The following is a 143059-nucleotide window of genomic DNA, read 5'->3' on the forward strand; positions in this document are numbered from 1 at the left end:
ATTTTGAAAAGGGGTTGGGATCTTCCAATGAAGAATTATTTGATCCTTTACTTGGGTTTGCTGCTAAGTTGAGGAATGTTAAGAAGGAATTGAAAGGGTGGAATAAGGAACATTTTAGTGATGTGTTTAAGGCAGTAAAAGAGGTTGAAGCTGTTATTTCTAATATTCAAGATAAATTTCTTCCAATCATGGTGATGATAATCTAGTTTGTCAAGAAAAGGAGGCTAAAAAGAAATTATAGGAGGCTTTGAAGAGGGAGGAGAGCTTTCTCAAAGAGAAGTCAAGAGTGAAGTGGTTTCAGCTAGGAGATGGAAATAACAATTTTTTTTTCATAAGGCAATGAGGGGAAGGCAGCATAGAAATAACATTCTAGAAATTGAGGGAAGCAATGGGCTGTTGGATGAGCCTAATCTTATTAAGAATGTGACTGTTGAATTTTATAAGAACCTGTTTGGGGCTGAACAGGAGGATGTGGGATTCTATCCTAGTGATATCCCTTTGTGTGGTACCCTTTCCATTGACCAGCAAGAGATGTTAGAAAAAAACTGTTTCTAATGATGAAATCATGAAGGTTGTGTTTGCTATGAAGAGCACAAAGGCTCTTGGACCTGATGGATTTGGTGCTAGTTTCTTCAAAAACTCTTGGAAAATTGTCGGAGAGGACCTTACAATTGCTATCAAGTGGTTCTTTAGAAATGCTGTTATGCCATCCTCTATTAATGCTACTTTTCTTTGCCTAATCCCTAAATTAAAACAGAGGGCATCATTTGCTGGGTTTAGGCCGATTGCATTGTGCAGTATCTTTTACAAGGTTATTGCAAAAATTATCACTAATAGGTTACGAGTCATTGGGGACCTGGTTAGTGAAAATCAGTCAGCATTCATTAAAGAGATATCTATTCCTGATAATATTCTAATTTGTTATAATATTGTAAGAGATATTGAATAGAGAAGGGCTCACCCTACTGCAATGCTGAAGATAAACTTACATAAAGCATATGACTCATTGAGTAAAAAATTCCTTTTGGAGATTATGGGAAGAATGGGATTTCCTCCTCTACCTATGAATTGGATCAAGGCTTATTTCACTACTCCTACATTCTCAGTTCTTGTTAATGGAAGTCCAGTAGGATACTTCATGGGGGGAAGGGGGATTAGGCAAGGGGATCCTCTATCACCTTACCTTTTCACTATGACAATGGAAGGGTTCACTAGAGTTAGAAGGAAGTTAGTAGTGGATGGGAAGATCATTCTTCTTCCTAGGTGCAAAGCAGTGTAACTGTCCCATCTTATTTTTGCAGATGATCTTATGATGTTTGTAAAGGCTGTTAGTGAATCTGTCACAGCTAGTTTGGGGGCTCTAGAAGAGTTTGCATCCTTCTCTGGGTTGCATCCCAATAGGGCTAAGTTGTCCAAGCCCGTTCACATAGCACCGGATCGATGACCAGGCTAACCACCTGTTAACCCAAAACCTGTCAGGATCATATGACATAATAACCACTACACAACATACACACAACTAAGAAAGCAAATTCTATATTTCAACAAAAGTCTTACTTGTATATGCCTGTAAAAACCCCAATACTCTTGATACCCAAATTATATTACATAATACATTTACATATGAGTCCGTGGCGTGATATATACATAAAGAATTACAATTTAAACATATAGAGTATAAAATAGGTAACATCACAAAATATTCAAACAGAATCCTGAGTTGGTATTCAATGCTGCTGTCCAACAACACAACTCATGCACGGGCACTCGGCCTTATGCCAAAGATCTTCAGGGACCCACCAATCCTCCATTGGAAACTCCACAGTGAGTCTTGGCTCAAGCTCTTCAACTAGATATGTGATAGCCTACTTTCTAAACTTGGTCTAATTGTCCGGTTGGTTTGGTTTGGTCTTGTCTTGTAGGACCTGAACTCGAGTGAGCCATGGCAGGTATTTTATAAAGCATGGTGACAAGGGTGACTCTGAACTCAGGTTGGCCCAATGAGTTGGAGTCAGTGCCTAGTGAAGTCCGCATAACCAAGCCATGCACTTACACATATCACTAGGCCATGTATGCATAATAAAGGTATGTAGTCCAATTTTAGGTCAAGTATGTGTATTAATCTATCACTGGGGGTGAAATACGTGTCGAGGCCGAGTCCCATCAAAAATCCCAATGTTTGGGCTAAGTTTTGGCCAACTAGTGGGTGGTCATAGGTGGGTTGGACCCACCATTGTGACCTCCCACTCTAATCATTAGATATTTTACCTTACTATAAATAGCATTTATTACCTCTCTTTCACCTCATTTATTGTTTTACGCAATAGTTAAGAAAAGTAAAGAAGAGAAAGAAAAGGTAGAAAGAGGGCAGGGGAAGGAAGAAGAAAACTGGGAAGGAGATGATCGTTGTGCATCACTGGGGTCAGATCTCTTGTATCCAACACTAGATTAATGATCCTCATCTTGAGATCTATGATTTGAGGTGAGTAAAGTCCATATTCCCTAAACCCTTATGAAACCCTAAGTGAAACCCTTCGATTTGGGTAGAAATCCTTTGGATCTTGCTATGATCTATTAAGAATGTGAATCTAATATTTAATAAAGGTTCTATATGCTGTTTATGAAGGATTTAGATAAGACTTGCAAAATCTGTGAAGCATTTGTTGATCTCTTGAGCTAAAAAGAAGATTTAGGGTTTTGAGATGTTTTTTGAGCAAAGAGGTAAGATCTACACTTGAGACTTTGGATCCACCTTAGATTTATGTTAGAATCATGATTTGGAGCTTTAAATTTGTTCAAAACATGGTCGAATTGACCCATATTGGTTTCCCCAAGGTGGGATGAAGAGTGAGAGAGAGTAACAAAATCTCAGTTGTGAGTGGTGGGTTCCTAGAAATGGATGGGACCCACCAATCCAGCGTCTGCCTGTCCTGAGTGTGTTGCAGGCTCAACCGACTAGGAAGACTGGTGGGTGACCAAGCCCGTCGCTCTTAGCCTATCTGTCCAAATAGAGCTATTGGTTCGATAGGCGAGCAAGGATTGGTGGGTACCTTGCCCACCGGTCAACCTACCGATTTGACTTCTCAGATTTCGATTGGGCCCAAATTTGTTGGGCAACCTTCTATAGTGATTCTAAACATGTTAAGATCATCATACCTCATTGGTTATAACCCTAAAGTGGTGATATACTAAATCCAACTCTTTTCATGATAGGTTGTATTAGAAACTCACATCATCACACGTCGGATCTTCCTCGTATCGGAGGTGATCCTTGTGCATGATTTTGTAAGTGGGAAGTGGACATTGCATTATGTCATTCTGGTTGTAGACTAGCATGTCATCATATTATTATTGTGTAGATTAGTCATCCACGAGTGCCATTGCATGCATTGACGTGTGCATGATGAAATTCATTTATATTTTGACATGCTGATATCTTTTATTATTAACTACCTAATATGGATGACTTTAGACTATTGAATATGATGCTTTGCTAGACTAGATGCAGTAGTCGGCTTGGACACGAATGCATTGGTAGCCTGTGATATGGGACGTAGTGGTACTATGCAGTTGTACTATCTCACATAGGAGCATATGGTTAGGAATGACATATCCCTGTGCTACGACCTTTCCTAGTAGGGGTTTAGGTGTTTGATATATCACTGGGGGGAAGCCCGAGGTTGTATACCAATGGTGGTAGTTAAAAGTACGCCCGACTGATCATTAGGACTGTCGATAACTTTGGCGATATAATAAGAGGGCCAGTCGTACTGCTTTTAAATTAATGCAAGGCAAGGCCCATTTTACTTTAATGTAAGGCAAGGCCCATTTTACTTTTCGGTACCCACGGCTAGCCTTCTCCAACAACCCTATGGGCTTATCACGGGATGGGGTTCGCAGCTCATACCGGGAGCATACACGCACTGTGGTTGTGAGTAGCATATGACCTATGACCTATAATTGTTTTCTATGTGGACTAAGATAATAAAATGAACTGCACGCATATAGGTTCATTTGTAATGCGCATACTTGTGTGGTCTTTCCTTTCATTTACTGGGCCAGTGAGCTCATCTCACGTGCACACCATTTGTAGTTGATCTTACAGTTTATCTAGCCGAAGAGCTAGAGAGGACCCACCATGGAGTTTCTAGTCGAGGACTGGTGGGTTCCGGAAGATCTCGGGCATGGGGCGGAGTGCCAGTGTGATAGTGGTGTTATAGGACAGCAACACTGATACCAACACCAGATTATTTTTGGTTATTCTTGAAATGTTACCCCTTTATGTTTTGGATATTTAAATTGTAATTCTTGTGGGTATATTATGCCTATGGACCCACATGTATATGTATCATATATTAAAATTTGGGTATCAAGATTATTGGGGTATTTACAAGCATATATATGTAAGACTTCTGCTGAATTACAAGATTTGTTTGACTTAGTGTGTGTGTATGTTGTGCTATGGTTACTATATCAGATGATCCTGGTAGGTTTTAGGTTAAAATGTGCTAAATCGGTCATCGGTCTGGTTCTGCATGGGACGGGGTTTGACAATCGGTGGCATGAGAGCGTGATGCTCTACCCGCATACAACATACAAGTAGATCCCACAATGTTGTATAATAGGACCCTGGGGTTGGATAAACAGAAAAGCTTTAAGGGACTAAAGTCTGTAATAAGGTTAAAGGTTTAGATATTTGCATTTCATCTCATGTGCTGCCAAAATTTTTGATAAATTTAAATTAATTGGGTGATTGCACAAGCCAACAAAATTCATAAAGTAATGAAAATTTTGACGGCATAACAATGCTATTTTGAATTTCCAAAAATTTTTACAAAGATAGTCACTTGATAAACAACATACTTGAAGATAAATACAAAAGGGGGGTGACACAGACTGTCACCAGAAAACCACAACAGAATAAATGAAACTAGTAAAACCTTGCCAAAAGTTATATACTTCCACATGAATACCCCCAAGTTCCAAACTATAAAAGTGTATCAAGAATATACAACCAAAAGATATCAAAATCACCATAAAGGAAGATAGAAAAGGAGGGTGGAGGAGGATCTACTACTTCATTGATCATCCCTGGGTGCGAAGGATGAACTCCCTTACTTAGGCCACAACTTGCAATGGAAATTGTAATCAAAGAAGTCCAACCGGTCATTTATCAGGATCATTTCCCTTTGCACTCTACGGAAGTCAGTAGTGACGCCCTTGGAAACCTCATCCAAGTCCCTTGTAAGGGTCTGGAAATCAGTTTCCATTCTCTCCAACCTATGATATATTGCCAATCTCATGCGATACTCTCCTCTATCTTCTCGAAAATCTGATGTTACCCCTCTTTCAGGGCACCAATACTATCCATCAATTTCTGAAAATCAAAAGCCCCACTTAAAGGTGGTGGTGGAACTGTAAAATGTGGATCAGCAACCCTAGTCTCTAGACCTCCTCTAGAATATCCTCCTCGTCGATCTCCTCATATGGATGAGGGAAATAATCCTCATCCACCTCACTCACGTACTCAGCCTGCATGTCCTCTAGCCCTTTTGCTCTTTTGCCTCCCATCCTCTTCAGATTTTCCTTTGTAAATTTATCCCCGGGGTACTTCCCATCCTCACCAGTCAAATCCACTTGGAAGTACTTAAAGACTTTGGTGAGTGACCTCACATAAGGAAAATCAGAGTCATTAGAATGAGCAGTGTGAAACTCCATGGTCTTCATCATGACATATGGGAGGCAAAGGCAGGAAGCACCCCCTTCCAGGGCCACAGAGATGTAGTATGCAAGGTAAGCTGTCATAAAGTTTACCTGGTTCCTGTGACCTGCTCTAGGAAGTAGGTTGAACTGAGCCAAGCATGCAAAAACTTGGGCAGCTGCATTACAAGTAGCCTCAGACAATGGATGATCCTTCTGTCCACATATGGTCTCAAAGATGACCTCCTGCATCCTAATGCTCAAATCTAGACCCACGGCCTTAATCCTTAGAGGGTTGTAAAAATGAGCGCCCTCTGTTAAGACACCCAAAATGGCTACTAGTAAATCAACAGTCAAAACAATGTCTACTCCCTTCACCAGACTGATAAGAGAGTACTGCCCATCCCTGTAGGAAGCCTCTAAGTTACAGTAGAAGTACCGGATAGAGTTCACGTAGCATGGACTGTCAGGGTAGAGCATGGGTTCCCAACCCAAGGCCGTGAATCTCTCCAGCATCTGATAGTCTACAAATTCCTCAATCACCACTGTCTTTTCCATCATGATCGGCGGCTCAAAAAATATAGACCAGGCAACAGCTACCTCCATACTATGGAATAAGCTTTCATCATAGTTCGTTGGACCAATAAAAGGGTTCCGTATGGACCAGGCCCATGATGAAGAAGAACCTGGGGTAGAATTCCTCCCCCGGGAGGTAATAGTCTTCCTCCTTTTGAAGAAGGCAATCTCCTTACCTTTCCTAGACGACATCTTGACAACACAAAAGAGAGGTATTGTTACAATCCCATATCAGCTTATGGGGGCTAATCACACATCAGTTTCCTATAGGAATTGATGTGGGCTAATATGGTCTTGGGTCCCCTCACCTTTTGAGCTAATTTATGGGGTTGAGTTCTTCTAGGATCGTAACTGTGATATCAGAGTAGCCGATCCTTGGCCCAACCCACATGCAGAAGGGGTGACCTGGTGCCAAAGTGAGAGCCGCTAGAAAAGGGCTACCTACTGCTAGATAGAAAACCTTAGAACACAGTGAGAGCCACCTAGAAAAGGCTACCTGATCTGGAGTAGGCCATCGTGGATGTCGGGTTTGGAAGGTGGCATGTTATGATCCCATATCAACTTATCTCACATCAGTTTCCTATGGGAATTGATGTGGGCTGATATGGTCTTGGGTGCCCTCACGTTGTAAGCCGGTTTATGGGGTTGAGCTTTTCTAGGACCGTAACAAGTGTGTAAGTGAAGGAATAGAGAATATGAAAAGAATGTGATAAGCAGTATTTTTAAAAATGTGGGGCATGAGATGATCCCTATGTGCAAAGACATTGATAATAAAAACCCCAAAATGCAATGAACAATGCTAAAATGCAATGATGCTAAGTGATGAAATTGAGAGCAGTAAAGAAATGTATGCAAGGATAAGTGAGTCTAGGGTGTCTATTAAAAACATAGAAATGAAGCATATGGATGCAAGAACCTACTTATTATCCAAATGCAATTAAAGGGGGAGTGATAAATACAATGATGGAAATGATTACAGTTAGATTAAGGAAAAGGGATGGAAATCCCTAAACATTTTGATTGAAGGCAATGCATATTAGGCACGAGTAAAAAAATTGGAGACAATCCTAAGGAAAATGCATGTATTCCCACAATGAAATCACTCAAACTATTTTACAAGTCATTGATAGAGAATGGACATTATGATAATTGCATTCATAGTGAAAAGTAAAGAAATGAAGAAAACACCCCAAATTTCTAAGCATTTGACCATAACGGGGTAAGTGTATGTCAAAAGAGAGGAAACTTATGCACACACAAATGGAAATGATTACCCTACTATAGTGTGTGTGCATTGAGAGTGGGGAATAGCGTTTGAACCATCAATTTGAAGTAAAGAAGGAAAAATAAGAATAAAACCCTAAAACAGAGAATTTAGGGCAAGAATTTGAGATTTTTCTATCTATAATCGGTCAATCAAGACCAAAAAATCATGGAAAGCATAAATGGAACACCACATTTCCAAAAAATATAAATATTTCATGGAGAAGATGTAATATATAGATAGGGTTAAAGTTCTATGGAAAAAAACACTGAGAAACATGATCCTCAAAGAGAAAATGGAGAAAAGGAGAACTTGTAGATTGAGGAAATGAAGCGGAGTTGGAATGCCGATTTATGAGTGAGATTATGAGTCAAAGTAGAGGATGAGACTCTCAAATCACCCTAGTCAAAATTGGAAAGAAGAAAAGAAGAAGAGGAAATAAGGGTTTAAAAAAAAAACCCCCTTTAAATCGGTCTCGGACGAGATTGATGGACCTAAGACCGACGGGCCCTTGCCTAACCTTGCTCATCGATCTTGCCAATTGGTCTGAGTACCAAGGCCCCAAATTAGCCTGTGTTGGAGATTTTTATTGTTTTGTGCCTTTTAGGCCCCAATTAGATGGCAATGGGGGTGTTTCGCTGCATTGTTAACCATAGTTGCGAGACCAAACTATGCATGGATAATTAATGTGGGCATGTTTGGATATGTGGTGTGGTGTGGTGCATCAATATAACCTATGATATGAAATGCATTGATTGTGGATATATTTACAAATGTTGTGGCACTCAATCAATGCTTGTGTTTTGAAATAATCTAGGTACAGAACACCATGGTACACACCAGATCCGGTGGTCGTGCCAATGGTACCTCTCGTGGTCAGCCACCCATTTCCCGTGGTCTTCGACCTGTGGGATAAACCTCACATCCACCATCACAAGTGGATCATGATGTGGAATATGTTCAGGGCAACTAAACCGTTAACGAAATCCCAAGTCCCCCACATGTCATCACTCCTGGTGATGTGGCAACACTTATACAACAGTCGCAAGGGGCTTTTCAGTAGTAATTGCTTTAGTAGCAACAAACCTTTATGGCTGCTATGCAATATTATGTGAACCCTACTCTATAGGGTCAACCTCCTAGAGGGGTTACTCCTCAGGACCCTCCAGTGGGGTCAGGAGTTGGAGTACAACTTGGAGGAACACCACCTGAGGTCACACCTCAAGATCAATCAGGAGATACCCCTTCAGTTCCAACATATGGCACTCTGCCATTTATGATGCCTCCACCTTATCCATACTATCCACCATATCATCCACCAGCCACGACTACAGTGAAGGTAGTGGAATCTTTTAAGAGGTACATGCCACCCATTTTCACCGAGGAGGGTAATGACCTATTGGAACTGGACCAGTGGATCCAAGAGTTAGAGAAAGTATTTGGCATAGTAGAGTGGGGAATAGAAGCCAGTGTCCATCTACAACCTCTTAAAGAAGTCTTATGAACACATCATGTTGCTTCTACTGGGTTGGCTATCATTTTGCAGGTAATTAGCAATCTCTCCCCCAACATACCAACCATACATAAATCATCAATAACCAATCTTAATTAAATTTTCAGTTTTTTTCTCCCTTTCTTTTGATGTACTAAGCAATCACATTAAAGGCATACCCAAGTGAGCTCTCTCTCATTGTTTGGATATATTTGATGGGCATGAATGAGGGCACCTTGGTTACCCATAAAGAGAAGGCCACATCCATAATGTCTTAGAATACTATTTTGAAAACATTTTCTTTGAAGCTAGATTTGTAGCCTATATTGATGGCAACTCACCCTAAACCTACTTGGGAACAATTCTTTAACAATTCAAAGAATTGTTCCTATCAAATTACTTTCCAAAAAGCTTTACAGATCACAAAGAGGCAGAATTTATGGCACTTACTCAAGGAAGCAGGCCTGTGAATATCAACAACAGTTTGAAAGTTTGTTCTATTTTGCTCCTCGCTATATGAGGACAGCTGAGGAAAAAGCCTAGAAATTTTGTAAGGGGTTGAAGACATCTATTGGTATGGTGCTAGAGGTATTGGACTTAATTGAATATGCACAGATTGTGCAAAAATCCAAGACAATGGAAGACAAGCAAAAGGGAGAGCCATCCCTTACACTGGGAGTGTGGAAGAGGACAAACCCATACGCTGATTCGGGTGGCCCAAGTAAGAGCTTTTGTGGATCATACTCCTATAATCCCACCTATAGGCCGTCGGGTTATCCTTCCTGATTGACTAGTGGATTAGGCACTACATCTTTCCTCCCTAACACTAATATGATACCTATGGCTCCGAGACCCCCTCATCCTCTGGTTGCACCAGGAACAGTACAGAGAGCTCTTGTTTAGGTTCAGGCACCACTGAACTGATGCTATAATTGTCATTCATATGGGCACTTCACCAAGGATTGTTGGTACCAAGCAATGGCACCGCCTAATCAGCACCCTGTGCTAGACCTACATTGACTTAGGGAAACCAACCTCAGGGAAGGATGTATTCCCTAACAGCTGAAGAGGTGAAGCTAGTACTAAAGTAGTAGCAGGTACACTTTAATTAAAAGACTTTGAGATTAAAATTTGAGTAACCTATCATACTTACATGCAATGCAATGCTAGGTGTCTTATCTATATCAGGTATACCTACATATGTCTTATCTGATTCTGGAGCTTCGCAATCATTTGTGTCTAAGAGATTTGCTAAGAAGCTTAATGTGCCATCTAAGACCTTAGAATGCAAGTTAGTGGTTAGCACTCCTATAGGCACGGTAGAATAGCTGGAAGAAGTCTATGGGCCATGTTCAGTTGAGATTAATGGGAAGAAACTGGATGCCCAACTTATCAAATTCAATATGAAGAATTTTGACATCATTCTGGGCATGGATTGGCTGTCGGCTCATCGAGAAAATGTGATGTGTGCCAAGAAACAAGTTAAGATGAAGGATGATGAAAGAGTAGAGCTTGTATATCAAGCTGAAAGATCAAGGCGACCTAGAAAGATTATTATATCTACCTTGCAAGTGGTGAAATTATTAGAAGATGGATGTCAGGGCTACCTTGCATTAGTGTTAGATGTGGATACAAAGGTTACTCTGTTAAAGGAATTAGAAGTAGTCAAAGAATTCCCTGATATTTTTCTAGATGATCGAACTCACCTACCGCTTGACAGAGAGCTAGAATTTGCCATTGATCTAATTCCTGGAGCTGCCCCAGTGTCTAAAGCTCTGTATAGAATGGCACCAGCCGAATTAAAAGAGCTATAGACACAGCTGTAAGATTTACTGAAAAAGGGGTTTATACACCCAAGTGTCTCAACTTAGGGTGCACCAGTCTTATTTGTCAAGAAGAAAGATGGTAGTTTGCATATGTGCATCGGTTACCAGGAATTGAATAAGTTGACGATTAAGAACCAATATCCGTTGTCGAGCTTCGATGATCTCTTTGATCAATTGCAAGTTGCTAGGGTGTTTTCAAAGATTGATCTTAGATCAGGTTACTACCAACTCAAGATAAAGAGCAGTGATATACCAAAGACAAATTTTAGAACCCGATATGGTCATTATGAATTCTAAGTGCTATCTTTTCGGGTTAACCAATGCACTGGCTGGTTTTATGGATTTAATGAATCGGGTATTTTAGGATGTCCTCGATAAGTGGGTCATTGTTTTCATTGATGACATCTTGATTTACTCGAGGTCGAAAGAAGAACATGCAAAACATCTAAGAATGGTGTTACAAAGATTAAAGGAACAACAATTATATGCCAAATTCAGCAAATATGAATTTTGGCTCAAGCAAGTAAGATTCTTAGGATATGTGGTGTCTGAGAATGGGATCAAGGTGTACCCAAAAAAAAAAATAAAAGTTGTAATAGAGTGGGAAGCAGCCAAGAATCTAACAGAGATCAGAAGCTTCTTAGGCTTGGCAGGCTCCTACCGGTGCTTTATCGAACATTTGTTTTGAATTTCGGCATCGATGACTAAGTTGACCAGGAAAGGTGCAAAGTTTGAATGATCAAAGGAGTGTGAAAATAGCTTCCAAGAGCTAAAGAAATGGTTAGTGTTAGCTTTTATATAAACCATTCCAAATGGTACGGGTGGGATGACAGTCTATACTGATGCATCCAAGATAGAGTTATGTTGTGTTCTCATGCAACACGGTAAGGTGGTAGCATATGCATCTAGGCAACTCAAAGAGTACGAGAAGAACTACCCCACTCATGATTTAAAACTAGTAGCAATCATCTTTGCCTTAAAGATTTGGCATCATTACCTGTATGGGGAGAAGTGTGAAATATATAGTGATCACAAAAGCCTTAAATACTTCTTCACCCAGCGGGAATTAAATATGAGGCAGAGAAGATGGCTTGATCTTATGAAGGACTATGATTGTGATCAGTATCACCTGGGTTAGGTAAATATGGTGGTCGATGCTCTAAGTCGGAAGGCTTAGACTGTATCACTTTCGTACTTAGCTGTCAGTCCACAACTAATACAAGAGGCAGTGTTAATGGATGAAATCCTTCTATATGAGGGAGCAACCTTGGAGCTAGAACATCAGTCAGATGATGTTAAGCAGTTGACTATATCCTTGTTAGCCTTACAAGTACATCCATCCATCTGACAAGAGGTGATAATGAAACAATCATTGGATCCTGAGCTAAGAAGGATCATGCTGTAAATTTAAGATTAGACAATGAATGACCCTGACTTCACAATAGACAATGATAGGACATTACTATTTTAGGATAGGCTATGTGTGCCTGATGACATGGAAATATAGGATAAGATTGTGAAGAAAGCAGTTCCGAATACTCACTTCATCCTGGAAATACAAAGATGTATAAGGATCTTAAATAAAGTTATTGGTGGCCAACAATAAAGACAACTATTGCCTTGTATATAGCAAAATGTCTCGTGTGTCAGACAGAAGGTCAAGGCAGAAAGGCATTGACCATATGGTACATTATAGCCACTCCCCGTATTGGAGTAGAAATGGGACAGGATCACTATAGATTTTGTCACAGGATAACCTCGTACACCCAAGGGAATGGATGCAATTTGGGTGGTAGTTGACAGGCTTACCAAGACTGCTCATTTTCTTCCAATCAGGACCAATTACTCCATGATCAAATTAGCCCAACTCTATATGGATAACATAGTTTGTTTACATGGAGTACTAGTAAGCATTGTGTTAGATAGAGACCTGAGATTCACATCTAGATTTGAAAAGAGTCTCCAGCAAGATTTAGGGACACAGGTGCATTTGAGTACTACTTTTCATCCACAGACCGATGGGCAGTCAGAGCGAACTATTCAAATAATGGAAGATATGCTCAGGGCCTGTGCAATGGAGATGTGTGGCAGTTGGGAAGAATATATACCTCTCATGGAGTTTACTTGTAATAATAACCATCAAACTACCATTATGATGGCTCCGTATCAGGCATTATATAGCAGAAAGTGCAGAACACCCCCATATTGGGATGAAGTAGGTAAGCGACCGATTCTTGGACCAGAAATGATACAGATGACGTGTGACAAGGTTGATATCATTTGGGAAAGGATTAAAGTAGCCCAATCATGCTAGAAGAGCTTTGCGGACAATTACAGGAAGGACATTGAATTCCAAGAGGGGGAGAAAGTGTTCCTCAAAATCTCTCCTACGAAAGGGTTGCATAGATTCCACAAAAGGGGCAAGCTAAGTCCGAGATATATTGGCCCATTTGAGATCTTGGCTCGAGTTGGCTCCGTACCTTATATGTTGGCTCTTCCACCTTCTCTCAGTAATGTTCACAATGTATTCCATGTATCTATGCTGAAGAAGTACATCCATGATCCATCACATGTGCTACCCATGAAACCTGAATGTCTAGAAGCTGATATGACCTATGAAGAGTAGCCCGTTGAAATCTTAGATCGAAAGATAAAGACTCTTCGTAATTGCTCTATCGCCTTTGTGAAAGTTCGATGGGCCAATCATTCACTTGAGGAAGCATCTTGGGAGAAAGAGGATGACATCCAAGCTAAGTATCCTCATCTTCATGGACAATAAGGTACTACAAATTCAAAGATGAAATTTTCAAAAAGGGGGGATAAATGTGAAACCCTACCTCCCAAACTCAGTCTAATTTCTCGGTTGGTTCAGTTTGGTCTTGCAGGACCTGAACCCTGGCGAGCCATGATAAGTACTTTATGGGGCATGGTGGCAAGGGTGACTTTGAACTCGGGTTGGCCAAATGAGTTGGAGTCAGTGCTTAGTATAGTTCGCATACCCAAACCGTGCACTTACATTATCATGAAGACATGTACGCATAATAAAGGTACGTAGCTGTATTTTATGTCAAGTATACATATTAATCTATTACCGGGGGAAAAAAACATATCAGGGCCGAGCCCCATCTAAAATTCCAATGCTTGCGCTAAGTTTTGGCCGACTGGTGGGTGGTCATAGGTGGGTCAGACCCACCAGTGTGACCTACCACATTGGCCATTAGATATTTTACACCACTATAAATAGCACTTGTTACCTCTCTTTCACCTCATTTATTATTTTACATGATAGTTGAGAAAAGTAAAGAAGAGAGAGAAAAAAAAGAAAGAGGAGAGAGGAAGGAAGAAGAAAACGGGAAAGGAGATGATCATTGTGACCCGATTAACGATCCTTATCTCGAGATCTACGATTTGAGGTGAGTAAAGTCCATATTCCTTAAACCCTTATGAAACCCTAAGTGAAACCCTTTGATTTGGGTAGAAATCTTTTGGATCTTGCTATGATCTCTTAAAAATGTGAATCTAAGGTTTAATAAAGTTCTATATGTTGTTTATGAAGGATTTAGTGGAAGACTTGCAAGATTTGTGAAGCATTTGTTGATCTCTTGAGCTAAAGAGAAGATTTGGGGTTTTGAGGTGTTGTTGAGCAAAGAGGTATGATCCATGCTCTAGAATTTGGATCCACCTTAGATCTATGTTGGAATCATGATTTGGAGCTTTAGATTTATGGAAAACGTGGTTGAATCAACCCATGTTGGTTTTCCCAAGGCGGGATGAAGAGTGGGAGAGAGTAGCAAAATCTCAGTTGCAAGTGGTGGGTGCCTGAAGATGGATGGGACCCACCAATCCAGTGCCCGCCTATCCTGGTTGGGTTGCTGGGTCGATCGGCGAGTAAAACTAGTGGGTGACCTAGCCCGCCACTTTTGGCCCACTAGTCCAAACAAAGTTGTTGGTCGGACAACTGAGCAAGGATTGGTGGGTGCCTTACCCACTAGCCTTGGCCTGCCGATCTAGGCAGTGTTCTAGGATCGACAGGCGAGCAAGGACTGGTGGGTGCCTTGCCCACTGGTTACGACCTATTAATCCAACTTATCGGATTCTGATTGGGCCTAAATTTGTTAGGCAACCTTCTCTAGTGATTTTAAACATGTTAATATCATCATACTTCATTGGTTATGACCCTAAAGTGGTGATATACTAAATCCAACTCTTTTCATGATAGGTTGTATTAGAGACTTGCGTCATCACACATCGGATCTTCCTCGTACCAGAGGTGATCCTTGTACATGATTTGGTAAGTAGGAAGATGACATTGCATCATTTCATTCAGGTTATAAACTAGCTATGTCATCATTTTATTATTGTGTAGATTAGGCATCCAAGAGTACCATTGCATGCATTGACATGTGGATGATGAAATTCATTTATGACTTGACATGCTGATATCTTTTATTGTTTAATGCCTAATATTGCTTGTGATATGAGATGGATGACTTTAGACTATTGAATATGATGCTTTACTAGACTAGATACTGTAGTCGGCTTGGAAATGAATGCATTGGTGGCCTGTGGTATGGGACACGATGGCACTATATAGTCGTACTATCTCACGTAGGAGCATACGATTAGGAATGGCATATCCCTATGATATGACCATTCCTAGCAAGGGTTTAGGTGTTAGGTATATCATTAGGGGGAATCTTGAGGTTGTGTACTAGTGGTGGTGGTTAGAAGTACGCCCGACTGGTCATTAGGAGTATCGACAACTTTGGTGATATAACAAGAGAGCCAATCATACTGCTTTTAAATTAATACTGGGCAAGGCCCATTTTACTTTAACGCAGGACAAGGCCCATTTTACTTTAATGCAAGGGCAAGGCCCATTTTACCTTTTGGTGCCCATGGCTAGCCTTCTCCAATAACCTATAGGCTATGTAGACTAAAATAATAAAATGAACTACACGCATATAGGTTCATTTGTATTGCGCATACTTGTGTGGTCTTTCTTTTCACTTACTGGGCTAGTGAGCTCATTTCTAGTCGAGGATTGGTGGGTCCCTATAGATCTTAGGTATGGGGCCAAGTGCCCATGTGATAGTGGTGTTACAGGATAGCAACACTAATACCAACACAGGATTATTTTTGGTTATTCTTGAAATGTTACCCCTTTTGTGTTCTGGATATTTAAATTGTAATTCTTTTGTATATATTATGCCTACGGGCCCACATGTATATGTAGTATGTATTACAATTTGGGTATCAATAGTTGGGGTATTTACAACTCTCACCCTCTAGCGGAACCACCTCCATATCCATTGCATTGTCTTTGGATTGACAATTATTCTCATGCACCCTATCCAGCATTGCCACCTCACCACTAATTCTCTCACCTATCTCACCCTCCTCTAACAAACCCTCCACCTCAGCATTTTCATCTTACCGAGTGGACACCTTCAAACCATTTGCTTCTTCCTCCAATTCTGCCAATGCTGAGAATGAATTCAATTGCTTAATAGCCATAGCCGTACCAGCACCTTGATTGGTTCTCCCTCCTCTCTTCACGCTCACAAAATCACCTATAACCTCTTTCCCTTTATTTCCTTCTTTTTTCCCCCAAACTCAAATCCATTTATAAATTAAAATTTGAATTCAATGCCATAGAATTTGAATTCATCACTGGATGCGTGTACACACCTCCTGAAGTCCCTGCTTTCGTGGATACCACACTAGAACCCGAGCTTCCTACTCCCACCACAACTCCTTCACGGAGCACCACCTCATGTGACCGAGCACCACCGGATCCCTTCCCTTTCCGGACCCATTTGGATTGAACAGTCGTACTTCCTTCTTTCTCACACCGAGCTATCTCATGGCTAAAAACCTTACATGTACTACAACAAACAGGCCTCCATTCATACACCACAGCTTGGGTAAACACCACTCCATTCTCAGCATACACAGGGATGAATTTTGGCAACTGAGCTCCTGCCTGGATCTCCACACACATCTTTGCAAAAGATAAACAATCAATTGTCTGGGTGCACTTATCTATAGTGATAGGCTTACCAATAACACTCCCAATACTACTCAAAGCTTCTACAGAGTCCAGTAATGAAAAGGTAAGCTAGGCAATAAAACCCAAACAGGAATTTAATTCAGCACAACTTTATCCAACACTATGCTCGGACTCCATGGCCTTAATAACAATGTTCTCCAATTAACAAACCATGGTCCTCCTTCCAAAACCATCACACAATCTTCTTCCACGTTAAAACGAAAGTTAAATACTCCACTTTTTAACATAAACATGTCAACATGGCCAGTCAGCTTCCACTGATTAAGCAAAATCTCTTTAGTTATGGAAAAAGGGGGTCTCCTCCCCAAGAAATGCCCAACCAAAGCTTTCTCCCATCTCTTAATCCCTTCTCCCGTCATAGACAAAGAATAGTGAGTAGCAGCATTCCCATCCACAAGTAATGGCTTTACATACTCTAATCGTAACCCATCAACACTTTTCAGAGATTTCTTAGAGAACAAACGAGACCTAGATTTTCCCTCACCTGTACCACCATTACCACCTTTGAAAGCAACAGCTTCACAGCTGACCTGTCTCCTTCAATAGCCTTTCCCGAACCTCCCTTAGGAAGAAGGTTAGTCTTCTCCACAATGGACTCAGGACCTATAACCGTGGCCATTGGCCTAGGAGCCATGGCCGACCTTCAAGAGCACTACCAAAGACCTAAGCCTCCCTATTTCTCTTGGAATTTGGCCTACTAGCATTTAGGGTTTACGATTTAGGGTTTTGGGATTGAGGTTTAGTGTTTTGGGTTTAGGGTTTTGGGTTTTAGGGTTTTCTATTTTGGGTTAGGGTTTAGGGTTAAGAGTTTGGGGTTTTAGCATTTAAGGTTTGGAGTATAAGGTTTAGGGTTTAGGGATTAGGGTTTAGGGTATAGGGCTTTAGGGCTTTGGGTTTAAGGTTAGGGGTTTTGGATTTGGGGTCTAGGGTCTAGGGTCTCGGGTTTAGGGGTTTGGGGTTTAGGGTTTATGGTTTAGAGTTTTAGGGTTTGGGGTTTGGGTATAAAGTTTAGTGTTTATGGTTTAGGGTTTATAGGGTTTAGTTTTTAAGGTATAGGTATAGAGTTTTAGGGTTTAGGGTTTAGGGTTTTTAGGGTTTAGGGATTAGGGTTTAGGGTTTAAGGTTTTAGTATTTAGGGTTTAGGGTTTAGGATTTAGGGTTTAGCATTTAGGGCTTAGGGTATAGGCTTTAGGCTTTAAGGATTAGGATTTAGGGAATTGGGTTTAGGGTTTAGGGTTTAGGGTTTAAGGTTAAAGGCTTATGGTTTAGGGTTTGCAGTTTAGGGTTAATGGTTTAGGGTTCAACTTTTAGGGTTTAGGGTTTTGGATTTTGGGTTTAGGGTATAGGGTTTAGGGTTTAGAGTTTAGGGTTTAGGGTGTAGTGAGTAGGGTTTAGGGTTTTGGGTTTGTGGTTTTAGATTTAGGATTTAGGGAATAGGGTTTAGGGCTTAGGTTTTAGGGTTTAGGGTTTAGGGTTTAGTGTTATTGGTTTCGTGTTCAATTTTTAGGGTTTAGGGGTTAGTGTTTATGGTTTTAGGTTTAGGCTTTTGGATTTATTGTGTAGTGTTTTGGGTTTCGGGTTTAGGTTTTCGGGTTAAGGGTTTGGGGTTTAAGGTTTAGGGTTTAGCGTATTGGGTTTTAGGTTTTTCTGGTTTAGAATTTAGGGTTAAGGTTTTGGGGTTTATGTTTAGGTTTAAGGCATAGGGATTTAGGATTTACAGTTTAGGGTATAAGGTTTAGGACATAGGGTTTAGGGTTTAGGGTCTAGGGTATATGGTTTAGGATTTATGGCTTAGGGTATATGCTTTAGGATTTAGGGTTTAGGGTTTTGGGATTTGAGTGTAGGACTTTAAGGTTTAGGTTTAAGGGCTACCAGTTTAGGTTTTAGCGATTAGGGTTTCAGGTTTATAGTTTGGGGTGTGGGGTTTAGGGTGTAGGGTTTATCGTTTTGGGTTTAAGTTTAGGGTTTAGTGTTTTAGAGTTTGGGATTTAGGGTTTATGGTTTAGGGTTTAGGGTTTAGGGTTTGGGGTTTATGGTTTATGGTTTATGGTTTATGGTTTAGGGTTTAGGGTTTAGGGTTTTGGATTTAGGCTGTAGTGTTTTGGGTTTCCGGTTTAGGTTTTTTTTATGTTTGGGGTTTAGGGTTTAGGGTTTAGGGTTTTGGCTTTTCTGTTTTTATGGTTCAGAATTTAGGGTTTAGGTTTTGGGGATTTGGGGTTAGGTTTTAAGGTATAGGGATTTAGGGTTTACAATTTAGGGTATAAGGTTTAGGATTTATCGTTTAGGGTTTAGGGTATATGGTTTAGGATTTAGGGTTTAGGTTTTTTGGTATAGGTCTTTAGGGTTTATAGGGTTTAGGGTTTGGGGTATAGGGATAAGGGTTTAGTGTTTAGGAGGCTTTAGGGTTTTGGTTTTAAGATTTAGGTATTAGAGTTTAGGGTTTAGGTTTTTGGGTTCAGCTATGACTAATCACTAACTTGCGTGATAAATTAAAATACATTTGATTTCAGAGAAAAATTCATAAGACTAATGACAGGTGTCAAAGCCAAAGCAATAAGTTTGAGTTACTTAGCAAACACTGAAGATTATTGGAATTACACTATCAATGTATCGTCGTGAAGCTATAACTAATCAACTAACTTGCTAAATAAATTAAAGTACATTTGGTATCAGAGAAAAAATCGTAAAAATAATATTTTGTATCAAAGCAAAAGCCTTAAAGTTTGAGTTACTTAGCAAACACTGGACACCATTCGACTTAAGTTGTCATTGTCTCATAGTGACTCTAACTAATCAACTGACTTGGTAACAAATTAAAGTACATTTGGTGTCCGAGAAAAATTTATAAGACTAACAATCGGTATCTTTTTTTTTTATTAGTAGGGAGGGAAGTAACAGCCAGGAGGTTCGAACTCAAGACCTTGTGGTGAGCATAGGACTTTTGACAATTGGTATCCGAGCGAAAGCCATAAGTTTGAGTTACTTAACAAACACTAAAGATTATTGGAATTAGACTATCATTGTCTTGTTGTGACTCTACGACTAATCAACTTACTTAACAAATTAGAGTACATTTAATATCAGAGAAAAAATTGTAAGAATAACATTTGGTATCAGAGCAAAAGCTTTAAGTTTGAGTTACTTAGCAAACATTGGAGACCATTGGACTTAAACTATCATTGTCTCTTCATGACTCTAACTAATCAACTGACTTGTTAACAAATTAAAGTACATTTTATGTCAGAGATAAATTCATAAGACTAACAATAGGTTATCTTTTTTTTTTCTGATAAGTAGGGAGGGAAGTAGGTAATAGCCAGGAGGTTCAAACTTGAGACCTCCTGGTGAGTATAGGGTTCTAACAATTGGTTTCCAAGCGAAAGCCATAAGTTTGAGTTATTTAGAAAACACTGAAGATTATTAGAATTAAACTGTCATTTTCTCATCGTGACTCTATGACTAATCAACTGACTTGCTTAATAAATTAAGTACATTTGGTATCTGAGAGAACATCGTAAGACTAACAATTGGTATCAGAGCCAAAGCCATAAATTTGAGTCACTTTGCAAACAATAAAGATTATTAGACTTATATTATCATTGTCTCATTGTGACTCTATGAATAATCAAATGACTTGCTTAACAAATTAAAGTATATTTCATATCTAAGCAAATGCTGACTAACAATTAGTATCAGTGCCAAAGCAATAAGTTTGAGTTACTTAGCAAACACAGGAAATTATTGAAATTATACTGTCATTTTTTCTTCGTGACTTTATGATTCATCAACTGACTTCCTTAACAAATTAAGGTACATTTGATATTAGAGAAAAATTCGTAAGGCTAACAATTTGTATTAGAGCCAAAGCCATAAGTTTAAGTTGCTTTGTAAACACTAGAGATTATTGGACTGAAACTATCATTGTCTCATCGTGACTTGATGACTAATTAATTGACTTTTTAACAACTTAAAGTATATTTCGTATCTTAGCAAATGCCGACTAACAAATAGTATCAGAGCCAAAGCTATAAGTTTGAGTTACTTAGCAAACATTGAAGATTATTGGACTTAGACTGTCATTATTTCGTCATGACTCTCTAACTAATCAAGTGACTTGTTTAACAATTTGAAGTATATTTTGTATCAAAGAAAAAAACGTAGGACTACCAAATGGTATCAGAGCAGTTTGAGTTACTTAGAAAACAATGGAGATAATTGAACTTAAACAATCATTGTGTCATCGTGACTCTATGACTAATAAACTAAATCGCTTAACAAATTAAAGTAAATTTGGTATCAGAGATAAAATCTTAAGACTAACAATTTATATCAGAGCCAAAGATATAAGTTTGAGTTACTTAGAAAACAATGGAGATAATTAGACTGAGACTGTCATTTTTTGGCTTAGGTTTCAAGATTTAGCATTTAGGGTTTAGGGTTTAGTGTTTAAGGTTTACGATATAGGGTTAAGGGTTTAGGGTAGAAGTTTTAGATAGTGTTTAGGATTTTTTTTTTTTTGGGTTTAGGGTTTTAGGTTTAGGGTTTACGGATTAGGGTTTAGGGTTTAGTGTTTAGGGTTTATGTTTTACGGTTTAGGGTTTAGTGTTTAGGGTTTAGGGTTTAGGGTTTAGTGTTTAGGGTTTTATATTTAGGGTTTAGGGTTTAGCGTATAGGGCTTTAGGGTTTAGGCTTAGGGGTTTAGGGGTTGGGGATTATAATTTAGGGTTAAGGGTTTGTGGTGTAGGGTTTTGGGTATAGGGTTTAGGGTTTGTGGTTTAGGGTTTAGCCTTTAGGGTATAGGCTTTAGGGTTTAGGTTTTGGGTTTATGATTTAAGGATTAGGCTTTGGGGTTTAAGGTTTAAAGTTTAGGGTTTAGGGTTTAGGGGTTTAGAATTTAGGTTTAGGGTTTAGGGTGTAGGGTTTATGGTTTAGGGTTTTGTATTTGGGGTTTAGGGTTTAGGGATTAGGGTTTTAGGGTTTGGGATTTGGGGTTTAGGGTTTTGTATTTTCCGTTTGGGGTTTAGGAATTAGGGTTTTAGGGTTTGGGGTTTAGGGATTAGGGTGTAGGGTTTAGGGTTTAATTTTAAGGGCTTAGGGTTTGGGCTTAAGGTATAGGCTTTTGGCTGTGAGGTTTAGGGTTTAGCGTTATTTTGTTTAGGGTTTTAGGGTTTAGGTTTTCGGGTTTAGGGTTTTGTGTTTAGGGTATAGGGATTAAGGTTTAATGGTTTACGGTTTAGGGTTTAGCATCTAGGGTTTAGGAATTAGTTTTTAGGGATTAGTGTTTAGCGTTTAGCGTTAACGATTTCATCTTAAGAGCTTGGGGCTTAGGCTATAAGGTTTTAGGTTTAGGATTTATGGTTTACAGTTTAGGGTTTTGGGATTATGGTTTAGTGCTTTGGGATTGAGGTTTCGGTTCAGGGTTTAGGTTTTAGGGATTTGGGTTTGTTTATGGTTAAGTGTTTGGGGTTTAGGTTTTAGGGTTTTAGGGTTAGGTTTTAGGGTTTAGGATTTGGGGTTTGCAGTTTAAGGTTTAGGGTTTAGGGTCAGGGTTTGTGGTATAGGGCTTTAGGGCTTCCGGTTTAAGGTTAGGGGTTTTGGACTTGGGGTCTAGGGTTTAGGGTTTATGGATTAGAGTTTTAGTTTTTAGTTTTAGTGTTTAGGGATTAGAGTATTAGGTTTCGGGTTAGGGGTTTTTTGTTTTTGGTTTAGGGTTTAGAGTTTAGGGTTTCGGGTTTAGTGCATGGGGTTTAGGTCTCAAGGTATAGGGTATAGGATATAGGGCTTTAGGGTTTTGCCCATCCTCAAAACACTTTTCCTACTAAACCCCCTGTCTAAAGCTCGAGAGGCTCAAATACCTGATAATTTAAGGGAAACTTATCAGAAGAAAATCTCTAAACTTCTCGCTAAAGGTCTTATTAGACCAAGTAAGTCTCCCTGGAGTTGCACTACATTTTATGTCAATAATAATGCCGAAATTGAAAGAGGTGCACCCTGACTTGTCATAAACTACAAACCTTTAAATAAGGTTCTTAAATGGATTCAGTATCCTATCCTTAATAAGAGGGATCTTTTCAATAGATTATCCAACGTATTTTCGAAGTTTGATATGAAGTCTGGATACTGGCAAATTCAGATAGCAGAGAATGATAGGTACAAGACAGCTTTCGTTGTCCCATTCGGCCAATACGAATGGAATGTTATGCCTTTCAGACTTAAAAATGCTCCATCTGAATTTCAAAACATTATGAATCAAATTTTTAATCAATATTAACAGTTTATAATTGTGTATATTGATGATGTTCTTATATATTCTCAGGACATTTCTCAACACTAGAAACACTTAAATCTTTTCTTTTCTGTTATTCATCAAGCAGGACTGTGTTTCTGCCAAGAAAATAAGTTTATTTCAAACTAAAGTTCGATTCTTGGGACATTACATCTCTTTTGGATCAATTATTCCCATAGAACGACTATTCAGTTTGCAAATAAATTTCTTGATGAAATAACAGACAAGACTCAACTCCAATGTTTCTTGGTAGCCTAAATTATATTGCTGAGTTCTACAAAGACTTAGCAAAGGAGATTATTCCACTTGTTTTGTGTATAACCAAATTTGAGAGTGATCTTCTTAATCAACATTTTTTGGTACGAGTCGATGGTAAAGCAGCTAAAGATGTCCTTGAGAAAGATGTTAAAAATCGTACCTCGAAACAAATCTTTCCTTAATGGAATTCACTCCTCTCTATTTTTTATTTTAGTATTGAATTCATTAAAGGCAATGCTAACAGTTTACCTGACTTTTTAACTCGAGAATTTTTATAGGGCTCCTAAATAGAAGGCTATCATCCCTGTCTCTCCAAATAAAGATGTTACCTCAACATTTTCCAGGCAACTTCAAGAACATCCTTCTCCTATCTCTTCCCAGTCTCCATCACTTGCCTCAACCTTAAAGGCTGTTAATAACTCTCCTTTCATAGCAACAAACTTTATCCCACTAATTCCCATCGAATCCATCCATCTTTGCCACACTCCTTCCAAAATTGCCACTATTTACCTCTGTGATCACCTTCATCCATCCACTGGCGATAAAACTCATTTTTTCTATGAAAGAATCCTTGAAGAAACTCAAAGTGCTCAAATTCAGAAAAATTATAGATCCACACATTTTCGGGCTTATTCCAAGCTCATTATAACCAACATCATTCGTGATCGTGAATGGGGATCTTCAACTTCATTCAAACATGAATTTCATGATGTCACTGGCCTTAAACTCAAGTCTTATGATTATACTGATTATATTAAAGCATGGGACATGATCTTCTTATATCAGAATGATCATGAGACTCATTCCTGGTTCGTGAAGTTTCAACTTCAACATACCTTATTAGGCGTGCCGAACTGGATTCTCCAATGGTTCTTCACCTGGGGACCACCTCCAGTTGAGTTCCTTCCTACAACTCTTCAGCAGTCCATTACCAAGTTTAAAGACTTCAATCAACCTCTGGATTCTCGGGCTCTTTTTGTTCAATTTTTTATCTTATACGAAGTACCCTGGATCCTTCAGTGGAAATATCAAATGAATACTGATGAATTTGAAGAATGGAACTATGTTCCTCATTTGGAGCGACATCGATCTGTCAAATGGTGGGATAAATTTGACATTTCACCATTAACTGGCTGTCGTTTTGTGCCTAAATGAGGCATTGGTGCCGATCTGCCCCTTGCACCTTCTTCAACGGAAGCCCAGACGCTTTTTTATAACATGTTTCAACCTGCTTGGTATTGTCTTCTGTATTTATCTGATGAGCAGATCCAGGAGCGCATTCTTACTGCTATCGGGTTTAACTTTCAATCCGACGACCCTACCCCATCCTCATCCTCCTTCTCGACTCTTCCTCCTTCGAATGATGGCAGTCAATGTGGTCAACCGCCTAAATTCTAGGTCTTGTACAACAAAAAAAGTGGGGGAAAGAGGTCTCACTGCACCATGACCCAGTGCCGTACTAATCAGACACATAAGTCTGATTCTTGCCAAGTATCAAGCATCCACACCTCGTGCCACTCTAGTTAGACTGACGTCTTAGCATATGTCACACAGCACTATAAGCGAATTATAGTGAGTGTCATGGGTAGACACTTTAATAATTCACCTCACTAAGATTCTTCTGAAAAATAATGGGTCCCCCCACATGGAATGCCAGAGAATCTTTTCATGGCTTAATTTTAGTCACACACCTGGATTACGGACAAAATAACTTTTAGTCAAAGCTTATCAGCTTCTGACATGAACCCCACTCCTTATTAGGTGTACCCTCTTTCAGAAAAGAACACCTTATCTTGAGGTTATTCAGTTGTCCTACTTGGTTGGTTGGATGCCCATTCGATGCCATCTCTATTAAGCCCCATCAGCATCTCTCAACCACAATTTGTTGCAATTTGGTGTCCGCCATCTATAAAAGGAGATCTCTTCATTCTTTGAGGACACCACGAAATATATAGTGTTTAGTAAAGTCTGTAAAAAGTGTTCAGTTTTGTGAGTTTTCTGAGTGTTCTGTAAACACTTTAAGTGTTTGTGCTATCTACAAATGTTCATGTTCAAACCTGTAAACTGAAGTTTCTCATGTAAGTTTGTCGTCCCAAATTTTGAGAGTGTGTATTATGTTTTCTATTAGAAAATTAAAATAAGAGCTTGTTTTATTAGATAATTTGATTAATATTTTTTTTTATTGTATTGATTTTTATCTCTCATTACTGTATATCCTAGCAACTACGCTAAGGAACTTCATAAACGAGAAATCACTGAATTGGCTAATTTGCAGTCTAAGAAAAGACATCTCCTTAGCCTGATAGCTTCCCTTGCTGCCTATATTCGACCTTCCCTGACCTCCTTCTGATCCTGGTTGTAAATGGTATAAAAGCCAAATTTGAACAGGTGCCAAGGTCGTAAGGACCATTAAGTTGATAGTGTTTCACCCATTGTCATATAGTCCTACACCCAAATCGTGTCGACCTACACCCATGTCGTACTCAACCGTGTTGCCATAAATAGGCGTTTGAAGGGGAAATAGTATTAACAGTAGGCGGGATTGACAGTAGGATATATTGACGGAAACCCTTATTGACTCGAACCTCTAAGACCATGGCTTCATACTTTCACTCCAGCTCAAGGAGATCCTCATCTTCTGAAGTTAGCACCTCCGGAAGGACTAATGAGACAGTCCACAATTCCGAAGAAGTGGTTTTTCATAATCTTAAAGTTGCTATTAATAAGTATACCACTGCCAAAATACCTGAATCCGAGGTATATCATAAAGAAACTTTCGCATTTCATAGTGACTATGTTATTAAGACATGCGAAAGCACTCATACTCTTGCTTTTGATCAAGAGCAAATTCAACTTTTGACCAGCTCCCAGATTCAGAGGCATAGAGAGCGTGGATTTAAGTTTATCCACATCGTCCAAGATCAGGTCGCCTTGAAACCCTTAACTCTTCCAGGGTTGAATAGTACAGTTTTTGCTGCCATTAGAGATGCGAGAATGAATAATTTTAATGAATCTCTAATGGGTTTTGTTGAGACCAGTCTCTGTGAAGGATCCGTCTATTTTCAAAGTAGATCAAATTTACCCATGTCCCTCACAGATCCAAATATATTAAATGATGTTGTTATTCCCTTAAGGACTTTTGGATACGATATTCTCCCAGAAACACAGAATATTATAGTAATTTATCATATCTATTACAAGGCAATGACCACCTGTGCACTAAATGCTAAGGTTATAGATCCAAAAGGTCAAACCGTCTGTTTTCAGGCCAATTCTAAAAGAGCTCAAGTTTTTGTGCCCTGATGTATCAGATGGTCAGAAGTTAATCTTTCTGACTCTTGGACCTTAATCTCTGTGGCTCAACCTCAGCCACCCATGAGAACCTCTCCATCATACATTATTCAGCTTCCTTCTGGTGATGTTGAAATTATTTTTGATCGTAGATCTATTGATTCAAGAAGATCTACCTCTTCTGTAATTTCTTCTTCTTTTTCTGAATATCCTTTGAAATTATCTTATACGAAGTACCCTAGATCCTTTAATGGAAGTATCAAATGACTACTGATGAATTTGAAGAATGGAACTATGCTCCTCATTTGGAGCGACATCTATCTGTCAAATGGTGGGATAAATTTGATATTTCACTATTAACTGGCTCTCATTTTCTGCCTAAACGAGGCATTGTTTCCGATCTGCCCCTTGCACCTTCTTCTTCAATGGCAGCCCAGACGCCTTTTATAACATGTTTCAAGCTACTCGGCATTGTCTTCCGTATTTATCTGATAAGCAAATCTAGGAGTGCATTCTTACTGCTATCGAGTTTAACCTTCAATCTGACGACCCTGCCCAATCCTCATCCTCCACCTCGACTCTTCCTCCTTCAGATGATGGCAGTCAATTAGCTCAATGGCCTGAATTCTAGGTCTTGTACAACAAAAAAAAAAGGGGAGGGGGGAAGAGGTCTCACTGCACCATGACCCAGTGCCACACTAATCAGACACGTCAGTTTGATTCTTACCAGGTGTCAACCATCCACACCTAGTGCCACTCTAGTCAGACTGACGTCTTGGCATGCATCACGCAGCACTATAAGCGAATTATAGTGAGTGTCATTGGTGGACACTTTAATAATTTACCTCACTATGACTCTTCTGGAAAATAGTGGGTCCCCCCATGTGGAATGCTAGAGAATCTTTTTGTGGCTTAATTTTAGTCACACACCTGGACTACGGACAAAATAACTTTCGGCCCAAGCTTATCAGCTTCTGACATAAACCCCACACCTTATTAGGTGTACCGTCTTTCAGAAAAGAACACCTTATCTTGAGGCTGTTCAGTTGTCCTACTCGGTTGGTTAGATGCCCATTCGACGCCATCTCTATCAAGGCCCATCAGCATCCCTCAATCACAATTTGTTACAATTTGGTATCCGCCATCTATAAAAGGAGATCTCTTCATTCTTTAAGGACACCATGAAATATATAGAGTGTTTAGTAAAGTCGTTAAAAAGTGTTATGTTTTGTGAGTTTTCTGAGTGTTCTGTAAATACTTTAAGTGTTGTGCTATCTACAAGTGTTCGTGTTCAAACCTGTAAACTAAAGTTTCTCATGTAAGTTTGTCTTCCCTACTTTTGAGAGTGTGTATTATGTTTGCTACTAGAAAATTAAAAGAAGAGCTTGTTTTATTAGATAATTTAATTAGTATTTCTTTTGATTATAATCATTTTTATCTCTCATTACTGTATATCCTAGCAACTATGCTAAGGAAATTCATAAACGAGAAATCACTGAATTGGCTAATTTGTAATCTAAGAAAAGACAGCTCCTCATCCTGATAGCTTCCCTTACGGCCTAAATTCGACCTTCCCTGCCCTCCTTCTGATCCTAGTTGTCAATGGTATCAAAGCCAAGTTTGAACAGGTGCCAAAGTCATAAGGACCATTAAGTTGGTAGTGTTTCACCCATTGTCATATAGTCTTGCACCCAAATCGTGTCGACCTACACCCAAGTCGTACTCAACCGTGTTGCCACAAATAGGCGTTTGAAGGCGAAATAGTATTAACAGTAGGCGGGATTGACAGTAGGATATATTGACCGAAACCCTTATTGACTCAAACCTCTAAGACCGTGGCTTTATACTTTCACTCTAGCTCAAGGAGATCCTCATCTTCTGAAGTTAGCACCTCCGGAAGGACTAATGACACAGTCCACAATTCCAAAGAAGTGGTTTTTCATAATCTTGAAGTTGCTATTAATAAGTATACCATTGCCAAAATACCTGAATCTGAGGTATATCATAAAGAAACTTTTGCATTTCATAGTGACTTTTACAGAAGCACTCATACTCTTGCTTCTGATCAAGAGTAAATTCAAATTTTGACCAACTGTCAAATTTAGAGGCATAGAGAGCATGGATTTAAGTTCATCGACATCGGCCTAGTTTAGGTTGCCTTATAACCCTTAACTCTTCCAAGGTTGAATAGTGTGGTTTTTGCTACCATTAGAGATGCGAGAATGAATAATTTTAATGAATCTGTAATGGGTCTTGTTGAGATCAGCCTCTGTGAAGGACCCATCTATTTTCAAAGTAGACCAAATTTACCCATGTCCCTCACAGATCCAAATATATTAAATGGTGTTGTTATTACCTTAAGGACTTTTGGATACGATATCCTCCTAGAAACTCAGAATATTGTAGTAATTTATCGTATCTATTACAAGGCAATGATCACCTGTGCACCAAATGCTAAGGTTAAAGATTCAAAAGGTCAAACCGTCTGTTTTCAGGCCAATTCTGAAAGATCTCAAGTTTTTGTGCCCCGATGTATTAGATGGTCAGAAGTTAATCTTCCTGACTCTTGGACCTTAACCTCTGTGGCTTAACCCCAGCTACCCATGAGAACCTCTCCATCATGCATTACTCAGCTTCCTTCTGGTGATGTTGAAATTACTTTCGATCGTAGATCTAATGCAAGAAGATATACCTCTTCTGTAATTTCTTCTTTTTCTTCTGAATATTCTTTGTTTCAAGCACCTCCCCGTGCTTCTACCTCTAGAGTTCAGAATAAGAATTATGATGGAATTATAAATCTTTAGGGTACCAACTGTACACCTTTCCAGGTTAATTAACCTTTTTATGGTCCTCTGCAATGAGAACAATCTCAGACTCAATATCAGCCTCCTCTTGCTCCAAATAATAGGGAAACTGGGTCTTCTTCTTCGACCCCTTCTGATATGCAAGCCCTTTCAAGAATTATGATGTTGCATATCACGGAAGAACTCAAATTCCAAATTAATAAGAAATTCCTAATTCAGGAGCGGCAAGCGCTTCATGAAAAATGGGTTTCTCACATGGAAACTCATCAAATAAATATTCTCTTCTTTTAGTGGTTAAAAATTTATCTTCTTAATAAATCCTCTAACCCTCATCAGGTTAGTGAGATTAAGAAGGTGACAACCACTTATGTTTCTGAAGAAGGAACAGAACTTGAATCTATTCACCCTCCATTTCAAGCCTTAAAAATAGGTAGTAATAAGATGGTTGTTCCTCTTAAAACTTCAATCCATACCGCTTCTCCTCTGACTGAATCTCATCTTAGTCAAGTTGTTGAACAAAATAACTATACTAATTTATGTCTTCAGTCTATTGGAAACCAAAATGATCGTATTGAGACGATAGTGGACTCATTAAAAGTTTCTACTCCGTCTACTTCTCATGCTAAAATTGAGCATATCTAGCCAACTTTTACTTCTCAGCCTAGAATCAAGCCAAAAACTGCTTCTCAATCAAGAAGCAACCAGTCTGTCTTATTCAAAGCTCCTCTAACTTTAGATATCCCAAAAAAGAAAACTGACTCCAACATTCTTGATGAGATTGTTACCCGACTCCAAAAACTCCTGGTATCTAAAAGTAAATTTCAAGAAAGACAAGCCCTGACTCTTTCTCTTGTCGAACCTTCTGATTCTGAAATTGAACTAGCAGAAAAAGAATTCCAGTATATGCTACCTCAACAAGCAGTAGTTCCTGACTCTCTTCCTTAACTTAACCAAGTAATGAGGAAAGCTCGAAAAGTTATACCTACCGCTCCAACAAACTATTATTACCCTCGACCTTCTCCTGTCGACCTTCAATTTGAAGTAGAAGAAGAACCTGCCAATTTCCCGATCGATGGTAATATTATTTTTGAGTGGAATATTGATGGTTTATCTAAATATCCAATCATCAATCTTTTGAAATAGATGCTTATGTATGCTACAACAGCAAAACTTAACCATTCATCTGACTCTGAGGTTGCTAAAATGATAGCAACAGGATTTTTTGGCCAATTGCGTGGTTGGTGGGATTTTTATTTGTCTGAAGAAGTTAGACAACAAATTATAAATACTATGACCCGTATTCCGTAACAACTTATTGAACAACTAGCTGATGGTAATTTTTCCCAGTGAACTATTTATGTCGACCAAGAAGATGCGGTTAATACTTTGGTCTACACTATAAGTCTTCATTTTGTTTGACCAGTTGAAATTCTAGCTAATCGAACAAGAGAACAACTTATGAATCTTCGTTGTCCTACACTATCTCATTATAGATGGTATAGAGACGTCTTTTTTGCTAAAGTCTTTTCCAAAGAGGACTGCAACAATTCCATATGGAAAGAAAAGTTCATCTCTGGTCTACCTCCTTAATTTGCTCAAAAGGTAAGGTACTATTCCCTTTGAGCAATATATCTATGGGGAATCATCTGTCTGTCTAAAGAGAGATAAGTTGGATTCAGAGAACTTAGAGATTTCTGTGAACAATTTGGGTTTGAAAAGGTTCGTCTTCCAGGTTCCAAGAAAACCCATAGGAAACTCTCTAAGTTTTTCAAGCCTAAATATCAGGCCAAACACTTTAAAACTAAACCTAAGCGCTTCTTCAAGAAACGCTTTTCAAAATCCCATCCTTAAAACCTTTTCCTACTAAACCCTTATCTGTTATAAATGTGAAAAAGTAGGACATTATAAGAATAATTGTCGAACTAAGCTAGAATCAATGCTTTAGAATTGATGACTCTTAGAAGTAAAATCTCGAAAAGGTCTTGCTATATAGCTCTTTTGACCCTGAGCCAGACTCTGAGTCCAACTCAAATCAAGATATTTCTCAACTTGAGTTCGATAGTGATTCTTCTTTTGAGTCTAAGTCTCAGACTCCTCATTATAGTTGTGATCCTTACCAGGCTATGCTAAAAGAAAATGGTTTAATGGTTCTCTCATTTGAAGAATCATTTCTTTTAAAAACCATTGACCAAGTCACTGATCCTACCACTAAGGCTCAATTCTTACATGAGTATATCACCTTAGTGAAGGATAATTCTAGGTCTAGCCCAGTTCCTCAAAACCCTACGGTTCAAGATTACAGTTTTAAAACTATAATCAATCGGGTTAAAGCTACTTCTCACACTCGAGAAACTACTATTCAAGAACTTCATAAGGACCTCAATGAAGTTAAAATTGAAATTCGAGATCTTAAACAAAGAATTCATATTCTTGAACTCTATCAAGAAAATAGATTAATTGAGAAAGACTCTGACGAAGAAGCTTCCTTCAAGGATCTACTAGCAACTCAAAATATAGTAGCTAGTACCTCTGTGACTCCTGCTGCAGTTTCTTCTGAGGACGCTCAGATCTTAACAATCCAACAATTTCAAACTCATCGATGGGATGTGATGATTGATATCATTGTTAATCATGAGTTTAGCCTAAAGACTATCGCCTTAATCGATTCAGGCGCAGATATAAATTGTATTAATGAAGGGCTTGTACCTTCTAAATATTTTGAGAAGACCACTCAAAAATTGATTATTGTTAATGGATATAGAATGCAGGTTGAGTATAAACTCCCTTCTGCTTCTATATGTAATAATGGACACTGCCTGAAGACTCTGTTTATAATGGTAAAGGGACTCTCCCAATTTGTACTTCTTGGTACTCCATTTCTAACCCATACTTGTTATAAACTACAAATCTTTAAATAAGGTTCTTAAATGGATTCGGTATCCTATCCCTAATAAGAGGGATCTTCTCAACAGATTATATGCCTCCAGCGTATTTTCTAAGTTTGATATGAAGTCTGGATACTGGCAAATTCAGATAGCAGAGAACGATAGGTATAAGATAGCTTTCATTGTCCCATTCGACCAATACGAATAGAATGTTATGCCTTTCAGACTTAAAAATGCTCCATCTGAATTTCAAAACATTATGAATCAAATTTTTAATCAATATTCACAGTTTATAATTGTGTATATTGATGATGTCCATATATATTCTCAAGACATTTCTCAACACTGGAAACACTTAAATCTTTTCTTTTCTATTATTCGTCAAGCAAGACTTGTTGTTTCTGCCAAGAAAATAAGTTTATTTTGAACTAAAGTTCAATTCTTGGGACATTACACCTCTTTTGGATCAATCATTTCCATAGAACGAGCTATTCAGTTTGTAGATAAATTTCTTGATGAAATAACAGACAAGACTCAACTCCAAAGGTTTCTTGGTAGCCTAAATTATATTGCTGAGTTCTATAAAGACTTAGCAAAAGACACCAAACCTTTGTTTAATAGGCTTAAACATCAACCTGAACCATGGACAGATGTACATACTAACTTTATTCGCAAAGTCAAGCTTAAAGCTAAAACACTCCCGTGCTTAAGCTTAGCATGACCAGATTGTTTGAAAATTGTTGAGACCGATGCATCCGAATTCGGACATGGTGGTATCTTGAAGCAAAAATGTCCTAATCTTCCAAACAAAGTTTTAGTACATTTCACTTCTGGTACTTGGAACCTCGGATGCCAAACCTTTGTTTAATAGGCTTAAACAACAGCCTGAACCATGGACAGATGTACATACTAACTCTGTTCGTAAAATCAAGCTTAAAGCTAAAACACTCCCATGCTTAAGCTTAGCACGACCAGATTGTTTCAAAATTGTTGAGACCGATGCATCCAAATTTGGATATGGTGGTATCTTGAAGCAAAGATGTCCTAATCTTCCAAACGAAGTTTTAGTACGTTTCACTTCTGGTACTTGGAATCTCACTCAACAAAATTATTCAACAATAAAAAAAGGAGATTCTCTTTCACTTGTTTTGTGTATAACCAAATTTGAGAGTGATCTTCTTTATCAATTTGCAACCAGGATCAGAAGGAGTCAGGGAAGGTCAAATTTAGGCAGCAAGGGTAGCTATCAGGCTAAGGAGCTGTCTTTTCTTAGACTGTAAATTAGCCAATTCAGTGATTTCTCGTTTATGAAGTTCCTTAGCTTAGTTGCTAGGATATACAATAATGAGGTAAAGATAAAAATCAATATAATCAAAAGAAATATTAATCGAATTGTCTAATAAAACAAGCTCTTCTTTTAATTTTCTAAAGTAGGGAAGACAAACTTACATAAGAAACTTAAGTTTACAAGTTTGAACATGAACACTTGTAGATAGCACAACACTTAAAGTGTTTACAGAACACTCAGAAAACTCACAAAATAGAACACTTTTTACAGACTTTACTAAACACTCTGTATATTTCGTGGTGTCCTCAAAGAATGAAGAGATCTCCTTTTATAGATGGCAGACACCAAATTGCAACAAATTGTGGTTGAGGAATGCTGATGAGCCTTGATAGAGATGGCGTCGAATGGGCCATTGAGCACATTGACTGCCATCATCCGAAGGAGGAAGAGTCGAGGAGGAGGATGAGTATGGGGCAGGGTCGTCGGATTGAAGGTTAAACCCGATAGCGGTAAGAATGTGCTCCTGGATCTGCTCATCAGATAAATAAAAAGGTGTCTGGGCAGATCTGCACCAATGCCTCGTTTAGGCACAAAACGAGAGTTAGTTAATAGTGAAATGTCAAATTTTTCCCACCATTTGACAGATAGATGTTGCTCCAAATGAGGAACATAGTTCCATTCTTCAAATTCATCAGTAGTCATTGATACTTCCACTGAAGGATCCAGGGTACTTCATATAAGATAAAAAATTGAACGAAGAGAGCCCGAGAATCCAAAGGTTGATTGAAGTCTTTAAACTTGGTAACAGACTGCTGAAGAGTTGTAGGAAGGAACTCAACTGGAGGTGATCCCCAAGTGAAGAACCATTGGAGAAACCAGTTCGGCACCCCTAATAAGGTGTGTTGAAGTCGAAACTTCACGAACCAGGAATGAGTCTCATGGCGTTCTGATATAAAAAGATCATGTCCCACGCTTTAATATAATCAGCATAATCATAAGACCTAAGTTTAAGGCCGGTGACATCATAAAATTCACGTTTGAATGAAGATGAAGATCCCCATTCACTATCACGAATGATGTTAGTTATAATGAGCTTGGAATAAGCCCGAACATGTGTGGATCTATAATTGTGCTGAATTTGAGCACTTTGAGTTTCTTCAAGGATTCTTTCATAGAAAAAATGAGTTTTATCGCTAGTAGATGGATGAAGGTGATCACGGAGGTAAATAGTGGTAATTTCGAAGGGAATGTGGCAAAGATGGATGGATTCGATGGAAATTACTGGGATAAAGTTTGTTTCTATGAAAGGATAGTTATTAACAGTCTTTAAGGCTAAGACAGGTGATGGAGACTGGGAAGAGATAGGAGAAGGATGTTCTTGAAGTTTCCTAGAGGATGTTAAGGCAACATCTTTATTTGGAGAGACAGGGATGACAGCCTTCAGTTTAGGAGCCCTATAAAAATTCTCAAGTTAAAAGTTCAGGTAAACTGTTAGTATTGCCTTTAATGAATTCAATACTAAAATAAAAAACAGAGAGGAGTGACTGCCATCGAGCAAAGATTTGTTTCGAGATAAGATTTTTGACATCTTTCTCAAAGACATCTTTAGCTGCTTTACAGTCGACTCGTACCAAAAAATATTGATTAAGAAGATCACTCTCAAATTTGGTTATACACAAAACAAGTGAAAGAATCTCCTTTTTTATTGTTGAATAATTTTGTTGAGTGGGATTCCAAGTACCAGAAGTGAAATGTACTAAAACTTCGTTTGGAAGATTAGGACATCTTTGCTTCAAGATACCACCATATCCGAATTCAGATGCATCGATCTCAACAATTTTGAAATAATCTAGTTGTGGTAAGCTTAAGCATGGGAGTGTTTTAGCTTTAAGCTTGATTTTGTGAACATAGTTAGTATGTACATCTGTCTATGGTTCAAGCTGCTGTTTAAGCCTATTAAACAAAGATTTGGCATCTTTTGCTAAGTCTTTATAGAACTTAGCAATATAATTTAGGCTACCAAGAAACCTTTGAAGTTGAGTCTTGTCTGTTATTTCATCAAGAAATTTATCTGCAAACTGAATAGCTCATTCTATGGGAATGATTGATCCAAATGAGATGTAATGTCCTAAGAATCGAACTTTAGTTTGGAATAAACTTATTTTCTTGGTAGAAACAACAAGTCCTGCTTGATGAATAACAGAAAAGAAAATATTTAAGTGTTTCCAGTGTTGAGAAATGTCCTGAGAATATATAAGGACATCATCAATATACACAATTATAAACTATGAATATTGATTAAAAATTTGATTCATAATGTTTTAAAATTCAGATGGAGCATTTTTAAGTCCGAAAGGCATAACATTCCATTCGTATTGTCGAATGGGACAACGAAAGCTGTCTCATACCTATCGTTCTCTGCTATCTAAATTTGCCAATATCTAGACTTCATATCAAACTTGAAAAATATGCTAGAGGCGTATAATCTGTTGAGAAGATCCCTCTTATTAAGGATAGGATACCAAATCCATTTAAGAACCTTATTTAAAGATTTGTAATTTATGACAAGTCTGGGTGCACCTCTTTCAATTTCAGCATTATTATTGACATAAAATGCAGTGCAACTCCAGGGAGACTTACTTGGTCTAATAAGACCTTTAGCAAAAAGTTTAGAGATTTCCTTCTGACAAGTTTTCCTTAAATTATCAGGCATTTGAGCTGCCTGAACTTTAGTGGGAAACTATTTTTTGGAAAAGGTGTCTTCATATGGAAGAGTAACAATATGAGTTTTCCTAGACTAGAATGCCAACGGAACGTCTGGACAGACTTCCTTTTTAAGTTGAGCTTGGAAGTTTTTAACTTGAACTTGAAAAATAGGGTCATCAATTTTTTGTTGTATGCTCTTTTCTTGGATTTCAGATGATAAAGAGCATATAAACTTTTCTTTGGACTGAACTTGAGCCCGGATTTTATTCACCGTATGAACCTTGGGAGGGTCGATGAAATGAAAGGTGATAGGGTGATTTTGAATCACCGAGTGAAGACCGACTGTGTCAATTTGTAATGGATACAGTTGAGATCGAAATGGAGTATCAAGAAGTACAAATTGGGAGAGTCCCTTTGCTATTATAAACAGAGTCTTCAGGCAGTGTCCATTATTACAGATAGAAGCAGAAGGGAGTTTATACTCAACCTACATTCTATATCCATCAACAATAACCAATTTTTGAGTGGTCTTCTCAAAATATTTAGAAGGTACAAGTCCTTCATTAATACAATTTATATCTGCGCCTGAATCGATTAAGGTGATAGTCTTTAGGGTAAACTCATGATTAACAACGATGCCAATCATCACATGCCATCGATGAGTTTGAACCTGTTAGATTGTTAAGATTTGAGCATCCTTAGAAGAAACTGTAGCAGGAGTCGCAGAAGTATTAGCTACTATATTTTGAGTTACTAGTAGATCCTTGAAGGAAGCTTTTTCGTCAGAGTCTTGCTTAATTAATCTGTTTTCTTGATAGAGTTCAAGAATCTAAATTCTTTGTTTAAGATCTCGAACTTCAGTTTTAACTTCATTGACGTCTTTACGAAGTTCCTGAATAGTAGGTTCTCGGGTGTGAGAAGTAGCTTTAACCCGATTGATTATAGTTTTAAAACTGTAATCTTGAACCGTAGGGTTTTGAGGAACTGGGCTAGACCTAGTATTATCCTTTACTAAGGTGATATACTCATGTAAGAGTTGAGCCTTAGTGGTAGGATCAATGACTTAGTCAATGGTTTTTAAAAGAAATGATTCTTCAGATGAGAGAATCATTAAGCCATTTTCTTTTAGCATAGCCTGGTAAGGATCACAACTACAATGAGGAATCTGAGATTTAGACCCAGAAGAAGAATCACTATCGAACTCAAGTTGAGCAACATCTTGATCTGAGTTAGATCAGAGTCTGGCTCAGGGTCAGAAGAGCTATATAGCAAGACCTTTTTGAGATTTTGCTTCTGAGAGTCATCAATTTCTAAAGCATTGATTGCAGCTTTAGTTCAACCGTTATTCTTATAATGTCCTACTTTTTCACATTTATAACAGACAGGGGGTTTAGTAGGAAAAGTGTTTTGAGGATGGGATTTTGAAAAGCGTTTCTTGAAGAAGCGCTTAGGTTTAGTTTTAAAGTGTTTCCTATGGGTTTTCTTGGAACCTGGAAGAAGAACCTTTTCAAACCCAAATTGTTCACAGAAATCTCCAAGTTCTCTGAATCCAGCTTGTCTCTCTTTAGACAATTGTTTTTTGAGTCTTAGGTCTGGGCAGAGTTGAAGACCTTCATTGCATATTTCAACAGCTAATTCCCCGTAGGTGTGTTGCTCAAAGAGAATAGTACCATTATGCTTTGCTTTAAGTCTATTCCTTACCTTTTGAGCAAATAAAGGAGGTAGACCAAAGATGAACTTTTCTTTCCATATGGACTTGTTACAGTCCTCTCTAGAAAAGACTTTAGCAAAAATTACGTCTCTATACCATCTATAATGAGATAGTGTAGGATAACGAAGATTCATAAGTTATTCTCTTATTCGATCAGTTAGAATTTCAGCTGGCCCAATAAAATGAAGAGTTATAGTGTGGACCAAAGTATTAACCGCATCTTCTTGGTCGACATAAACAGTATGCTGGGAAAAATTACCATCAGCTAGTTGTTCAGTAATTTGTTACGGAATACGAATCACAGTATTTATAATTAGTTGTCTAACTTCTTCAGACAAATAGAAATCCCACCAACTATGCAGTTGGCCAAAAAATCCTATTGCTGTCATTTTAGCAACCTCAGAGTCAGATGAATGGTTAAGTTTTACTACTGTAGCATACATAAGCATTTGTTTTAAAAGATTGATGATTTGATATTTAGATAAGCCATCAATATTTCACTCAAAAATAGTATTACCATCTATCGAGAAATTGGCAGGTTCTCCTACTTCAAATTAAAGGTCGATAGGAGAAGGTCGAGGGTAATAATAGTTTGTTAGAGTGGTAGGCATAACTTTTTGAGCTTTCCTCATTACTTGGTTAAGTTGAGGAAGAGACTCAGAAACTGCTGCCTGTTGAGGTAGCATAGACAGGAATTCTTTTTCTGCTAGTTCAATTTCAGAATCAGAAGGTTTGGCAAGAGAAAGAGTCAGGGCCTGTCTTTCTTCAAATTTACTTTTAGATACCTAGAGTTTTTGGAGTCGAGTAACAATCATATTAAGAATGTTGGACTCAATTTTCTTTTTTGGGATATCTAAAGTTGGAGGAGCTTTGAATAAGACAGACTGGTTGCTTCTTGATTGAGAAGTCGTTTCTGGCTTGATTCTAGGCTGAGAAGTAAAAGTTGGCTAGATATGCTCAATTTTAGCATGAGAAGTAGACGGAGTAGAAACTTTTAATGAGTTACTATCGTCTTAATATGATCAGTTTGGTTTCCAATAGACTGAAGACATAAATTAGTAAAATTATTTTGTTCAACAACTTGACTAAGATGAGATTCAATCAGAGGAGAAGCGGTATGGCTTGAAGTTTTAAGAGGAATAGCCATCTTATTACTACCTATTTTTAAGGCTTGAAATGGAGGGTGAGCAGATTCAAGTTATGTTCCTTCTTTAGAAACATAAGTGGTTGTCACCTTCTTAATCTCGTTAACCTGATGAGGGTTAGAAGATTTATTAAGAAGATAAGTTTTTAACCACTAAAAGAAGGGAATATTTATTTGATGAGTTTTCATGTGAGAAACCTATTTTTCATGAAGCGCTTGCCGCTCAGAACTGGAAGAATAATGCTCTTCAAATAGTTTTTTTTCCTTCGTTCTTAGCGGATCTGTACTCATGAATTAGGAATTTCTTATTAATTTTGAATTTGGGTTCTTCCGTGATATGCAGCATCATAATTCCTGAAGGGGCTTGCATATCAGAAGGGGTTGGAGAAGAAGATCCAGTTTCCCTATTAATTGGAGCAAGAGGAGGCTGATATTGGGCCTGAGATTGTTCTTGTTGCAGAGGACCATAAACAGGTTGATTAACCTGGAAAGGTGTACGGTTGGTACCCTGAAGATTTATAATTCCATCATAATTCTCATTCTGAACTCTAGAGGTAGAAGCACGGGAAGGTGCTTGAAACAATGGATATTCAGAAGAAGAAGAAGAAATTACAGAAGAGGTAGATCTTCTTGAATCATTAGATCTACGATCGAAAGTAATTTTAACATCACCAGAAAGAAGCTGAGTAATGCATGATGGAGAGGTTCTTATGGGTGGCTGAGGTTGAGCCACAGAGGTTAAGGTCCAAGAGTCAGGAAGATTAACATCTGACCACGTGATACATCGGGGCACAAAAACTTGAGATCTTTCAGAATTGGCCTAAAAATAGACGGTTTGACCTTTTGGATCTATAACCTTAGCATTTGGTGCACATGTGGTCATTGCCTTGTAATAGATACGATAAATTACTGTAATATTCTGAGTTCCTGGGAGAATATCGTGTCCAAAAGTCCTTAAGTTAATAACAACACCATTTAATATATTTGGATCTATGAGGGACATGTGTAATTGGTCTACTTTGAAAATAGATGGGTCCTTCATAGAGGCTGGTCTCAACAAGATCCATTAGAGATTCATTAAAATTATTCATTCTCGCATCTCTAATGGCAGCAAAAACTATACTATTCAACCCTGGAAGAGTTAAGGGTTCAAGGCGACCTGAACTAAGCCGATGAGGATGAACTTAAATCCACGTTCTCCATTCCTCTGAATCTGGGAGCTAGTTAAAAGTTGAATTTTCTCTTGATCAGAAGCAAGAGTATGAGTGCTTTCACATGTCTTAATAATATAGTCACTATTAAATGCGGAAGTGCCTTTATGATATACCTCGGATTCATGTATTTTGGGAATGGTATAATTATTAATAGCAACTTCAAGATTACGAAAAACCACTTCTTCAGAATTGTGGACTGTGTCATTAGTCCTTTCGGAGGTGCTAGCTTTAGAAGATGAGGATCTCCTTGAGCTGGAGCGAAAGTATGAAGCCATGGTCTTAGAGGTTAGAGTCAATAAGGGTTTCGGTTAATATATCCTAATATCAATCCCGCCTACTGTCAATACTATTTTGTCTTCAAACACCTATCTACGGCAACATGGCTGAGTACGACTTGGGTGTAGGTCGACACGACTTGGGTGTAGGTCTATATGACATTGGGTGAAACACTACCAACTTAATGGTCCTTATGACTTTGGCACCTGTTCAAACTTGGCTTTGATACCATTTACAACCAGGATCAGAAGGAGGTCAGGGAAGGTCGAATTTAGGCAGCAAGGGAAGCTATCAGGCTGAGGAGCTATCTTTTCTTAGACTGCAAATTACCCAATTCAATGATTTCTCATTTTTTAAGCTCCTTAGCGTAGTTGCTAGGATATACAGTAATGAGATAAAGATAAAAATCAATATAATCAAAAGAAATATTAATCAAATTATCTAATAAAACAAGCTCTTCTTTTAATTTTCTAATAGCAAACATAATACACACTCTCAAAAGTAGGGAAGACAAACTTACATGAGAAACTTCAGTTTACAGGTTTGAATATGAACACTTGTAGATAGCACAACACTTAAAGTGTTTACAGAACACTCAGAAAATTGACAAAACAGAACACTTTTTACAGACTTTACTAAACACTCTGTATATATATCATTGTTTGCACATAACTTATTTTTAAGTTTACTTAGAATTTCTATCGATATAGTGATCTTAAAGTTGGAATTGAACCATGGAATTTGTTTCCTCTTCGGGTTGAGTGTCGTTTCTTAAATATCTAATGTTGGACAATCCTAGTATGTGTTTCTGAGTTTGAAAGAGGGGGTTTCTTGCAAATTTTGATTTGATGTTTATTACTTTATTAACTACAATTTTTTTTTGGAATCTATTTTGATATTATATTGTGGTATTCTTACTAGAGAAGTATTGGAATTATTGCTGCTTTAAGAATGTGGATGGAATAAAGAAAAACATCAGTAGCTGGTGACTGATGCTGCAAAGATTGAGTTTCCTTTCTCCTTTTCCTTGTTTTTTTCCCCTTTCCATCACCTTCTTCTGCTATTCAATTTTATTTTGTAACTTTATTATTTTTTCAAATTAGATGCTCGTGATGTGGCACTTGTATTCGAGTTGAGGTATTTCTTAACTTTTTTATTTGCTTTATCATTGCTTCAATTGAAATCTTACATTATTGTGTTTGTGCATCTTCCACAAATACTTATTGGATTTTAAAAAGGTGGGTACATAATTGAAAAAATGAGTTCACTCCCCCCCCCCCTCTTTTTTTCTTCTTTGTCCTTAGTTCTAATTCTTTAGAGTTAACAGTAAGACGTACTTTTTGTAGTACTGTTTAAATCTGTGATTGGTTTTATTTTCAAGGTTGGTTGTGAGTTTAAGACATGTTTATGGGTGTAGCTATACAAAATGTGGATACTTTTCCTTGATACCATTCATTTGTCCCATCCTTGAATTTTGTTTGTTTTTACCTATTTAGTTACTTTGTCATTGTAATGCATGCTGTTATTGTTTGGTTAGATTAGCCGTCGAATTATTTGATTTATTGTGCACGGTGTTTGTAGCAAATAGAAAGATAATGTATGCCATAAGATTGAGGAGTACATATTAATGAGTCGAGTTGAGGGAGTCTTCTCGAGAAAATTCATTGAGTTTTCACATTTTTCCCATATGTTTTTGTCTGAATTATGATTTTTGACGTTATTGTGTTTGCTTCTTCTATAGAGATGTGCGTGCTACTGTTCCAAATGGAAGAAAGTGGGTATATACCTGAATAATGATTTTTTTTAAGCTACTTTGTTTTTCTCTTTAGTATTGAGTATAAGCATGGTTTTCTCAAATGGTCTTTAAATCAATATTTAGTTGAATATAGTTTTCAACAGGATTAATTGCGAGTCCAGGACATGGTTATCGGTGAAGCAACATAGAATATCCTTGGTTTGCTCCTTTATTTGTTTTTTTATGCAAGATTTCACTGTTTTGTTTTTAAAGGGTCTAATTATTTGATTTTTGATACGTAATTGGTTGCATAGTGATGCGCAAGACACGGGATTGAGGAATGCACAGTTAATAAGGACTAGCAGAGTCTTGGAGGGGGTATTCTTAAGGACATCAAACTCATCATTGTTTGTACATATTGAATTAATTTTTATGTTTAGTTTGAATTTCTATCGATATAGTGATCTTAAAGTTTGAATTGAACCATGTAATTTGTTTCCTCTTCAGGTTGAGTGTGAAATCTTAAATATCTAAGGTTGGACTGTCTTAGGATGTGTTTCCAAGTTTGAAAGAGTGGGTTTCTTCCTTATTTTGATATTATACTGTGGTATTCTTATTGGTAAAACATTTGAATTATTGTTGGTTTAGGAATGTCGATCGAGTAAATGAAAATATAAGTGGTTACTGACTGATGCTAAAAAGATATGCAATATGGACATTTGCATTTCTTAGACATCGTTGGGTGGTCTAGGGAACTCTAGACTGCAGAACATGGTTCCCAGAGTACCATTCATTTTGGCCCATCTTCTTTGAAGAAGGCTAATACTTTTCCTTAGTGCCATTCATTTTGGCCCATCTTTGAATTTTTTTTTTTTTTTTTGGTGCCCTATTTAGTTACTTTGTCATTGTTATTGTGTGGCTGGATTGGCCACTGAATTATTTGATTTATTGTGCATGATTTGCAACTTATAGTAAGCTATCGTATGTCACAAAATTAAAGGAGTGCATGGTTAATGAGTCTAGCTAAGGGGGTCTACTCGAGAACATTCATTGAGTTTCCACATTTTTCTATTTTATTTTTGTTTGAATTATGATTCTTGACGTTATTATGTTTGCTTCTTCTACAGAGATGTGTGTGCTACTATTCGAAATGGAAGAAAGTGGGTATATACTAGAATAATGCTTGATTTTTATTATCTAGTTTGTTCTGCTCCTTGGTGTTGAGCATAAGCTAGTGGTCTTTAAATCAATGTTTAGTTGAGTATAAACTATACTGGATTATTTGTGAGTCCAGGACATAGTTATGGGTGAGGCCACACAGAATATCCTTGGTTTGTTGGTTTATTTTTTCAATGCAATATTTCGATGTTTTGTTCTTTAAAAGGTCTAATTATTTGATTTTTGATACATAATATTTGCATAGTGATGTGCATAGAATTACAAAGCTAGACACAAGATTAAGGATTGCATGTTTAATATGGACTAGCGGAGACTTGGAGGGAATCTTTCTAAAGACATCAAACTCATCATTGTTTGCACATATATTAATAATTTTGAGCTTTAGTTAGAATTTCTATTGATATAGTGATCTTAAAGTTTGAATTAAAGCATGTAATTTGTTTCCTCTTCAGGTTGAGTGTGGAATCTTGAATATCTAAGGTTGGACTATCCTAGAATGTGTTTTCGAGTTTGAAAGAGGGGGTTTCTTTCTTATTTTGTTTTTATGTGTATTACTTTATTAAGTACAATTATTTTGTCGAATTTATTTTGATATTATACCATGGTATTCTTACTGGTGAGGTATTTGAATTATTGTTGCTTTAGGAATGTCGATCGAATAAATGAAAATATAAGTGGCTGCTGACTGATGCTGTAAAGATTGAGTTTTCCTTTCTCCTTTTGCTTGGTTTTTTCCCCTTTTTGTCCACCTCTTCTACTATCCAATTTTATTTTGTAATTTTATTGTTTTTACAGATTAGATGCTCGTGATGTGGCACAAGTATGCGAGTTGAGGTTTTTTTTACCTTTATTATTTGCTTTGTCATTTATTCAAATTATGTTTTACGTTATTGTGTTTGTACGTCTTCTACAAATATTTCTTGGTGTCTAATTGAAAAAATGAGTTATCCCCCCCCCCTTTTCTCTTCGATATTATTAATTCTAATTCATTAGTATTAATAGTAAGACATACTCTTTTGTATTACTGTTTAAATCTATGATTGGTTATTTTTTTTAAGGTTGGTTGTGAGTCTAGGACATTGTTATATGTGCCACGGTTCAAGATGTGGATACTTTTTCTTAGTACCATTCATCTAGGCCATTCTTTCCTTACTAATGAGGTTTTCTTTTGTCGACTATTGGGGTCGACTCATCCTTTCCACGTGGATGAAATCTTTTTTTGCCTATCAGATCGGGCTGGCCTTTCTTTCCTCACGGATAAGGTGTTCTTTTGTCAACCATTGGGATCGGCTCGGCCTTTCCTTGTGAATGAAATCTTCTTTCACCGACTAGTTATGTTCGGCTTTTCTTTTCTCATGAATGAGTTCCTCTTGTGGACCATTGGGGTCGGCTCGTCATTTCCTTTTGGATGAGATCTTTCACTAACCAATTTGGTTCAACCTTTCTTTCCTCACAAATGAGGTCTTCTTTTGTCAACTATGTCGGATCTGTCCTTCTTTCCTTAGCTTGTCGTTTTCTTGTGAATAAAATCTTGTTTTGCTGACTAGTTAGAGTCGGCCTCTCTTTCCTCAGGAATAAGTTTCTCTTGTCAACAATTTTAGTCTGGTCGACCTTTCCTCGTGGATGAGATCTTTTACTGACCAATTTGGGTTTGCCTTTCTTTTCTAAAAAATGAGGTCTTCTTTTGTCGACCATGTCAGATCGGCCACTCTTTCCTTATAGTTAGCCGACCATTGTGGTCGGCTCGTCCTTTCCTCACTGATGAAATTTTCTTTTTTCGACCAGTTCGGGTCAGCCTTTCTTTCCTCACGAATGAGGTCTTCTCTTGCCGATCTTGTTGGGTTGGCCCTTTGGTCTCAAGGACTTTCTGTGCTTATTATAGTCGAACTTCTAACTTTATTAATACTTTAAACTAGAAATCTTATAAAAATCTCGTCTAAGTCTTGCTTGGCTTAGACTCCATATTCATTTATCTTTCCGTTGAATATGAGTATTCGGTTTGAGGTTGGTCCTTTGTTGATGGTGAACACTGCCGGGCCTATAGGTCAGTTCCATCCTTACTTTCTCCTATAGTGGGATGATTTTCTCATTCTGGACCGTGATTCTCACCTTTGCCATCCATTCTGCTGTCCAAGTGTTCAGGATTAGGTCTGGGTTTACTTTTTGACTACTGTTGTGGCTAGTTCCATGGCTTGTTCATCCTCTCCATGAGATGTCGGGCTTGATCGGGTGATCTCCTTTGCAAGATTTGGTATTCCATACTAGAATTGTAGAGAAGATCAGACAAAGGAGAGTTGGGCTAACCCGACAAGAGACCCTCCAATGCCTAAGTCAGATTTTTTTCACAACAGGTACTCAAAAGGTTTTACTATGAAAATGATCCCTTTTATTTTTTGGGGGTTTACCTTGATATTTATAGGTAGTGGATGAAGAGAGACGGTTGAGGAGATTCCCATTTTGGCAAGTAGTTCACTTTTGTTTGAAAATCTCTTTGAAGACCTCCATTAGGTAAATGTTTCCTTGTTCGGTTAGGATTGGATTCGTATCTAGGTAGATCCCTTAGATAGATTGCTTTCGTGAGCTCCAAGCGATAAGATTTGTTGAGATCTTGTGATAAGATCTATTGTGCTGGCAGTGAGTGATCCTTGGGATCGTCCCTGCTATCATCGAGATTAGATTTGACTACTTGGGGAAGCGATCTGATGTGTCGGCCATACAGATAGGAATTTTGAAAGGTTGGCTTGGCCAAGTGATGACTTGGATTGCCAGCTTGACCAAGGGGTTGGCTCGGCCAAGGGATGACTTGGATGGTTGGCTCAACCAAGGGGTCAGCTCGGCCAAAGGATGACTTGAGGGATTGTTCCTAGGGATGACCTGGATGGTCGGCTTGGCAAAGGGATGGCGCCCGAGGGGACAACATTTTTACCCTCATCATAAGCCCCCTACTTTTTTAGGTCAAGGTTTGTAGATCGGCCTATAGGAGTTTAATAAGCAAGTATTCTATACTCGGATCAGGTCTTGATCTTCAGTTCAATGAGGACATCTTTGTTTACTTTAGATAGATTACATTTGTCTTTTTGTACCAACCTTCGGGGTCGGGCTTTGAGTGCCGACCACCAAAGACTCGTTGGCTCAGTTTTCCCTACCTTAGAATGTAAAGTCTTTGCTGTCGAGCTAAGGTTTGGTCTTGTGCACCTTAGAACGTAAGGTTCTTGATACGTAATGTTTGCATAGTGATGCGCATAGAATTATAAGGCAAGACACGGGATTGAGGAATGAATAGTTAATAAGGATTAGCGGCGGCTTGGAGGGGGTCTTCTTAAAGACATCAAACTCATCATTTTTTGAACATAACTTATTTTTTTTAGGTTTAGTTAGAATTTCTATCGATATAGTGATCTTAATGTTGGAATTGAACCATGGAATTTGTTTCCTCTTCGGGTTGAGTTTGGTTTCTTGAATATCTAATGTTGGAGTGTCCTAGGATGTGTTTCCGAGTTTGAAAGAGGGGTTTCTTCCAAATTTTGAATGAGTTGTTAGTGACTGATGCTGCAAAGATTGAGTTTCCTTTCTCCTTTTCCTTGTTTTTTTCCCTTTTCGTCGCCTTCTTCTGCTATCCAATTTTATTTTATGAATTTATTGTTTTTACATATTAGATTCTCGTGATGTGGCACTTGTTGATGCAGATATGGTTGCACTTACCTGGTTGGACCAACATGACCAGCTTCGGAAGCCAAGAGCTAAGAAGTGGTTATTTATGCAAAATAGATTTGTTTTTTGACAAATACTCCTTGAGTAGGAGAGAGTACTCAGCAACAAGATTTGGAATTTTGGATTTCGACCCCATTCTAATTTATTTTAAAATTGAAATATTTCGTTGAAATTTTGTTTCATTATTAGTCCATTTCGGCATTGCAATTTTGGGTCTTGTTTCAATTTAGGCCGAAACCAAAATATATTGCAAAACAGAAACTTTGAACCATGTCTGCATCTCCTTATTCTCTTGAATAACCCATGTGGCTACCATATTGTAGATGCTTCTTGTCAAACATATTGATTTGAATATTGAAGTCGTTGGCTTGATTGGCTACAAATATCTTAGGAGTTATGACTGGAAGTATTGACCTCTCTACTGATGCCATCATTTTGAAATAGTTCCTTAAGAATTTTGCACAATGTCCCCTATAAACTGTGGGCCCTGAGGCTTTGACCTTATCATTAGAAAATATTTGTTCCTTTATTTCTATTTGTTCAAATTTTCATTCTGACCAATCCTTTCTTCCAAATTTAGTTTGAACTCATCTTAGAGTTTTTCTTTCTTTACTATTAAGTCTCAGCTAGCCAGGCTGAGGATGTGGAGTGTATGGTTCTTTTTTTCCTCTCTGATTGTGAGCTACATACTTTTAAGATGGTAGCTGAACTTGTGCTGGTTTCTTCTTCTGATCAATCCTGGATTTTCTAATTACCTTGATATTTGAAGTTTAACTTCAAATTTAGGGGACTAGTTATCTGGACAGCCCACTCAACCACTCAAGGATGCCTCCCGATACACCCTTGTATCAGCCATGTGGCAGGGTAGGTGGTTTTCTGGACAAGTAGAGTGCAGAGCCCCCATCCATGTATCACGTTTCTGCTCAAATGGAGTATACCAAGTGGTGGAATAAAGTTTTGAATGTGTATTAAATAGTCAAATTGTTAAAAGTATGGATGGATAAATTGCTGATTTTTGCTCTAAGGTTATAGCCTATCCTGACCTAAATCCTATGTGTCCTATGCTCAGACTTGTCAAATCATTTTCACGTGGTATAATCTGGTAGGCCCTATAGGAACCTTCCCTGGGTGGGCTATCTGAAAAACTTATGCCTTCTATTTGTTTTTAAAGAGAAAGGGTTTGCTTAGGAGGGGACCACCTCAATCATTTGTTTCTTACATCATTGCCTGATCAAGATATTTTTTCACACTATTTTGTAGTGCCATTTCCATGTCCCTGCCTCTTGCAGTTTGGTTGTCCTTGTCTATCTACACCTTGGTGCAATTAATTGCATGTTGTATGGACTTTTAAGCTTTGTACTACTTTTTCGTATTCTAACAGGATAGAAATCTTTCCAGAACATAATAATTCCACATTTGGGATGCTATTTACTAAAGATCGAAGTGCTGGCATGTACTTTGATGGAGCTGTTGAATTCATTGTGGATCTCAGTGTAAAGAAGGCAACAAGTCCAGTCCTTGACAGTTACAGTCCATTAAAGATTTCATCAGATGCTGTGGGTATCAGCCATAAGGAGGTTTCCAACCCACTTATTTAAGATTGAATTCCATTCAGACTTATTCAAGATTATGCTTCTGATGACAGTGTAGAGGATTATGAGACTTCTCTTGAAAATGTCAGTCCTGTAAAGGTTTCGAAATGTGCTGCTGACGGTGCTACAAGTTTTTGCATGGATACAGGGACTGGTTTGGATGTAAATGTAGATTCCTGGATGACTAAAAAGGGAGTTAAATCGTTCAATGAGTCCATTGTGATAGATCCTATAAATGTGCAAGATATTTCCCTGAAGTCTCATAAAGTGGGGGAGGTAACTGTCTCAACTTCTGATGCATTAGACGTGAGCACCAAATCTAATGAACTTGGAGCTAATAATGATGGGAATCAAACATGTAATGACCCAACTACTTCACTTTCTTGGTGATCGTCTATAGTCAACTCAGTTGTATCTACTTTGAATCCCTCAACATAGACCTCTTTGGGAGGACTATTTAATTCTTGCTATATCTTTTTCAAAATTTCTTTTGTCATGATAGCATCATTTGAAGGTGGATGGTAGAAGAGACCAAACTTGACGTCAAACTTTTTCTCAAGAGCAGTCATACAGTCTGATAATTTCATCACCTCCTTGTAGAGATTGTCTCTACTAGCCATGGTAGGCTCTGATACCAAATAATGTAGAACTAATTCTTAGTTAGATGACTAGGAATTAGTTCCAGAATAGGATCACAGGTGCTGTCAGTTGGTAGATTGAACAAAAGAGATGCCGCACGTCTTGGACTTGCCTTCTTAGATCTTACAATGGCAGCAGGTGTTGGGGTTTGATTGATAGCAGGGAAAACAAAATAGAGAGAAAGGAATAAACAAAAATAGAAAAGGGGGAAGGGGGATAGGTTGGGTTGAGTATCTCACTCTTTCCTAGGGCAACCATGGGCATCTCACCCAAGCTGTCTCTCACAGCACTGCATCTCATAGTCACGAAGCTTACTTTTTCTTTTCATTCAATCGTGGGCTATGTGGATCAGCCTTCTTCCTTTATTTATAAACTTTAAATTGATTACAAAATTAGGTCCTTCCTTGCATGGAAAAGAAAGAAATCTCCTTACAACTAGATATTATCTTATTTGGAAATTAATTACAAATCAAATCAAATATCTCGCTTTTACAAAGATTGAAACTCGATAAATTAGAATTCCTACTTTCTAAAAGTAAAAAAACTAAAATTAGAAACTAGCTAGATAATATCTTCCTAACTATTAGAAGAAAATATGAAAATGAAAACTATATCAATCAATGATTTCCTAAAATCTTTCAGCCTAACTCATCCATGCAAGCTGGCCATGGGGCCCACGAATCAAGAGGGAATCTTCTTCAAGTCTCTCCCCATTACGAGTTGGCAGTGGGATCCATATTAATTACTGTTCATGTGAACAATAACTCATGACCAATAATTTTTTTTTTTTTTGAAGTTTATTCTCAGCCCTCTTCCTCTCAGGCTTTGATTTGCATCAATATGTGTAGAGATAGCTTCCTCTCCCCCCTCCCCTCCCCCTCCCCCTCCCCAATTGACCCAAAAGCAATTAACTAGTTTGAAGTAACTAGTTTGAAGTATAACAGAAGAAAGAGCCAGCCCAATCAATCCTAGATTTGTTCTAGGCTGGACCAGAAAGTGGATGACAGCTGGAGGCCAAAATTCTCTCTACCGATTCCTATTTTGAGTGTTAATTTTCTCTTATTCCAAGACTTAACAGCAAGAAGGAAGCTTCAGCTATCGATTTGAGGAATTCCAGATTCTTCTTTTTCTGATTTAAGTGACCATTTGTGGAGTAGGGAGCAAGGAATCAATCAGTCCTCTTCCAGAAGTCTTTGTTGAGTCTTAAGTTCCTATTTTTTCATGCTTCTTGTACAAGGAAAGCTTAGTTACCTTTTCTGTCTTGGTTTCTAATTTTTTTCTAAAGTTTCTATATTCGTAACTTTCCGATTTTGAGACAAGACCAAGCCTATTAAAGGCCATTGATTGTAAGCTATTGACACAATTAAATCAATGAAAGTTTATGCTGTTTGCTTGTAGTTACTAATTATAAGTTTCTATTTTGCAGCAACTTACTGTTTTGGTAATCCTTTGATTTCTTCACATCTGATTCCTACTTGCTAATTTTTTTTACTAAATCTGGTCTCTCTTTTCTTGACTTACTATTTTTCAGACTACTCCGTCTCTTCCAATCTAACTATTAGATTAACATAAGATCTCACAGACTATTCTACCTGACAAATAGACCATTCAACCATAATTTTATGCATATCTGAGCTGTTCCTACTCCTGCGATTCTGTCGCAAGTTGATCTCTCGGACTTCATTGGTTTGAGGTTAGCACTGCATTACCTTTCAACATTTGTTGAAAACTGATGTAGAAATGGGAGCACTTTGTCATTGTATGAGAGTGGTTGTTGTAGTTTGCATGGACAATCATCTCTCTGTGTTATGTCTGTATGATCATGTTGCCTATTTCTTGTTTCAATTTCTCTTAATCTAATATCTGAATACAATTCTTTGGATGTTAATCACCTAAGAGCTTATCTAAACTGAGGTGAATTCATTTTAACTCATCTATCTCGTCTTGCCAGGGGGTGTCTGTGAGGGTTCAAAGGCCTACGGACTATAATCCTTCACTGGCAGCTGCTCTTGGACCTAGAGATCCAAGCCCTCATCTCAACCTAGCTGTTGTTGGTCTAACACCAGGGTAGGTTGCACAATTTGTAGTTTCCCATATTCTGATTCATTGGCAGTTTATTTGTGATTTTGTTCTACTAAGTTTATTATTATGTGTATGGATCAAAAGCAAGGTTCAAACTTGAAAGGTGAGTTTATGTGGCAAATGTCAATCACTCCGAAACTTGCTCGAGTATTTCCTTAGGTGTCTTATATTCCCAATGCTCATCATAGTATTCGAGTTTTTGATTCGTAATGGTCTGATCTTGGATTCTGAAAGAGCAATTTAACCCTTTATGTTAATGAGCTTTAAACTTCTAATCAAAATAAGTTATGTACTCATAAATTGATTTATGCATGGGGATTTTATGAGTTCTGTTGGTTCTTTTTCCTATTTATTTTCCCTTTTAAATGGATAGTTTTAGTATCAATAGATATTCATTCATCTACTGGATATTTTGGTCATGGATGAAATACTAAATTCTTTTTTGGTTGATTTGGGAGCGGTTGACAGTGCAATCAGTGGAGCAGAGGACCTGATAATATATTCGTTGGCAGATTACCATACTATTTTACGGAAGTTCAGATAAGAGAACTGCTTGAGTCATTTGGGTACGAGTCCATTGTAGACACCTTTTACTGAATTTCATAGTCATTTCTTCTGGGATTTTGTTTCTCTTTATTGATTGTATCATTAATACAAGTAAAATGTCCTGAGATGTGCCATGAAATTTTTTTTCTTGTATAATTGCTCCGATTTTTGTAGCTTTTAATTCCTAGTGTTATTGCTCTTAAACTGTTGTAGGCCTCTACGTGGATTCAACCTTGTTAAGGATAGAGACACTGGGAACTCAAAAGATTATGGTTTCTGCGTGTATCAGGTTTGTGGAATGAAGTAGTGGAGCTTTTGCAAAGTTGGGAAGCTTTTCTGGATCCTTCACGCAAGAATCTTAGTCAATGTGGAAGTCTCTTAATTCTAAGCCAAGTTCCTCTATTCTTTTGTTTTCTCCCACATCATATATATATATATATATATATATATATGTTCATCAGTCCGCTTAACTATCTCTTGTTATGAATGACCCAATTCAACATATTCTCTGAATAATTAATTTAGTTACTGAAACCCAGGTTGGATGTAATGATTGATATGCTATTCCTATTTCCTCGCTTTGTATCCTTTGCCTCTTTTCGATTGTTGGAAGACCATTCCTTGTGATATTAGTTCAGCTAATTTACATGTATTTCAGGATCCAGCAGTAATAGATGTTGCTTGTGCAGCACTTAATGGTCTGAAAATGGGTGACAAGACTCTTACTGTCTGTCATGCCACTGGCAGGTTGGCATTTCTGAATCATTGAAATTGTAATAACACTAGCTAAAATAAAAGCATATTTGTCCAAACTTGTACCCTCCTTTCCATTCTATATAGTTTCTTACCTTTTTTGATTCATGGTTTGGTAATTCTGAGAAATTTTCCTATGTTTTAGGAGTGAAATAAGTATAAGGGGCATTTACTATCACTCCCCTGTACGTAGTCTATATTTACTGAAACTCCCCTAGGCTCAACTTTTTTTTTTGATACTCCCCTACATTTGGACTTTTACAACTCCTTATTCCCAACTCTTTTAAATGCCCAAATTGACCCTTCTTTCAACCTCTTAACTGATTCACCTTCTCTTTTTCACTTTCTTATTATTTTCTTCTCCTCTTCTCCTCTTCCTTCTTCCTTTGTGAGCAAGACGGAAGGCAACTCCTCAGTCCTCATCACCCCTCTTTCCTCCCTCCCCAACCCCCTCACCCACCCTGCCTCTACCCTATGACCCTGTCCCAACCTCTCCTGACTCTGTAATTGAGGTTGATCCTAAACTTGAAATTGATGTACTCTTTTATTTTTTTTTATTGAGCTTGGAGATGAGGCGGAGGTTGTGTTGGCTTTAGACTTGAGTCAATGATAAGAGTTCTGAAGGTATCTCATGTAAGCGGAGGTTGGAGATTTAGCTATGTCATGAGATTGGAGATTCAGCTATGTTGTCCCAAGCTTGGTCATGTGTTAGTGATAGCACTGGAAACACCGATGATTAACCAATTGGAGTAGGTCTAACAAAGTTGTTAAAAGGAACAGTTACAAAAGGGGTAATCTTCTTATCAAAAAAATACAGAAGGGGAAATCTGGTGTCGCTTGATTGGCATCAACGGCGGTGGAAGGATCTTTTGCAAACGCAGACTTGGAGGTTAGGAAGATTCTGTGGCAGTTGTGGCAATGGCTTTGTTGGTGAACCAGTCAACTGTTGATCATATGCTTCAAAATCGTTCTTTCTTCTATTGTAAACCTGAGGCTGGGGTTGTTGCTTTGTGTTTACCAAAAGAAAAAAAAGTTGGGGTTGTTGCTTTGCTTTTGTGAAATTGGATTGATGCCGATGACCCTTCTTAATGTTCTTCCCCATTTTGTTGCCACCCATATGCTCTCCATGCCTCCTTGATAAATTCAAATTCTCCATCTCAAGAACCACTTAATTCTCCCCTAAACCTAAAAGAATTCCCTAAACCATTCCCAGATGCATTCACATATCTAAATCCAAAATATCAAAAAGAATTATAACATAACTGACTAAACCAACAACCAATCAATCCCATATGAGCAATACGAGAAAAATCGAGTGTACCCTCTATGAATCCAAAGCTCGGATCAACCAAAACCCTCATTACCGTATAACCCAAAACCGAGTGATTTGCTAGTCTTTGAAGGTCTGTTGCTTGAAAAGAGTCTAGCCTCAAGGACAAGAGAGTTTGGGATGGGGCGAGGGTGGGTGAGGGGATTAGGGAGGAAAAGGGGGTGGTAAGGAGTAGCCATCTGTCTTGCTCGTAGAGGAAGAAGGAAGAGGGGAGGAGAGAGAAAATAATAAAAAATATATAAAAAGGGGAATTGGTGCTTGGCGATGAGGTTATCAACATAGTTTGTGCTTACGCGCCCCAAGAAGGACTTGATGACATGGTTAAGGTACAGTTGGGAGCACATGGATAAATTGATGCAGCATCTCGGTCAGCGGTAGAAAATTATTATTAGAGGGGACCTTAATGGCCATGTAGGCAAGGATCGTAGAGGCTATGAATAGGTGGGTGGAGGTTACGGAGTTGGGGAGAGGAATGCAGAGGGGATTTCAGTGTTGGACTTTGTGATAGCATATGACCTCTGCATTGTGAATAATTTTTTCAGAAGAGAAGAGAATTTAGTTACTTATAATACTTATAAGAGTAGATTGCATGGAAGCCAAATTGATTTCTTTCTGACCAAAAGATCCGAAAGACAGAATTATAAAAGATTATAAGGTTATACTAGGAGAGAGTTTAACGGCTCAACATGGATTGGTGGTCTTGGATATGTACCTTAGTATGAGGCTACACAAGAAGGTGAAGCAGTTATGCCCCAAGATAAATTGGAGGTGACTACATGAAGTGCCCCTAAAATCCTTTACTGATAAAGTGGTTGAACAAGGCACGTGGGACTGCATAGGGAATACTAATGAGAAGTGGACTGCAATGATGACTTGCACTAAAAATGTGGCTAAAGAGGTCCTAGGGTTATCTAAGGGTGGGTGTACTCCTAGAGAGACCTGGTGGTGGAACAATAAGGTCCAGGCCACCATTAAGACTAAGAAGGATTGATTTAAGACTTGGCAAAGGACTAACGAGGTTAAGGATATCACACAACCAGGAATAAGGCTAGGAAGATTGTGGGGAAAGCTAGGGCATAGAAATATGACGATCTGTATGAAAATCTTAATACAAGGGAGGGAGAAAAAGAGATTTATAGGATAGCTAAAATAAGAGAAAGGATGAGCAAGGATTTGGACTATGTCAGATGCGTCAAAAGTGAGGATGGTAAAGTGCTTGTACGAAATGAGGACATTATAAGGAGATAGGGAGTTATTTTTGTAACCTACTAAATGGAGATACTGTGACTAATAGGGTGGACCTAGATGTGGAAGGGAGTAGACATGAATCCAACACATCTGATGGACATCTATTGTAGGTTGGTAAAATTGAGATTAAAGAGATCCTATGAAGGATGAATGTAGGTATAACTCCAGGACCAGATGAGATCCCAATTTAAGTATGGAAGAGCTTAGGAGGACAGGGGGTGTCTTGGCTAACCAAGCTGTTTAACAAAAGTTTGAGTACAAAATTTTTACATTCATTATAGATGATCTAACTAGGCACATCCAGGACTTGGTTCCGTGGTATATGTTATTTGCTGATGATATTGTTTTGATAAATGAAACTGTGGATGGGATTAATACTAAACTGAAGCTATGGAGTTCAAGCTAGGTAAGCAAAACGAAGACAAAATATATGATGTGCTCCTTCAGTCAATCTAGAGGAGAGGAGGGAGTGGTGAACTTGGGGAACATGAACTACCATAGGTGACTGTTTTAAATACCTAGGGTTCTTCATTGATAAAGAGGGGGATATAGAGGATGACGTTGCAGTGGGTGGATGAAATGGCGAGGTGCATCGGGAGTGTTATATAACAAAATAATAATGCCTATTATACTCAAGGAAAAATTTTACAAGACAGTTAATACGACCAGCTATGACATATGGAGCGGAGTGTTGGGAAGTCAAGAAGAGTACTTTGAATAAAATAATTATAGCGGAGATGAGAATGTTGAGAGGGCTGTGCGGCAAGACCAGGAGAGATAGGGTGGGGAATGATTATATTATAAATGATTTTGGGGTTGCACCAATCCAGAACAAGCTCCGTGAGAGTCGGTTGAGGTGGTATGACCATGTTCAACAGAGACCTATGGATGTCCCAGTAAGGAAGAGTGACCAGATTCATTTGGAAGGAGCAAAAAAAGGTAAGGGTAGGCCTAAGATGACTATTGACAAAGTAGTTCGAAAAGATATGCATATGGTTGGGCTTGATCCTAGTATGACTTCAGAATGATTTTTGTGGAGGACAAGGACCCGTGTTGGTGACCCCTTATAGGGGATGTTCCCATGATGCGTCTTTCTCTACTGCTTTACCTTTTTCTCTTATCTCCATTTTAACATCTCTTTTGTGCTTCTTTATTTTCTAAGTTCCATATCAGATTCATGTAGCCGACCCCATTTAGTTGGGATAAGGTTATAATTGTTGTTGTATAAAAAGGGGAAAAGAGAAGATGAACTGGTTAAGAGGTTGAAAGGATGGTCGACTTGCGCATTTTAAAAGAACATGGGAGAAGGAGATGTAAAAGTTCAAATGTAGGGGAGTATAAGTAAAAAAGTTGAATGTAGGGGAGTTTCAGTAAATATAGTGTAGGGGAGTGATAGTAAATGCCCCTAAGTTTAAAGGAATAGAGATCATCCATTATTTTGTGAACAATAATCTAATATACATGGAATTTTAGAAATGCTGATATACTGATGATACTTTGCAGCATTTCTTTATGAAAACTATTTTTTTTATTCATTGTTCCCAACAGTTTTGTTGAGGTCTGCTTCTCTCATGGAAAGGCTAGAAATTTGAAAAACTAAATTCCTAGTGGAGTTAATCTACTTTCCTTGGGCCCTTCAAACTATGGAAGGATGGTTTGAGTGTTGATCTTCAAGGAAACTATGGAAGGACGGTGTGAGTGTCGTTCTTCAAGGAAGAATTTTATATCATGTAAATGCTATTGTTCATTTTGTTATAGCAGCTTCCCATGGGATAACTTCCCTAGGGTGCATGTTTCACACATAATTTACATCAAAGTAAATACTCCTTCATTGTTGCTTATGTCATATCTTCATTTTCACTAACTTCAGAAATATATTGACTTGGCCCAAAATAATGTTATATTATATGATTAAGATCATGGGTGGTGCACGATTAAGTTCATGGGTGGTGCATGCTTCCACGAAGCAAACTATATAAATTGTATCAGTGCCCCTGCAAAGAGATAGTTTAGACATGCTTAAATACTTTGTGGGAGTATTTGCAGCTGTTTCTTTATGATAGATGCTTTGGGATTTGATATTGGCACGGTAGAAATAAAAAAATGTAGGAAATGTAGTAACATACAATTGTACATGAAACAATGTCATGTTTAAGGAGGTGGAGATACTTCAGATATTTACCATTGCCTAAGAACTTCCTAATTCATTCTTACAGTAGTGGGCAGGCAAAACCAGTTCAGGAAATTATATTAGCATAAGCGCAGCAGCAGCTTGCTATTCTTGTAAAGTAACCTAGCACCCTCCCCTTTGAGCACTTCTAGTTTTTGTCATCTCTTTTCTCCCAAATACTTGACTAATATATGGTTCTGGATTGTAGAAAATGGCCTTACAGGCTGGAGGTGCAAATCTACCTGAAGTTGTGATGGCACCAAGAGCTCTTGTGGAGACTCCAACAAAAGTAGTTTGCTTGACTAAGGTATTATCTTTTGCTGAACAAGCAATATCCAAAACAGTCTGTCATGTCTTTGTTACAGCCGTGACTTGGAGCAGTCTCAAGCCAGTCTATCAAAATTCATGTGCTTGGGCTGGCAAATGCAGCCTAACCCAAGATTGGGTTGGGCTTGTGTTGAGGCATTAGGCCAAGGGGCATAGTGTGTAAAGATAAGAGCAACCTAGTGCACATGGCTCCCACTACTGCAGGGTCTGGGAGGGGCAATGTACACAGCCTTAACCCTTGCTTTGGAGGATAGGTTGTTTCCTAGTTTCTAACATGTGACCAACATGTTGCAATAGTGTGACATATTGCGTGTGAAGATAGTAATTGGAAAAAAAAAGGACCAGGTGGGGTGGGGAAGGGTTAAAGATAAAAGGAGATGAGACCTGCAGGCAGGAGGCTTGGCGTTGGATTTATAAAGCTCCTTTGTCAAGGCATTGCCTAGGCATCTAGGTAGCTTTGCCTGGACTGGCACCTATCTAGTGTTGCCTTAAAATTCTCCCTCCTCGACTGCCTTGGTTCACCTAGGTGCCATGACAACTATGGTGTGTGTATGTGTGTTTAATGCTTGTTTGAAGTTGCTTATAACTTATTGTACTCTTAAGCTCAACCCAACCTAATCTGAACCAAGATATGTCAAGAAAGTTACCCTACTTGGATAAATTGGGGTATTGGACTCGATTGGACCACCATGGGTTGATTTAGGTTATGGATTTATTCTCTTTAGTTTTGGGACTTGGATTGATTCGCCAAACCAGCCCAAGTTGCAATTAAGGGTGCCAGAGGCTCAGTCATATCCAGAGTTCTAGACCTTATTACATGCATCTGTTTTTGACTTGTTTGGTCTTGGTGTGATATATATGGTTTGGCCCAACTCATAAGAATATATATTTTTTTTCAATATTCAACCATTCAGGGTATAAAATCCCTAAAACTTGAATGTGGTATTCTAAGTTTCTAACGAGCACCAATAAAATGGAAATTTTTAGTTTTTTTTTTCTTATTCAAGTACTCATATTTTTTGGATTCCTAATAAGGAATCTGTTTACGTATGGACTTGAATCCATCGCCCTTAAGAGTTATGTCCTAGACGGTGGACCCAAATCCTACTCCTTAGGTTACATACTTGGTTATATTTGGTTTATTGGCTCCAGTACTACTCTTTGAGAGTTGACAAACAACAACATCTGGATTCTAGAAGATTTGTTTATGGAGTCTTGCATGTTATTTTTTTATCTTTCTATGCTGCAAAGGTTGTATCAACTGATGAGCTGAGGGATGATGAAGAGTATGAAGAAATATTGGAGGACATGAGGGAAGAAGGCGGGAAGTTTGGTATGTACTTTTTCAATGGATTGTTTCAATTTTATTCTAGCTCATAAGAACCATATATTATGTTTAAATCATACCTCTGTGTCTACCCTAACATTGATCTGGAATGACACAGCACAATTTCAAAGGGCCTCCTGTTGTCCTATTCATTTAATTGGTGTTCAAACCAATTGATCCAGGACAATATTTCCTAAAATTTAATAAAACCAGATGAATGAATAGGTTTGAGCTTTGAACTGGCAGCCTGTATAGTTCAAACCAGTCAGACCATCGAGCTAGGCATCTAGTAGGGTTTCTTTATATTGCATAAGTTTTTACCTAGGGCCCAATCTAGTAGCACTAATTCTTATTCTGAATGGATGGATGAATCGGTCAATGGTGAATGTCTGGTCCCTCGACCAAATCCAAGTGGAGTACCAACCCCAAGATTTGGAAAGGTATTGAATTTTTTTTATGCCTTTCTTAATTGTGATTCCAGATCTTTTATGGTACTGATTTGTTTCAATTTACAGTCTTGAAAACTTCCATCTTCTAAATCAAACATCTGTTTGTACTAAAATTTCTTTTTTTTTGGGGGGGGGGGTTGGGTATTAGATGCAGATGCCTATTACTTTGCCGATTCTTACCCAGTGCGAGATGTAAATTCTTGCATGTGCCAATATCATAAAAAATTATTATTTGATGGTTTTTTTCTGAGCGTACCTTACCTAGCAACAACACCTTTACATACAATTATTTCCCCAATGTATGTAAACTTAGATATCTTTAGGGCAAACGAATCAATCTAATTGTGTTGCTTTCTCAATCTTTCAATTTGTATATGACATTGTGACTGTTGAAGTTAGAGAAATATGAGAGTTTGATCATTTATATATGATTCCTCGGCCACTCCACTTTCAAATGCAAGGGGATTGCATAATGTGTGAATAAAAGATGGCAAGACCAATTAATAGATGCAACTAAACATAGGATGTAAGGATTTATTTCTTTTAGTTATTTTTTGAATTTTCTTTATTATTTTATTCCTGTTGATGAATTCATAGGATAGAATTAGACTTTTGAGTTTACTTTTGTTTCCAGTTTCAGGATACAATTAGGAGTCTTTGTTTTTTCCTATATATACATGAACCAAATGAGAAAACATATTTGGAATGAATTGAACAACCTGCTGGTTGCTGGTCGTGAGTATTGGTATCTTCTCTTTCTTCCCTGTTCGATTCAAGTTCGACTTTCTTCTTCTCAGGTTGGTTCTCTTCCGTTAATCTCTTTCCTTGTTTCTTATTTGTTTATTTCCGTTCCTTCCCCCCAACCCCGTTATTTGCTTTCCTTACTGGCCACCCCTGTTTTTGGACAGTACTTGCAGCCCCCAAATGTTGACATCGATTTCTACTGATACTCTTCCGATCAGTTAGAAATTTTAGGGGATAATACTTGTGTTAGAAACGAACCATCTTGTACAGTTTCGAGTCGAGATTTGATCTCTGCCGATAGAACTTCAAATCTGGTTCTTGGGTCTTCAAGCCTGAATTGTAGAATCTTTATTTCTTGACTTCATTAATCTGTTTGGACTGTTGATGTTGTATTTTCAATGGAATGCTAGTAGAGATTCGATACCCAAAATCCCAACCCATTTGAACCTTGTATGGGAGAGTTATTTTGAAATCTTCTGAAGCATATTGCTGCTGGGTTCTGGTTTCACAAAGGAAGAAGAAGACTTCTTCTCGTTACCTTATTCATTGTCCTAACTCTTGTCTATATCCTTATTTCATGTTAATGTTTGGATTACACTTATTACATTGTAGTAGGTATGGTAGTGGATTGCCTTGGTGGTGGACGTAATAACATACATGAGTTGCAATTGGTTTGCTTTTGTGGTGGTGGGCTTTATACTAGTGCATTGAACCGTTACTCACAAATACCTCCAGCTCAAGTTGTGGGTTGCATTTTTAGTATTTAATGTGGAGTTGTGTGTAATTACATAGTTTTCAATGCGGAGTTGTGTGGTCAAGTTGTCACTTTTGTGCTTAGCGTGGCTATCAAGATTTCGTTATCTCATTCATCCTTTTATGAAAGTAGGTTAGGTGATGGATTATCTTGGTGTTGGATGTAATGCATGTAGGACGCTTTGGCTTGACCAATCTATACGGTACGTCAGATAGACAGCCGGTGATGTAGATTCCCATCATGGGTTACATTACCACATGAAGAAGAAATAGTCATCGAACTAGCCTTTGGGCTGAGGTCGAGCCACCCCTATATTGGTCCGTCGGTATAGCATGAATGGCCCTTTATTTTGCCTGTTTTAGTAGTTGTTTACTCCTAGAAAGTTCGTAATGTAGACTAGGATAGGGAGTCTAACTAAGTCTCAACTGCAAGAACTTTTAATCAAAGAACAACCAGCAATTACCAACAGATATGTAGCAATCAACATACCAGAATAAAGAAAGAATTAATTCTCAAAAAATCAGAATTCAATCCCCAAATCTGTCCTCTATTAAGTAAAAGTAGAAATCAGCAACTAGGATTAATTCAGGCACAGAAATAAGTCCCAAACAAAGCCTGATCAGAATAATATTCTTAGGAACAAAAAGGAATAGAATTACCCTATATGTTCTGATCTTCGGCTATAACCCACAACAAGACAAAAAAAAAACAAAGATTTTAAATAGCTTGAGAATGGCTGATCAGAACAGCCCAAGTTACAGCAGCAGATGTTAGAGAAGTGGAAAGAAGAAAAGGAAGGTAGCTTGAAGAAGAAGAACCTCTCGGGCTTTATACCGTAGAGAGTCAATTCGATCAAACACCAATTCCATCAGTCTTGATCAAACACAAGACATATGTTTATGGAAAAGACAATAGCATCATCCATTAATTCTTTTACCAAAATCATTCCGAGCTTTAGGATCATCTGCCTCTTTATTTATAATGTTGATGGGGGAGGGAATTACAAAATAGAAAGTTCCTAAAAAAGGAAACCAAATATTCTCCTAATACAATAGTTACTAAAAACTGAAATTAGAAACTAATTGAAAAAGGAAACTAACTACTAATGACTTGACACCTAAGAAAAAAAAATATAACTCAAATCAAACTTAACTAAAAAGGAAACAAATCAGTGAATCCCATATGCAACCTTATAACCCCTAGTTTAGGCTCATAAAAGTGGTCTATTATACTCAAAACACATGGGATCAAAGGCCCAACATGTATGGAACCCAATCCTAAGCTTGTTCCTAATAAAATAAGCCTATTTTGGTGATTAATTTGTATCAACTCTCCCCATTTTGAAAAAATTCATCTTCGAATTTTGTAGTGATTAGGGAGAAACAACATGTGAGTAGTAGTAGCTTTGACCATTCCGAAACAAAATTCTGGTTGCTTGTAAACTTGTGGAATGCAGTCTTCAAGGCGTGGAGCTTTCTCTTCGAAGAACCATGATGGCATAACAAAATCTGTATGCTGGACCTCTGAATCGATACCAACTGTGAATGTTGTATGCATAGAGTCATCAACATTGGTAACCTTCTCATCAAGGATTGGAGGAACAATCTCTTCCTTTTCATCATAAATCTCAAAGACTTGTTGTGGAGTGATTTCACCCACTACCTCATCTTCCAAGGCCTCAGTCTTGTCGACTATGCTCTCTGCAAAGTAGAATTCTTCAGTGGAATCTTCTATCTCTTGACCTTCTGTCTAAATGTGAACCTTGACTTCAAGTTCTTTTGGTTTGAATAGAGGTATCTTCACTTTCTATAGAGGTGTTATGGGTGCTATTAATGATTCTAGGACACCAAAGCGTCTCTGTATTCTAAATATTTCATTCGTTTGCACCATCTCTTGATGCAGTTGTATCAACAGCTCCATCATAGAAGCCATAGAGTTCAACTCAGCAATAAAGTTGTTCTCTGCCATGCTCTGATACCACTTAATATAGACTAAGATAGGGAGTCTAACCAAGTGACGCAGTATCGACAAGGGTTTACACAAGGAGAATCAAGACCAAGGTCGACCCAAGTGGCTGACTGGGTCGACCCAGATTTGGTCCAAGTCAGCCCACTATTTGGGCTACTGATGGGGATTATTAGTAGCGTAATAGTTTCTTATTTAGTTTTTATTTTGAGGTCCTAAGTTAGTTTCTAATTTCAAGTCATTGTTAGTTTCTTATTTCTATTTAAGACTAGTTTCTATTTCCATTAGATTTCAATTTCCGGTTTTTAGTAACTTCTTGTAATTAGTTTTTAGTAACTCAGATTAGTAACTCTGAGTTGTTATTATTTGTAAACCCTTCCCATCATTATAAATAAAGAAGAAGGCTCTTTTATGAGCCATGATTTTGACAATTAAAAAAAAAAGGCTTATGCTACTGTTGTTGGTTTCTCCATGGCTATACCTTTGTGTTCGATCAAGGGTTAGGGACTGGTGTATGATCCGATCGACACTCTACGGTGAGAAGTCTGGGTGGGTCTTTTATTATCTGGTTTTCTTATTGAATCTCTTCTCCAACAGTTCAGGTAAGTTATCTAAATTCTCTGCAGATTTCTAAGTTAAACTTCTCTATTTTCCTCCCTATCGGTCTAGATGTTTTTGGAGAACTAGCCATCCGATGGCCTCCATATTCTAATCGAAGGATAACCCTATCCAGAGGGAGGATTGATCCAATTTTGGTCAGACCATTGGGTTTGCTGAAGAGAGTTGTTAAGCAGTTTTGTCTAATTATCAAATCTGCCCAGATTTAGATTCGATTTTCTGTTCTGTGTTACTATGACATCTTGGCCTATTAGCATATGTGATCTGAACCTACTAGAGGTATTATTATTATTATTAAAATTTCTGGTTTAATCCTAAGACTACTGCTGATTTATTTCATTTCTGGTTACTGTTCATTGAGGTCATTTATCAATTTTGGTTTGTGGTCGAAGTCTGATTTTTTGCTATAAGTTTGCTACTAGTTTTGGTTGTTCTATGGTCTAAAAGTTCCTGCAGATTTGGGTCTATTTGGGTGTCTAATCTAGTCCTACATTAAGTGATATCAGAGCATGGCTGAGAACAACACCTCCACCCTAACTTCTCCTATGGATATGCTACAGACTATGAGAACTGAGACGAAGGCTGAACAGCAAGCCTTACGGACCGAATTGAAGGCTGAATTGGATGCCAGGTTGTTGAATGAAGAGACCCCACCATAACAGCCTACTGGCGATTCACGTACAACACCCGAGGTGAAAATCCCATTGAATGTAGTTACTCAGTTGACTAACAGGAGAGCAAACCCTAATCTGAGGGCACCACAGAGGGTTCCGATAACAACCTACTTTTAAAGAGCATGTAAGAGGATATTTTGAGACTGAGCATCCCGTGCAATAGAGGTACTCTAAAGATTCACAGATGGTCAAGCTCGATCTGAAGGAGTTTGATGGGAGACATGACCCTTAATTGTTTTATGATTGGGTAGTGGCATTGGATGACTATTGTGACTATTATGAGTTACCTAAGGAACGGAAAATGAAACTAACTTTTGCAAAGCTAGTTGGGCTACTCGTGATCGGTGGAGGACCTATGAGCTAGAGTTGGAAGACCATGGTAGAGAACCTACTAGTTGGAGGAGATGAAGCTTGAGCTATCAAATAAATACTTGCCACGCAACTTCAGAGCTCACATACAAGACCAGCTAAACTCTCTTCGTCAAGGGTGTATGACTATTGCCGAGTACATAAACAAGTTTGATGCACTTTATTCTCGTACAGGCATAAGGGAGAATGAAAGGCAATTGTTATCTCGGTTTCGACTGGGATTGTGAGCTGAAATCAATAGGGGAATTGGAGTGGTTGATGTGTATTCAGTAAGGGATTGTTTTGACAAAGCCCTACGAGCAGAGGAGCTTATAGAACAACCAGTTAGAAGATTTGGTTTCCAAGCTGGGGAGGTAAAGAAGAAATTTTCAGCCACTAAACCTAGTAGCTCAGCACCTCCAAAGTCCATTTTTCCTCCACAGGCTGATCACAAAGGAAAGGCACCCATCATAGGTAATAATAAGGTACAGTGTTTCTATTGCCAAGAGGTAGGACATTTTGCTAATTCTTATCCACACAAGTAGAGGGTTAATGCAGTAGCTGAGGTTGAAGACTCCAATGGGGAGGATGAGTCAACTCTTTATCCCTATCCATTGGATGATGATGATGAAGGTGGATGTGACTATGTGAAGGACACTAATGAGGATGGCACTCAGGGAATACATATTGTTACTCGCATATTGGTGGTTGAAACCAAAAAGGAGGATTGGCAATGTAACTGCATATTCTACAGTTGTATGAAGTCAGGTGAGCATACATGTTAGATTATAATTGATAGTGGCAGCTGTGTTAATGTTGTCTGTGAGGCCTTTGTGAAGAAAGCAACTTTAAAATCTAACCCTCACCCTCAGCCTTATAAGGTATCCTTGCTGAATGGTAATACCATGGAGGTGAACAAGAGGTGCTCAATTCCTCTAAAACTTTACCGGTACGAAGAGAAAGTTTGGTGTGGTGTGATCCTAATGAAACTCACAGATGTCTTACTTGGTCGTCCCTAGATGTATGACAAAAATGCCATGGTTGGAGGGAAGAAGAATCTGTGTACTTTCAAATGGAAGGGTGTGCCTACAACTTTCTATCCGATAAATGTGCCGACTGAAATACGGCAACGGAAGTCTCTAAGGTCAAATTAGAAGGACAACGACATGGAGAAGAAAGTAGTAGCTATGCCCACAAAGGAGTTGCTAGCTATTCCCCGTAAGAAATTTTTACGCATAAGTCATGAGACTGAAATGGTTATAGCTCTTGTTACTAGGGAAGTCACTCCCCAACCTAAGGTAACGCATAATGCACCTATCAAAGAGATCCTATCTGATTTTTCTGACTTAGTCCCTGATGATCTCCAAGATGATTTGCCTCCCATGCGAGACATACAACATGCTATTGATTTGGTACCTGGTTCGGTTTTACCCAACCTTTCCGCTTACAGACTTAGTCCTACAGAGCATTTTTATTTTGACATTAGTTTCTAATTTGAGCTAAGCTTCTATTTTGTAATTTCAAACCTTTATATAAGGAGAGGCTGTTGTAGACACAATTACAATTGAATTAATAAAATTTTCTGCAGCTATTGCTTGCTCTCTCTCCTGAGAAGGGAAGACAAACAGTTGAGATAGCTATGGGTGAGATGCCCAGGCTGAGATAGCCAATCCCACTCACATCTATCTTATTTACTATCTTCTTTTCTTTTCTTCTTCTAACATCTGCTGTTGCTTATTGTGTGATAAAACTAAACCTGTTTGAAGACCTAAAACAAGGATTGAAGCCTGTGGAAGCCTAGCTCAACAACTCAAGTTCGACTGTAGCTTGTTAAGGTTTGAGTCAAATCGGCAGGGCCCTTCCCTTTATTCTGTCCATCAACTTTGAAAGCCCTTTGGAGGGTTCAAAGGTCACATCAAGGGGACCACTCGACCTGGGTTTCAATCCTTGTTGCCCAATCAAAACTCAACCACAGGTTCTTCCTATTTTTTGGCGAAACCCAATGCTGCCTGGGATTGATAGTTGCTATTGGGATTTGTTACTGAGATGTTACCTACTGCTGTAAGGATTTTTCTAGGTTATTTCTGGTTCCTTTTGGACAAGTGAGATCATCCCAACTTCCCTGCTGAGATTATATTTTTCTGGTCCTATTTACTGGTTTTTGTTAATACTGTTTTTGAGGGTTCAAATTTGAATTGGTTTGGGCTATTTAACTATTGGGAGTTTGTTCACCTAGTGTAAACCTACTTATATTATTTGGTATAGATTTATAGCTGAAGTGAGCTCAAACCAATACTCATTGGGGGATGAGATGCAATTCCTCCATCTGCTGAACACAAGGATGGATATTATGGACCTAAAGTTTGAAGAGTTGAAGGAGAATATTGCTGTCTAATCTAATGATCAGCCTACGGTGAATGATAATCCTAATGTACTAAGAAGGTTTCCATTCCACGTTCGAAGGAACGTACCAGCCCGTACGTATGGTGGAGGTCATGATTGGCTGAATGCATTTGATTTTATCCATTATTTTCGCATGTTTGAGGAGAGGAAGGTCCAACTTGCTATCACCAAACTTCCAGGTGGTGCTAAAGATTGGTGGAAAGCTGAAGTGAGCAGACTTATTTGGAGACGAAGAGAGCCTTGCCATTGGGAGGAACTTAAATTAATACTCAGTGAAAGATACCCCCTTACATATTGACGCCGTCTCTACGATATGCTCAACACTCTTCGACAAGATACTATGATTGTTGAGGAATATATTGATAAGTTTAATGATTTTCTCTCATGTACAAGTGCTTATCACGAGGATGAGGAATTGCTTATGTCTCGATTCAAGTTGGGACTACAACATGATATCCATGATAAAATTGGTGTGGTGGAACTTTCATCTTTGAATGCGAGTATTGAAAAGTCCTTAGAGGCAGAAGATTTGATCAAATCTAGGGGTGCAATAGGGCTGTTTTCGGCCGAGCTTCTTAAAACCCTAGCCCAACCCTGAGTCCCCCTAACTGGGCCCAAACCCGCCTGACCCTGACTCAGGGCCACAAAACTTTAACCCAGGCCCAACCCTTCAGGGTTCAGCCCAACCCTTACCCGCCTTGATTGGCCATGATTTTTTAGGGCCGGGCCGAAATGACCCTGATTGACCTTGTCCCTGGTTTGCCATCAAGGGTCGGGTATACCCTGAATCTGACCCTGCAAAATATGAAATAACTAAAAAATAAAAAGATTTATAATAAAGAGGAGATAAAAAAACAAAAAGTCACAAATTACTTGTCATGAGGAGAACATCTTAAAGCAAACATTCAAACAATACAAATAACTTCAACTATTATGGCAAACAAAGAAGATATCATCCTAAGAAAGCAAATAATAAAAAAAAAAATCAATTATTTGTCATGATAAACAAAGAGGTAGTCCAAATAAGGCAAACAGTCCGAAGATCTCAAAACCCTTGTCATATTAAACAAAGAGGAGAACATCCTAAGAAAACAAAAATTTCAAAGTCAACCTGGCCAAAATCAAGGCCAAAAGTCAGAGTAAAAAAATTAGGGCTGGGTTTAGGACAGGCTGGGTAGGCCAAAGACATCAACCCTTAGCCACCCTGACCCTGACTCAGGGTTAGAAATTTCAGGGTTGGGCTGGCCCTTAGGGCCAAAACTTTCGGGTCAGTACTTGTTCGGGATTAGGGCGGGGCAAGGGCAGATTTGGGTCGTCAGGGCCAAACTTGCACCCCTAATCAAATCAGTCCCTAGAAGGTATAACCAATCCACTGAGACTAAGCGGCCATTTGCACCAAATAAACCTAGTGAGCCCCTAGAAGGTATAACCAGCCCACTGAGACTAAGAGGCTGTTTGCACCATATAAACCTAGTGGATTCCCTACCGAGCTCCACAAGTCACACATTATAAGGGTAAGAGTCCTATGGTTGCAGGAGAGACAGTGGCTTTGAAGTGCTTCCATTGTGGTGGTATTGGACACTATGCCAAATTCTGTCCTAAACGTGGAAAAGCCAATTCCATTATCACCGCAATTTAATCTAACTCGGAGATGAAAATCCATGAACCCCAAGATGATGATTGGGCTTTGAATGTCGTCGTTGAAGGAATGGAAGATGATATGAGGCTGAATATGCCAAAGAAGATTATGATCCATATAATACTTATAATGTGGTCGCAAAAATTCTAGAGGCTGAAGCAAAGGGAGTATATGGGAGGAGACACAACTTCTATATGTTGATGTCTAGTGGGCCTCACAAAGTTCAAATGATTATGAACAGCGGGAGTTGCGTGAATGTGGTATCTCAAGATTTTGTGATTGAGGGACAGCTTAAGACCGAACTCCATCCACAACCTTACAAGGTGTCACTTCTTTACAATAACACCATGGCTATAAATCAGCGATGTTCTGTGCCTGATGTGTTGATTGGGAGATTGTCGATATATGACAATAATGTCTTAGTTGGTGTGGTACCAAGAACCAGTGCTTCTTTGATCATAAAGGCAAGACCCTTACATTAAATCCACTCAACATACTTCAAGTGAAAACTACTATGTTGATGGCTGCCCAAGTATGACGACAACATGTTTTGAAGACTATTGAGAAGACCCCTTCCAAAGGAGCTATTGACCCAAAGAAGCAACCATACAAAGCAAACACAAGCAAAAGACACATGGTTGACAAGAAGTTGTGCGTGCTGCCCCATAGAGAGTTCTTGTCTACAAGTGAAGAAACCAGATTGATTTTAGCCCTTGTTACAAGGGAAGTTGAGCCGGTGAAAGAGGTGATACATTCTCAACCTATCAAAGACTTGTTTGCTGATTTTTCAAATTTGGTCCTCGATGAGCTACCGAATGAGCTACCACCTATGAGGGACATACAACCTGCTATTGATCTAGAGTCTAGATCAATACTACCAAATCTGCCCACTTATTGTCTTAGCCCCACTGAGCATGCTGAACTCAAGAGAAGAATGGATGACCTTTTGAGAAAGGGTTTTCTAGTAGGATTTATGAACCCATGTGCCGTACCAGCCCTATTGACACCTAAGAAGTATGGATCATGGCGTGTGTGTACTGATAGCCATGCCATCAACAAGATCATGGTAAAGTACAGATTTTCTATTCCTTGTTTGGATGATATGTTGGACATGCTAACGGGACCCACTATCTTTTCGAAAATTGATTTTAAAAATTGGGTATCATCAAATTAGAATCCTCCCTGGTGATGAATGGAAGACGTCATTCAAGACAAAGGAAGGATTATTCGAATGGAAGGTTATGCCTTTTGGCCTTACCAATGCACCTAGTACCTTTATGCGTGTGATGAATTTTATGCTACGTCCCTTTATTGGCAAGTTCCTTGTGGTGTACTTTGATGACATTAAGCAAAGCACAAGATGAGCATTTTGAACATTTGAGTCGAGTGATGAGGGTGCTATGGGATTAGAAGCTCTACAACAATTTGAAAAAGTGTTCCTTTATGTTAACCAAGGTGATATTCCTTGGTTTTATAGTGTCCTCTTAAGGTGTAGAGGCCGAACACGAGAAGGTTAAGAGCGTGGTAGATCGGCCTATTCGTAAGACTTTGACAGAGGTTCAAAGTTTCCACGGTGTTGCCTCGTTTTATAGATGGTTCATAAAAAATTCAGCGCGATTATGGCACCTATCGTAGAGTGCACAAAAGGAGGGAAAGCATCATTCTAATGGACCCTGGCTGCCACTAAAGCATTTCACTTGATCAAACAGAAGATGGTGGAAGCCCTGGTGCTTAGACTACCTACTTGTGATCTCATGTTTGAAGTGGTTACCGATGTATCCCATATTGGGATAGGAGTGCTTATGTAAGCTGGTCATCTGATTGCCTTCTATAGTGAAAAGTTGAATGATGCAAAAAGAAGGTTCTCTATATATGATTTGGAGTTCTATGTTATTCAAATTCTTAAGATTGGAGACACTATTTGATCGGCAAGGAGTTCATATTTTATTTGGACCACGAGGCACTCAAGACTCAAGTACTTGCATTCCCAAAAGTCCATTGGTAATTGGCATGCTAAGTGGATCTCTTATTTTCGAGAGTTTATATTTTCTCTCAAGTACAAAGCTGGAAAAGAGAATCAAGTGCTGATACACTTAGTCGGAAGGTGCTGATGATGAATTCCTTTACCGTACAAAGCACATGGTTGAACACATCAAAGATAAGTATGCTAATGATGCTGATTTTGCAGAAGTGTTTAGATGACAAGTATTCCATCCACAATGGACTTATTTATGGCATAGTTGTCATAATGTCATGGTGATCCAAGTCAGTGGAGGGGTGGCTAATCAATTTGGGGATGAATCTCTCGTTATTGTGTTGCCATGACGATCAAATTGCCCATGTGTTATTTTTTATTTCTCCTATTTTCTAAAGTTATTTAATATGCTACAAGCCTACAATATATACCCTATAACATATAAAATCAACATTAAGTAATATCAAATCATCAAAAATCAACATAGCTATATCAAGTCATCAAATATCAATATGTACATCAAGTCATAAACTAAAAGGTAAAAGGCTAACCTGTGATTGAAACTTGAAAGAAATGATTAGAAGCAAGTGAGCAACCTAAACAAAGTAAAAAGTATATTTATGAATTAGAGATATACATTCGGAAACATAAGAAAAGATCAAATGATAAGCTAAGTGGCCAACATATTAAGCTATTAATGACTTACTGAAGCAATGAAGCTTGATAGCAAATGATTATATACAAAAAAAAAAAAGAAGAGAAACTAATCTTCCAAGTTCAAAGTTCAAGTTTTTTCAAGTTCAAAGTTTAGACAATACATAAAATCCAAACACAAATTACTTAATCATAATCATCCAACAAATCAATAGTTGGCAGATTCTCTTGTTGTTGTCCACTAGAATCATTTGCATTTTCACCAAAGTTCTCTATGACATCCTCGTCATCGTTCACATCTTTCTCTTTTTCTTCTTCCAAATTCTTCTCCATCTAAGTTTGATGACTCCTCAATAGCCTTCCCTTTACCATCGCGTGTGTAGCACACATTGCCTCTAGAGGTTGATGCTTAAGCTCTCCTGGGTCGGTTGGGGCCATCAATTGTTGCCCCCATTACTCTACCAACAACGTCTTATATAAGATCATCATTGGGATGTACTTCATCATCCAACCATCCACTCACTACTCTAGTCCAGTTCATCAAGCAATAGTGGATTATAATTTCTGTTCTCGAGACATTTTTGTTGAAACCTTTATTCTAGGCGGTGATTGTGTTGAACATAGACTAGATCATTTAAACGTTGATGTTCCAGCCTATTCCCTTCTTGGTATGAAGCTGAATTCATAAACAATGGAGAACAACAAACAAAGTCATTGTTCCAAAAGTAAAATGTCTAAAAAAATGAAATAGATGTAATAACTAACTACTTACAAACTCAAATGTGCTCTAACTGTGCTCGCAACCAGAAGAGGAGCAACAAAACCCTAGAATACGTTGTGTAACCTTTGAAAGCTCAAAAGCTTGACCTCCAAATGCACTCCACCAAGTAACTATAAAAAATAAATATATAAAAAACTAGATTAATATTTAATACATCATACAAAGTAGCTACTAGAAACAACTAAACAATATACTTAATAGGACTCATGGTTGCCCGTTGTCTGATCGCCATATCCAAGGCAAAAGAATCTTGAGTATATCTATATAAACTAGCTTGAGTAGTTATCTTGTCTTCTATAGATGGTTCATGTATTAGTCTTGCAATAACTTTGTTATATGCTATTTGTAGAGTCTAGATCATTTTGTAGTTACCTTCATCATTTTCCTTATAACAAAAAAATTTTCCATGATTGAGAAATAGTGCTGCTCCATACAAAGGGCGACCCATCTAACACTCCCAACACTTGTTAATAATATTTTAAATTTTTTTGTACTGCCTTTCTCTATCCCCAAAATTTTCTTTTATTTTCTTTTTTGCCTCCTCCATAGAAAATTAAATCTTAGGCATAGAAGAAGGCCTCTCATCAGCATCCACAATCCTCAAAACAGTAATAAGTGGTTTTGAAGCTCTAAGACAATTTTCCATAACATTCCAAAATGCTATAGTAAACACTTTAACCTTCAATTAACTTTAATTGAATGAAATACAGTAATCCTGGTCAAGTTCCACCTCCAAATAAGTCCAATAATGGGCTGCAGGGATGTACTTATATTGTCCTAATTTAAATAAAATTCATAATTGAACATAATAGGTTAGGTTGAATGGCTGAATTCATTTTTCCCAAAATTAGCCACTCAATTAGGGTCGGATTGCTAGGTATACAGTAGCAGTACTTAAATCCCAACCCCAATCAAGCTTAACAATAGGTTTTAGGGAAGAATTCAGACCAATACTTCTCAATTTCTAAAATCTGAAATTTATAAAATTCTGCCTACGCTTTTTCTGCAGAATTTTACCTCAATTTAGTCCCAATTTGCATGAATTCCTCATGAACAGAAAAAGCCCTTTGTTTTAGGCTTGCGTGGATGGATTTACCTTAAATTACATCCCTGAACCCCTACTAAATTTAGGGATTCAGCTACAGTTACTGAATTCAGTCCATCGGAGCTGCAATCCCCTAAACCATTGAAACCCCTAACCTAACTAAATTCATCAACTGTTCAGCCATTAAAGAGCAGTTTTCTTACCTTAATTCTGCAGATACAGCAGTAGGTACAATAGCCAGATGTACAACCTTCTTCTTCCTTTCTTTCTTTTCTTCCTTCTCCTTTTTCTTTGATGTTCACTGAATTGTGCAGCAAGAAAGTGAACAATGGACAGTGGCTGGTTCTTTATTTTATAATTCAGCCCAAAAGGGTCCTAGGGCCCGTTTAGCTGAATTACTTAAAACACTCCAAAATTACTTCTTAAAACTGCTTTTTAGAAACATAAAATTAAAACTAATTAAAATTAAATTCTCACTGATGGACCCTGCCAAATACTGACCTATTATGTTAGATTTGGTCAGCATTAGGACCCCTACATAGTAAGTGCGAGGCTTAGGGGTATAGGGATGTAGGCCCCACATAAGAAAAACAAAATTTCTTGCATTCTGCCGTTGGTCGGTAGTTGGGTAACCTACCGGTTTGCCCATTTTAGCTCATTTGCTATCCTAACGTTTGGGTTCTTGAGTCCACCCAATGTAGGATTGGTCCACTCCTATTTTGACCATTTTACACCTCTTCCTAATTAGAGTATTTCCAAACTTCCCTCTCTTCCTACTGTACAAATGGATCCACTACAGCAAGGTAGCCTATCTTCTTATGCTAGCTAGGTCCTGGCACTGAGTTCAGCTGCTTCCAATTTTAGGGTGTTACAAATCAATACAATGAGAGGAGACTGAGGATAGCTTGCTTCTAATGTCAAAGAAAATGGAGCTCCAAATCTACTAAAAGGTTCTAGAGCTAGAGGAACATTTTCTGAGATATGTTCATGCCATTTGGAAGTTGAAATTTCTTAGCTTGCCACTAATGATGGGAAACAATGAGTCAGAAAATTTACTGAAGAAGATTTGAGCACAATGAGGTAAGAAATGTGACCTTGCCCTAGCGAGATGGTTTTACTTTAGCTTTTTACAATAAGTGCTGGAACATTGTGAGAAGTGTTATGATGGAAGCCTCGAAAGAATTCCATGATTGAGCTAGGTTAGGATGTTTGCTGAAGTACATTTCCATGATTGAGCTAAGTTAGGATGTTTGCTAAAGTATATTATTTATTTCTTGTATGATGAAGTTGTAAGGGGTTGAAGATATATGACACTACAGTCGTATTAGTCTCTAATCTCTGGTTTATGCAAGATTATCTCTAAATTGTTGGTCTGCTACGTACAAAAGTCATTTTGATATAGTTGGTCTTGTCATGGGGCCTTAATTACATGAGAGGACATTCATGGATGGTTCTTTTTTTTTTTTCTTTTTTTTTTTATCGCATCTGAGTGCTTACATCAGATTATATAAGGTTGGAGTTGAGATGATTTGCAAAATGGACTAGTAGAAAGCATATGCCGACATTCAATAGACTGTCAAAGGTTGTGGGATTCAAGCCAAAATGGAGAAAGTGGTTGGGTGTGGTGTTTCTATATTTTATATTCTTGTTCGCATACTTCTAGATGGCCTTTATGGCACAGAGATCACATGGGATTCTCTTATTTCTTTTCTTATTTCTGTAAATGTCGAGAAAATCGGTAGTAAGAAGCAGCTTTGGGGGAATAACTTGGATCCCATTAAGGAGTGTGCTCAAAAGGTGTTCCACTTGAATATGCTAACAGTGTGCTACTTATTAGATCCCAGTGTTGATCGAACGTTGCAATGATGAAATTTGTGGCTAACCCTGGAAATTTTGAATCAGTTTCTAGGTTGAGAGTTGAGAGTGAACCTTTCAAAGAACATTATTGTTGCGTGGCCAAGACTAACCTATGCTTCAGCCTTGGTGCCAGGTTTGGCTGATTCCCATTGACTATTAGAGAGTCCTTATTGGAACAGAGCCCCATTGTTTGAAGTTTGACTATTTGGAATCCAATAATTGTAAAGTTGTAAAGAAGATTGTTGGGTTGGAAGAGGAAGTAACCTTCAATTGGATGCACCTTATGTCGATCCTTCTTTATGACACTATATTATATTTCCAATCTTAGACTGAGTAATAATTAGGTATTTCTAGTCTTTGTGTGTGTGTGTGTGCGCGCACGTGTGCGTGTCTGTGTGTGCGTGCATGCGCATGCGCGTGTGCATGTGTGCACGTGCACACTTGCGTGCGTGCTTTTTACCCCACTCTTTTGATTAACCCTGGTGTCATTTTTTCCCCACTTCTATTTATACTGTTCATTTTTCACATTTATCCATAGATTGGGCATATTTATTCCTGAATTTTATTCTTATGAATAAGTGAATCTGTTTGGCACTGGCTGATTATAGTGTAATTTATTTATTTTGTAGCCAATAGAGCTTTGGTGCGGGAAACAATTATTTAGTGTTGTAGTACGTCCTCATGCACATATGAAGGTTTATATTAATCTCACTGTTTTGGAGAAAACCTATAGGAAATCAGGAGAAACCATGTGTCCAAATGACGGATTTGTCTATTTTCGCAATAGTGAACTTATTTCTGGGCAACTTGGAAAGGCGACTCTAGGGGCCCGTTTGATAACGTTTCTGCCGTTTCTGTTTCAAGAAACGGCAGAAACATAAATTTCCGTTTCTAGAAACTGAAACGAAATTGAAGGTGTTTGACAAGTCATGTTTTTAGAAGTCGATAGTAACCAATGAAAGAATGACCACAAGTCGTTTCTAGTAGATCGTTTCTTGAACCATAAATAAGTAAAAATTTCTATTTCTATTTTCTGAAAATAAGTGAAACGGAACAGTTTTTATCAAACGCTTTTTACTCTGTTTCTACTGTTTCTGGAAACAAAAACGGCAGAAACGCGTTTCTTGAAACGTTATCAAACGGGCCCTAAGTCTTCTTTTTGTGCTATTACTGAAATAACTCTGTGAAATATTGTTTATCAATTTTAAATAAATAGCACAACTCCAATATTGCTTATATACAGCTAATACTAGATCCCTTAAACCAATTTGGTTGAAACCATAGGGCTTGTCAAGTACGTCGTTTGATCATGACTACTGCTGAAGGGATCATATTTTATTATTATTTTTTTATATGATGTAAAAATATAAAATATTTGATCAGTTTGAAAAGTCATCTAAAATGTTGAAGTTCTAGGTGGATGGTTATTTTTAAATGTCTTGTATCACTAGTGGTTTACTAATGTAGGAAGATCACAGTTGTAATCAACCCAAGTAAATACTAGTAGTAGGCTCCAAACAATAGGCAAACAATAGACTCAAATATGGACAAAAGTTATAAGTGAAAAATAAAACCCGACTTAGATCAAAACTCTGATAAATTATAAATTGTAATTCAAAAGGGCTTAGTCGATCCTGAAAACTCTGATATGGCTGAACAAAACCCCAAAACTGTGTAATACCCAAAATCTCACCTCTTACATTAAATTGTGAAAGAGGCAGGAGTAACAGGCAGGAGAGGTCAACACTAGCAAGGCTAGTAACAGTAAAATACTAAGAAGGGAAGAATGACCCAACATGTACATGAGCCTTCTACCAACAGTGTTGGAAGGAATCTGCAAGAAAAGTGGGCCAATAGGTAGTTATTAACCTTTAATAGGGGTTGGTAATGATAAGGGATTAAACAGACACAAGGGGGAACAAGTCTAACTCAACCGGCTAGAGAGTTCTGGACAGGACGGGCTGGCCTGTCGACTGGACAGAATAGTTAAATTTATCTGTAATGGGTCCCACTTTTGTAATTTGACATAAGGACCTATTTTTATGAGTCTGGTAAGATAAAATGAGTTAAATAATAATTTATAATAAAAAATATATAATGTAAAGTAAGTTTACTTATATATGTATTAATATATAACATTATGTAAGTAAAATATATATATATATACTCATAGTGAGTGGAACTTTCCACTAAGGAAAGTGGGTTATAAATAGGTCCCCACCGACCTTAGTAGTCCAGTTTCTCACTTGGACAGCAAGAGGAAGAAAGGAGAAAGGAGAAAGGAGAAAGGAGAAGAGAAGATCAAGAGAGAGATCGACCTATTAAGGCTGCTGTTGGAATAGTCAGCAACAGGTAAGGAAAATCTCACCTGCATGAACCTGGACTATGAGAAAAATCTCAGAAATATAAATAGGATTGAGCTGATTTGGCTGAAATAAGAGGTAAAAATGAAGGTATGAAAATTTCAGCAAGAATCTGAGTATAGGGAGTTTAATCTACTGTTCTTTGATGGAATTAATTGAAATGAACTTAAAATTTTGAGATCGGTTGCATGCTTCATGGCTGAATGGGACTGAAATGTGAGGATTCTCACTAAAATTCCTTAAAACAAGAAAATTACATGTAACTGAGATGAAAACCCATTTTTATTTTACTGTTCTAAGGTCTAAGATTCACATGCAAGGTGAAATTGATGGTGGATTTCATGCATGCATACCTAATTTGAGGTTTGATCATCAAATTAGAGGCTGGATTTTGAAATCCCATCTTGATTCATGATTTTCAGTGAAAATGTGTTTAATTTGAGGTTAAATCTGATATTTCTGCTGAATTATAAATATAAATTAAGAAATTAAAAATAGCTTAGAGTTGATAGATATCATGAGGAGAAGAAAGATTAACGTTGCATATCCAAGAGACTAGACGGAAGGGTAGCAAAGCTAAGGCTTTGGATAGTTCAAACTGTGGTATGCGGGAGATCATGTCACACCCCGCCTCTACTCACCTGAAGGCTGGCGACATGGACACGCACACGTGTCCACTATCCATCCAGGATCCACGACGCAGTGCTTTAAGTTCATAAGAATATGAAATGAATTCTAATGTCACATACTTATAATATAAACAAAATATAAATCAACTGGTGATTTTTAAGGATATTTACCATATTTATACAAAAGAATGTCTTCACATCTTAATCATAATTATAGTTATGCCCCCATAGGGCTACATCTGTTAAGTACAAAAAGAATAAAAAATAGAAGATGATACTCCCATCCTCAGAGTGCTCCAAATGCACAATCATCACACACGCATCCATCCTCATGTGCAACTAGCTCCTCATCCCAGAGGTCACCTCCGTAGAGAGCCGGGACCTCGATTATAGTTTCCAAAGGATTTCTTGAATCAACATCTAAAAAGAGGCAACAACAGGGGCTGAGCTTCCACGAAGCCCAGTGAGGGTAACACACACAAGCAATCATGACAATCCAAGAAAATGCAACAGTATGAATATTCATGCCTGACCACATCATTATGAATGCAATTATGTGAGTGCAATGACATGATCCATTTATTATCAAGCAATTCTAAGCAATAATTTCTAAGTCCAAAGGGGGTATAAGTGCTATTGCAACGTAGGTGTTATCCTCAGTCATGAATGTAAGTTATCAGTACCCAGGGATACTAGCTAGTTGCGAGTCAGGAGCGTGCCAATTCTGGAACCACATCGTTACCCGGCAAACCCCTATTAATAACCCTCCCGTGATACCACTACATCGAATCCAACATCGCATGTAGGGTATACCCATCACTGAATCAAACATCGCGTGAGGGTCTGTCACGACGCTGGCATCTTCCCACCTCAGCGTGCCGATTCCGGAACCACATCGTCCCCAACCATGGACCGTCGGACGAGAGGATTAGCCAATACGTAAACCCCTATTGATAAGGGTTGTAGCACCAGGGTGGTTATCCTAGCCCAATGCATTCTAATATGCCACAACACAATTCAATCACACTCACACACTCACACACACCTTGAGCATGTAGTGTCGGTGGCACCAACCATTGGCCACCCTACACCACAGTCACACACACACACTCACCCTGAGCATGCAGTGCCGTCGGCACCAACCGTTGGCCACCCTGCACCCCAGTCACACACACACGCACACATGCACCCTGAGCATGCAGTGCCACCGGCACCAACCTTTGGCCACCCTGCACCCTAGTCACACACACACACACGCACACATGCACAATCATAATCCACATTCTCATGCCACATCAACACCATATATAAGGAATAATATAATAATATGCAAAATGATAAAATTCATTCACGTATGCATTATGATGCAAGCATTCCATAAAACACACAAAATCCCCTCACCTCGTGTTCTAGATGGCGGTAGATAGTTGATGGTTTCGTGTTGCGTGTCTCCGTCACTTCTCGGTTCCACTCCTAGGATACACAGTGTTTTTAGGTTATTCGGTTATTCATAGAGGAGTGGGACACTAAGACTCATGCCCCAATTAAAAGGATTAAAAATTAACTTTAAAATGGTTCATCGGTGGATGCTCACTGGTGGATGGTCATCCGCCGGTGAGTTCACCGGTGGATGGTCATCCGCCGGTGAGTTCACCGGTGGATGGTCATCCGCCGGTGAGTTCACCGGTGGATGAATCCAAATGGAATGCACATCCTGTAATATTTTCATCGATAGATGGTTCTTGCCTTCACCGGCTGGCCGGTGACAGTCCGCCGATGAAGGTAAAATTGGGGTTTTCTTGCCCAGATCAGCCCTATTGGCCCTGTGACCCCTGTGTATGGTGGTGGAAATACGTATTTTTCAGTGGGGTGTCATTTCCCAACTCCATTCCCCTTTTTCCTTCTTTTGTGTAGTTTACAAATTGGGTTTTTTGATTTTAGGGTTGGTTTTTCATGTAGGGTATCCTCACACACTTCACTTAGCTTAGGTTTAGTGAAATTAGTGAGTGGATCAACATAGGGTTTCAAGATACACCCAAATTTTCTCAATACACAAGTCTAGGTTAGGATACATTGGGGAAGACTTAGGTTGATCTCATGGAATGGTCATTAATGGCTCATGAGATCACTCTCACACACTATACCTAGGTTTAATTTCATTTTCCCCAACTTAGGATTAGGTTAGGGTGTTAGGTCATAGTGGATTTGTTCAAATTCCCAAATCCTAGGGTTTTGGGTAGGGATTTCATAGGGATTTATCCTTAGACGAAAGGTTGAGTGAATAACCTTGCCAATGTAGGTCTCTTACTCTAATTTTCCTCTCCCATTATGTAGTATTTATGGTTGGGTAGGTGGACTTTGGTTGGGTCTCCATTACTCCCAATAAAGAGTGAAATGGGAAGGAGAGAGAGAGATAGATAGAGATTTATGTGTGTGTGTGGAGAGATGAGCATATGGGCTTACCTCAAGAATGGAGCCCTAGCCTTCCTCCTTCCTTCTTCTCCTTCTCTTTCTTCTTCTTCTTCTTCTTCTTCTTCTTCTTCTTCTTCTTCTTTCTCCCTTTCCTTCTTTCTATTTTGGTAGGAGAAGAAATGTATGGTAAGAGCCCTATTTATAGCCACTTAAGTCACACTAAGGACTGTTTGGGGAATTAATGGGTTTTTACCCAATACCGGGTTATTCCGTTATTCGGCACTAACGGGCCCACCTTAGGGTTTTCGGATACGTTAATCTATTCCCCAATAGGTTGTACCAACTATTGGGTGTGGTTTGATGTGCACGGGTGCGAAGATCCGGGTCCCATGGAAAATTAACCTATTTTCGACCAGTATTCTCACTAGAGTGTGTTCACCGGTGGATGCTCCATTCACCGGTGACCATCAGCCGGTGAAGGCTGAACTGGTCACTTTGTATGGGGATTTCTCCTCTGTTTGAGTGGGGCCTTCTCCAGGATTTCTAGTGTGTGTGAGGTTCAACTGACCTTTCCCTTCGGGTCCGGAATCCCTTCCAATTACTTAAGCATGGGTAGTAGGTGCAAGTGCGGTCGCCCTTCCTTCCTAGGAAAAAGACGGATGCACCCCAGTGCTCACTGGTACTGGTGTCCTCTGGCGTCGCACCTGAACATTAAATAGGAAGTTTTAGGGTTCGGGTATAACATTCCCCCCTCTTTGCAAGAAATTTCATCCCCGAAATTTGACGTACCTGGTGATCCAAACAACTGAGGATATTTCTTCTTCATTTCCTCCTCACGTTCCCAAGACGCTTCTTGTCTGGAGTGATTCCTCCACTTGACTAAAACATAAGAAATAGTCCAATTGCGGAGAATGTGGTCTCTCCGGTCAATGATTTCTTCTGGCTATTCTGCGTACTTCCAATCAGCGTCAAGTTCCAAGGGTACATGTGTCAAAACATGAGTTGGATCGGAAACGTACTTCTTGAGCATGGAAACATTAAACACATTATGAGCTCCTTCTAATTCGGGTGGCATAGCGACCTGGTAAGCTACTGTTCTGACTCGACCCAATATTTCATAAGGTCCCATGTATCGAGGACTTAGCTTTCCCTTCTTGCCAAACCTCTTCACTCCTCTCATTGGGGATACTTTTAGAAAAATTTTATCACCCACCTCAAACTCTAGGTGCTTCCGTCTGACATCCGCATAGTTTTTCTGTCTTGATTGAGCCGCCTTAATTCTCTCCCTGATTACATCCACTTTCTCACAGGTGGCTTGAATCAGTTCCGGACCTAGGATCCTCCTTTCTCCAACTTCATCCCAATACAAAGGCGTTCTGCATTTCTTACCATACTGGGCTTCATAAGGTGCCATGCCTATAGTAGCCTGGTAGCTATTGTTGTAGGAGAACTCTATGAGTGACAAGTGCTCATCCCAGCTATAGCTCATATCCAATACACAAGCCCGCAACATATCCTCTAGGGTCTGTATAGTCCTCTCTGACTGCCCATCTATCTATGGATGGAATGCCATGCTGAAATTCAGTTGTGTCCCCATTGCTGTCTGTAGACATTTCCAGAAGTTGGAGGTGAATCTGGCATCGCGGTCAGAGATAATGCTTGCTGGTACCCCGTGTAATCGGACAATATTGTCAACATACAGTTGAGCCAACTTTTTCATGGAGTAAGTAATCTTCATAGGGATGAAGTGGGCCACTTTGGTCAGTCAGTCTACAATTACCCAGATGGTGTCATTCCCTTTCTGAGTACGTGGCAGTTCCTGTGACAAAATCCATGGTAATGTTTTCCCATTTCCATTCTGGTATGGGTAGGGGTTGTAATAAGCCATGTGGCCTTTGCCTTTCTGCTTTGATCTGTTGACAATTCAAGCATCTGGCTACATGGGTGGCTACGTCAGTTTTCATTCCACACCACCAATAGGACTTTTTCAAATCCTTGTACATTTTTGTACTACCTGGATGGATGGAGTAGGGTGAACTGTGAGCTTCTTTCAATATTAATTCCCTCATCTCTTCATCCTTTGGTACACAAAGTCTATCTTTGAACTTGAAGACCCCATCTTCAGTCAACTTGAAATTTAAATCTTTTTGTCTTCCATCTTTGATATCGCTTACTATTTTTTGAAGATCCTCATCTAGTACTTGGGAGACTTGGATTTTCTCCACTAACGATGGTTGTATCATAAGTGCGGCCAAGGTCACTGTCGCCTCATTCGTTAGTAGTTCCAAATCCATTCTTCTAACTTCCTCAATCAACTATTCATTCATAGTCAAGGCTGCTAGGGATAGAGTCTGAGACTTCCTGCTCAATGCATTAGCCACTATGTTGGCCTTCCACGGATTGTAATGGATGGTGCAGTCATAATCCTTCATCAGTTCCAATCATCTTCTTTGTCTCATATTCAGCTCCTTTTGGGTGAAAAAGTATTTCAAACTCTTATGATCGCTGTAAATCTCACTCTTGTCCCCATATAAATAATGCCACCAGATATTTAAAGCAAAAATGACCGCTGCTAACTCCAAGTCATGAGTGGGGTAATTCTTTTCATAATCCTTCAGCTGTTGAGATGCATATGCTACAACCTTGCCATTTTGCATCAACACACAGCCTAAGCCCAACTTGGATGCATCACTATATACTACCATTCCAGCGTTGCCTTCTGGAATAGTGAGTACTGGAGCTGTTATTAATTTCCACTTCAATTCTTGGAAACTTTCTTCATATTCCTTAGACCATTCAAATTTCACTCCCTTCCGTGTTAGTCAAGTCATAGGTCCAGAAATGCATGAGAAATTTTCAATGAACCTTCTGTAGTACCCTGCTAACCCCAGGAAACTACGAATTTCACCTACATTCTTAGGTGCCTCCCATTCTACCACAGCCTTTACCTTTCCAGGATCAACTTCAATGCCCTTCTCTGAGACAACATGCCCTAAGAAATGCACTTGTGTAAGCCAAAACTCACATTTACTGAATTTTGCATATAATTGCTTCCCTCTCAATCTCTGAAGGGCAAATCTCAAATGGGTTGCATGTTCCTCCCGGCTCTTCGAATAGATCAAAATGTCGTCAATGAACATGATGACAAAGTTGTCTAACATATCGTGGAATACTCTATTCATCAACTCCATGAACACTGCAGGGGCATTGGTTAGTCCAAATGGCATAACTAGGAACTCATAGTGTCCATAACGGGTCCTGAAAGCTGTCTTCCTGATGTCACCCTCTCTGATCTTGAGTTAATGATAACCAGATCTAAGGTCAATTTTGGAGAACGTGGTTGCACCTTGCAATTGATCAAAGAGATCATCGATTCTAGGCAACAGATATTCTTGATAGTTAGCTTATTGAATTCCCTGTAGTCTATGCACATTCTCATACTCCCATCCTTCTTCCTAACAAAGAGTACTGGTGCTCCCCAGGGATCAGATCAATAGTGAATTCAGTCTCTCAGTCCGGGGGTAGTCCAGGTAAGTCGTCAGGAAAGATGTCTGAGAATTCTCCCACTACTTCTATTTCCTCTACCGACTTGCTTTTCTTAGCTGTGTCAATCACAGATGCCAAATAAGCCTCACATCCTTGCTCTAGTAATCTTCTCACTTCAAGTGCAGATATCACTAGTCTCTTGGACTTTTTGACTTTTCTCCCTTTGTAAACAAACTCACCTCCTTCTCGAAGTTTGAATACAATTTTCTTCTCAGCACATAAAACACATGCCCTATAGGCGGATAACCAATCCATACCTAAGATAACATCAAAGTCACGTATCTCTAATTTAATCAAATGGGCAATCATGTCCCGTCCACAGACTTGAATAGGACACGGCTCATAAATCTCCTCTAATCCTACCTCACTCCCAGTTGGTGTGCTAACTACTAACTTGTGTGTTAACATTTTTGGCTTGATATTCATCTTAGCGACAAAAGTGGGGGATACAAATGAATGTGATGCACTAGTATCAAACAAAACATATGCAGGGGTCATCGATATCAATAAGGTACCTGTGACCACTCCAGGCGATGCCTCCGCTTCCTCAGTAGTCAGTGCAAACACTTTCCCTTGCAGTCTAGCTCCCTGTGGTGCCTGAGCTAGACAGGTGGTGGATAATGGCTGCACTGATCTGGTTGGTCCTACATAGGGGTCACCCGGTCTCCTCTGTGAGCAATTCTTTGCAAAGTGACCCATTTGCTGACAGACAAAACACCTTAAGGGGACCGTCTGAGACTGTGTTACCATGGGTCTAGGTGGTGTTGGTGCTTATCCTATTTTTGGTCTTCTATACTGACCTGAGGCTGCACTAGAATATGTCCCCTTACCAAACCTGCTAGGTGCCACTGTCCTCTTCCCTTGGATGGCATGATAGTTCTCTCTTTGTTTATCCTCAATGGATTTGGCAGCGTGAACCACCTGGGCATAACTGTGGAGGTACTGAGCCACTAACACAGCCCCTATAGCAGGTCTTAACCCTTTCTCAAATCTCTTCGCCTTTGCCTGATCCCCCTTCAAATGCTCAGGTGCGAAGAAGAACAACTTCTCAAAATCTTGTTGATATTCCAATACAGAGTTGGACCCTTGTTTCAACTCCATGAACTCTGTTTCCTTCCTCTCCCTCACACTGTCTGGGAAGTAGTTGTTGTAGAACGCCACTTTAAAGTGTTCCCATGTGAGGTTAGGTTGTAGGGCCACTAGGATGGGTTCAGTGGACTTCCACCATACATTTGCCTCATTTTGTAGTTGGTAGTTGACACACATCAGTTTCTGTTCTTCAGTGAGGGTCATTACCTTAAATGCCTTTTCCATTCCTCTACCCATTTGGTGGGTGCCAAAGGATCCTGCGCAATCCCACCAAAGTAGGGAGGCCTAAACTTCTGGAACGTTTCCATCACTTTCACATTGTCCATCGGTATAGGCAGTATGACTTGGCTCTGTGGTGTCATTTGCCCCTATGTTAGTGGTACATCAGGTCGGGGGCATATTGTACATTGGAGTCCTCTGGGTGGGTTGTGTGGTGAGCCATTGGAGCTGGGACTTACTGTGCCTGGGGAATAGTGGTAGGAGCAACGTTAGGTACTAGCTGTGTTTGTGGTGGAACAGCCTGTGCCACTCGAGTCTGAAACACAACATTGATCTGTGCATTTAGACCCGTCATAAACTCCAGTTGCTGCAATTGCAACCTTTGCATCATCACATTTTGTTGTTGTTGTAGTCCTTATAACATGTTGCCTATAATTGACACTACATCTTGGGTAGAAAGTATAGGTGGAGCAGCAGGGGCTGCCTGTGCTGTGGTATCGGGCACCTCTTCTCTACTTGGTTCCGAAGTCGGTGGCCGACCCATAGCAGATGTAGTAGTACAGCGTGGCCGTTTAGGCGGCCGTCCCACTTGTGTTCGTGATTTTCTAGGAGCCATGTGAACCTACCTGTATAAGAGGTAACATAGGCAACTTAGTACAACTGAGCATGCATATTCAAGTCTTTATATGTATTAGGTTCAGACACCCACATCCTCCGTATCCACCCATTGAGGGAAGGAAAATATGTAAAATGGACCCACACATATAAAGAAAAGAAAATAATTTCTCACCTTTTTACCTTCACCGGTGGATTCTTACCGGTGGATGATCATCTGCCGGTGAGTTCACTGGTGGATGGATCCGCAAGATCTGAAAATCACTTAAAGTGTTCACCGGTGGATGCTCACTGGTGGATGGTAATTGTTTCACCGGCCAGCCGGTGAACACTTTTACTGTCTTTTAAAAGGGCTGGCCGAGAACTCCCATTTTCACCATAACCTCTTCCTTTTCTTGCCAAGAACGACCGAAGAGCTCTCCCAAGGTTGGAAAAACATCATCCGGTGATTTTTCTACCAATCCAAGCCACATTTCGTGCAAGAGGTAAGGTTTTCCTCCCATTTTTGCTAGATTTTCCATTTTCCCCAAATTTTCTTCTCTGTGAAACCCTAACTAGTGATTTATGTGAAATTTCTTGCATTCTTTCCAAATGTTCCTTTCCTTTTGTATACACTTAGTTAGATATGTATATTTGTTGTGTTTGTATGCAGGTCATGAGTTCTAGAAGAGACACACATAGTCGAATTGCTGCGAGGCAAATTCCAGCTCCTCCAGAACCTAACTTTGACAGATTTTGGTTTAGCTCTGCGGAGAGTGCGCAGAAATGGGGGGTGTTTGGAAGTAAACTTGTGGATTCCGGGAAGGCAATATTGCATGGTCAGATGCCTCCCTTTGGTATAGCGAGGTGGTTCCAGGCACTGGGTTAGTCACCGCTGTCAGACCCAGGGGACAGATGTTATCCTCGCTTGGTCCAAATGTTCTTTTGTAATCTGAGGGGTGGGGAAGTAGGGGAGAATGATTATCGTCTCACGAGCCGAGTTATGGGAGTAGACCTCTCCTTCACCACAGTCGAGTTTAGTGCTATTACTGGGATTTCAAGCACTGGGGAGAGTGTATATTATGCTCCCAAGACTAGAAGGGGAGCCTTCCTGCCCCAAGATAGTTTAGATGAGATGTGTCGGCAGTTGACTGGAACCACTAGTGGATGGGCTAGGTTCAGTCACTTCAGGACCACGCCCAAGGTGCTTTGTAGGGTAGTTCAGTTAAACATTTTACCAGCTAGAGGTCATTTCAATGAAGTTTCTCTTCTCCAGGCCTATGTTACCCTATGCTTGTATGTGTGTCTCCAGATCAACCTCCCATACCTATTGATGCGGCATATGGCATACTAGGCCAAGTACCCAAAGGATGGAAATTTACTTTACGAAAATCTCCTTACTAGTATTTTTGTACACTTTGGGGTCCCCTATGTTGACGAGCCTACAGATGGAGCCAAGAGGTATCCTTTCGATTTACACTCCTTAATGAAGATGAAGATTGACCCTAATGATGGTAGTGATGCTGAGGGGGTGCCAGTAATGGTCCGTATAGGAGGTGACCAGGATATGGATATGGAAAACGACGAGGAGGCCGAGGAGAGCGAGGAAGATGAGGAGGATAGTGAAGATGATGGACCTCCATTGCGTCAAGGCCATAGGGTAACTACCCCACCTCCTCCTTACACTTCATCTCAATATGCCGGTGGCGCTTCTTCTTCGACTGCACCAAGTGATGCAGTAGGTTGGGATCGGGTGATGTAGGCTATGGAAACAGGTTTTTGGGGTCTGAATACCCGTCTGGACAATATTGATGATAGGGTCAGTCATCTGGAGGTATGGACCCGTAGGTGGGACACTTACTTTGGGCTAGCAGATACTACTCCTGTTTCTTCCGTACCACCCAGCGATCCACCCTAGTAGTAGTTTTTTCCTAGGTCCTCCTATCTTTCAATCTTATTCTTAGGATTGTGATCCTATTATGTTTTATTTGTGCCATTAGTGTTATTAACTTGAGAGTTATTCAGCAGGTAGTTATCGTCTATGTAATTTGCTCCTAGTTAAGTCTTGTATTCTCCTCTCTCAAAGTTGTAAGCTGAATTTGTTACTAATGAAATTATCAGTGTTATCGACATCTATCTTCAACTTGTCTCCTATGTGTGAACTATGATTTATGTACTTATCTTTAAGCTTTTATTTATAACCTAATCATCAGTAGTCCTAACATTTCATAAGTTTATGACTTAAAGCAAAGTATCGCACTCTGATACCACTCGTTGTCACACCCCGCCTCCACTCACCTGAAGGTTGGCGACATGGACACACACACGTGTCCACCATCCATCCAAGATCCACGATGCAGTACTTTAAGTTCATAAGATTATGAAATGAATTCTAAAATCACATATTTTAATATAAACAAAATATATATCAACTGGTGATTTCTATTGATATTTACCATATTTACACAAAAGAATGTTTTCACATCTTAATCATAATTACAGTTATGCACCCACAGGGCTACATCTGTTAAGTACAAAAAGAATCAAAAATAGAAGATGATACTCCCATCCTCAGAGTGCTCCAAATGCACAATCATCGCACACGCATCCATCCTCGTGCGCAACCAGCTCCTTATCCCAGAGATCACCTTCGTAGAGAGCCGGGACCTCGATTACAGTTTCCAAAGGATTTCCTGAATCAACATCTAAAAAGGGGCAACAACAGGGGGTGAGCTTCCACGAAGCCTAGTGAGGGTAATACACACAAGCAATCATGACAATCCAAGAAAATGCAACAGTATGAATATTCATGCCCGACCACATCAATATGAATGCAATTATGTGAGTGCAATGACATGATCCATTTATTATCAAGCAATTCTAAGAAACAATTTCTAAGTCCAAAGGGGGTATAAGTGCTACTGCAACGTAGTTGTTATCCCCAGTCATGAATGTATGTCATCAGTCCCTAGGGATACTAGCTAGTTGCGAGTCAGGAGTGTGCTGGTTCCGGAACCACGTCGTTACCCGACAAACCCCTATTAATAACCCTCCCATGATACCACCACATCGAATCCAACATTGCATGTAGGGTATACCCATCACCGAATCAAACATCGCGTGAGGGTCTGTCACGATGCTGGCATCTTCGCACCTCAGTCACCGGAAATCGTCCCCAACCACGGACCTTCGGACGAGAGGATTAGCCAATTCGTAAACCCCTATTGGCAAGGGTTGTAGCACCAGGGTGGTTATCCTAGCCCAATGCATTCTAATATGCCACAACACAATTCAATCACACTCACACACTCACACACACCTTAAGCATGCAGTGCCACTGGCACCAACCATTGGCCACCCTGCACCCCAGTCACACACACACACACGCACACATGCACAATCATAATCCACATTCTCATGCCACATCAACACCATATATAAGGAATAATATAATAATATGTAAAATGATAAAATTCATTCACATATGCATTATGATTCAAGCATTCCATAAAACACACAAAATCCCCTCACCTCGTGTTCTATATGGCGGTAGATAGTTGATGGTTTCGTGTTATGTGTCCCCGTCACTTCTCGGTTTCACTCCTAGGATACATAGTGTTTTTAGGTTATTCGGTTATTCATAGAGGAGTGGGACACTAAGACTCGTGCCTCAATTAAAAGGATTAAAATTAACTTTAAAATGGTTCACCGGTGGATGCTTACCGATGGATGGTCATCCAACGATGAGTTCACCGGTGGATGAATCTGAACGGAATGCACATCCTGTAATATTTTCACCGGTGGATGGTTCCTGCCTTCACCGGCTGGCCGGTGACCATCCGTCGGTGAAGGTAAAATTAGGGTTTTCTTGCCTAGATCAGCCCTATTGGCCCTATGGCCCCTGTGTATTGTGGTGAAAATACGTATTTTTCAATGGGGTGTCATTTCCCAACTCCATTCCCCTTTTTCCTTCTTTTGTATAGTTTACAAATTGGGTTTTGTGATTTTAGGGTTGGTTTTTCATGTAGGGTATCCTCACACACTTCACTTAGCTTAGGTTTAGTGAAATTAGTGAGTGGATCAACATAGGGTTTCAAGATACACCCAAATTTCCTCAATACACAAGTCTAGGTTAGGATACATTGGGGAAGACTTAGGTTGATCTCATGGAATGGTCATTAATGGCTCATGAGATCACTCTCACACACCATACCTAGGTTTACTTATAATTTACCTAACTTAGGATTAGGTTAGGGTGTTAGGACATAGAGAATTTGTTTAAATTCCCAAATCCTAGGGTTTTGGGTTGGGATTTCATAGGGATTTGTCCTTAGACCCAAGGTTGAGTGAATAACCTTGCCAATGTAGGTCTCTTACTCTAATTTCCCTCTCCCATTATGTAGTATTTATGGTTGGGTAGGTGGAATTTGGTTGGGTCTCCATTACTCCCAATAAAGAGGGAAATGGGAAGGAGAGAGAGAGAGAGAGAGAGAGATAGAGATTTATGTGTGTGTGTGTGGAGAGATGAGCATATGAGCTTACCTCAAGAATGGAGCCCTAGCCTTCCTCCTTCCTTCCTCTCCTTCTCCTTCTTCTTCTTCTTCTTTCTCCCTTTCCTTCTTTCTATTTTGGTAGGAGAAGAAATGTATGGTAAGAGCCCTATTTATAGCCACTTAAGTCCCACTAAGGGCTGTTTGGGGAATTAATGGGTTTTTACCCAATACCGGGTTATTCCATTATTTGGCACTAACAGGCCCACCTTAGGGTGTCCGGATACGTTAATCTATTCCCCAATAGGTTGTACCAACTATTGGGGGGTTTGATGTGCACGGGTGCGAAGATTCGGGTCCCATGGCAAATTAACCCATTTTCGATTAGTATTCTCACCGGTGGATGCTCCATCCACTGGTGACCATCAGCCGGTGAAGGCTGAACTGGTCACTTTGTATGGGGATTTCTCCTCTGTTTGAGTGGGGTCTTCACCAGGGTTTCTAGTGTGTGTGAGGTTCAACTGACCTTTCCCTTCGGGTCCGGAATCCCTTCCAATTACTTAAGCATGGGTAGCAGGTGCAAGTGGGGTCACGCTTCCTTCCTCGACAAAAGACGGATGCAACCCAGTGCTCCCTAGTACTGATGTCCTCTGGCATCGCATCTGAATATTAAATAGTAAGTTTTAGGGTCCGGGTATAACAGATCAAAGTAACAAAGGTAGTGGGCATTATAGTGGATAAAGATTTAAAGAAGAGGAAATATCACTCCTCTCCCTTATACGTTGGCGAAATATCATGTTCCTCGTAGACATTTTAAAAAATATCACTTTCCTCCCCCTAATCTGAAAGAGTCTATCAACTATCCCTATTCATGAGAAAGAGCTATTAATTGATGACATCAGTTTGCATTGCTCCCATTTACATTCCCAATCGCTTAGTCAACCTCATCATGACCGTTCTATTAGCAGCGATGACTGCCTCGTACTCTAATAAGCATCTGCATTTAGTCTCATTCTGTTTCCGTCATAATCTCATCGTGACATCAAATTTCAATGGCTGGTGAAGGTGAAACGGTGGCCGTGGACCCATTTAGGAGGAAGCTAGAATAGTTTTCTGATGGGCAGATTCTCCAAGAAAACAACAACCTATCTTCTCATTTTCAGTTAGTTTTGAGGGTGCTAGCTCCTTCCCCTATTTTATTTACTTGTTTTATGTTTTTTTTTTTTATACATCGACTTTCCCCTTTTGCTTTTGCTTTTGCTTTTGCTTTTTATATATTCCAACACTTTATAATTCACAAGACTCAGGGTTTAGGGTTCTGTACTCTTGTAGTTATTTTACTTAGCTTCTCGTTTTTTTAGGGTTCTGTACTCTTGTAGTTATTTTACTTTGCTTCTCTTTTTTTAGGGTTCTGTACTCTTGTAGTTATTTTACTTAGCTTGACACAGTTGAATTGGATGGGAGAAGTTTTGGGGCTTCAACTTGTGTTTGGGCTCTTTAAGGTCCTTGCCTCATTGCAGGTCTCTGAAAGTACTTTGGACTTTGGGTCTGAGATTCGATGAGTCATTCACGGAGATCTGATGTTCAGTCTTCGTTGATTATCTCCACCATTGGTTTCCATTGATCTCAAAACAAAAAATTCAAGGAGCCCAGTAGGAATTCAATGTATATTATTAGAGTAATCGATAATGTAACAGAAGAATTCAAGACTTGGAACCTTCGTTTCAACTGCAAAAACTAGATCTGATCATTGGAAGCTTTTATCTATCAAATCGAAAGGAAAATGTATTTCACCATTAAAAGAAGGATGCAAAATCTCTACAAAGGGAGATGTGACGAGTGAGAAGAGAGAAAGAGAAGCCTCAAATGAGAAGGCTAATAGTCTTTTGCAAAATGCTTAATTTTACTTCATCAAGGCGCTCCATAATGGTAACCGCGCTTCTGAAGTTTTGGTCCGTGTTAAAAGCTCTTAGTGGATGTTTGAATGCTTCTCCATGGCTTGGCCACCCCTAGACCTGTAGTTTCTCTATTAGCAGCACCGTTTTATGCTTCTATAAAACCCTAGGCCAGAATTGTCCAATGAGATTGGGGTCGTAAGGTTGACATTGAATTTGTTTGAAGCACTGAATCGTAGGGTTCAGATTGATTTAGGGATTTTTTATGTTGAAGATGACTAAAGGGTAATATTGTCTTTGTAATTGCCTCTTTAACATTGTTAGCCACTAATGGGACAGTTGATAGAATCTTTCAAATTAGGGGGAGGGGTGATGTTTTCTGAAATGTCAAGGGGGACATGATATTTCGCCAAAGTATAGGGGAGGGGAATGATATTTCCTCTTTAACAAATGATGTAGTGGTGCTGGAGAAAGAGCTTGTGAATATTATTTGCTCTTATGCACTCCAAATAGGTTTGGATGAAAGTATCAACCGTTAATTTTGGGAGCTCATGGATGAATTAATGCAGAGTCTTAATCATGACGAATCAATTATTATTAGAGGGGACTTGAACAGACATGTTGGGAGGGGTAGGAGAGGGTATGAAGGTGTCCATGGAGGCTACAGTGCTGGGGAAAGGAACGAGGAGGGGACATCAATCCTGGACTTTGTTAAGATCTTCACATCATGAACATTTTCTTCGCTAAGAGAGAGTAGTACGTACTTAAGGGTAGACAGAAGGTTGTGTAAGAACTGTAAGGTTATCCATGGGGAGAGTTTAACAATCCAACATAGATTGGTAATCCTGGATATGTATTTCAGTACACAGAAGCATGGGAAGAGGAAACCTATGAATCCTAAGATAAGGTGGTGGAGATTAAAAGGTGAGTCCTCACATACATTTACTGATATGATGGTAAAAAATGGACGATGGGACTTTAAAGGAAACACCAATGTGATATGGAACGTGATGAAGAGTTGTATTAAGAGGATTGCAAAAGAGGTTTTAGGAGAATCTAAGGATCGTCGGCAGGCCCTTAGGGAGACATGGTGGTGGGACGAAGAGTTCCAAGCAACCATTAAGACCAAGAAAGTTTGTTTTAAGATATGGCAAAGGACTAAAGATCCTGAAGATAAGAAGAGGTATTATGATGCCTGAAATGAAGCTGAGAAGATTGTGGGGATGACTAGGTTAAAGAAATATAAGGATCTTTATATTAACCTGAACACTAAAGAAGTGGGGAAATCTATATATAAAATAGCTAAATTAAGATAAAGGAAGAGTAGGGATTTCGACCAGGTGAGGTGTATCAAAGCGAGGATCGAAGGGTGTTAGTAAGGGATGAGGACATTGTGAAGAGATGGGATGAGTATATTAGTGCCCTACTAAATGGAGATAGTACGAGTAGAAATGATCCAGAAGATTGCTTTACTCAACAAGACTCCACATGGAATAGATATATGCAAAGGGTTAGTGTGGGAGGAGGTTATTGAAGCCCACTTGAGAAGAAAAACTATGGGAGAATGTTATTGAAGCCCACTTGAGAAGAGAAACTGAGATATCGGAGAGCCAATATGCTAGGACGATCTATGACCGAGGCTATCTACCTACTAAGGAGGCTCATGGAAAGTTATAGTGTCCACAGGAAGGATCTCCACATTTTTATTGACCTAGAAAAAGCATATGATAGAGTTTCAAGAGATTTAGTCCAATATGTCCTAGTAAAGAGAGAGGTGTCTAGTACTTATGTGGATATAATTAAGGACATGTATGAGGGCGTGGTGACTAGTGTGAGATCTGTAAGAGGTCAAGGCAAAAAATTCCCAATTACAAGGGGGTTACATCAAGGATCGGCCTTAAGCCCCTATTTATCTACACTTATCATGGATGAGTTAAGCAAGAACATCCTAGATGAGGTTCCCTGATGTATGCTCTTCGTAGATGACATCACCTTAGTGGATGAGACTAAAGCAAGGATTAATGCTAAGTTGGAGCTATGGAGATCTAACTTGGAAACAAGAGGCTTTAGGATTAGTAGATCGAAGACGGAATTTATGATATATAACTTTAGCCACTCTATATTGGGCAAAGAAATGGTGAAAATTGATGGGAGAGAGATTCCTCAAAGTGACAATTTTAGATATCTGGGTCAATCATAAATAAAGAATGTAACATAGAGGATGATGTTTCACAAAGAATTAAAATGGGATGGATGAAATGGAGAGGTGTATCCAGAGTGTTGTGTAATCGACTTATCCCTTTAAATCTTATGGGAAATTCTATAAGCCTATTGTGCGATCAATTATAATGTATGGAGTAGAGTGCGGAGCAGTTAAGAAGTGTCATATAGAGAAGCTATGTGTAGCTGAGATGAGGAAGTTAAGATGGATGTGTGGCAAAACTAGGAAAGATAAGGAATGAGCATATTAGAGCTGATTTGGGAGTTGCATGGATCAACAAAAAGCTCTGTGAATGTCATTTGAGGTGGTATTTCCATGTTCGAAGGAGGCCTGAGGATGCCCCAATAAGGAGGAGTGATCTAATTAAGATTGAGGGAGCTAAAAGACCTAGGATCAAGTCTAAAATGACCATAGACGAAGTGGTGAGGCATGTATAGTCTCAGTCTTGTCCAAAGTATAACTTTGGATAGAGACTATTGGAGGGCATGGATCCATATAGCCGACCCTATGTAGCTAAGATTCTCCTAACTTGTTGGGTTGTGCCTATTTCCTCTTACTCTCATCCTTATTCTCTCTTCTCTCATTTTGACATCTGTATTGTTTGGATTTTTTTCTTATTGTGTTTTGATTAGATCCATGTAGCCGACCTCATTAAGTTGGGATTAAGGCTGAGATTGTTGTTATTATATGCTATCTATTTAACACAAGCCCAATTCACCAAATCAACATGGTATTAGAGCTAGTATCAACATCAAGATCTTTACCTTAATGACTAAATCCTAGTCATCTCTCTCTCTCTCTCTCTAATCGACAACCACCCTCATAGTCTCACCACCTTTCCCTCGGTGGTGTGATTTTCCTGATGATCTAAATCTCCTCTTAGATTTTTCTAGTTCTTGATTTCTTATCTCTGGAGTTTGGTATACAGGGCTTGAAGACTCCGGTTGTTTTTTACATTTTATAAGGTCATTGGTTTGAGACTTGGATTTGCTCAGCAACCATATCCAAAGTTACGATCACATCTGTTGGATAACAACCATGTCAAATGTTACAATGGACCGATACAAAGCAAAGCTGGTTGCTAGACGGTTTACTCAAACATACGGGATTGACTATCAGGAAACCTTGCTCAGGTTTCCAAAATGAACATTGTCAAAGTTTTTCTTTCTTGTATAGTCAACCTAGGGTGGGAGCTACAACAACTGGATGTCAACAATGCTTTTTCCCCATGGGGAGATTGAAGGGAGGTATATATAGATATCCCTCTTGGATTTGCTTTTCCAAGACCCAAGGCAAGGTGTATAAGTTGAAACAGGCCTTGTATGGCCTAAAGTAGTCTCCTCGTGCGTGGTTTGGCCGCTTCCACAGAGTTATGACGTCCATTGGCTATAAACAAAGTAGTGATGATCATATTTTGTTTCGTAAAAAGACATGAAAGCATATTATGCTTCTTATCGTCTGAGTAGATGGTATTGTAATCACCAATAGTGACTCTGGTGAGAAAGCTCAACTGAAAAAATAGTTGGGGCAAAAAGTTCAAAATTAAAGACTTGGGTAAGCTGAGATACTTTCATGGCATTGAAGTGGCTCATTCAGCTCAAGATATCTTCCTCTCTCAATGGAAGTATACACTTGATCTTCTATCAGATACAGGAATGTTGGGTTGTAAGCCAATCGACACTCCTCTTGAGCTTAACTCTCATCTCAAGGGTAAAGATGGACAACCCCCAGGGGGTAGTGGAGTTGGTAAGGGACCTTTGCCTAAAAAAGCGTGTGGTTCTGAGTTCGACTCCTCTTACCAAAGGGCCACTCACACGGGAGTGTTTAGTTCTCTTCACTACTTTTGGTGAACGTTGAAGGTTCTCATTCAACCCCGGTATGACCCAGTCCATGGGGTTGTGAGGTCAGTATGGGTCCACGGGACTAGTCAGGCCGAAGGCATGGTTATCAAAATTTGGTGGGACGACTGAAATATATATATATATATTTTTGGTAATTGGTGTTTATGTATTAAAGAAAAAAGATTATACAAAGTAAGGCAGCCTTATTCTCCTTCTTTGGACAGACCAAAAGAAAGGAAAAAAGACTCCTTGAAACCCAGCAGGACAGGCCCTGCATTACAATTTGAAATAAAAAAATCAAAGATTACGACTGATATATCTCTCTCACACTCACCCTGACATAGCCTTTGTAGTTAGCTTGGTTAGTCAGTATATGCATGATCCTCCCTCATAAAATTTTTAGGCAGCATATCATATTCTAAGATGCTTGAAGGATGCTCCCTGTAAAGGAGGTCTTTTATCTCCACATAGCCACTAGCTTGTTGAAGCCTCCATTGATGCTGACTGGGTTTGTTGTCCAGATGATAGAAGATCTACTTCTTGGTATTGCACCAATGATTGACAGGTATGATTGTGCAATCCATTGTAAAATCGGAGTTTCGGGCCATGGACCATGGTGTTTGTTAACTTCTTTGGCTCCAAAGTCTCCTTCAGGACCTGTGTGTTCTAGTTGAGTTGCTTATGTATCTATATTGTGATAGTAAATATGTAGTCAACATTGTTCACAATCTTGTGCAACATAATCGAATGAAGCATGTCAAGATCAATTGTCACTTCAACAAAGAGAAGTTGGAACAAGGAGTTATTGTGCCCCTTTTGTTCAATTTGGTGCTCAGTTAGCTGATGTGTTCACTAAGGGGCTTAGTAGTTGTAAAGAGAGAGAGAGAGAGAGAGAGAGAGATTATATTGGGGCTGCCCTCCTTCATTCAATAAATAGAATAGTTATTACAAGTCCTACTAGGAATAGGAAAGATAGCTATTACGAGTCCTACTAGGAATAGGAAAGAATAAAATAGGAAACTTTTACTAATTGCTAACTTCTAATTATATTCAGTCCTAATAGTACTAGGACAGCCCAAAAAGGGCTAAGTAAATCCAAATCCACAGTCTTAATAGGACTATGAAACCCAAGGGAGTAGTCTTGCGCTAGGCTCCTCCTTTCTCTCGATAGACTTCTAGTAGTAGTAAAGCTTTGTCCCATTATTAACAAGATGGGCATGTTTGATATATATACACCAACTTGAGGGGGAGTATTGTAATATGGATTCAAGTGGCCTTTTACTCCTCGTACCTATTCTAGAATGTTTTCTCCCTTATTGTAAATAAAGAATGCCTAGTGTCTATAAAACACAAGCCTAATCACTAAATCAATACTTATATGCATAATGGTTGGTCATCCCATCTAATCTCTTCTCCTTGTATTTAACATGCTTTTATTTTGTGAATTTTTATTATTTTTATGGTAAATATTATTTCTAAATTTATCTTTTGTAGTTTCTTTGCCTTCGCCTAGATAACTCATCTAGTTTATAGGTCTTTCTTGGTCTCTCTCTCTCTCTCTCTCTCTCTCTCTCTCTCTCTCTCTTTTGGTGGGAGCGGCACTCTAGGAAGCATAATTTACAACAATTAGCAGTTGTAGAGAAAATAACAATGTTGAAGTCTTACAAAATAGACTCTTTTAAAGTTTTTTGATGGATATACACTCAGCACATCTAAATTTAAAAAAGGAAAAAGAAAAAAAAAGATTCATAAAAGAAGTGATCATGTATTAAGTTTTACAACCCAAGGTAATAAATGGTGTTTTGATATGATTAGGAGGCAATGAATTTGTACTAAAAACTTTATTTTGAGCTAGAAAATATATACATGGAAGGTTCTCTAATTCTCTTTCCTACTATGATTGACCTGATGAATCATGAGTTCTTTTCAAATATTTTTTTCCCTATTCTGGGTTCTATGCTTGAATGAGATCTCTTTGGTTAACCATTATCATTATATGTTCATGGCTGTTTAGTTATGTGAAAACATTATCTGACCTCTTAACAGATGTGCCATAGGACTCTGCTGTTACAAATTCCCTGAAGGTCAAATGGTATGTGGGGCTTTCTATATTCCCTTGATGTGATTATTTTCTATTCTTTGCATTTTAACAAGTTCTTTCTTGCTATACACCATTTATTTCTCTTCCCACTGTTTCACTCAAATCCAGGGGTTCTCCAGCAAAGCCAGTTATATGCTCAATTGTTAATAGTAAGCATTATTTAGATCCACCCTTACTATTGGCTTTTAATATTCTTGTTTTAATTATTTTTCTTCTTAAACCTTTGGTTTCTGTGAGTTATTTTTGAAAAAAAAAATGTAATTATTCTTGCCCATTTAGTCTCATTCTTCTTTCTGCAGTTATCCAAACAAGAAACTCTGTGTTTTGAAGGAAACATGGTGGTACAATGTGGGATCCTTTCAACCGTAACTTGGATGTCTATCAACAATTTTATGATTTAATTTACAAAGTCGGTGTAAGGTGCCACGAAATATTGTTGTGTGGTCCGAACTTGCTGGAACTGGGTCTCCTCATGCTGCCTATCCACTTGCAGGTTTTCATGGGTCACTTCTTTGATTTTCCTTTTTCCCATTCATAGCACTGACTTAAGTAAATTTCTTTGGCAGAAATTCAGCTGGGCTTAAAAGTGGTATTTCCTTACCTTTATTGGATTTTTTTATACTTTTATTGGATTTTTTGTACCCTTCATATGTTTTTTTTTATAGCTCATTGGATTTATTTGTATTTTCATAGGAAAATTTTCTACCTTCATAGGATACTTTCGTACCTTCATTGGATATTTTGTAGCTTCATGTGATAATTTTATACCTTTATTAGATATTTTCATAGGATATTTTCTTACATTTATAAGATATTTTTGTACCTTCATAGGATATTTAGTACCTTTGTTGAATTTTTTTATACGTTTTTTATAGGATATTTTTGTACCTTCATTAGATTTCTTTTGTACTTTCGTTGGATATTTTTCTATTTTTCATAGGATATTTTATTATCTTCATATGATATTTCTATACCATTATAGATATTTTTGTGCCATAAAAGGATAAATTTTGTACCTTTATTATATATTTTTGATTTTTTGTTTTCATTTATTTTTTAAAAAACATTAATGATAATCATTTTCGATCTAAAAATAAAATATAGTTTGTTAACTACTAAACATAATATATTATAGAATAAGAAATAAATTTTGTATTCCTACGTGCAAAATGATTATTATAACTTTAAAACTTCAATTCTATGCATCTCTTCGAATGTTAGGATAACTTGTCTTTCATAAACCTTAAACGATTATAGAAAGGGTTCCAAGAATCCCTCAAGCTGAAACAGATTAAAACCCGAATATTAAAATCGAATATGTTCGAAGAAAAGGAGTAGGCTTATGATCATTATTTTTTTTTTTAAACCCGAATATTATTTCTTGGGACCTGGGGAAGCCCCTAAAACTTAATTAATATCATAAATCAAGAGAAGTGAGTACAAGGGGGGACATAACCTGCTTTACCTCAGCCCAGAGTAAAAACCAATCTATCAGTCTTGGAAACAACCAAATAAGCCCCAAACAAAGTGACAATAAGATGAGATAATTATAATCGTAAAACTAGACCACTGGCTCTGTCTTCCTTATTAGTGTGGAAAAGCTCAAGTGGAATGATTTGATTTGACATAATGATAGAATTGTTTGAAGCTATATTCACAAGCTAAATTTTCCAACCAGTCAATTGCTCAATTACTTTTTCGATACGCTTATGATTGTCATGCTCAAATGACCTCCTTATCTCGAATCTAGGTTTTTTGCAGCTCCATTTCTTTTGGGCCATCATTATCATCTTTCAAAGCTTAGATCTTAAACAATAATCTTCCACTAACACCACTAGGCAAAGAAAACTAATGAAATCAGACTAAGAGTAGATTTTAACAAACAAAACAATTGAACCATAAAGTCGTCCTAGATATTATCAGTTAAAACCCTTCTCTTTTTTATTTATTATTTTTTTTTTTAAATTTGATTTCCTCGTCCCTTTACTCTACTCAACCTCTTTCCTTCTTTTCTTTCTGTTTAGTGGATATATGATATAACAACTCAACATTCTCCCAACTAAATAGGTTGGCTACATGGAACTAAGAGAGGGTAAAATTAAAAGAAATAGAAAGGAGAAAAGGAAAAATAAGAGTAAACAAAAATAGAAGAAACAAAGCAACACCACAAGAACATTGCACCTAAAATCAGTTGGCTACATGGATCTTTACCCTCCAAACATCTCTATTTGAGGTCATACTAGAGTCAAGACCTAGTCTGCATATATTTTCTTACACCATCATCTATGGTAATTTTAGGCTTGCCCATAGTTCTTTTTTGCTTATTCCATCTAGATTTGGTCATTCCTCCTTACTGCGGCATCCCTAGGTCTCCATTGAACATGGTCATACCATCTTAAAACGAAATTCTCGGAGTTTGTCCTAAATTTAGGCTACTCACGAATAAGCTCTAACACGGTCATTCCTTACTCTATCTTTTCTACATTCATTGCTCCCGCCACACCATCTTAAGAAAGAGAAAAAAAAAAGGAACACATTTCTCTACACGTTTGATGGCTTGCACTGTTGGTTGAATGGGTCTAAAGCCTGGGATCACTCAGGTGCATGTGGCATTGCCAGGATGGTGATGGTGGGTAAGTGAGGTGAGGCTATGAGAGGGTGGGATTGTAGAAGGAGGAGGGGCAGGTGGGGGTGGGCCATGATAGAGGTGGAGGGAATAGGGTGGGGTTGCATGAAGAATAAGAAGAAGAAAAAGGACCAGGGAGGAGTTTTATGTGTTACAATACATTTTTACTTTTTTTCCCACATATTGTAGCTATTAGAACATGTATTCTTTAGAGTTGAGCACATAACGAAAGAAAAATAGGTATTGGCTCTCTTATAGGTTCTTTTTGGTATCATCTTAATTTTGTTTTTGATCTATTTATAAAAGAATCATTAATAAAAATCATTGTTATCCAAAAATAAAAATTGTTTGATAACTACTAAACATAATATATTATAGAATAAGAAATATGTTTGGTATGCCTCCATGTAGAATGATTTTTATAACTTTAAAACTCCATTTCTTTGCATATCTGTGAATGTTAGGATGGTTTGTCTTTATAAACATTGGCGTTCATAAAAAGGATTCCTATAATTCCTTAGGCTGATGAGACATACTTGAAGGCATTGAAATCGAATATCTTCAAATCAAAGGAGTGAGCTTATGATTGCCATGCTCAAATGACTTCTTGGCGTGAAATCCATATATGTCCTAGTTCCATTTCTTCTGATTTGTCACTATTGTATTCCCAAACCCTAGATTTTAAACAATAATCTTCCACTGATAACGCCAAGAGAGGAAAACTAATGAAATCAGGTTAAAGAGAAAACTTTAAAGAATAAAGCAGTAGAACCATAAAGTCGTCCCAGATCTTAGAAGTTATAGCTCTTCCCTTCTTATGGTTCTTTTTAGTGGATATAATGATAAATTTTGCCCTTTCTTTGATCGTTTTAATGGCTTGAAGTGTTGGTTATACTGGTCTAGAGCCTCGAATCCCTCAAGCACAAGAGGCATTGCAAGGGTGTTGGTGGTGGGTAGGTGAGGTGAGGCTCTGGGACAAGGTGGGATTGCAAGAAGAAGAAGAAGAAGCTAGGACAAGGTGGGATTGCAAGGAGAATGAGGTGGGGCTACATGAAGAAGAAGGGACAAGATGGGGTTCTATGTATTATAATGTATTTTTACCTTTTTGCCCTCATATTTTAGCTATTAGAATTTAGAACACATATTCATTAGAGTTGAGCACATATTCATTAGAGTTGAGCGCATAACGAAGGAAAAATAGTTTTTGATCATAATAGAAAAATAGCTCTTGACCTCATTATGGATTTTATATTCGTCTGATTTTTTTTTTAATGAATAGGGCCTATAAATAGGTCGTTCTTATGTATATCAATATAAAAAACACACTTCTACCCAATAATGAATAAATAAATAGCAAACACACAAGCATTTTTATGTCAAGAAAACGAAAGTAGAAATGACACCAAAGTATGACTAAAAATGGTGACTAAAAGAAAGTGTTTTAAAGAAAATGTGTGATCAGATATATCAAAACATTCCATTGTAGGTAGCCTACTAACAATCAATTTCAGCCCATTCTAATCTACCATGTTTTAATATCAAATTGGACTATCGTCCAAATAGATGGCTTTGTATTTCTTTCCATTGCGAGATTGTAAGATTCCATTGCTAGGTATTAATTATTGTTGTTTTTAATACATGCCCCTTCTCCCTCTTGGACCAACTTATTCAATGAAATCAAAATTGCATCAACCTGGTTGGCTAACAAGGTCAGCAGACCATTGTTGCACCTGAGTTTGAACCGACTGGGGCAAAAGTTAACTTTGGATCATTATGGGATTGGCAGTCTCAGTCCCAGCCTAAATCCTAGCAGGAAAATAACTGCAAAAACATATTTGTAATTCTGCTTTGGGGCCCCCTGGGACCAGTCACATTTCCTTTTTGCCTTTATCTCAAGGGCCTAACCCCAACCACAAGGCCACCATTTAATTTTTTTGCTTAAGGTTAGCAAAGTAATATATTAACAAGAATGAATGAAATGCAATTAACCCAAAAGGGCTGAAACTCGCCAAAAAATTCGATTTCTTACTCCAAGGATATGGCATCATTTGTCAATCTTGGGTTACTAGTTGTATTATTTAGGGGTCCAACATTGTACGGATTAGCTTCTTGTAATCTATTCCTACATTAAGTGGTATCAGAGCACTTAGCCCTTAGAAGATTCACTCAGCCAACTGATGTTAAAAAACCATTTGCACCAACTAAACCCAGTGGATTTCCTAGCCGAGCTCCACTAACTACACAGGATAAGGGTAAGACTCCAATGGGGGGAAAAGAGTCAGGAGCTGTGACAGGATTTGGTTGTGGGGGAATTGGTTATGTTGCAAAATTCTAGCCTAAACGTGGTCAGGTCAACTCCATCATCAGTGCTATTGAGTCCAACCCTGACCTGTAAATCTATGAACCTTAAAATGATGATTGGACCGTTAATGTTGTTGTTGAAGGGATGGAAGATGATTTCGAGGATGAGTATGTGCAAGGGGACGATGATCCTTATGCCTATGTTAATGTGGTGGCACGAATCCTAGAGGCTAGGGGGATGACTGGAGGCAGCACAATATCTTCTATACTTTGATGTCTTGTGGATCTCACAAAGCTCAGGTGATTGTGGATAGTGGGAGTTGTGTGAACATAGTATCTCAAGTTTTTGTGGCTGAAGAAAAGCTTAAGATTGAAACCCCATCCACAACCATACAAAGTATCATAGCTAGACAACAAGACCATGGCTGTAACTCAACGTTGTTCTGTAACACTAAAGATTTCGGATTATGAAGAAAATGTATGGTGTGATGTCATTCCCATGGTTCTCACTGATGTGCTACTTAGTAGACCTTGGCTCTATGATAATAATGTTCTAGTTGGAGGTACTAAGAACCAATGCTCTTCGATCACAAATGCAAACCATTTTTTCTAAATCCACTCAACATACCCCAAGGGAAGGAAAAATTAAGGGTTGCCCAAGTAAGAAGACAACATGTCTTGAAGAATGTTGCAAAGGCCTCTTCCAATAGACCCACTCAACAAAAGAAGCAACCATTCAAAGCCAATATCACCAAAAGCCACGTTGGATAATAAACTATGTGTGCTGCCCCATAGGGAGTTCTTGGCTACTAGTGAAAAGATCATATTGATATTAGCCCTTGTTACTAAGGAAGCTGAACCGGTAAAAGAAGCAACACATCCACCACAAATCAAAGAGTTACTTGCTGATTTTTCAGATTTGGTGCGTGATGAATTGCTAAATGAACTACCACCTATGAGGGACATCCAACATGCCATTGACCTAGTGCCTAGGTCAGTACTCCTAAATCTACCCACTTATTGTCTTAGCCCTACAGAGTATGCTGAGCTCAAAATACAAGTGGATGACTTGTTACGATAAGGCTTTCTAGTGGAGAGCATGAGTCCATGTGCCATGCTATCCCTACTAAAACCAAAGAAAGATGGATCATCGCGTATGTGCATTGACAGTTGTGCTATCAATAAAATCATGGTAAAATTCAGATTTTCTATTCCTTGTTTGGATGATATGCTAGATATGTTGACAGGAGCTTCCATATTTTCAAAGATTGACCTACGAAATGGTTACCATCAAATTCGAATCCGTCCAGAGGATGAATGAAAAACAGCCTTCAAAATCGAAGAAGGGCTTTATGAATGGAAGATCATGCCTTTCTCCCTCACCAATGCAACTAGCACTTTCATGAGAGTGATGACTCACATACTGTGCCCCTTCATTGGAAAGTTCCTTGTAGTATACTTTGATGACATCTTAATTTACAACAAAGCACAAGATGAGCAACTTTAGCATTTGAGGTGTGTTATAAGGGTGTTATGAGAAGAGAAGCTCTATATCAACTTGAAGAAGTGTTCTTTCATACTGTCCAAGATTATATTCCTTGGCTTTATTGTGTCCTCACAAGGATTAGAAGCTGATACAGAAAAAGTGAAGAGCGTGGTAGATTGGCCCATTCCAAAGACCTTGACAGAAGTTCACAGTTTTCACAGTCTTGCCTCATTCTATTGATGGTTCATACGGAATTTTAATGCTATTGTAGCCCCCATAATAGGAATAATTATGAAAAATGTTCGTTCTCAAGCATCTAGTAGAAAGACCAGTTGAACCGGGTAGATTGGGTGCCTAACACCTTCCCAATTCTACAACCTGACACGTAGCCTAAATCTTTGGACTAGACCAATTTTTGGGCTTTTTTCTCAGGAATTGGGCCCACCCCCAAGTCCTAGGCCCATAATCCTAGGTGGCAACTCCAAACCCTACTGCATGATCCCAATCCCCCGTATTGGACCATCATCAAATACCCATCTCAGTGATGACCTTTACATAAGGATGTGAATTTGAAATTGAAACCGTTTATCGAAATCGAACCGAGCCATTTAAACCAAAATTGTAAAACCTTTTAGTAAATGGTTTGATTATGGTTTCAAGTTTCAGGCCGATTAGCTAAACGGGTTGAATTCGAACCAAGTCGTTTAACGCATAGTTTCAAATCGAATTGAAACTGTGAAAACTGAACCATTTAAACCATCAAAACCGATCCGATTAACCTGTTTAAAGATCAAATAAGGTGGTTGCAAAATATCATTAGTATCTCATTTGATTCAAAGATTGAGTGCAGCAAGCCTGCAAGTAATTTTAGAGGTAACTTGCTCATTGTTTGAAATACCGATTAAATTAATCCAACGCACTAAGTAGAATGTATACTAATAAAAATGTAATTTTTTCTTATACCATGGCATATTAAATATGTATTTTTCAATATTATAACACATTATTTGGGAGGGGGGGAAGAAGAAAATCCCTACTATAAGCATTACTTACTGACTTGTTAGATGCGCTTGAGACTATTTTAACAAAAGATAATAGTTGCATTTCACATTCTCAAGATTGAATCGTTTATCACTGAAAACAAATTTTAGTAAACATGTGAATAAACTAGCAAACCAATTGCTAACCATTTAGAAACCATATGGAATAAACCAAAATCGAAACCGAAATCGAAACCGTTTAAAGCTGTGAAACCAAAACCATTTAAAAACTGTGGAAATCAAAACCATTTACTAAATGGTTGCAGTTTCAGAAATTGCAACCATTTAGTAAATAGTACGGTTAATTGACAACCTTACCCACAATGACAGGCATTGGTGCAGTAATTGCACAACTATGTAGCCTCTTTCTTTAAATAGTAATAATAATAATAATAATAATAATAATAATAATAATGAAAATAACAAATTAATTGTAACCACAAGGAGAATTATCTACGGACCATCTAAGGAAAAAAAATTGTGGATCTACTGTAGTTGTTGTCACATCCCGTTCACACAGAACCGGGTTAACACCGGTTAACCCAAACTTGCCAGGATCATCTAAACAGTATTCCACCATAGCATACACACAACTAAGAAAGAGCTCATCAGTTCAGAGGAAGACTTGGTTTACCTGTGAATATTCTCATAATACTTGATACCCGAATTGTGATACAATAGTTAAATACATGTGGGCCCGAAAGCATGTTATTTACACAATAAGAGTACAATTCACATATCAAGTATACAAAAGGAATCATCAAAAATCAGAGTGTACAACTCGGCTCGGTATCAAAGCTTAGAGCTTAGCTCGGTATCAAAGGTTGAGCCCAGCTCGGCATCACAAGGTAGAGCTCAGCTCGGCATCAAAAGTGGAGCTCAGCTCGGTATCAGAATTGCGGTCCCGCAGCATAACTCTCGCATGAGCAATCAGTGCCATGCTCTAACTCCTCAGGGGCCTACCAGTCCTCAGGGAACTCAACCGTGGGACCCGCCCCGTGCTCTTCAGATGGATGACCTGTAAAATCATCTAAAAGAGGTGAACACGTGGGATGAGCTCACTAGCTCAGTAAGTGGAAAGATGGACCACACAACAGTCCACATAACAATTCACAACCATATGCACTATATGCTATGCAATACATTTTTAAATCACATCCACCTAAGCAACAATACTAAGTCTTTGGTTTAGTGCTACTACAACCACAGTGCGCGTATACTCTGGGTATGAGCCGCAAACTCCATCCCGCGATACTCCCATAGGGCTATCAGAGAAGGCCCATCGTGAGTACTCAGAAAAGTAAAAACATACCGACCACCGGCTCTCAACAGAAAGTAAATGACTGAAATTAAAGGTGCTGACTCCAGCAATTTAAAAGCAGTACGATTGGCCCTCTTGAATATACCACTGGGGTTGCCGACTGTCCTAATGACCAGTTGGGCGTAATGTCTAACCGCCACAGTGACCCGACAACCGCGACCACTGCTTCCCCCCAAATGATAACCCAACACCTTAACCCCTGTTGAGAAGGGTCGTAGCACGGGAAGATGATAATCCTAATACCACATGCTCCTATATGACAATAGTACGATTGCATAGTGCCATCGCGTCCCATACTACGGGCCACCAATGCACTCGTTTCCAAGCCAACTACGGCATCTAGTCTATTAATGCACCATGCACAATGATGTCAACATTCATCACATAAGCATATCATCACTTGGCATTTAGAAAATAAACACAACACCCATGCATAACAATGTGAGGATGACTAATCTACATAGCATTTTCATGATGACATGGCTAGACTAGATACGACTAAATGAATGCCAAACAATGCCTTGAAACAAGGCCAAACGTCCTATCCCCACTTACCTGTAGTGTACAAGGCCTCACGCTCAGTACGGGTGAGATCCGATGCGAGAAACGTGAGATTTGGTGAACCTATCAAGATTGAGCGGGTTAGTATTTCACCACTTTGGGATCAAGGTTAACACGATCCAATGACAATATCATGTTTAGAATCCTAAAAGAAGGTCGTACATCCGATTTGGGTCCAATTGGACGTAAAAATCACATTCGGAGCCTCTCGGGTGGGTCGGACAGCCCACCTGTCTGACCCACCACTCAGACCCACCGGTCTGGACCGGTGGGTAGGGTGGCCCACCGGTCAGCCCATCGGTTTGGCCCACCGGTCTTGGTGGGAAACTGATGTTTCTTCCCAAACTTTCCCCAACCTTTGGGGATTGAAATGAGGCTTTTCCAAACCCATTCTTCACTCACTCAAAGTCTCATAAGATGGTTCTAACTTAGATCTAGGTTAGATTTAAGGAATGGGAAGCCATCTTACCTTCTTTGCTCAAGAACACCTTCAAAACCCCAAAATCACTTCAAATCCACAATGCTTCTCCAACCTTGTAAATACTTCTTCAAATCCTTCAAGATCAACACATAAATCATCTATTAAACCTTAGATTCATCATCTCAAGGGGGATTTACAAGATCTCAAGAAACCCTACCCACATCAAGTGTTTTACTTGGGTATGGTGAAAGTTTAAGGAACCCAACCTTTGCTCACCTCTAAGCGTAGATCTAGTGTTAGAGATCACTCTTCCGGCGTCGAAATGGGAAGATCAAACCTCGACGCCGCTGAAATCCATCTCTTCTTCCTCTTCCTTCTCTTCTCTTCTCCTTTCCTTTCTTTTCTCTCTCCTCTTTACTCTTCTCACCAACGTCCGAGTGTCATAAATGAGAAAAGAAAAGAAAAACATAAATGCTATATATACTTCTTAAAATAACTAAGTATTCACATGGGTGGGTCACTCAGGTGGGTGGATGCGCCCACCTGTCCGCCCACCTGAGGGCCAAAACTTGGGATTTTGATAGAATTCGGCCCTCGGCACGAATCTCACTCTTGGCATACGATGTAATATGCGTATGCACCTTAATATACGGCTACATACCTGCTTTATCCATACATGGCCTTGTGATAGGTGCATGTACACGGCTTGGGTACACCCGTCTCTTCTGGCACTGGCTCGGACTTGTCGGGCCAGCCGGTGTTTAAGGTCACCCTTGCCATCATAGTCCATAAGGAACCCTCTTTAACTCTCTCCGGTTTGGGTCCTGCATGTCAACCGTATAATCTGACCGGGTTTAAGAAGTAGGGTATTACAGTTGTCCCGTGTCACACCTCTCTTTTCGTTTTTCCTCTTTTTCTTCCATTGGGTTCCATGTGGGGTGCAACTCATAAATGAATCTTTTCACCACTTTGATTTATTTATCTACCAAATTAATTAACTGCCTACAGTGATGGGTGGTCTTTCTAAATTTGTAATCTTCATTGGTATTTTATTATTATTATTTTTTTCTAGTTCAAGGTTCTATTGGTTATTACATAGTAGACCCATATAAGGGCCAAGTATAGACTCACAGCGGAGGCAATAGGGACCCAAGGCCACACTTCTTGGAAAGCAAGGAAATTGATGCAAATCAAGCACTAATGCACTTGAAAGGAGTTGATCAAGTGACCAACCCTCCAATAGATACTCCACTGAACACTGCAAATTGCCATGCCGAGGTCCAGATATGCATCTTCTGTAACACCCTGATTTTAGAATCCCAGCTTAAGTGATAGAAAGTTTATGGTGAAGGGTACATGGTAGTGGAAAGAATTTATAATTAGATATATAGTAGGAAATAAAGAGGAAAAGATACCTAACTGTAGTGTATGGATGGTTTAAGGGTGCCTACAAGAGTGGGGGAAGGTCCCGCATGAGGTGGGGTAACTTGGGCAGAAGAATGAACAGCAGAGGACCAAAAAGAGCCTAACCGGCTGGAGAGCTTCTGGCCAACCGGCCTACCTGTTCAATGGCATAATGCCCAGATTTGGTGTTTTTATTCTATGGGCCCACTATTTGACAAAGATTTTCCACCTATCTTTTACCATGGTTAGAGGTATATTTAAGGGTTTTTATGTAGGTGGTTTCATACTAAACCCTATTTCATGTCAAAATTTATTTTAAGTCAAAGAAGGGATTAAAATGTCTTTCTCTAAAACATATTTTAGCCAAACAGACCATAATATTTTTTCAACCTATAAAAGAGGGGAGGGTCGGCTGTGACTCATATGCTGCTATGTACAAAATAAAACCGAAAAGAAAAGGAAAGGTGAAAGACAAGAAGAAGAAGGAAGAAAGGAAACGAAGGTAAGAGAGAGAGAAAGGGTTCAACAGCTCTCTTCTACTACTGTTTCCGCGGCTATGAATGTTGCTAATACCATGCAAGCATGCACTCTTGTGTTCTTCGCAATAAGAAGATGTTTCCAATTGAGCTAGGGTAGGAATCGGCCAGGCTAGGGTTAGTTCACTGACCGACTTGATTAAAGAAACTTACCTGTGGGAGTCAGGATTCATCTTTCATAGAGAAAGCCCCAACTCATAAACCTTAATTGAAACCTGATTCACTGTCCTATTATCCCAGAGACACTAATTCATGGGGTTTTTTTTCCAAATTGAGTAAATAAAGTGAAATTGAAGGTGGGAGTGACCTTCCCACAAGTTTTATATTGCCCATAGACTATTAAAACAAGTAGCCAAAATGCTAATGGAAAAAATTGGGTAAAAGTGAAATTCAAGTAACCCAATCCAATGTGTAGAGACCCAAATTGAGTTTGGAAGTTAACCTATTAAACCTAGAATAATTTAATTAAGTGGGTATAATGCAATTTAGGGACTGGAACTGCTCAAAAAAAATTGATTAGTAGGAAGCTTGGCTATAAGGCTGAGAACAACCTATTTTGTTAGGCAACCGGCTAGACAGCCCTTGGCTAACAGGCCAGCAGGTTAGGGCCTAAAAAAATAGGATCCTTCAAGTAATTCTTTTAACACTTGGTCTATGTCTGTGTGGTAGTGTTATAAATTGCTCAGAACTATTCAAGTGTGGTATGACCATGTTTTGTAAGTTAGAAAGAGAAAGAAAATGGTAGGAAAAGATTGAAGATGGTATGAGGTTTAAAATGACCATATTGTCCCTGTTGTAACCCAACAATCACTTAGAGGGGGGAAATCAGTGAGTTTAATTCCGATCCCCAAAGCCTATCTGATATCTGACACGACAAACCCTAATACACCTATCCCCATACTTGTCCCTGTTTGCACACAGTCGTATATACACTCAACCTCTTATAGGCACTTCCAAGTGTGCACATTCATTCCGCATTCTATGCACTTTAATATAAAATGCAAACAATAAGCACTCACAACACAAGGTTTTATGAGGTTCAGCAATTTACCTATATCCTTGGAGTAGTGCTTGTAAAGGCTTCGTACCTACTCAATACACTACTTTTGACTGCACCCATAGTCGGAAGTACCCACACTCAATTTTCTCAAGCCAAAGCTGAGATGGCACTCGTTGTGCCGATACAATGTGTAGCACCCACTACACGGGAGAACCCAATCCTAGTGCTTAGCACCCACTAAGTACCCAATAAAGAATATAGTAAATTTGGACTTATATTAATGCCCTACAGTCAAGCACTGTCTAGCATATACATCCACAACTAGCTAGCATGCTTACAGGTCATTCACAATTAACCTAGCATGTATACAATTCATCCACAGTCAACCCTAGCATATATACATATCATTATACATGCATATAATGTAAATCAAGTGTTAGGCAATCTCACAACCGGTTTCCTGGGATGATTGGGAACTTGCACTGACAAGTTTGATGTACACACCTTCTCTCCCCTTTGGATTCTTGCTTTTCAAAGCAACCACAAGCAAACCCTCATTTGCTTTCGTCTCTTCCTCTTTGGATTTGAATCAATGCATCATCAACTTACCTCAACCACCTCCTCAAATCCTCATTAATGGAGCAAACAAAACTCCCATTGAGCAACAAAACCCATTCATGGTTCAACCAACAAAGGGGAAAGCCCTTCTCTTCATTCTTCTTCTTCCTTTGGCTTGGAAATAAAGTATCATCAATACCATCCAACTACCCTTATAAACCACCATTAATGGAGTGTAAAACAACTCACATGAAGCCTTTAAGCTCTTCAATGGTCAACAATGGAGGGAGGAGTTTCACACACAAAATCCGTAGCTTTTTACTCCCTTAAATCCTTATTTTTCTCTTCCAACGTGTAGACCTCAGAGTGCTGAAAAATTTGCAATTTGGTTCACCCAAATCTGAGTTGGGATGAGAAAGATATGGCTCTTTTAAGTTGGGCTAAACAGAAAGCCAGAAATAGAATCTTCGGAGGATGGCTTGGCGTACGATGGCAGCGTGGGAAGCAACAGAGCAATCTGGGCCATTCATTTTATCAAAAAGGTGCCTTTAATATAGGCCCTTAGATCTATGTAACAGATCTTGAATCTTAGCCATCAAATTAGAATCATTGATTAAAGTAGAGTTAACCTAATGATGTCAGCATGACATCATTGGTTTGGTTACTTTTTGTTGTCAACTTTTCATTGGCTCCTTTTCCCGATTTTAAGGGAGCTCGTCTCCCACTCACAAAAATCTGAAACTAATAACAGCCGTTAGATATGGATCTAAAATCCAGATTAACTTCATAAGCCCCAAAAAGCATCTTCTTGGAAAGTGCCATACACATGGTTCATACTATATCAACACCGACTTCCTTAAATCATGCACCAGCCCCCTAACTTCTTATAATTACAAGAAAATCCTTCAAAAAACAACCAAAATTCTAAAAGAACCTCCACTAGCCAAGAGCTATTTCAGTATTTTGGATCAGATTTTTCAAACCAATCTCATGGAAATCCTTATAACTCTCTCATATAAACTCTGATTGAGCTAAAACAAAATGTGATGGAATCATGACTCGATGCTCTATAATTTTTCAGAAGACTTGATCATTTGACTCAGCCATGAAAAATAACCAAAATGCCCCTGAACCTTTCTAATGATGCATCTTTCTCATACAGAATCGAAACGTGATGAAATCAGAATCGTTGGAAAGATCAGATTTTTGTTGTATTGTTACATAGAGAAAATGTCTTCCAAAAAATTCATCTTCAATGTTGAAACTACCCCGACTACCACAAATTTCATTACTTCATCATACGGTATCGGAACACGACAAAATTAGATGCACTGGACTAGATAAATTATAATCTATCTTTTTCATAAAGAAATAGTCTTCCAAAAATGTCATTTTCACTGCCAAAAATTCCCCTGAGCATGAATAGGCCAATTTTTCCAGTTTTGATCCAAAAACCCGTACCACCCACTAAGGATGTATCAAACTACTCTATGCATACCATGTAACTCTGTTATCTCATCGGTGACACTGGATGCTGCCACATCATCATTTCTAGTCACGTCACCCAAACTGGCCACATCATCATCGCCTCGTGGCAAGGTTGCCAACAAGGACAGCAAGAAAACAATAGTCCCAACTACCTCATTCAAGTATTTCTTAGAATCAATGGGCAATACCTACATGTCCAGTAGAGTACATAGGTATGGAAAACCTATAGGACTAGCTCAGTGAGCCAATGATAAGTTTAATGTCTATGTGGGTTGGATAAATGCCCTTTAAGTTGGATAAGAAGAATTCAGCTACAGATGGATTTGAATACAGGAATTCAAATGGAACCTAGGAAGGATGTTTTAAAAATAAGTATGCCAATAAACTGACTTGCATATAATTGATAATTAGGAGTATGATATCCATGTTTGATGAGGATATGCGAGACCAGGAAATTAGTGAAGAATACCAGATTTGGGAAATTCAGGTGAGTGGGCGCTTGATTTCTTTTATGGAGTGTTTCTATCTTTTCAATCTTACATACTCATGTGATACATGATGAGTGTTATATTATGATTTTATTTTCTATAAAACTATATAATTTCACATAATGCATGTTTTACCAACTTAGATGTGATCATGGTTTTGTGGATACTTAGTATGATAGTTGTGTGGTGTTGGATGTAATATTGATGGTCTATGGCATGGTGTGGCAGAGGTTCTGTCTGCTACTGTGGGCTCAGAGCTCAGTCTTACAACTAGGACCACATATGTATGTATGTGGAGATGGTTGTAATATTGACGGTCTCTGGCATGGTGTGACCGAGGTTCTGTCTGGTACCGTGGGATCAAAGGTCAGTCTTACGGCTATGGTCAAAATTGTATGTTTGGATGCTATAAATACATATAGATGCATATGGTTAGGCTCACATCTCAGTGCTATAACCCCTTTCCAATAGGGGTTACGTATTGACTAATCCCACTCAGTGGTATGTCGTGTAGGACTACTACGCTCAGATACAACGTACTATATCTTATGAGGGCATAGCATGGTACGACGTACGGTACGCATGGCTGTCAGACACATGGGGGGACAAAGGCTCTGACTGGGATTAGCTGGCTCCTACCTGCAATGAGCTTGTATTCCTGAGGCCCAACGTATAGGGGTAGGGAATGCCACCTACGTTGCTTATAGCACTTATGCCTATAGGCTGAGAATTAGTAATTAGAACAGATATAGATAATTAAATGAATCATGTGGATGTTGCATCTGAAGCTTGCGTATGAGATGGTGTTATCATTCATGACTTGCTCACCCCTCGTTGATATCCATTCTCAGATGTTGGAATTGGAGCTGTGATAAGCTGGTGACTTGTTCGGGTGTAAAGACGTAATTACTAGGACATTAGCAGGGGAAGATTCATTAATTTACACTATAAATTATGTATTAAAAAATTAAATGTCAAATCTATCTTATATTTATTGTGAACTATGGATTTATTCATGTGGGCCTGTAATATTACCTGTATCATTCTTAGAAGGTCACCACTCATATTCTATGATTCTTATAATCTTATATGCGTACTCTAATTTAGTTATTTAGTTGAAAGGTGGGTTTGATTACTATACTGCATCTGGGATCCTGGGTATTGGTAAGCTGACTAGATTGAAAATTCCAGTGTTGTGCCGCATACCTGTGCCATATGGAGGGTAGGGTGTGACATCTTCATCAGTATGACTTGGTAAGAATATGGACAAGTGTTATCAACCATTATATTTCATGGGTTAGATTGGGACCACAGAGGCCTTTATGTCAAATATTGGAGAGGAAGAAATTAAATGTGAACCTAATCTATTAGATTGTTTTCTCATTGTATACTCATTCATTAAATTAAATGAGTACGTGAGAGTTGATGAAGAAGGAAGAAAAGATAAAAACAATATTGACTTTTGAATTAAAAAAAAAAATGGAGAAAAGATCAAGAAAACTTCTCTCTCCACCAGTGATGTGATTTTTGACTTTAGATTCATTATTAATTAACTCTTGCACATAGATATAATTAAGTTTGGTCTTGTTGATCCCAACCTTAGCCTAGATTGAGATCCATTGGGTCCAACTAGACTAAATTAATTTTAAATATTAGTGGTAAAAATTTAAATGTCATGTAATCCTTTGCACATGGTTTTGAAGCTGAGGGAAATGTTAATGATCCTATATATAGATGTAAACTCATATGAGGTACTTCCCTCTCTCTCCTTCCTAAATGGCATACATATATATATATATATATATTTTTTTTTTTTAACGGGTAGGGAGAAAAATAGATAACAGTCAGGAGGCTCAAACTCAAGACCTCTTGATGAGCATGAGTTTTTTACACCCCATACCTCACCAATTGTGTTAGGCAGTTATTGTTACATACATATCGAAGTTGACAATGCACCAAACCTGAAGCTAATGGAGGATGAAAGCATTCACTACCAGCTGATGCATATCTTTAATGGCAACATTGTCTCTTAAAGGTACTAAAAAGCTAAAACACATGATGGAAACAAGATTTTTTATTTTTATTTTGGTTCAAGTTAACTCCAATGAACACTACAAACCGCCAGGCCAAGTGCCCAAGTGTACAGCAACAAGAATTTGAACTTGCCCATAAGAGCTATATACAATATATACTACTTGAAATAGTAGAAATTATTTATGAGGTGCCTTCCATCCAAAGCTGCTTGATTTATCTCTGTCAGGCCAACATAGATTCCATCACGAGCAATTAAGGTGAGCTATGATGATTGTATGACACCCTACACACCTTGAGAAACCAATCATGAAGAAGCAACCATCACTTGTTAGTGTCAAAAAGCCACTTGTTTTGTGATGAGATTTTATTGAATATTTTTTTTTAGGGGAAATTAAGATCTTGTTTGCTTGACTTGGTTTGAACTTTGGAAATGAATCTTTTTTTTTTTGACAGAAGGAAATGAATCTCTTCACTATCAAAAATTTAAGCATCTTTGTAAGAAATAAAGAAAATGAATATAAGGGAAAAAAAGGTTAAGAAAGAATCTCCTCATACCTCAATTACTTTTTTCCTCTTCCTTCATTACCTTTAGCTTTCTCTTCACTATAAAAAATTTAAGAATCTTTGTAAGAAATAAAGAAAATGAATATAAGGAAAAAAGGTAAAGAACGAATCTTTTGATACCTCAAATACTTTTTCCCTCTTCCTTCGTTACCTTTAGCTTTTTTTGTATTCATCATCCTCCCTATAATGCAAAAATAACAAATTGTAACCATGCCAAAGAAAAATAAATGAGAGGAACTAGAAAGAAGATACATGTATAGTAAGAAGATTATTGTCCCGAAGGGAGAAAAAATTGAAGCAAAGAAAAAAGAAGATACATGTATAATAAGAAAAATTACTATTATTTTTATTTTTGTGTGTGTGTGAGAGAGAGAGAGAGAGAGAGAGAGAGAGTATAATAGGTAGAAAATGGCCATGGTTACATGTATACAAAGAAAGCACTTAATGAGGATTAACACCCCCCAGAAAAAAAGTTGAATCAACCTCAATAAATCCTTATGAAGTTAAAAAAAAAAAAGTATATATATATAGTGTGTACTAACCCTTTTGACATAACAATGAAAAATATGGGAAAAGAAAGGGCACGCTTTGTGTTTAGCCGTGTTCACGCTAGTGATATCAAGCAAAAAAATTCTTCTACGGCGGCCAATGAGAGTCCCAGTGGTCAAATAGATTCCGGCATGAGTTAGGGTGTGTACTAAGATCCATCCAACGACTGGGACCTCACCGCCCTGCTGTAGAGGATCCAGACTCAATATAAGAGTAGAGTTCCTCAAATAGAATGTAGACTACATACAAAATGGTAATTAATTAAGAAATTTGAGGTCAATCTGTAGTACCTTCTCGCCCAATCAAAGAAAGAAGTTAGCCGACGCAGAAGAATGAGCAAAGCATGCATGAAAGCTACACATTTCTAGGCAAGAGAATGTGATGAGTTGAGCACTTATTGAAAGAATAAATTCCAGTAAGTCAAATCTTGGATAGAGAGTTGCCCAGAAGTGTAAAAAAAAGCTGCAATGGCCGACGCCATTGATAGACTGTTCAATATCATAAAATATAGATTTGTGGTTAAAGTAGCAGTGCCACTACCATCATCGTTGTAACCACCAGGCAATGTGAAATTAGTTGCAAATGTCACTGTGGCTACCAGAGTTACTACCAGTAGATGGGTTTCATTTCTTGCTTGGTCATATTGATAAGAGTAATCATCTTTATCAGATTCCTTCTTTTTTCCTTCCATTTCTCCATCATCATCTTCATTAGATTTCTTCTTTTTCTTCATAAAGCATTTCCCCCCTAAGTTATATTCTTTGGTCAATGAATATTGAGGTAATCCCAATATTCCCCCTTACATGCTAGCATTCTCGATGTGGGACTATCTCAATACTCTCCTAATGGGCAGGCATTCTTTGTGACTTTGTCTTCGTGGGTGGAGCAAGGCCCATCATTGGTGGATTCATTCAGAAACCATGTTAAAACTTTCATCTTAAAACCAATTGGCTTAAAGTAGGATAGCCTCTTGTGACTCTTATATATGATAGTTGAGATTATTCATAGCTGATGTGGGACTACTAGGATTACCTCAATAATTAAGATAAAGGTAATTAAAAATAGAGAAGTCATAGTGATGGTTAGTTACCCCAAAGGATGGATTTTTTTTTCTCCATTTGAATGAGGACATGTGGGGTGAAGGAATCGTTGTTGATAGCCAATTTATCCACAATGCCATATCTTAAGAGAATATCCACTGCACTAATATTCTGACACTTGACACTTTGACAGCAAGATGTAAAAGGGTATTTCTATCATTGTCAACCTAATTTACCATTCCTTTGAGTAACTCATTGTTACATTTAATTACTACATATTTATCTTTCAATAACTTTTTATTTTTGTGGAAATATATCTTTCAATAATAACTTCTTAGAAATGTTCAAAGAAGTCCATAATGCAGCAAAATGGAGTGGTGTCCGCCCATCATTGTATGTTGTTATGATCATATCTCCTATTTTGTCCCCTAACATTTTCTCCAATAGTTTTTCTATGATGCCTTCTCTTGCATTTCAAATTTCCAATAAACATCATATTTTTTTATTAAACAATAAATAAAATGAGAAAAAAAAAGCTTGTGTTCGTAATTACTTGGAATCTCCAAGTAGTCAACCCCATTAAGTTGGGATAAGATTATGGATGCTACTTGTAAAGGAAGGGAGAAATAGCTGCCACTTATGCAAGATACAGGAACCCCAGATAACCTGAGGCTAGTCCTAAAGGAATGATATTTGGCTGTTGCCCGGGTTGCAGCTACTTGACAAGCAAAGAAATAGAATAATTCATCTACCCCTTTGGTTCAAAAATACCCTCCTAGATTTTAATATTTTTAAAAATACCCCTCAAGATTCCATTTCTTTGGTGGCCAGCAAGAGTTACAACTGCAACCTAGGTAGCAGCAAAAAATTTTCTTCCTAAAGAGCCCAACCTATAAACATAGGCCAATCAAAATTTTTTTAACATGCAAGCCGGGTTGTGATTGTAAATTTTAAGCCCAAGGACAGACTGATCCAGCTTGGGTTGAGACATTGGGTTGACCCTTGGACCATTTATGTCTGTTTGTATATAGGGATTAGGGAGTGTTTAAATGAAACCTTTATTTGTCTATTTAGAACTTGACATCTTCATTTAATTGTCCCTCGTCACATTCTCTATTTCTTTTCTTAAGTATTCAATGTGGATTTCGTTGCTAATTTTTAGTCCCATGTTGAAAATTTAAGAAAAAAAAGAAGGGAACGAGACTGGTTTCATAAATTAGAGGGAGAGATTTTGGATAAAAAAAATTGTCAAACACAACTCACCTTTATGGCTGCCAAATAATGCAGCATGCAAAGCTGTCCTATCATAGGGCCCGCCATATGCAGAGGAGGGACAAAGCTATCCTATCATAGGGGCCACCATATGCAGAGGAGGGACAAACTTCCAAGACCTGATTCACAAAGTCATCCAATACATCTTCAGAAGCCATGTAGGGTGGTGTTTCATCTATCTTATTGGCAAAACATTCAAACTCTTGGTCGGCTTCGGTCGATAACTTTACCTCCTTGAGATAGTTTTTATTCCTTTAGCCATTGAAAAGCCTATGGTTTCTCACAGCTTCATGCAATGCCGTTTCTTTCTTCTCATTTATCATTCTAATAAGTGACTCCTCATGATCATATTTAATTTCTCCTCCTCCACCATCTTCAATATCTTCATCCTTGGTACTTGTTCTCAGCTTTCCTATATCAATAAGGAGATATACTCTATCATCTCTTCCATTTCTTGCAGTTGTCGGACCCTTTTACTATGGTTGCCACTTGATGCTCAAGAGAGAGAGAGAGAGAGCTTCTGAATTTAAATCCAGATCTCTAGACAAGGTAGATCAAAATCCATCAACCTAATTGTGAGAAAGATGAAAAATTAATGGCCCTTTACTTTTCTTTTAATCCATCTTTTTTATATATAAGAGGTTAATGGCATCAGTTTGTAAGGCATCCAATATAACAAGAACGAACACACCCTATAAAATAGGGGATAAGAAATAAAACTAATTGATATTTAAGAGGTGATCATTAGAAAGTATGTATCTTCTTCTTCTTCTTCTTTTGGGTAACATAGGATGTCATAGAAGCTATGAACTATATAGGTCAGCGTTATTTTCAGTCTAGAAATTGCACAGATATAATATAAACATCTTCCATAGTCATGCAAGAGAAGCAGTGAGAAAAATTAAATAAGGAAGAAGATAAACAACTAGCAAAAAATAGGTATTGTATGGTTTGTGATTTCCCCTAGTTATATAGTTTTATTTCTCCTTTCTTCCCTTTCTTATAGAAGGTGGTGGCAGAGCCAATGAAATGATGCAAGGAATGGCTCTTGTTCAAAATTTGGAAAGATCAATTAATTTATCCAACAAGCTAGGGGATTATAGCAACCCTGCCCAGCCCAAGATCCACTACCAGCTAAAGTGAAGAAAAAAAGAAAAATGAAAATGACCTTGAATGTGACCACCACTACGATGACCCTTAGGTTGTGTTTGGTAGCCAAGAAAAGAAAATAGAAGAACAAAAAAAGTATAAAAATAGTAATTTTTTTTCTTAGTTTAAGAAATTATCTTTCTGCTCGGCATGTCCTAAACCAAGAGAAGATTTTTTTTAATTTCAAAATTTACTTTGGGAATGGTGAAGTTTTATTTGGACGCAAAAAAAAAAAAAAAATCTTGCCAAAAACACAAAAAAACATAAGAAAAAAAGTGCGCTTTTTTCTTAGTTTAAAAATTTCTCTCTATGCTTGGTATGTCCTCATCCAGGAGAAGATTCAGTTTTTGAATTTTAAAATTCCCCTTGGGAATTGTGAAGTTTTATTTTGCTCCAAAAAAAAAATATGTCTTGCAAAAACACAAGAAAACATGAGAAAATATAAAAAAATTTCTTCTCTTCTCTTCTAATGATAGCCAAACATACATCTTTTTTTTTTCCTCACTATTGAATTTATTTTCTTTTCCGTTCTTTTTTAGTCTTTTTTTCTTTTCTTTTCTTCTCTTGGCTACCAAACATAGCTTGAATGTTATACGAGGCACTATTTGATAACATTTCTGCTGTTTCTATGTCTAAAAATAGTAGAAAAGAATTTTCACGTTTTCAAAAACAAAACAGATTTTTTGGTGCTTGATAAACCTGTTTCTCAAATTATTTTTTAGAGACATAATGCCACTAAAAAACCCAATAGTATCATCGAATGCCCAAAAGGGAGAGAGGGTTCAGTTGCCTCCTTTTAGGTTTAAATAATTGAAAGATTTATCAGGCGCAACAACCTTTTTTCTCTCTCAAATTTATTTATAGAAACGACGAAATAGGTCGAACTTTTTTCGTCAAAGTTGTTTCTAGAATTGTAAATATGCATAAATTTTGATTTATGTTTCTAGAAACTTGTGAAACGGAACAACTTTATCAAACGCTTTTTAGGCTGTTTCTTCATTTCTTGGAACAAAAAAACACAAAAACGATAGAAATGGAACGTTGTCAAATGGTGCATAAGGCTACGTTTGGTAACATTTCCGTTCCATAAACAACGTTCCATGTCAAAAATGGAAATTTCAGAATCTATGTAAAAATGCCCTTTTTTTTTTTTGTTAAGAACGAAATTTCAGAATCTATGTAAAAATTTCAGAATCTATGATTTTGCGAACAGAGCCAAAGTTTGAACAGGTGCCAAAGTCGTAAGGACCATGAAGTTGGTAGTGTTTCACCCATTGTCATGTCGACCTACACCCAAGTCGTATTTAGTCGTGTTACCGTAGATAGGCATTTGAAGGCGAAATAGTATTGACAGTAGGCGGGATTGACAGTAGGATATATTGACCAAAACCCTTATTGACTCGAACCTCTAAGACCATGGCTTCATAATTTCACTCCAGCTCAAGGAGATCCTCATCTTCTGAAGCTAGCACCTCCGGAAGGACTAATGACACAGTCCACAATTCTGAAGAAGTGGTTTTTCACAATCTTGAAGTTACTATTAGTAATTATACCATTTCCAAAATACCTGAATCCGAGTTATATCATAAGGGCACTTTCGCATTTTATAGTGACTATGTTATTAAGACATGCAAAAGCATTCATTCTCTTGCTTCTGATCAAGAGCAAATTCAAATTTTGACAAGCTCCCAGATTTAGAGGCATAGAGAGCGTGGATTTAAGTTCATCCACATCGGCCTAGTTCAGGTCTTCTTGAAACCCTGAACTCTTCCAGGGTTGAATAGTGCAATTTTTGCTACCATAAGAGATGCGAGAATGAATAATTTTAATGAATCTCTAATGGGCTTTGTTGAGACCAGCCTCTGTGAAGGACCCGTCTATTTTCAAAGTAGACAAAGTTTACCTATGTCCCTCACAGATCCAAATATATTAAATGGTGTTGTTATTACCTTAAGGACTTTTGGTTACGATATTCTCCCAAGAACTTAGAATATTACAGTAATTTATCGTATCTATTACAAGGCAATGACCACTTGTGCACCAAATGCTAAGGTTATAGATCCAAAAGGTCAAACTGTCTATTTTCAGGCGAATTCTGAAAGATCTCAAGTTTTTGTGCCTCGATGTATCATATGGTCAGAAGTTAATCTTTCTGACTCTTGGACCTTAACCTCTGTGGCTCAACCTCAACCACCCATGAGAACCTCTCTATCATGCATTACTCAGCTTCCTTCTGGTGATGTTGAAATTACTTTCGATCGTAGATTTAATGATTCAAGAAGATCTACCTCTTCTGTAATTTCTTCTTCTTCTGAATATCCTTTGTTTCAAGCACCTTCCCGTGCTTCTACCGCTAGAGTTCAGAATGAGAATTATGATGGAATTATAAATCTTTAGGGTACCAACCGTACACCTTTCCAGGTTAATCAACCTGTTTATGGTCTTCTGCAATGAGAACAATCTCAGGCTCAATTCAGCCTCCTCTTGCTCCAATTAATAGGGAAACTGGGTCTTCTTCTCCGACCCCTTCTGAGATGCAAGCCCCTTTAGGAATTATGATGCTGCATATTATGGAAGAACCCAAATTCCAAATTAATAAGAAATTCCTAATTCAGGAGTACAGATCTGCTAAGAACGAAGGAAAAAAGAAAACTATTTGAATAGCATTATTCTTCTAGTTTTGAGCGGCAAGCGCTTCATAAAAAATGGATTTCTCACATGGAAACTCATCAAATAAATATTCCTTTCTTTTAGTGGTTAAAAATTTATCTTCTTAATAAATCCTCTAACCTTCATCAGGTTAGTGAGATTAAGGTGACAACCACTTATGTTTCTAAAGAAGGAACATAACTTGAATCTGTTCACCCTCCATTTCAAGCCTTAAAAATATGTACTAATAAGATGGTTGTTCCTCTTAAAACTTCAAGCCATACCGCTTCTCTTCTGACTGAATCTCATCTTAGTCATGTTGTTGAACAAAATAGCTTTACTAATTTATGTCTTCAGTCTATTGAAAATCAAACTGATTGTATTAAGACGATAGTAGACTCATTAAAAGTTTCTACTCCATCTACTTCTCATGCTAAAATTGAGCATATCTGGTCAACTTTTGCTTCTCAACCTAGAAGCAAGCCAGAAACTAATTCTCAACCAAGAAGCAACCAATCTGTCTTATTAAAACCTCCTTTAACTTTAGATATCCCAAAAAAGAAAACTTAGTCCAACATTCTTGATGAGATTGTTACCCGACTCCAAAAACTTCAGGTATCTAAAAGTAAATTTGAAGAAAGACAGGCCCTGACTCTTTCCCTTGCCGAACCTTCTGATTCTGAAATTGAACTAACAGAAAAGGAATTCCAGTCTATGCTACATCGACAGGCAAAAATTCCTAAGTCTCTTCCTTAACTTAACCAAGTAGTGAGGAAAGCTCGAAAATTTGTTCCTACCACTCCAACAAACTATTATTACCCTCAACCTTCTCCTGTCGACCTTCAATTTGAAGTAAAAGGAGAACCTGCCAATTTTTTGATCGATGGTAATACTATTTTTTAGTGGAATATTAATAGTTTATCTGAATATCAAATCATTAATCTTTTGAAATAGATGCTTATATATGCTACAGTAGCAAAACTTAACCATTCATCTGACTCTGAGGTTGCTAAAATGATAGCAACAGGATTTTTCGACCAACTGCTTGGTTGGTGGGATTTTTATTTGTCTGAAGAAGTTAGACAAAAAATTATAAATGTTGTGATCCGTATTCTGTAACAACTCACTGAACAACTAGCTGATGGTAATTTTACCCAGCGAACTATTTATGTTGACCAAGAAGATGCGATTAATACTTTGGTCTACACTATAACTCTTCATTTTGTTGGACCAGCTGAAATTCTAGCTAATTGAACAAGAGAACAACTTATGAATCTTTGTTGTCCTACACTATCTCATTATAGATGGTATAGAGACGTCTTTTTTGCTAAAGTCTTTTCTAGAGAGGACTGCAACAATTCTATATGGAAAGAAAAGTTCATCTCTGGTCTACCTCCTTTATTTGCTCAAAAGGTGAGGTATAGACTTAAAGCAAAACATAATGGCACTATTCCCTTTGAGCAACACACCTACGGAGAATTAGCTGCTGAAATATGCAATAAAGGTCTTCAACTCTGCACAGACCTAAAACTTAAAAAACAACTGTCTAAAGAGAGAAGCTAGATTCAGAGAACTTGGAGATTTCTGTGAACAATTTGGGTTTGAAAAGGTTCGTCTTCCAGGTTCCAAGAAAACCCATAGGAAACTCTCTAACTTTTCTAAGCCTAAATATTAGTCCAAACACTTTAAAAATAAACCTAAACCTACACCTAAGCGCTTCTTCAAGAAACTCTTTTCAAAGGGTTTATGGTTATGGTTTTAGGTTTAGGGTTTAGGGAATAGGGTTCGGGGTTTAGGGTTTAGGGTTTAGGTTTTAGGGTTTTAGGGTTTAGGGTTTAGGGTTTAGGGTTAATGCTTTAGGGTTCAGTTTTTAGGGTTTAGTGGTTAGTGTTTATGGTTTTGGGTGGGTTTTGGAATTTGGATTTAGGCTGTAGTGTTCTGGTTATTGGGTTTACCTTTTTGGGTTTAAGGTTTAAGATTTGGGAATTAAGGTTAAGGGTTTGGGGTTTAAGTTTTACAATTAGTGTATAGTTATTTAAGATTTTTAAAATTTTTTTGATAAGCAGGGAGGGAAGTAGGTAACAGCCACAAGGCTCGAACTTGAGACCACCTGGTTAACATGGATTTTTTACACACCACAGCTTACTAGGCAGTTGTTTTTAGTTCTTTAGGGTTTAGGGTTTAGGGTATAGGGTTTAAGGTTTAGGGTTTTGGGTTTAGGTTATGGGGCTTTAGCATTTAGGGTTAGGGCTTTAGGGATTAGGGATTAGAGTTTAGGGTTTAGGGTTTGTGGCATAGGGTTTTGGGTTTAGGGTTTAGGCTTTGGGATTTAGGATTTAGGGTTTAGGGTTTAGGGATTAGGTGTTGGGGTTTAGGGTTTAGAGTTTAGGCTTTAGAGTTTAGAGTTTATGGTTTAGGGTTTATGGTGTAGGGTTTAGGTTTAGGTTTTAGGGTATAGGCTTTAGACTTTAAGGTTTATGGATTAGGGTTTAGGGTTTACAGTTTAGGATTTTGGGCTTTAGTGTTTAGGGATTAGGGTTTGAGGTTTAGAGTTTAGGTTTGGGGTGTAGGGTTTATGATTTAGTGTTTTGGGTTTAGAGTTTAGGGATTAGTTTTTTAGGGTTTAGGGCTTCAGTTTTAGGGTTTAGGGTTTAGGACTTAGAGTATAGGCTTTAGGCTGTGAGGTTTAGGGTTTAGCGTTTTAGGTTTAGGGTTTTAGGGTTTAGGGTTTAGGGTTTAGGGTTTAGGGTTTAGGGTTTAGGGTTTAGTGTTTAGGGTTATCGGTTTGGGGTTGAAGGCTTGGAGTTTAGGCTATAGGGTTTTGGGTTTAGGGTTTAGGGTTTAGGGTTTAGGGTTTTGGGTTTAGAGTTTTAGGATTGGGGTTTTGGGTTCAGGGTTTGGGTTTTAGGGTTTAGGATTTTGGGTTTGGGGTTCTGGGGTTTTTCTTTAGGGTTTTGGGTTTAGTGTTTGAGGTTTAAGGTTTAGGGTTTAGGGATTAGGGTTTAGGCTATAGGGCTTTAGGCTTCGGGTTTAATGTTTGGGGTTTTGGATTTGGGATCTAGGGTTTAGGGTTTTGAGGTTTAGAGTTTTAGGGTTTGGGGTTTAGGGTTTAGGGTTTAGGGTTTAGTGTATAAAGTTTAGGGTTTAGGGTTTTAGTATTTAGGGTTTAGGGTTTAGGGTTTATTGTTTAGGGTTTAGAGTTTAGGGTTTTGTATTTTGGGTGTAGAATTTAGGGTTTAGGTTTTAGGTTTTAGGGTTTTGGGTAAAGGCTATAGGGTTTAAGCTTTACGTTTTAGGGTTTAGGGTTTATGATTTTGGGTTTAGAGTTTAGGGTTTAGGGTTTTAGGGTTTAGGATTTAGTGTTTATGGTTTAGGGTTTAGGGTTTAGGGTTTGGGGTTTATGGTTTAAGGTTAAGGGTTTAGGGTTTTGGATTTAGGGTGTAGTGTTGAGTGTTTCGGGTTTAGGTTTTCAGGTTTAGTGTTTGGGGTTAGGGTTTAGGGCATAGGTATTTAGGGGTTACGGTTCGGGTATAGGGTTTGGGATTTAGAGTTTTCGGTTTAGGGTATATGGTTTAGGATTTAGGGTTTAGGTTTTGGGTATTGAGCTTTAGGGTTTAGGTTTTAAGGTTAGTGGTTTAGGGTTTAGGGATTAGGGCTTAGGGTTTAGGGTTTAGAGTTTGGGGTATTGGGATAAGGTTTAGGGTTTAGGATATACTCTTTAGGGTTTAGGGTTTAGGGTTTAGGGTTTAGGGTTTGGGGTTTATGGTTTAAGGTTTAGGGTTTAGGCTTTTGGATTTAGGGTGTAGTGTTAAGGGTTTCGGGTTTAGGTTTTTGGGTTTAGTGTTTGGGGTTTAGGGTTTTGGGTATAGGGTTTTGGTTTTTATGTTTTTATGGTTTAGAATTTAGGGTTTAGTTTTTGGGGATTTGGGGTTAGGGTTTAGGGCATAGGGATTTAGGGGTTATGGTTAGGGTATAGAGTTTGAGATTTAGAGTTTAGGGTTTAGGGTATATGGTTTAGGATTTAGGGTTTAGGTTTTTGTGTATAGGGCTTTAGGGTTTAGGTTTTTGGGTATAGGGCTTTAGGGTTTAGGTTTTAGGGTTAGTGGTTTAGGGTTTAGGGTTTAGGGATTAGGGTTTAGGGTTTAGGGTTTAGGATATAGGCTTTAGGGTTTAGGGTTTTGGGTTTTGGGTTTTGGGTTTAAGATTTACGTATTAGGGTTTAGGGTGAGTTACTTAGCAAACACTAGAGATTATTGGAATTAGACTGGCATTATCTCATCGTAAAGCTATAACTAATCAACTGATTGTCCTAATAAATTAAAATACATTTGGTATTAGAGAAAAATCGTAAGACTAATAATTGGTACCAGAGCCAAAGATATAAGTTTGAGTTACATAACAAACACTAGAAATTATTGGAATTAGGATGTCACTGTCTCGTCGTGAAGTTATGACTAATCAACTAACTTGGTTAAAAAATTAAAGTACATTTGGTTTCAGAGAAAAAATCATAAGAATAACATTTGGTATCATAGTAAAAGCCTTAAGTTTGAGTTACTTAGCAACCACTGGAGACCATTGGACTTAAGCTGTCATTGTCTCTTCGTGACTCTAAGTAATCAACTTACTTATTTACAAATTAAAGTATATTTCGTGTCAGAGAATAATTCGTATAACAAAAAATTGGTATCAGAGCCAAAGCCATTAGTTTGAGTTACTTAGGAAACATCAGAGATTATTTGAATTAGACTGTCACTTTTTTGTCGTGACTCTATGACTAATCAACTGACTTGCTTAACAAATTAATGTACTTTTGGTATCAGAGAAAAATTCGTAAGACCAACAATTGGTATCAGATCCAAAACCATAAGTTTGAGTTACTTTGCAAACATTAGAGATTATTAGACTTAAACTGTCATTGTCTCTTCATGACGCTCTGAATAATCAAATGACTTGCTCAACAAATTAAAGTAAATTTGGTATCAGAGAAAAAATTGGAAAACTAACAATTAGTATCAGAGCCAAAGCAATAATTATGAGTTACTTAGCAAACAATCGAGATTATTTGAATTAGATAGTCAATTTCTCATCCTGAATCTATGACTAATCAACTGACTTGCTTAACAAATTAAAGTACATTTGGTATCAGAGAAAAAATCGTAAAATTAGCAATTGGTATCAGAGCCAAAGCCAAAAGTTTGTGTTACTTTACAAACACTAGAGATTATTAGACTTAAACTATCATTGTCTCATCATGACTTGATGAATAATCAATTGACTTGCTTAACAAATTAATGTATATTTTGTATCTGAGCAAATGCCAACTAACAATTAGTATCAAAGACAAAGCTATAAGTTTGAGATACTTAGCTAACACTGGAGATTATTGGACTTAGGCTTTCATTATCTCGTTGTGACTCTCTAACTAATCAATGGACTTACTTAACAATTTAAAGTATATTTTGTATCAAAGAAAAAATCGTAAGTCTAACAATTGGTATCAAAGCGTAACCCATAAGTTTGAGTTACTTAGCAAACAATGGAGATAATTGAACTTATACTATCATTGTCTCATCGTGACTCTATGACTAATAAAATAACTTTCTTAACAAATTGAAAGTATATTATCAGAGCAAACGCTGACTGACAATTAGTTTCAGATCCAAAGCCATAAGTTTGAGTTAATTAGAAAACTCTAAAAATTATTGGACTTAGACTTTCATTGTCTCATCGTGACTCTCTGATTAATCAACTGACTTGCTTAACAAATTAAAGTAAATTTGGTATCAGAGAAAAAATCATAAGACTAACAATTGGTATCAGAGCCAAAGACATAAGTTTGAGTTACCTAGAAAACAATGGAGATAATTGGACTTAGACTGTCATTTTCTAGTTTAGGTTTCAAAATTTAGCGTTTAAGGTTTAGGGTTTAGGGTTTAGTGTTTAAGGTTTACGGTATATAGGGTTAATGGTTTAGGATTTGGGGTTTAGGATTTAGGGTTTAGCATAGAGGTTTTAGACTTTAAGGTTAATGGTGTTTCCGGTGGTATATTTCCAGTGGTCACTGCTTGCTGTCCACCAGTTGGTCTCTCACTGATGGTTGCCCTAGACTGTGTTCATGTTCTTCTAGTAGTTTTAGTGCATGTCGGGGTTCGGATGTGGGGTGTCAGGTCACTTACTGTCTGAGATTTGAAGGTCTGAATCCCCTCCAATTGGATTGGTAGGTAATACACGAACATATGGTGTCATCTCTCCCCTTCTGCAATGGACAGCCGCTAGCCAAAACCTGATGGTACCTTCCATCTCCGATCCAAGGCCTATCACAATAGTTCAAATTAGACTGGGTCAGGGCATGGGTGTAACAAAAGTTGCATTGATGGGCATTATTTGCTATGTGGAAGATCCATCTTCTACGTATATTCAAGTTGTAACCATGTACAAGGATAAAGTAAGAAAATTCATAGTGAGCAAAAGCAATGTTTGCCACTCCCTAGCCCAAAACTTATTGGAAAGGTAAACCATGGTGGTTATGTTTCTACCTTTACTAAACATATCTTTAACATATAAAATGTAGGTAAAATAGATTACCAGTATTGAGCAATTTACAGAAGTTTGTGAGTATGTTATAAACACTACAATATATCGGACATACTATATACAGAGGATAAAGAAAAAAAATAAACAATAAACAACAAGGGTAAAAGATTAACCCGAAATCTCTTATGTGCAACTCATAAATACTGATATCAAAAAAAGAAAGTACAGGTTTCTCATCTGCCAATCCATCCCACCCGTCTGGCCTTAAGTTATCACAATCAAGATTGACCAGAAACGTCCTCATCCCATCTAATGAGATCCTAGTCCAAAAGGATGAAAAGATCAACATAATATGAAATATTCATGTACAAAGTACAGACAACTCTAGTACAATGATAGTACAAACATATTACAAACGTTAAGATATGCATGCATGCAATTACATAAAGGCAAGTGAAGATGGATAATATGCCATAAACTTCACAACACCTAGGCTATTTTTGGAAGAAGTTTTGGTTGAATAAGGTTACCACCACACTCCTATTGCATATGGATCATTTTGTTGTGCACTTCAATTTGCAATGTGCTAGGATGATAGATGGAGACTTCATAGATATAGTAACAGCCTTCCCACGTTCTTGGTACATTCACACTCCAAGCACGTACTAACTACTCTCATGAACAAGGGATAAAAGACACGTGACTTTTATTTGTTGGGGATTGGGAGGTTGCAAGGGAGGAGCTAATAGAAAAGCTAAGTGGACTACATGAATTTCAGAAGATGTAAACCTGAGCAGTAGGAGCCCAAATGTAAAGTAACACTTCTTCTGTGAAAACAGCACCAAGTGGACCATTGTATGCAAATAAATCATCTAAAACACCAAGTAACTGTAAAGCAGTAGCATAGGTGCAATGCCCATCAGTTGTATAAGAAGCAAGAACTTGACATTGTAAGCCAAATTGATGTCAGATCAAAAAATCAAAGAAAATCATACCTTATAGGCTTATACATGTAGATATAGCATTAAGAGCTATCAGTAGGTACAATGAGAAAGTCAAACATAAATGCAAATATATATTCTCGATTGCCAAACAGATGCATTGAGAGGCAAAAAATATACCAGGATAGGCACCCAACCTCTCTCTCAAGTAGATTGTGTGAACATTCATTGAATTATGGTTTGTCTAGGAGAATTAGCTATGAGATAGACAATCTCCCTTAGCCTCTCCTGATCAGGTAATAATTGTCCCCTGCCTTTCTTCATAAGAAAATGGTTTAAGACAAAACTAAAAAAAATGTCATCACTTCCTAGCATCAAAAAAGGCAACTGCTAACTGGCATATGAAAGCTCTATAGTTACAGAAGTGGGGGAACTTCTCTATTACCTGAAGAAATGTAGAATATGGCATAGAAACATAGATAAACATCAGCTATTGTTAATAACTTCTCTGATATTTTTCTCTTTTCAGAGTACATAACAGGAAGTATATCATAGCACATTTTTTTTTATAATGGGTGGTGGTGAGGGGGGATTGAACCGCATGTTGAGGACTGTATTGTTGTCCAAGATACTTCTACTCCCGCTCTCTCTCTCTTCTTTTTTTCTTGCACTGGGGGGAGAACATCCAAAAAATTAAACTGAAGCAAAAATTATTTCTAATGTGGTAAAAATTGACCAGTCGATCCTCCTTGCAGCTCCTGATACTTCAGCCGATCTACACAGAAGAGAAGACAGGGGAGAGCCGGGCTGACTCGATGGTGGACTCTCCAATGCCTAAGTCAGATCTTTTCATAGCAAATACTCAAGAGAGTTTTCAATCAAAAGAAGTTATCGATCCCCCATAATAGAGGCTTACCTTGGTATTTATAGGCTACTGATGGAGTGTAAAAAAGGGGGAAGTGTGATAGCCTACTTTTTAAACCCGGTCTAATTTCATGATTGACCCGGTTTAACCATGCAGGACCCGAACTGGAGAGGGTTAAGGTGGGTTCCTTATGGACCATGATGGCAAAGGTAACTTTAAACACCGGTTGGCCGGACAAGTCCGAGTCAGAGCCAGAGGAGACGGGTGTACCCAAGCCGTGTACATGCACATATCATAAGGCCATGTATGGATAAAGCAGGTATGTAGCCGTATCCTAAAGCGTATACGTATAATATACCTTATGCCGAGAGTGAGATTCGTGTCGAGAGTCGAATTCCATCACAATCCCACTTGTTGGCCAATTTTTGGCCCTCAGGTGGGCGGTCACAGGTGGGTGCATCAGCCCACCTAAGTGACCCACCCATGTGGTTACTTAGTTATTTTAGAAAGTATAAATAGCATTTGTGAGTTTTCCATTTTCTCATTTATGACATTCAGGTGGTTGGTGAAAAGAGTAAAGAGGAGAGAGAAAAGGAGGGAGAAAAGAGAACGGAGAAGAAGAAAGGGGAGGAAGAGGAAGAAGGGATGGATTTAAGCGGCACCAAGGCTTGATCTTCCCATTCTGACGCCGGAAGAGTGATCTCCAACACGAGGTCTATGTTTAGAGGTGAGCAAAGGCTATATTCCTTAAACTTTCACCCTACCCAAGTAAAACCCTTGATTTGGGTAGTGTTTCTTGAGGTCTTGTAAATCTCCTTCGAGATGATGAATCTAAGGTTTAATAGATGGTTTATGTGTTGATTTTGAAGGATTCGACGAAGTGTTTACAAGGTTGGGGAAGCATTGGTGATTTGAGGTGATTTTGGGGTTTTTGAACGAGTTCTTGAGCAAAGAAGGTAAGATGGCTTCCCATTCCTTAAATCTAACCTAGATCTAGGTTAGAATCATCTTGTGAGACTTTGAATGTGTGGAGAATGGGTTTGGAAAAGTCCCATTTGATTTCTCCAAAGGTTGAGGAAGGTTTCGGGGAAAATGGCATTTTTTCGCCAAGACCGGTGGGCCAAATGGCCCGCCTGAGGGCACCCGCCTGAGAGGGCAGGCCCTCAGGGCCAACAGGCGGGCCGACCGACGGGCCAACCTGCCCACCGATCTTAGCAGGGCCAATCGATAGGCCCTACCGGTGGGCCGATCGGTGGACTAACCTACCCACCGGTCTTAACAGGGCCCTCGGGGCCAATCGGTGGGCCCTACCGGGGGTGATCGGTGGGTTGATCTGCCCATCAGTCATGACTGGTGGGTCAAGACAGGTGGGCTGTCCGACCCACCCGAGAGGCTCCCGACGTGAATTTTACGTTCGAATGGACCCAAAACGGACGTGTGACCTTCTTCTAGGATTCTAAACATGATTTTGTCATCAAATCTTGTTATTTTTGGCCCTAAAGTGGTGAAATGCTAACCCCATTCACTTATGATAGGTTCACCAAAACGTACACTTCTCGCACCGGATCTCACCCGTACTGGGCGTGAGTCTTTATACACTACAGGTAAGTGGGGAGAGGACATTTGGCCTTATTTTAAGGCTTGTTTGGCATTCATTAAATTGTATCTAAACTAGCCATGTCATCATACAAATTATATGTAGCTTAGCCATCCTCATATTTTTATGCCATGCGTGTTGTGTTTATTTTCTCAATGTCAAATGGTGATGTGCTTATGTGATGAATGTTGACATCATTGTGCATAATGCATTAATAGACTAGATGCCATAGTCAGCTTGGAAACGAGTGCATTGGTGGCCCATGGAATGGGACGCGGAGGCACTATGCAATCATACTATGTTATATAGGAGCATGCAGTGTAGGATTATCATCTTCCCGTGCTACGACCCTTCTCAATAGGGGTTGAGGTGTTGGGTTACCATTTAGCGAGAAGCAGTGGTCATGGTTGTCGGGTCACTGTGGCGGTTAGACATACTCCCGACTGGTCATTAGGACAGTCGACAACCCCGGTGGTATATTCAAGAGGGCCAATCGTTCTGCTTTTAAATTGCTGGAGTCAGCACCTTTATTTTCTGTCATTTACTTTTATGTTGAGAGCCGGTGGTCGGCATGCTTTACTTTTCCGAGTACTCATGGTGGGCCTTCTTTGACAGCCCTATGGGCATATCACGGGATGGAGTTCACGGCTCGTATCCGGAGTATACGCTCACTATGGTTGTAGTAGCACTAAACAAAAGACTTAGTAATGTTGTTTAGGTGGATGTGATGAAAAATGGATTGCATAGCATATAGTGCATATGAGTGTGATTGTTGTGTGGACTGTTGTGTGGTCCTCCTTTTCACTTACTGAGCTAGTGAGCTCATCCCACGTGTGCACCCCTTTTAGATGATTTTACAGGTCACCAGCTTGAGGATCAAGGGCCGGGCCCCACAGTGGAATTCCCTGAGGAGGATTGGTGGGTCCCCGAGAAATATGAGCACGACACGGATTGTACGTGCGAGGGTTGTGCTGTGGGACCATAGCAGTGACCCCATACAGGGTTACCTTTTGATTCTTTTGATGATCCCTTTTGTGTACTTGATATGTAAATTGTATTCTTTTTGTGTAAATATCATGCCTGCGGGCCCACATGTATTTAACTATGTATTACAATTTGGGTATCAAGTATATTGAGAATATTTATAGGTAAATTAAGTCTTCTGTTGAACTGTTGAACATTTTCTTAGTTGTGTGTATGCTGTGCTTAGATACTGTATCAGATGGTCCTGGCAGGTTTGGGTTAACCGGAGTTAACCCAGTCACCGATCCGACGGGAGGTGACAGGAAGTCCATGGAGAGTCCTACTAGGTGTGGAGTCCTTGAGTGGAACAACTCTCTGATGCTAGGAATATTCCAGATCCTAGGGTATCCTAAGGGAATATTCCCCTCTTATCTCAGAAATGTAAGTCATGGGAGGGGGTGGATGCCTCTGATGACGTGTAGTGGATAGAGTCCCATCCTTATGATCAGAGATTAGGTTCCATGAATGTAGGAGTGGATAAGAGCATGTTTCTAAGAGCCTTGCTAGATGAAGGCCAAGGTGGTAGCTCAGGTTGATGGGGGCCGAAGTGGCAACTCAGGCTGATGGGGGCCGAGGTGGTAGCTTGGGCTGATGGGGGCCGAGGTGGCAGCTCGGGTTGATGGGGGCTAAGGTGGCAACTCAGGCTGATGGGGGCTGAAGTGGTAGCTTGGGTTGATGAGATGCTGAGGTGGTAGCTCAACCTGATGAGGGGCTGAGGTGGCAGCTCGGGTTGATGGGGGCCGAGGTGATAGCTCAGGCTGATGGGGGAAGGAAAGGCATAGGAATTCTTACTTGACTTAACTGATAAAACCCGTGAGTGGGAATCAACCCAAGAAAGTGAAAGAACCATAGGAAGGAAAGGGTATTTTGTGGATGGGTTAGTAGCCAAGGAAGCCGATTTAGATAGCCTTATCAAAAGGATTGAGACTATTGTTCCTAAAGAGCCATCATCAGTCAATATGGTTAAGATGTGCAATTGGTGTTAGTCCCCTAGACATGTCATAGAAGAATGCCCCAACACCTCCTGGGGCACTTCCAATGAAAGTGTGAATGTCTTATATCAGAATAATCCATATAGTAACATTTACAATCCAGGATGGAGAAATCACCAAAATTTCTCTTGGAACCAAGGAAACCAAGCAGGGCCTTCCAATTTCCATAATCAAAGTCAACCTGGACCCCAAAGGCCTCCCTTTGCACAATAACATTTTGCCCCAAATACTTTTCTTATGCCAAATGTAGGACCTTAGGCTAGTTTCCATAGGCCCCATCTTCTATCATCTTACCAGCAACCACCTGGATTTACTAATACTAGAGAGGTAAGTAGAGTAAGTGATTTAGAAAAGAATATGGCTTTCCTCATGACAATCCATCAAAATCTTACGAGAGAACTCTCCCAAGTTGTCTCAATTTTGCTTCAGAGGGAGAAAGGAACTTTACCCAGTCAACCAGAGACTAACCCTAGGCATCATTAGCCTGTTAATTCACAAGTACCAACTAATGCACCATTGAATGAAGTACAAAGTTAGACCCAAAAAGGGCCCTTCAACCAATGTCATGCTGTTTATGCCCTTAGGAGTGGTAGAGAGTACCAACATAGTGTTCCTAAATCTTCCCTATCTATTACTCCTGTTAACTCTCCTTTTGTTGAGGACACAAATGTGCCTCTTATTTTAGGTTCGTCTAATGAACCTAAAGATTCTTCTAAAACTAAAGATGATTTGGTTGAGGAAACCAAAAATGATTATTTTAAAAAAGGGAAAATTCCTGATAGTCCTTATGTTACTCCTGTGCCCTTTCCTAATCACTTGGTAAACAAAAAGAAGACTACTTCTATAGACAAGATTTTAGAAGTCTTCGAAAAGGTAGAGGTGAACATCCTTATTTTGGATGTCATATCCTAGATCCGCGCCTATGCAAAGGTCTTGAAAGATTTATGTACTCACAGACGTATCACTAGTGTGTCCAAAAAGGCATTCTTGGCAGGTAACATTAGTTCCATAATTACTCAGCTTATAGCCACCAAGTATAAGGATCCAGGGAGCCCTACCATAGCTTGTGTCATAGGCAACACCTATATTGAGCATGCCTTACTTGACATTGGTGCAAGTGTGAATCTTTTGCCTTACCATGTGTATAAGCAACTAGGATTTGGAGAATTAAAAGCCACTGGAACTGCTCTTCAGTTGGCAGATAGGTCTGTTAAGATTCCTAAAGGGATGGTTGAGGATGTCTTACTTAAAGTGGGAAAATTTATTTTCCCTGTTGATTTCATTGTGTTAAATACCAAGCCCTTCTCAACCAAGGATGAGATCCCAATAATTCTAAGAAGACCATTCCTGGCTATCAGTAATGCATTAATCAATTATCGGAATAAATTTTTAAGGTTATCTTTTGGTAACAAAACTTTTGAGTTTAACATATTTAGGATAGGCAAGCAATCACATATGGAAGAAGAGATCAATATGCTTGAGGATTTTCTTGATTTTTATGATGATTTAATTACCAACTTTGATATTGATTTTGATTTAGAATTCCAAAAGTGTATGGATGAGTTGGATCATAATAGTGAAAAATTCTTTTTTGAAGTCTTAAGTCTTCATACACCTATGGAGCCCTTAGGACCCCTTTCCAATTCTATTCCCAAACCTTCCATAGTTGAGCCGCCTAAGCTAGAGCTTAAGGAGTTGCCATCTAATTTGAGATAAGCTTTCCTAGGGCCTGACCAGACTCTTCCAGTAATAATTTCTTCAGATTTGACTCTAGCTAGGAAGAAGAATTACTCAAAGTGTCAAAAGACAATAAGGAAGCCCTAGGTTGGACCATGGCTGATGTCAAGGGTATAAGCTCTTTTATTATGCAATATCATATACATCTTGTGGAGGATTTCAAATCATCCATGGAACCCCAAAGAAGAGCTAACCCTGTGATGATGAAAGCCATTAAGAAAGAGATCCTAAAGTGATTGGATCATAGAATAATTTATCATATTTCTGAGAGTCAATGGTTAAGCCCAATTCATATAGTGCCCAAGAAATTTGGTGTTACTGTAGTTCTCAATGCCAACAACGAACTAATTTCAAGCCGTATCCAAATATGGTGTAGAGTGTTGATGACTATAGGAAACTTAATGCGGTAACTTGGAAGGACCACTTCCTCTTGCCATTCATTGACCAGATGTTAGATAGGTTAGCTGGACATGAATACTATTGTTTTATTGAAAGATATTCCGGGTATAATCATATCCTAATTGCTTTAAAGGACCAATAAAAGACCACTTTTATATGTCCATATGGAACATTTGCTTACAGGCATATGCTCTTTAGGCTTTACAATGCCCCTGCTACATTCCAACGATGCATGATGAGCATCTTTTTTGATATGGTCAAAAAATTCTTAGAAGTATTTATGGATGCCTTTTCGATTCATGAGAATTCCTATTCTGAGTGTCTTCATCATTTTTCCCTAGTTTTGAAAAGGTGTATATCTAAGAATTTGGTTTTGACTTAGGAGAAATGCCCTTTTATGGCTAAATCTGGTGTTGTTGTAGCCATATAGTATCCAAGGAGGGAATTAAGGTAGATAGAGCTAAAGTGGATTTATTTGATAATTTACCACCTCCCTAATTTGTTAAGGATGTCTGGTTTTTTCTGGGGCATGCTGGCTTCTACAAAAGATTCATTAAGGACTTTAGTCAGTTAGCCCGACCTCTCACTACACTACGTGCCGAAGATCAAACTTTTAAGTTTTCTAAAGAGTGCCTAGAATCCTTCAAGCAACTTAAGAAGGAGTTGACTAATGCACCCATTGTTCAACCACCTATTTACTATGCTAGTAGGACCCTAAATGATGCACAACTCAACTATACAACTACTGAAAAAGAATTTTTAGCTGTTATGTTTGCATAGAAAAGTTTTGGATCTTACTTAGTTGCGTCACATGTGGTAGTGTACACTGATCATTCCACTCTTAGATACATAGTTCAGAAGAAGGATGCTAAAGCCTATCTTATTAGGTGGGTTTTACTTTTGCAAGAGTTTGAATTGGAAATTAGGGATAATAATGGCATTGAAAACCTACTTGCAGACCATTTATCCAACCTCCTAAATTCCTTGACTATCAATTCTCCAGTCAATGAGAATTTTTCAAATGAACAATTATTTACAGTGTCCAATGAACCATAGTTTGCTGACATTGTCAACTTCTTAGTTTCAGGTGTGACTCAAGATAGGTAACGATTCCTTTCACAAGTTAAGCATTTCTTTTGGAACGATCCTTATCTTTTCTAGGTTTGTCCTAACCAAACTATCAGACGTTGTGTGCCTGATCATGAGCAGCACTCAATTTTATCTTTTTACCATGGTCATGCATGTGGTGTACACTTTGGACCTAAGAAGACTACCGCAAAGGTTCTCCAATGTGGATTTTATTGGCCCACTCTTTTTAGAGATGCTTTCGATTTTTGCAAGGCTTGTCCCATCTGCCAATCTTTTGGTCGTATCAATAAGAGAAACATGATGCCCCTCAACCCTATTTTGGTAGTTGAGATCTTTGATGTATGGGGTATCGATTTCATTGGGATCATTCCCTAAATCCTTTAGAAATTTGTACATACTTTTGGCCATTAATTATGTTTCAAAATGGATAGAGGCCATACCTTGTAAATCTAATGACCACAAAGTGGTGGTCCAGTTTCTCAAAGAAAACATCTCTTTCTGCTTTGGTACACCACATGCTATAATTGGCCTTTTGAGGCCTTGATGAAAATGTATGGGATCACCCATAAGTTAGCTACCCCTTATCATCCTCAAACTAGTGGCAAAGTGGAGGTGTCTAATAGGTAGATCAAACAAATCTTAGAGAAAATTGTTAATCTCAACCGTAAGGATTGGTCCCTTAGGCTCATTAATGCCTTGTGGGCCCATTGGACTCCATTCAAGACCGACCTTGGTCAGTCTCCCTACAGTCTGGTGTATGGGAAAGCATGTCACTTACTAGTTGAGTTGGAGCATAAGCCCTTTTGGGCTATTAAGAAGCTCAACTTCGATTTGTCTAATGCTGGTATTCATCATAGGCTCCAACTATCTGAGTTGGAGAAACTTAGGAATGATGTCTATGAAAATTCTAGGATTTACAAGGAAAAGACAAAAGCCTTCCATAATAAGCACATTTACACAAATCTTTTGTAATTGGTGATAAGGTCTTTTCCCTGGTAAGCTTAGATCCCGATAGGATGACCCATTTATTGTACATAATGGGGCTTTGGAGATTTTGAATCCAAGAACAGGGGTAATTTCAAAGGTTAATGGTCAGCGTTTAAAATCATTCCTCGAGTTTCCTACTACTGATAGTGAAGAGGTCATAGATCTCCATGAACCTCTTTACATTGATGACTAACTTTTAATCAAGTATGACCCCCTTGCATTCTCTTTACTTTTAATTCTTTCCATGCATGGAGGACATTGCATGACTTAAATGTGTGGGAGGGAATCAGCTTCTTTTTGTTTTTGTTTTTGTTTTTTTTCTTTTTCCTTTTCCTTTGTTTGTTTTTCTTTTGTTTTTGAGCTTGCTAAGGATGAAGTCCTACTTTGGCTTTTGGCTAATGATCATACCATTCGGTTGGTTGATGTATGAATGTAAGAATTCTTTATTAAGGCACCCAACTTGAACACATAGGACTGTCTTTTGAAAAATAAGAAAGCCTTGTTTTACGGTGTTGGACCATATGTAAGTCTGTGAGTTCCTTGTACTCTTGATTTTGGAGTTGAGACATTCTTTTTAATTTGGCATGTATTGACAAATGCACAATTTTAAATGAAGTGTGGAAAGTGATATAAATAAAAGGTAAGAGTTGATTTCCTTAGAGCTAGACAAGTGATTGTGCCTCAGGAAGCATGGTGTCTTGATCGAAACTCTTAGGGAAGAAATTTCTAAAAGAACTCTAGCATCACTGTCTATGTGTGCATATGCAAAAAAGAGAAGCTACATAGTAACTTGGGTGTCTAGTGTTTGCTCCACCATGGCATTCAGGCCAACAGTAGTGGAGTAGGATAGAGTTTATTATGAAAAAAAAAAAACCACATAGCAGGAAAGTATGTGCAAATGTCATCAATAGCTTGGTAACATGTTTGGTCGAAAACACTCCAACACCTTAGTCCTTGGTTCACTATTACTTCACAAGTGGTACTGCCTTAAGATACGGATGTTTTGGAAGAGACAAGGTGAGTTTCAAATTAAGAAATATGCTTGTGCCTGAAATCGATATGGGATAATAAAAATTCAAGTGTGGGGATCTCTAGATCAAGTGTAAGAGGAATTATCTTTGCTCTGGATCGGTATGGCCCTTACCTTTTCTAGCCAATTGTAGGATTTTTTTTTTTTAAACTTTGGGTGTATATTCACTGAAACATTCATGAGACACAACTCGTCCACTAAGGGTGACTTAGGGGTTTAAAGGCTTGTTGCACATGCTAAGTGCAATCGTGATTCCAACAAAAGTGAATTATTTTTTGTTTTCTTTTTTATTTTTATTTATTTATTTTTGTTTGAGGACTAGCAAAGTCTAAGTGTGGGGGAATTCTAATGAGCACATTTATGTGTGAAGAACTAGCTACCCAAGGTTTTACTCTCTTTTTGTAGGTTTTGTATTTTAAAGGCCTTAAGGACTATTGGGCGCCGTATCTCCAATTTTACACATAAAGTGGTCACGTTTCTTTTTATGGTTTTGAATAGGATGAAATTCTAAGTGAAATGGATGTGTTGCTTTAAAAGTATACATCCGTTTTGTCACTTGTACAAGTGATTATTCTTTTCAGGCCAGAAAAAAAATAATGGATCAGAACTAAACCGAGATGCAGAACTAGCCCATTTACAGTTGTCCCAGGTGTAAAAAGAATATTCCAAATGCCAATAAGGATCGATAGACCCCCTTGAGTGATTGAAGATTCTTTTTTAGTAACAACAACTACCTAGCATAGTTGGTGAGTTATGGTGTGCAAAAATTCCTTGCTCACCAAGAGGTCTAAAGTTCGAACCTCATGGCTGTAATTTTTTGGAGATTTTTTTTGGGCAATTTTCTCTCTCCAACTCATCACTTAAACCAAGGGGCATGGATGGAACTTCCTACTCAATTAGAAGATCTCCAAATAAATCAACAAAGCAAGGAAAGCAGAAATCATGTAGGGGGTTCGTGCGTAAGTTTGAAGAGAGAGAAAAAGAAGGAAATAAAGGAGAAAAAAAGGAAAGAAAATAAGAAAAAATCATTGGAAATTCTTCCTACCTTTTCTTTCCTCTCTCTCTCCTCCACCTCATCACACCAATTTGGCCAAGAGGTTGCGCACAAAAGAGAAGAAAAAAAATATAGGAAAAAAAGGAAAGAAATAAAAAATCCCCTACTTCCTATTTTATCTCCCAATCCCCCCTCCACCTCATCATCCTCCTCTCTCCCCTATTCCTTATAAAAGGAAGTTGACCAAGCCCCAGGAGGGCGTCCCTCTCTTTTTCTAGTTTTCTTCTTCTAGTTTTTTTAGTTGAGCTCTCTCTCTTTTTAGTTATTCTTCTTAGTTTTTTTTTTTTATTGCAAGCAATTTTGTAATTTTTTTTAATGCAAATATTTGTTTATGCTTTTTAAGTCTTTATTATTCATGCAATTCAAGTTATTCAAAGGTGTAATAATTTTAATTTCTAGTTCTAGGCTTAGTTCTAGGTAATAAGAACAAGCTGTGGAGCATCTCTTCCAAGTTCAGTTTTTCTCTTCATGATTTGTTTTCTCCAGGCCTAACAATTTCATATTTGATTTAGTTTAGATCTGGTTTTTAGGGTTGGTAGTATCTCAAATTAGTCAAGTTTTCAGTTCAAGGATTGAAGTTTAGGTAAGTAGGCTTCTACAGTAGAAAATCCCTTGTAAGAGTACTCTCTGGTCAAGTAGGAAAGCTCATACTATTTATGGTACATCCCTCAGGCTAAGTAGAGATACCTACTTGCATGCCTCTCTCTAGCTTTATTCCCCTTTTTATTTTATTTATTTACTTTTCAGTACTTCTACGTTCAGTTATTTTCTTTTTAATTGCGAGGTTTGAGTATTTAAATTCCTAGATGATGAATGGTTAGGGTTAGATGTGAATGGTTAGGTCATTCAATTTTTATTTCAATTGCAATTTCCAATTCCCCTAGATGTGTTGGTTAGGACATTTTTAGATGCATTTGTGTTAGCACGGTAGTAGAAGTAGATCACCATAATCAATCGTTACACTTTGCTTTACTAAAAGAAGCTAAAAATAAAGTTGCTGCTCTCCTACTGTTCGACCCGTTAGCTACACTGATCCGTACACTTGTGGTTACTTTTAAAATTCAAACATCTACATTATGCTAATTTTGGTGAGAAATAATACCTGAGCTTGACCCCTGTTTTGGGTCAAGCGGGGTGGACCCCTTGATTAATGCTGGCAGGAACCTTCTTGTGGATTTTCCCAGCTCAAGGGAAGATGGTCTTGATCTCCAACTTCCTTTTTTGATAGATGCTGACTGTGGTAATATTCAGATAGAGTTCCAGTTAGGAATGTTACTTTTAGATTTGAATTCTTACAGAGCTTGGGCTAGGGAAGGCTACTTCCGAGCTTAGGCTGAGGTGTCAATTTGGCAGAGCTTCCACTAGGAATGGGCTACTTCTGGATTTTGGCTAAGGTGGCACTCTGGCAGAGCTTCCACTGGAGATAGGCTATAAGAGGGCAAGGCTGAGATGGCACTCTAACAAAGCTTCCACTAGGGATAGGCTATGGGAGGGCTAGGCTGAGGTGACTCCGATAGAGCTTCTGCTGGGGATAGGCTATGGGAGGGCTTGACGAAATTCGAATGATTGAGAAACTTCGAAG

At 38.5% G+C, this 143059-nt stretch overlaps 2 long non-coding RNA genes across 3 annotated transcripts; both read left to right on the forward strand.

Moving 5' to 3' along the window:
• Positions 1–50660: 50660 nt before the first annotated feature.
• Positions 50661–59479, forward strand: LOC122069630. The gene is made up of 7 exons (XR_006137498.1): positions 50661–51343; positions 51602–51717; positions 52201–52298; positions 52492–52567; positions 57826–57892; positions 57988–58086; positions 59358–59479. It is a non-coding gene; the product is annotated as an uncharacterized LOC122069630 (long non-coding RNA).
• A 104-nt stretch (positions 59480–59583) lies between these two features.
• LOC122069631 lies at positions 59584–99307 on the forward strand. Of its 2 annotated transcripts, XR_006137499.1 has the most exons (5): positions 59584–59873; positions 60517–60679; positions 98685–98730; positions 98848–98888; positions 99039–99307. It is a non-coding gene; the product is annotated as an uncharacterized LOC122069631 (long non-coding RNA). The 2 variants fall into 2 exon arrangements; XR_006137500.1 differs by lacking the exon at positions 60517–60679.
• Positions 99308–143059: the final 43752 nt, after the last annotated feature.

This window comes from Macadamia integrifolia, unplaced genomic scaffold (assembly GCF_013358625.1).
Source record: "Macadamia integrifolia cultivar HAES 741 unplaced genomic scaffold, SCU_Mint_v3 scaffold670, whole genome shotgun sequence".
NCBI lineage: Eukaryota > Viridiplantae > Streptophyta > Magnoliopsida > Proteales > Proteaceae > Macadamia > Macadamia integrifolia.